The sequence below is a fragment of the Lolium perenne genome, chromosome 1 (assembly GCF_019359855.2).
Source record: "Lolium perenne isolate Kyuss_39 chromosome 1, Kyuss_2.0, whole genome shotgun sequence".
Lineage (NCBI taxonomy): Eukaryota > Viridiplantae > Streptophyta > Magnoliopsida > Poales > Poaceae > Lolium > Lolium perenne.
In genome coordinates this window covers 146,791,491-146,935,669 of record NC_067244.2, presented here as the reverse complement: position 1 = coordinate 146,935,669, position 144,179 = coordinate 146,791,491, and positions in this window count along the sequence as shown.

Below are 144,179 nucleotides of genomic sequence, written 5' to 3'. Positions count from 1 at the left end.
CCCCTTGCGCCGCCTCTTCGCCTATATAATCTCTCGTGACGTGAAAACCCTACAACAATTGACGAAACTCCAGAAAGACTCCAGGGACGCCGCCGCCATCGCGAAACTCCGTTTCGGGGGACAGAAGTCTCTGTTCCGGCACGCCGCCGGGACGGGGAATTGCCCCTGGAATCCATCTCCATCGACTCCACCGCCATCTTCATCGCCGTTGCTGTCTCCTATGATGAGGAGGGAGTAGTTCTCCCCCGAGGCTAAGGGCTCTACCGGTAGCTATGTGGTTCATCTCTCTCTCCCATGGTGTGATCTTTATGTGATCATGAGCTTTGTATCACTATTAATCTATGTGCTACTCTAGTGATGTTATTAAAGTAGTCTATTCCTCCTCCATGATGTAAAGTTGACAGTGTGTGCATCATGTAGTACTTGGAATAGGTTATGATTGTAATCTCTTGTGGATTATGAAGTTAACTATTACTATGATAGTATTGATGTGATCTATTCCCCCTTTCATAGCTATTGTTGACAGTGTGTATGCTATGTTAGTACTCGGTCTAAATTGCAACGGTCTATTATGCACTCTAGAGGTTACTTTAATATGAACTCCGGATTCACTCTCCACGGTGTGACGGTGACAGTGTGCGCATCGTGTGTGATTCCTTTATGAAGTTGTGGAGCTTGTTTACTCCGGCTTGAGGGTGCTATTGTAGCCCTACACAATGAATGGTGTTTGTCATCTAACAAGAGAGTGTTTAAGAGTAGCATTTATTTATTCAAATATGTGATCATTGTTGAGAGTGTCCACTAGTGAAAGTATGATCCCTAGGCCTTGTTTCTAAGCATTGAAACACCGTTTCCAACAAGTTCTGCTACATGTTCGCTTGATGTCATTTTTATTTCAGATTGCAATTGCTACTTACAATCATCCATATTACTTGTATTTCACTATCTCTTCGCCGAACTAGTGCACCTATACATCTGACAAGTGTATTAGGTGTGTTGGGGACACAAGAGACTTCTTGTATCTTAATTGCAGGGTTGCTTGAGAGGACTATCTTTGACCTCTACCTCCTTGTGTTCGATAAACCTTGGGTGATTCACTTAAGGGAAACTTGCTACTGTTCTACAAACCTCTGCTCTTGGAGGCCCAACACTGTCTACAGGAATAGAAGCGTGCGTAGACATCAAGCTATTTTCTGGCGCCGTTGCCGGGGAGGTAAGGTAAAAGGTATTCACATCCTCCGACTACTAAGCTATTTCCTAGCACTGTTGCCGGTGTGTGAGTGCTCGAAGCTATTTCCTTTAGATCTTTCAATTATATCTTTTTGTTTCTTGTTTTCATTTTCACTAGTTAGGCTTAATGGAAAACAACAACAAAATTAGTGATCTTTATGAACTTTATATTCAATTAGGACATGATGTGTTTGAAGAGAGAATTAAAAAACCCATGGAACTATGTTTGCAAAATAGTTGTAGCAATGTTATTAGCATGAACTCTTTGAATACTATTATTGCTAATGCTATGGAAGAATTTAAGCTTGGGGAAACTGGTTGTGATATTTTTAGTCCCCCAAGTTTTGAGGACAAAATTTTCTTTGATGATACTTTGCCTCACATTTATGATGATTATAATGATAGTGGAATTTTGGTGCCACCTACTATGGAGGATAAAGTTTATTATGATTATACCATGCCTGCAATTTATGATAATTACAATGATGGTTGTGATAGTTTTACTCCCACTATTACTAATAAAATTGATTATGCTTATGTGGAGAGTAATGATACTTTTATGCATGTAAATAAGAATGCTTTATGTGATAGTTATATTGTTGAGTTTGTTCATGATGCTACTGAAAGTTATTATGAGAGAGGGAAACATGGTTATATGCATCTTAATAATATTAAGTTTCCCCTCTTTATGTTGAGAATATTGAAGTTGCGCTTGTGTTGCCTTTCTATGCTTGTTGCATTATGCTTACATGACTTGTTTATTTACAAGATTCCTTTTCATAGGAAGTGGGTTAGACTTAAAAGTGTTTCTTATTTGCCTTTGATGCTCTCTTTTGCTTCAACTCTTATTTCTTGCGAGAGCATCATTAAAATTACTGAGCCCATCTTAATGGCTATAAAGAAAGAACTTCTTGGGAGATAACTCATGTTTTTATTTTGCTACTGTTTTGTTGTGTCTTGGAAGTTGTTACTACTGTAACAACCTCTCCTTATCATGTTTATTTCGTTTTTGTGCCAAGTAAAGTCTTTGATAGTAAAGTTGATACTAGATTTGGATTCCTGCGCAGAAACAGATTTTTACCTGTCACGAATTTGAGTTGATCTCTCTGTAGGAAAGTCGTAAAATTCTGAAAAAATTCATGCGTGATCATAAGATATGTACGCAACTTTCGTTAAATTTAAGCATTATCATCTGAGCCTGTTAAGTGCCTCGAAAAAATTCGTCTTTACGGACTGTTCTGTTTTGACAGATTCTGCCTTTTATTTCGCATTGCCTCTTTTACTGTGTTGAGTGGATTTCTTTGTTCCATTAACTTTCAGTAGCCTTTGTTAATGTCCAGAAGTTTTAGGAATGATTGTGTCCTCGCTGAACATGTGAATTTTTGATTATGCACTAACCCTCTAATGAGAAAGCTTTGAGTTTGGTGTGAATGAAGTTTTCAAGGATCAAGAGAGGAGGATGTTATGATATGATCAAGAAGAGTGAAAATTCTAAGCTTGGGAATGCCCCCGTGGTTCATCCCTGCATATTTCAAGAAGACTCAAGCGTCTAAGCTTGGGGATGCCCAAGGCATCCCCTTCTTCATCAACAACTTATCAGGTCACCTCTAGTGAAACTATATTTTAATTCCGTCACATCTTATGTAATTTACTTGGAGCATCTGTGTGCTTTTATTTTCATTTTGTTATTTTCATTCTCTGAATAAATTCATGCTTATGTGGGAGAGAGACACGCTCTGCTTTTTCATTTGAACACTTGTGTTCTTAGTTTTACTTTTAATGTTCATGGCGAAAGTTAAAAGCTGCTGCATTTATTGCTATTTGGTTGGAAACAGGAAATGCTTCATGTGGTAATTGGTATATGGTCTTGAATAATTTGATACTTGGCAATTTTTGTGCTCAAATAGATCATGTTTAAGCTCTTGCATCATGTACTTTGCACCTATTAATGAAGAACTACCATAGAGCTTGTTGAAATTTGGTTTGCATGATTGGTCTCTCTAAAAGTCTAGATATTTTCTGGTGAAGTGTTTGAACAACAAGGAAGACAGTGTAGAGTCTTATAATGCTTGCAATATGTTCTTATGTAAGTTTTGTTGTACCGGTTCATACTTGTGTTTGCTTCAAACAACCTTGCTAGCCAAAGCCTTGTACTGAGAGGGAATTCTTCTCGTGCATCCAAAACCTTGAGCCAAAACCTATGCCATTTGTGTCCACCATACCTACCTACTATGTGGTATTTCTCTGCCATCCAAAGTAAATTGCTTGAGTGCTACCTTTAAAATTTCATTCCTTGTCTTTGCAATATATAGCTCATGGGAAAATAGCCTTAAAAACTATTGTGGTAAAGAATATGTAGCTTATGTATCTTATTTCTTATAAGTTGCTTGTTGAGCGGTAACTATGTTTCTGGGGACGCCATCAACTATTACACTTTTGTTGAATATCATGTGAGTTGCTATGCATGTTCGTCTTGTCTGAAGTAAGGGTGATTTATCATGATCAAATGGTTTGAGTATGCATATTGTTAGAGAAGAACATTGGGCCGCTAACCGAAGCCATGTATCATGGTGGAAATTTCAGTTGGACATTAATCCTCAATCTCTTATGAGAATATTATCTGTTATTGAATGCTTAAGCATTAAAGAGGAGTCCATTATCTGTTTTCTATGTTGTCCCGGTATGGATGTCCTCAAGTTGAGATCTATCAAAACTGAGAAATCAAATGCGATCTATCTCCTTGGACCTTTGTACAGGCGGCATAGAGGTACCCCTTTGTGACACTTGGTTGAAACATATGTAATGCAATGATAATCCATGGAAATCCAAGCTAATTAGGACAAGGTGCGAGCACTATTGGTATTCTATGCATGAGGCTTGCAACTTATAGGATGTCTTATGCATAACACATATGAATTATTACTACCGTTGACAAAATTGTTTCTATATTTTCAAAATAAAATCTCTAGCACAAAAATAGTAATCCATGCTTCCCTCTTTGAAGGGCCTTTCTTTTACTTTATGTTGAGTCAGTTTACCTACTTCCTTTTATCTTAGAAGCAAACACTTGTGTCAACTGTGTGCATTGATTCCTACATACTTGCTTATTTGCACTCATCATATTACTTTGTGTTGACAATTATCCATGAGATATACATGTTGAAGTTGAAAGCAACTGCTGAAACTTATATCTTCCTTTGTGTTGCTTCAAAACTTTCTACTAAGCATTTATTGCTTTATGAGTTAACTCCTATGCAAGTCTTATTGATGCTTATCTTGAAAGTACTATTCATGAAAAGTCTTTGCTATATGATTCAGTTGTTTAGTCATTGTCTTAACATTGCTTCGAATCACTTCATTCATCTCATATGCTTTACAATAGTACTGATCAAGATTATGATAGTAGCATGTCACTTCAGAAATTATCCTTGTTATCGTTTACCTACTCGAGGGCGAGTAGGAACTAAGCTTGGGGATGCTTGATACGTCTCCAATGTATCTATAATTTCTGATGTTCCATGCTAGTTTTATGACAATACCTACATGTTTTGCTCACACTTTATAATGATTTTATGCATTTTCCGGAACTAACCTATTAACAAGATGCCGAGGTGCCAGTTCCTGTTTTCTGCTGTTTTTGGTTCCAGAAAGGCTGTTCGGGCAATATTCTCGGAATTCGACGAAACAAAAGCCAAACATCTTATTTCACCGAGACGGACCAGAACACCGAAGGGGAGCCGGAGAGGAGGCCCAGGGCCCCCACACCACACTGGGCGCGGCCTAGGAGGGGGGCGCGCCGCCCTATGGGGTGGGCCCCCCAGGCACCCCCTTGCGCCGCCTCTTCGCCTATATAATCTCTCGTGACGTGAAAACCCTACAACAATTGACGAAACTCCAGAAAGACTCAAGGGACGCCGCCGCCATCGCGAAACTCTATTTCGGGGGACAGAAGTCTCTGTTCCAGCACGCCGCCGGGACGGGGAATTGCCCCCGGAATCCATATCCATCGACTCCACCGCCATCTTCATCGCCGTTGCTGTCTCCTATGATGAGGAGGGAGTAGTTCTCCCCCGAGGCTAAGGGCTCTACCGGTAGCTATGTGGTTCATCTCTCTCCCATGGTGTGATCTTTATGTGATCATGAGCTTTGTATCACTATTAATCTATGTGCTACTCTAGTGATGTTATTAAAGTAGTCTATTCCTCCTCCATGATGTAAAGTTGACAGTGTGTGCATCATGTAGTACTTGGCATAGGTTATGATTGTAATCTCTTGTGGATTATGAAGTTAACTATTACTATGATAGTATTGATGTGATCTATTCCCCCTTTCATAGCTATTGTTGACAGTGTGTATGCTATGTTAGTACTCGGTCTAAATTGCAACGGTCTATTATGCACTCTAGAGGTTACTTTAATATGAACTCCGGATTCACTCTCCACGGTGTGACGGTGACAGTGTGCGCATAGTGTGTGATTCCTTTATGAAGTTGTGGAGCTTGTTTACTCCGGCTTGAGGGTGCTCTTGTAGCCCTACACAATGAATGGTGTTTGTCATCTAACAAGAGAGTGTTTAAGAGTAGCATTTATTTATTCAAATATGTGATCATTGTTGAGAGTGTCCACTAGTGAAAGTATGATCCCTAGGCCTTGTTTCTAAGCATTGAAACACCGTTTCCAACAAGTTCTGCTACATGTTCGCTTGCTGCCATTTTTATTTCAGATTGCAATTGCTACTTACAATCATCCATATTACTTGTATTTCACTATCTCTTCGCCGAACTAGTGCACCTATACATCTGACAAGTGTATTAGGTGTGTTGGGGACACAAGAGACTTCTTGTATCTTAATTTCAGGGTTGCTTGAGAGGACTATCTTTGACCTCTACCTCCCGGAGTTCGATAAACCTTGGGTGATTCACTTAAGGGAAACTTGCTGCTGTTCTACAAACCTCTGCTCTTGGAGGCCCAACACTGTCTACATGAATAGAAGCGTGCGTAGACATCATCTTTCCCATTTATAGAACCACTACATAGATAGGTCCTTCAGATCGTACTTAGGAATCAACATAATGAACTAGAAATGAAGTAACAACTATAATAGAAACTAATTTTTGTGTTTTAGATATAAAAACAACTATAAAAGTAAACTATTTTTTTGTGTTTTTGATATAATGAAGCAAACAAAACAAAGTAAAGTAAATTAAGCAAACTATAACAGAGTAAAAGATTGGAGATGAGAGACTCCCCTTGTAGAAATCCTCTTTATCCCCGACAACTGCGCTAGAAAACAATTTGCTGGCGTGCAGTTGACGTGGGAGTTAGAAATTTCTGTGCTGTAACTTTTCTTCAGCTCCCCGGCAATGACGCCAGAAAACAAGCTTGATGGAGTGTAATCGGCGTATGCGTACACACTGTTGGGGAACCCCAAGAGGAAGGTGTGATGAGCACAGTAGCAAGTTTTCCCTCAGTATGAAACCAAGGTTCAATTGACCAGTAGGAGAAAAGCGTGACTTCTGAAGGTGTTGCTGGCTGACTAGTGGTAGGGCGCACTACCGGCGTCAGCAACAACGTGGAACCTGCACACAACACAACCAAAATACTTTGACCCAACTTACAGTGAGGTTGTCAATCTCACCGGTTTGCTAAACACAAAGGATTAGACGTATCGAATGGAAGGAGATGTTTGTAGAAAGTAAACATAACATGATTGCAGTTGAACTTATCAGTAAAGGAAATATGACCGGGGTCCACAGGTCACTAGAGGTGTCTCTCCATAAAGAAATAGCATGTTGGATGAACAAATTACAGCTGGGCAATTGACAGAATATCGACCATACATGACAAGATGATTACTATGATATTTGGTATTGGGCATTACAACATAATACATAGACCGTAATCCAACTGTGTGTATGACTAATAATCCACCTTCAGGTTAGCGTCCGCACCCCTTCCAGTATAAAGTTGCAAGCAACAAACTATCGCATTAATCAATATGTGTAAAGTAAACAATAGAATTACCCTTGGATATTTTTTTTATATTTTCTCCCTAGTAGCAACAACACATCTACAACCTTATAAGTTATAAAGTCACTCTCCCAGGAAATTAGAGGCATGAACCTACTATAGAGCATAAATACCCCCTCTTGGAGTCACAAGTGTCCACTTGGCTAGAGTTTCTACTAGCAACGGAGAGCATGCAAGATCACATATAACATATGCCATGAATATATAATCAAACTCAACATAGTATTCAATATTCATCGGATCCCAGCAAACCAAACATATCTCTACTATATAAAAAAGAGGAACTGGTTCTGTTTCCTCCTGCTAAAGATTTTGTGCTGCATATTTTCTTAGACTGTTATACCCTCCCAATAAATCTCATTACCCACCACTGTCATTTCCAAGTAATTACATACCGCTTCGTCCCCAAACAAGGAAAGGATTCCTGAGCGAAGCTAGGGTTCGACTGCCCAGCTACCGCTCCCCCACATACCGCCGCCACCCCATCGATCTGCGGCCACCGGCAACGGCCATCTCCTCCGGCCGGTGGAACGGTACTTTCACGTCATAAAACTCTCGACCACGGGCCCTTGCGACCGTGATGCCCGCCTAGCCCTTGACCTGTACGGCCCTTCCCGTGTAGTGGTTGCGTTCTCCCCTCGATTACCACTGGAGATGCGTCAGCGACGCGCGCTCCATGGGGAGGCTCCCGGCGTCGTCCCCCACAGTCAAGTGCTCAGAGACATGTGAACACGAGGCGGAAGGCCGGATGCCATGGCAGTACATCGTGGAGCTCGATGGCACAACGGCGGGAGGACAGTGGCGGCGCGGCGTTCCCGCTGGCAGTGGCAGCTCGGAGCTCGCTGGCGCATCGACGGGATACATCAACTGATTTCTTGGCGGATTCGGGAGAGCTTGCCTTCAGCAATCGTTGGCTCAGAGGAAAGAAGGGGATCCTGGAGGATGAAGTAATTGGACATGGGTATTACTCGCTGGAATCCGCCTCCACCCCCCCCCCCCCCCCGCCGACGAGCCCTAGCCTGCTCCTCCTAGGGTCTCCTATCGTCCTCCGCGCCCGATCCTGCGGCCCACCGCCCTGATTCACGTCGCCGTCATGCCTCTGCTGCTCGGATCTCGCAGGGTGGTCTGATCGCAGGAGACGAGTGAGGAGGGCCGGTCCGATTCGGGCGTCTCGGCGCTGCTCAGACCGGAGATCCGCCCGATCCGGACCCTGTGTTGATTTGTTTTGCCAATGAGGAATCCTGCCCTACTTGATTGTTTTGCCGGTGAGGAACACTGCCTTCCTTGGATTGTTTTGCTTGATCACATATGTTTCTGCTACCTTATGTCAGCCCATTCGCATACTTCACATGTATTTGTAGTAGGCTTTGGTTTGCATAGTTGCTGTGCTGGGTGCGGGATTGGTGCATAATAGTGTACATACTCCATATAATTATTAAAGTTCAGACCGAGTACATGATTCATTTTTCATGAGTAATAATCCAGAATCCAGACTTTTGCAATATGTTCAAGAAATTCGTAAAAGAATGGCTCATACCAAACTGCTATGAATGTCGTTACAACTTTCATTGTGCTTATATTGAGCCCTGAGATGTGCTATCTAAAAAATAGCATCAACCTGTTGCCTACCAAAACCCACCGGCGAGCAGCGACGAGCAACACGAAGAGCCGAGAGGCTTCCAGGATGGCTGGTGGGCCCTGGTCCCTCGGGCGACGGCCCGCAATGCTCCGGCACACGTCCTAGCAGTTGCAAGGGCGTGCCACCTGACCTATACCTGGTCAAGAAGGTGTTTGATCACTTCGATTAGTTTCCTGCATGGTAGACACGTAAACATTAAATGAGCCTCGATCGGCTCTCAGGTCACCCTGCTCATCGGCTCAAAGAGCCGATTGACCCATGGTTCATGTTAGATCTTGCAATAACATGGGTATCCTGCTTCATTAATATTAAGCTAAATCGATCTACGACAGTTTAGGGTTTTCACCGTATGACCGGAACATCCTACACGTAGTTGAGCCTAGCAGATACGAAAGATGATGGAAAACTACCCCTAAAAGAGGCCTAAAAACCAACATGGAGTCGATTCCCGGAACATCCCTTCTAGGATCGGCAAACCATACCTAACGCACTACCGGATCGTTCAACCCGTTTGCAAGGCCTAACCATACGGATATCAAACTAATCCTTGAAGGACAAGGAGCAACTATAACAGATCAAATCTACTAAATAAAGACGAAGCAAGATGTCGCCCTTACACCTAAGATAGGTGTAAGGGCGGCTAGACATCGAGGGGCAGCATAGCTAAGCAAGCATATCAGAAGAACAACGATGCAAGCCCCAAAACATCTACGATAAGTAGTGTTACTCGCCATCAACAAGGCTTCAGTACGAGCAACACCAGATAACGAATAAACTTATACTGCCTAGATCGCAAGATGCGATCTAGGCAGCATGATGCCTACCCGGAAGAAACCCTCGAAACAAGGGGTGGCGATGCGCCTAGATTGTGTTTGTTGTGAACGTGGTCGTCCTCCTTTCTCAATAACCCTAGATACATATTTATAGTCCGGGGACTTTCTATCTTTGGAATACACCTAATCGTGTACGAGCTAAACTCTATCTCTTAATTCTAAACTAAGATGCAATCTACTATAATGTACAGATATACGGGCAATCTAGCCCAAACTCTCGTACAAGGCCGATTTAGAGACACTTCATGCGCACATCCTCCAAGCCCATCTCAACTACGGCCCATCTCCTGCCCTGGCTAAATTCGGGTGATAACACATGCCCCCCTGGTTTTGATAATGATAATTTCAAAACCACTCTGTTTTTTCTTCGTAGGGTCACGTCGTGGCAGAGAAGAACCGTCACAGTATCCTTTCATCATGATGCCTTGCCTTCTCAACTTCTCTGCATGATTTGACAGTTTCGGCACCATGTCCTCGGAAACCGCCGTAGCATTAAGTCTCCACTATATCCCCTTTATTTAACCGCATCAAGCAGTTCGCTTCTTCATCCCCCTGCCCCGCATTAGCCATCGGAAAACCCTCCTTCGCACCATGTCTTCCTCCTCCTCCTCTACCTCATCGGATCTTTCCTCCCTATCCTCTTCTTCTCATGAGCCGACACCGGAGTGGGGCTCGCTGGCGGCGCATGACATCCTCGCCCCAACGACGTGGGACAAGGAGGATCACGATTCCTCCGTCTGGTCCGAGGATGACAAGTCCTTGACCGACGGAGAAGATGACCTCCAGTTCCTCGTCGATGGGGAGCTGGAGGCGGAGAGCGAGGATGACTCCTTCTCCTGGGATGACTTCACCTCCTCCGACGAGGAGGAGGAAGAGGAGGAAGAAACCTCCTCGTTCTCCGACGAGCCGCCGGCGAAGCGCTTCCGCGCCGGGTCGGACAACGACAACGACGACGACGAGGAGGAAGAGGCCCCTGCCGAGGGCTACGGCAGCAGCGACGAGGAGCTCGCCGGTAGCAGCACCGACGGCAGCCACGACAGCGATGACGAGGGCAGAGACGGCCCTTAGACTAGGACTACTAGCATAGGACTAGTAGCAATCGGCTCTTCTTTTGTTCTTCTTGTCTTGAGCAATCGGCTCTTCTCTGTAAAAGTCCTCTTTAGTAATGAAGAAAATGTTTCTATGTCAATTTCGCTTTCATATCAATTTTGCCGATTGTCAACGCAAGTCAACGCACAAAGAGCCGATGGCAGCGCATCGGCCTTCACCACAAAACGCGAGTAAGGCCAAATCAGTTGCCCATTCAAACGGTAACCTGCAACCCTTATCTGAAAGAGCAAACTCAGATACCCAAATCACCGCTCGAACAGACCCAAGTTACAGCCACGCGACTCTCAGATCTCGATCGCGCAGACCCAACTCCACAGCGAATCCAATGGCGGAATCATCCAACGCCAACCCTACGGTCTCTGGCCTGAAGGTAATCCTCATCCGAGCACAATGTTAGAATTAACAGCAAACACCTGAATTAATGTCTCATTCCATCATTAATTTTTAGATTTCAGACATTCTACTGCCGCATCCTTCTCTTCCAAATTCTCTCGGCCTTGGCCCTCGTTCTACCGAGAGTCCCGCCCATTTAATTTCATGCGAGGCCAATAGGATTCCCTTCGTGAACCAGAATTTAGATCTAACTTCTTGGGCCGACTGCTTACGAGCCTGGCCTAACCCTCCTGAAGATTGGGTTTCATGGTACAATAGAATAGCTAAAACCCACCAAGCCACCTGGGAAACCACAGGAATAGCCGATGCTTTAGCTTTATCACTGTCTCCACTTGAGAAACATGAAAACCTTCTGAAAACCATCGGCTACTTTTGGTCTGATGCTTTGAATTGCTTCATGTTTGGCCATGGCCCCATGACACCAACCCTACTAGACGTGGCCATGATCACTGGTCTAGATATTGCATCCCCAAGCCCCTCTGCTTTTATGCTGCCAAAGGTCCCTTTCACACTCTCTTCCAAAATAGAGTGCACAAACTGGGGTGCTTATCTTCGACGCCACATGAAAAACAAAGGCCCTGTAACAGAGAAAGAACACACGGCCTTCCTGAATTTCTGGTTGGAACACTTCATATTCTGTGGCCCTTCACTCGCTCCAACCAAGAACTATCTCTCCTTGGCCTATGAACTTGCCAGAGGCACACAGCTGGGCATTGGCAAACTGTTCCTTGGAGAGGTCTATTGATATCTCCAACTAATGTCTGTCAAACTGTTTTCCCAAAAGACAGTCAAAACAGGAGGTCCCTGGTGGTTTATTCAACTATGGGCTCAACTGTATTTCCAGAACCATGTCCCAAACTTTCCACCTTTGGCCACTTGCACCTTTCCAGATATTAACGGGAAGCCAATCCGGTGCACTAACTACGGCCAAGCTCTATATAGCCTTCCAGGTAGTAGACTGACCCTCAAGGAAGCATCGGAGTGGTTCAGAATTTTCTACCAAGGCCTGGACAATCCTCTCTTCTTTCCTTATACGGAGTCTGAAAATTTCGAAAATCCAGTCTCCTTCAGGCTAGACAGCTTTGCCGATGACGCCAGCACTCGGCAATTGTATTCCATCATGATCCGTCCCTGCTTCCTTCCAGTTGGCATGAGCACCTCAAACAGGATCATCAAACCTGGTTATGAGTCTTATCATCCGGTCGTAGCAGCCCGGCAATTTGGTCTTCGGCAGGTGTCTCCCCATTTCTTCCTCCACCACTTAACAGAGAGCAGAGCTGATCTGCCCGATGTCCTCACGGGTCAGAGGTGTTACTCTTTCTTTGATGCTCTAGCCATCCCAATTCCTCACAACCTCTCTTTCACCTCATCAACCGATGGTTTTGAGACCTGGTGGTCAATGTGGAAGACCCATGCCTTCAGGAGAGCTCTGGGCCCATTGCTGAAACAACTTGATGCTGAATATGATATCCCTGCAGAACAGGTACCACTACTCACGAATTATCTTGAAGTGGCTCACAATGATTTCTTTCCTTTTATAATCCTGCTCTGTCTTCTTGCAGCAACAAGACGATCCCGAACCTGTACATGATGACGGCTCCCCTTTCAATTTCCTCCCACCAGCTCCGGTGGTCCTCTTCTGCAAAAACTCACCGCCCTTGAAAAAGGTCATGATGCAGGGCCAGCCGATTTCACCAAAATCGGCTCCCAAGAGCAGAGCATCTTCTAAGCTAGCTGCCCCCCCGAGCCTCAGCTAAGGCGAGAATAGCAGTGAGGAAAGTAGCTGCCAGGAAGACCTTGAAGCGCCGAAACCCTACTCCAACCCAAGAAAGTTTGCACGTAAGCTGATCCATGCCTTGGCTGATTTTATCTATCCTTCTAGGCTTCTGCAACATGCTTGTATTTCTTTTACAGACCTCTACTGAAGAAAACTCTAGCGAGGAGATACAGTCCAGTCGAAGGGACTCGAGCTCGGGCAACTCTGGGAAAACCACCACACAGAGCCAGCCAGACTTGCCACCGTCGGCTTCCAAGAAAAGGTCAGCTCCTGAACCTGCTGCTTCCCAAGCTCCCATCAAAGCAGGGCAGGGCGGATTACGCACAAAGAGCCGATGTATCAAGAGAGCTCGCAAGGAACCGCAAACCTCTTCATCGAACCAAGAGGTTTTGGATGTAATTACTCTCCATGCTCTCCTTGGCTCATATTTCATGCTAACCTGTTGCTGTTCTTATCGGCTAACCAGTTCCTCTGCAGACCGATGACACCTCCAGTGGGGAAGTCGAGGAAGTACTGATGCCATCTGCCACCCTGGACCTAGCAACTCCTGACAGTGTAGCTGACAAGGTTGCCACCTTGGCCAAGCCCATAGCAGAAACACAAGAGCCGATCACCTCTTCATCGGCTGTTCCTCTGGTCTTAGGAGAGGTACACTCCCTTTCCTTAACTTTACCTTTCTCTTTCGCTGTATACTGACATTGTTCTTGTTGTTTGTCAGGGTCATGACCTCTCAAGCTTACTAACGTTCGACCCTGAATCCATCGAACCAGCTGCATCTAAAGCCAGTGAAGAGCCAGGACCCAGCGCTACACATGGTCAACTCCAGCATCTCAAGGCCCTGCTCTCCTCCTCAATTGAGACATTGGTTGAAAACCCTGAAGAAGTGAAGAGCATCCTTGAAGACGTCCAGCCTCATCTCCCGGTGACGTTGAAGGTGAAACTCTGGCCAGTTGTGACTCTGTCTGCCTACAGGTCAAGGGTGAAATTGGCTCGTCAGAGGATCGGTCTACGCCATGCCCAGCTTCCGTTGAAAGCCGATATTGCAGACAAATGTCAGCGGCTTAATGAGAAGAAGGCAGCTCTGGATGCCAAAACTGACACCTCTGTCAGTACTGCTGAACTTGAGACCTTGCGAAAGGAGTTGGAGGACCTTGAAGAGAGGGTCCGGGCAACCAAACAGCTCATCCAAGATAAGGAAGCCCTAATTGTCCACTCCCACGAGGAAGCAGAAGGCCTCAAAGCTGAACTGAAGACTGATCTGGCCGAAATACGTGCCCTGAACAAGCAGCTGGTGACAGGCAAGGACGAAGATGATGAGGCCGAGATCACCGAGGTGGATCGTGTTCGTGCTGACGCCCTCCATGCTCTTGAGGCATTCCTTCAGTAGAGCTTCTCTATGTACCCTGATAACTGCTCAATTGAGCTTGTTCCTTTGCTTGTAACAGTTTATACCTCTTGAGTCGATGGCTGCACATCGGCTTTTTATTCTAAAGTCGATGTCTGTGCATCGGCTGTACTTTGCCTCCTGTTGTTTTGTATACATTTTTTTATTTGGCCGATTTAATGTATCGGCCCCCATGTCTCACTGTCCATCATCCCATATACTTGGGAAATGTTTCTTGCGAATATTTCTTGCGATGCTGGTCGTTGACAACCCCTGGGAACATACTTCATGGCCTTGTATCTTATCCGTTTAGGTGCCCCCCGAGCCGAATCTTTCAAGTAATTGAAGATATCGGCTTTCTAGTAATCCGGTTCCAGGAATTGTACCTGAACATCGGCTCCACCTACTAGCTCGATGTTGTGCTTTACTCTGGCTACGTGACATGCTTGAGATGAGATCATTGCTTTTTATTTTTTGGGGCCGATCGCAGGGATCGGCCTTGCCACGTACGTCCATTGACTTTAGTCTTGCTACTCCGTCAGGCCGGTGGATAAGACCAGCCTCACCCCGATTTTTGAAGCTTCGATGCGCTCACAGCCGTCCAAACTGATTCCAGAGATCGGCTCTTGGTCGTCTGCATCCCAAATATTCATGCCAGCTAATGAGATCTTGATCAAGTCATCTGCATGCACGACCTCCACTTCATCTCCATCCCATTGTATCAGGCATTGGTGCATTGTGGAAGGAATGCAGCAGTTGGCATGAATCCAATCCCTCCCTAGCAGGACAGCGTAGGTGCTTTTGCTGTCGACGATGAAGAATGACGTAGGGATGGTTTTCCGGCCTACGGTTAGATCTACGTTCAGAACGCCTTGTGCTTCTGATGCTTGGCCGTTGAAATCGCTTAGTGTGACGTTGGTCTTGATCAGATCTTCATTAGAGCGTCCTAAACGCCGTAGCATGGAGTATGGCATTATATTGACTGCCGCTCCCGTGTCAACCAACACCTTGTTGACAGGCTGCCCATTGATATAACCTCTTAGGTACATGGCCTTCAAGTGCCTGTAGCTCCTCTCTCGTGGCTTTTCAAAGATAACTGGCCGTGGACCGCAGTCAAACTGTGCCACTGGCACTTCTTCAGATCCTGGAGCATGAAACTCCGACGGGAGTATGAACACCATGTTTGTATCAGCCGATGCCTTTGCATCAGCTTTTGTCTGCTTGGGGCGCCATTCTTTCTTCTGTGGCCGCGCCTCCGTCTCCAATGTTTGCTGAATTTTCACGGCCAGATCGGGCCGTGCTTTCCTCAACGTGTACAGGTACTGCGCTTCGGCTTCCTCCAGGTTACGTAGCCGCTGAACCCTACGCTTCTGGGAATGACTGAGTCCATCAGGGCACCACCTCGGCCGGTGGTACCTATCTTCTTCTTCATCTTCTGACTCCTCGAAGTCTTCATCTTGAGATGACTCAGCTCGTCTGTTCTGAGGTGGGAGAGGCCCTAGACGCTTGAACACTGAAACCTCACTTGTGCCCTTCCTCTGCTGTCTACATTCTGGGCAGTTGTCGATTGTGGGCAATCGGCTCATTCCTGAGTCCCAGCAGTGCTTAAAGAAAGGACAATCCCAGTGTCTGTCCATGTCTTCCTTCTCTCTTGATCTCCCTTTAGCGCGGCGTTCATATCCTTCGTCGTCTCTGTCATATCGACGATGTTTTCTGTTGTCTGCATCTGACCGACGATATCTGTCGTTATCTACGTCGTACCGCTGGCGTCGGTCGTACTGGTACTCATATTTGTTAAGGAGATGCGCGGAGAGTGGTCGTTGGTACCGCACGCTTCTCACTTCTTCCTCGGTGAGGTACCGTCTGTTATCATATTGGGGCCGGTCGCGTGGATCGGCCTCCTTCTTATCCTTGCCACGGGAGTGACTGCTTTCTTCTTTATCTTTGCCATGGTGGTCTACAGGACCTGCCATGTTGATATCGAAAGAGAAACCCGGCCAACGTTTCGTGGAAGGGTTGAGCTCCACCATGTTGACGCCAGGAAACGGTTGCATGTCCACTTTCATGGCAAACTGACCGAAGATTAATCGGCCTTGTTCTATCGCCATTTGAATCTGTCCACGCAACACTTTGCAGTCGTTGGTGACGTGGGTGAACGTGTGATGCCATTTGCAGTACGGTCTCCCGTTCAACTCTTGCACCGTAGGGATTTTATGGCCTTCGGGTAACTTCAGCTGTTTTTCCTTCAGCAGCAAATCGAAAATCTGCTCAGTTTTGCTTATATCAAAGTCAAACCCTTTTGCAGGCCCTGGTTGTTTCACCCATTTGCAGGACACGGGTAATGCCCCCGAGCCCATTCAGCCACGGCGACTTCCTGATCTTCTGCAGAGTCTTCAACTTCTTCTGCCTCGACCAGGCCTATCAGGCGCTTGAACTTGTCTTGGTACAATTCTGGGTGGCGCTGCTCATACAATGTCAGTTTCTGGACCATATGTGCCAGTGAATTGTAATCCACTTGGAAAGTCAGATCCTTGAGTGGCGCTGCGAGGCCTGCCACTGCCAGCTCGACTGCTTCTTTCTCAGTTAAACGAACCGAATAACATCGGTTCTTGACAGTCCTGAAACGCTGAATGTAATCAGACACCGTCTCTCCCCGCCTTTGCCGCACCTGCGTCAGATCGGCAATGCCAGCTTCGGTAGCTTCTGAGTGGTATTGTACATGAAACTGCTCTTCCAGTTGCTTCCATGTCCGAACTGAATCTGGTGGCAACGAGGTGTACCACCCAAAAGCTGGACCCGTGAGAGATTGCGTAAAGAACCTTACACGTAGCGGGTCTGATGCTGAAACCATGCCCAACTGTGCCAAATATCGGCTCACATGCTCAATTGAGCTAGACCCTTCTGATCCACTGAACTTTGTGAAGTCAGGGAGCCGATACTTGGGCGGCAGCGGGATCAGGTCATATTCATTGGGATACGGCTTGGAATAGCCGATTGTTCTCCTCTTTGGCAGGATACCGAACTGATCTCTCAGGATTGCACTGATTTGATCAATGGTATGAGCTGCAGGGGCTGAGCTTTCATGACTCGTTCCGGTGGCATATTTAGCTAGCCACGCCTGTTTCTCAGTGTCAGCTCCAGAACTCCCTCCTGCTCCAGCAATCCCTCCTGCTGTAATCTGGTTCGTGTGCGCCCAGTTGTTGCAGTCCGGCACGTATGTGCACATGTATCCATGTGGGATCTCTTTGGGCGGCTCATACAGGAATTGGTAATCGCCGGGATCACCTCCAACCCTGTAGACGACATATGCCGGTGAACCTTGTTGCTGTGGAGCTGCAAGCGTGAATGGCAGTTGCGGTCTGGTGTGGAACGGTAATTCTCCTTGGTGAGTCCCTAGGGCAGGTCCTGACGGAGAATACTGATGCTTCATGATTTCCTGAACCACACGAAGCGCAACACGCTCGAAAGCGTTCACCAGGCTCTCAGAATGACGATGTAGAGAATGAGCCACCATATAATTGGTTTCCTGGCGCAGGGCTCTGGTGCGCTCCTCCGAAGGAAGAGACAGATCTACTCCATCGAGCATTCCTTCGGGTGTGAATCCTTTGAACCTAATGCCATGTGAACGGGTTTTTTCGAAAGAGCCGATGAGATCGACTTCGAAGAGAGCCTTAAGCTCATCATACTTCTTCTTGTGCTCTTCAGGCAGATCTTCGTACTTGACTGGTTCGTCCGACATCTCAGCTGCAGATGTTGACGTGGTTGCTGCAGACTGTCCCACCGGGCGTGCCAGAATGTGTTGCCTGCCAAAACCCACCGGCGAGCAGCGACGAGCAACACGAAGAGCCGGGAGGCTTCTAGGACGGCTGGTGGGCCCTGGTCCCTCGGGCGATGGCCCGCAATGCTCCGGCACACGTCCTGGCGGTTGCAAGGGCGTGCCACCTGACCTATACCTGGTCAGGAAGGTGTTTGATCGCTTCGATTAGTTTCCTGCATGGTAGACATGTAAACATTAAATGAGCCTCGATCGGCTCTCAGGTTACCCTGCTCATCGGCTCAAAGAGACGATTGACCCATGGTTCATGTTAGATCTTGCAATAACATGGGTATCGTGCTTCATTAATATTAAGCTAAATCGATCTACGACAGTTTAGGGTTTTCACCGTATAACCGGAACATCCTACACGTAGTTGAGCCTAGCAGATACAAAAGATGATGGAAAACTACCCCTAAAAGAGGCCTAAAAACCAACATGGAGTCGATTCCTGGAACATCCCTTCTAGGATCGGCAAACCATACCTAACGCACTACCGGATCGTTCAACCCGTTTGCAAGGCCTAACCATACGGATATCAAACTAATCCTTGAAGGACAAGGAGCAACTATAACAGATCAAATCTACTAAATAAAGACGAAGCAAGATGCCGCCCTTACACCTAAGATAGGTGTAAGGGCGGCTAGACATCGAGGGGCAGCATAGCTAAGCAAGTATATCAGAAGAACAACGATGCAAGCCCCAAAACATCTACGATAAGTAGTGTTACTCGCCATCAACAAGGCTTCAGTATGAGCAACACCAGATAACGAATAAACTTATACTGCCTAGATCGCAATGCGATCTAGGCAGCATGATGCCTACCCGGAAGAAACCCTCGAAACAAGGGGTGGCGATGCGCCTAGATTGTGTTTGTTGTGAACGTTGTCGTCCTCCTTTCTCAATAACCCTAGATACATATTTATAGTCCGGGGACTTTCTATCTTTGAAATACACCTAATCGTGTACGAGCTAAACTCTATCTCTTAATTCTAAACTAAGATGCAATCTACTATAATGTACAGATATACGGGCAATCTAGCCCAAACTCTCGTACAAGGCCGATTTAGAGACACTTCATGCGCACATCCTCCAAGCCCATCTCAACTACGGCCCATCTCCTGCCCTGGCTAAATTCTGGTGATAACACAACCACACAAGTATGCACATCTTGACCTCTTTTCTTTGCGAACTCTTTTTTTAGTTACAAGATTGTTAAACAATGGTTGCTATCAATCAGGTTACACCTATATATCTATATCATGCAACTTATGTCCTGGAAGTGGTTCAATGTAAAGAAATAGTCCATTTCTTTTCTATCAGGATTTACTAACAATGTTGCAGCGTTCTCATTCCTACCATTGGAGACCATATTGTGTCACTTAGTTCAATAGAAGGATCGTAACTTCTATACCCAATCTTAATCTTAAGTCGAATAAAGCAAAGTTCTTAGAGGTACCATTGTAAATTTAAAGAACATGTACCCCTGTTTTTGCCGATTACTCATTACCACCAATGTAAATCTGTCTCACTGGTTTTATTGCTTGTAGTTCTATTTGTGATTAAAAAATAAATTCTGTTAATTTAATAAGAATCATTAAGGGTTTGTGAGAGATATATCTACTTAAATTTTACCAACAAGAGTTTTTTGCAAGTCAGGTTGATATCTTGGCTGGAGCGTTTGGAATCAGCCCTCGCAGGGGATGATAGCTGGAAAAAAAACGACAGGAGCCAGGAAGATGTCGGGGTAGGTGATGGTGAGGCTGGCGTTGGTGCCCTGGAGCGCACTCAGACTTTGAACTATCAAAGTCACAGTAGCATCAGGACACGGCAATGAGACGTACTGTTTCTTTTCTCCTACATCTTCTTGTTCTTATACTAGATACATGTTTGACCCTATTGAAGTATATCAGCTTCCGATTATGCTGAGTTGTATTACCTGATGGGGTTCGTAGCATAGAAAACAAAAAAATTCTTACCGCAAGACGAATAAATCCAAGATCTAATCTATGGAACACCCAAGATCTAATCTACAAGATCGGAGCAACGAGATGGAGATCAGACTAACCCTCGAAGATTTCCAAAGCCTACGAGATTAGATCTCGTTGTTGGTGTAGACGATCGTCCCCGGTGCTGCAATCCGGCAGCACTTCCGTACTCGGTCGCGCGTACGGTGTCGATGAAGCCCTTCCTCTCCCCGTTCCAGCGGGCAGCGGAGGTGTGGTAGATCTCCACGGAATCCCAGCAGCACGATGGCGTGGTGGTGGTGGTGGTGGAGAAGAGTTGCTGCAAGGCTTCGCCTAAGCCTGCACAGCGTATGGAGGTGGAAGAAAGAGGGGGGCGGCTAGGGTTGTGGATGGGGTGCCTTGGCCGGCCACCCCCTCCCCTCTTTATATAGGTGGGGGGTCGGCCCCTAGGGCCCACTCATCCCTTTGGCCGGCCATGGGAAGGGGCAAACTCCTCCCCCAAGTCTTCCCCCTTATCTCCTAATTTAAACGCTTTATTTTAGGAGATAGATCTTATCTCTAATTTTAAACCATTTAAACTAGAGATAGATCTTATCTCTAAGGGGGCCGGCCTGGGCACACATGTCATGGTGGGCAGGACCCACTATGCCATGTGGCGCCTATGTGGCCTCTCCCGGGGTGGTGGGCCCACTGGTGTCCCTCTAGAACCTTCTAGAAGCTCCGGTCAAAGCATCGGACTTTTTCCCGAACCCCGGAAATTGACTTCCCATATATGAATCTTATTCTCCGGACAATTTCGGACCTCCTCATGATGTCCTGGATCCCATCCGAGACTCCGAACAAAAACTTCGGACTCCAACTCATATTCCGAATCTACTTATGCGACATCGAACCTTAAGCGCGTCACCCTACGGTTCGCGAACTATGCAGACATGGTCGAGACTCCTCTCCGAGCAATAACCAATAGCGGGATCTGGAGATCCATAATGGCTCCCACATATTCAACGATGACTTAGTGATCGATTGAACCATTTACATACGATGCCGATTCCCTTTGTCACGCGATATTTTACTTGTCCGAGGTTCGATCATCGGTATCTCCATACCTTGTTCAACCTTGTTACCGACAAGTACTCTTTACTCGTACTGTGGTAAGTGATCTCTTATGAACCATTCATATGCTTGCAAGCTAATCAGATGACATTCCACCGAGAGGGCCCAGAGTATATCTATCCGTCATCAGGATAGACAAATCCCACTATTGATCCATATGCCTCAACTCACACTTTCCAAATACTGAATCCCATCTTTATAACCACCTATTTACGCAATGGCGTTTGATGTAATCAAAGTACCATTCCGGTGTAAGTGATTTACATGATCTCATGGTCGAAGGACTAGGCAACTATGTATCGAAAGCTTATAGCAAATTGAACTTAATGACTTGATCTTATGCTACGCTCATTTGGGTGTGTGTCCATTATATCATCTATTATATATTAAAAGTAAATTACGGGCTCACCAGAAATTAGAGAAATCGCTAGAAAATCCCATAAAAAATAGAAACATCTGGCCATCTATTTAATTATTAAGTGTATGGTAACCAATGGATCTTAAATATAATCAATTGACGTTAAAGTTGGAAAAAATTACCCACCAATACCCTCCATAAGTTTATACGCACCCCTTCAATTTTGCATCAAGCCATCAAAAAAAATTGCATACACCTGCCCTAGCGTGTCCTCATGAGCACGTCACCGCCGTCATTGATGCCGTCGGCCGGCCGGCCAACCTCCTGCAAGGCCATGAATCAAACTAGCTTGCCTCAGGAATATAATAGGTCAGTAGCGACACCGATCCCTCCATATATATTTTGGACGGTGCCGTCGGGCGGTCGCCGGCTGATCTCCATCACGCCAATGCAAGCACATCAGCGGATCATGTTACATGTATCAATCTACAAATTTATCTTGCCTCATGGATGAAATAGACCAACAGGGGACATGCACATCCCTGCGGAATTGATCGATGGATTGAATAGACCTGCAGCAGACATGCATCCCTGCTAGATCGGTCCAAGACTTGTCTCATAGAGACAGAAAAGATAGCCACGATCAAAAGCTCAGTTCATAATCTAGAGAGGTACGTATCATTCTGCGTCGTCACGGAAATTCGATCTGAACTGGCCGGCCGGTCATCGATCAAGCTACCATGTGCGAGGATGGAGAGGGCTTGCACGATCAGCTGTACATCTACTTGTATTCTAACAAGTACGTATGCGTAGGAATATATTGCTAACATCATGCAGGATGTACGAACGGACCTGGCAAAGGAGCACCTGTGAAGATCGTGGATGTGCAACAACGGTTGAACTGGCCGGCCGGTCGATCGATGAGCTACCATGCGCGACCATGAAGGAAGCTAACACAATTCAGCTGTATATGTACGTACCTACTTGTATCAAGCATACAATCCAAGGCTTACATTGCTAGCATCATGTAGGATAAATTCACAGGTGGATTATTACCTTATTGTTGACACAAGCTCTCTCAACCCTGATAATGGTAAGAGTCTATGTGAGAGGCAAAGTTAAATTATTTTCTGTCCTTTCCATGCATCATGCAGGGTGGAGGAGTGAAGACTATTTGTGATGGCCGTAAACCAACTTGGAATCAAGTCAGTTATGTTAGCTCATCTTTAACGTTTTCTTTCACGATTAGTTACTAGAATCATACATATTGTTTTCTTATTGCTGTCTAAAACTCAGTTGAAACTTATAACTCATAGAAACAGTTTATGAAATATCTTTTAGATGTTGAAACTCTTCAACTAAATTTATCTGAAGGCAACTGTTACTAGCAAGCCTAATACAAGGAGGACCTAGATGACCAAAGGGCAGAATGGCATGATATGCTCATCGAGGGTATTTTCCAAACTTAATTCCCACAAACCCTCCATAACTCATATCTGTCGCACAAATTGTATTTTTTTATTCTTTGGAGCAACAATGTATTTAATTTTTATTATGGACGCCATGCAATACTACTCATAATCATAATGTACACTATTACACAGTTTTCTCTCACCCAGCCGATAATGAAAAGAAGAAAGCGGACAAGATGTTCTTAAACAAAATATAGACCCAACCAATGGAAATTTGCCAAAAAAAACAGCCATGGATTTGAATGTAAGGTACAGTTGAATACTTGACTCAACTGAATCGTAATATTCAAAAAATAATTGTGGTTGTTCTCTAATCTTATTCAATACTTCACCGAAAACAAATGTGTGTACATCATTAGTGGCTTCAGTTTATCTGAGGAAACCTGAGGGTATTATTTAGGCCACTTGTCAAGCTAACTTAGAAGTTGCACTGAGTTATAATTGTCTCTGCATTCTCAATTATTACTCTTATTATTTTGCTATCATATTTACTAACTGTGAAATTCGAAGCTAATCAGTAACCTTATCTCGATTCCAAAAGCACTTCTCTTGAACCGAAAACTAATTGTCGATCCTTTATTCTAAAACCGGTTTGGTACTATGTTACATACTACCAAATAGACTTTCCAAAATCAAAGTAGTATCGGAAATTCGTCTTGGCTCCCGGGAGCATTTGCTCCCAGATTTTTGGGGAGCAAATTTTGTTTTTCAAAACTTTTCAAAAAATTCCGAAAAAATCATGCACGTACCTGACCATGGCACGCACCACCTTGTAAAATATCGCTGCGAAATGTCATCGTATGCGTCCTGGGCAAAAAGACAAATTTCCAGATCTAAGATTCATATTTTTGGATCTCATTTCATGTCAGAAATTTGTCATTTTCATCCAGGGCGCATACGATGATATTTTGCAACGAAATTTTACACGGTGGTGCGTGCCATGGTCAGGTACATGCATGATTTATTTCAGAATGTTTTGATAAGTTTTCGATTTGTTTTATTTTTTCGAAAAAACCGGGAGCAAATGCTCCCGGGAGCCAAATCGCCGCTCCCCTTCGTACTTGGTTATATAGATCTACATTTGTTTCTTGGAATCACAAATTTTTGTCATGCACTAGCTGATATCTTCGCGGCTACCTTAGGTCTGACTAATCAACACGTTAGCTTTTCATGAACCAAACTGTAGTTTCTTTGTACAATTGTTATGAAGTAGAGGATGATCAATGTGCATTTCAGGTTAGATAGTTTCTCTAAATATTAGTTGCCTTTATTTCTCTTTCTGACTAGGAGGGTACAGAAAAATAATGGCCTTTAATATATGATGTGCAATGGAGATGGATGGTAGTAAATCAATACTCCCAACCGCAATTCTTCACTCCCACAGAAAATCTTGCTGATTTCTGAGTGCGTGTGAGTCGACATTGGATTCCTAGGTTTATTCTATCTCAAGTATTCCCTCCATTCAAAAATATAAGACCTAAATTTTTGGCATGGCCTTAGATGCGCAAATTTAACCACTAATATATACTAAAATATATGCATTGAGAATGTACAAATGGTATCGTTGCCTTCGCCTTGCAAAATCTCTTTCATTACATATATATATTTATATAAAGTTTGTGGATATATTATAAATGCAAATCATAGTCAAAGTTGCAAGTCGTTGATCAGCAAAATTTAAGGGGGCGTAATATTTTAGGATATAGGGAATATTAATTTAACGTATAATAGAAGGTATATTGAGTGTGCACACATATGGTAGTAAGCCAATACTCCGAACCACTCAACCACATAACAATTATGTACTTCCATAACATATCTTGCTGGTATATGATCGTGTGACTTTTATTCTAGGTTTATGAGCAAGTATTATCTTAATGAATTATTAATTTATCTTAAGACAAGTTGCTAGGTTTTTGTTTAAAATCAAGTAAATACATAAATATGTGCTATATCATGTTTAAGATGAAATTCTTTTCTATTTAATCGAGATGGAATAATCTCTTTATGACGATATATTTATAGAGTGAAATAATTACTATCATGAGATGGTAATGTGTCCTGATCTCATCATTATGACTTCGACCCAATGATTTATGATTTGGCAATTAACACTTGACATGTCTTCTTTCCGGTGTTTTCAGGTGATATTCACACTAAGTAGATATTAGTCTGTACTTTTCCTTCTTTTTAGAATTAAGCTTATACATATATAATGTATACCATTTTATTTTGTATTCCTTGCTTTAGTTTACTTCAATATCTATGTTTTTGTGATAATTCACCATGGATGCGTGATGCCTACTAGAACTGTTCCTTAAAACCTAACCGGTCAAACAAGTATTTAGCTTATATATCACACAGATGTGTTATATTCTTCACAAGAGATAAGTATGAACTATTCAGGTGCATCTTTTTTTGAAATACATTACAGAAATAGAAACTGGAAAAATATAGGATAATCATGTAAAATTGTTTTTGCCATGAAAAGCTTAGTTTACTATTCTTTTTCTAATCCTCCCACCTTTATAAATAAGTCCAATGGACTTTGAGGACCCATGTGGACTGAAAGAATTCGTAGGAATATCATAAGATTTCACTCCATATGATGTTTTAGCGCTGAAGCTTTAGATAAGATGAATAAGATGATCAAATTTCTAATTGAAAAATAAATTAATTAGGACATGATTGTTTTCTTGGTTTCTTTTATTCACATAAAAATATCTATCATATAGTTGTCCGATCAAATACATAGAAATTCATATTTCTATGTTTCACATTCGACCGTTAATCATACTATATGAAATGCAAAAAAATTCACACTACAAATAAAAAACACAACATGTGATGCCCGCGCATGTGCGCGGGCCACTGTGCTAGTTCACCTAATGACATAACCTTGTTATTAATAACATCCAATGTTCATGATCACGAAACCATGATCATCCATTAATCAACAAGCTAGTTATACAAGAGGCTTACTAGGGACTCCTTGTTGTTTACATTACACACATGTACTAATGTTTCGGTTGATACAATTATAGCATGGGATGTAAACATTTATCATGAACACTAAGATATAACAATAACTAATTTATTATTGCCTCTTGGGCATATCTCCAACATTACCTTCACTGGTTTAATGAAGAACTACAAGTGCAATTTCTTGATTTGCTATCACTTAGATTTATTTATGATTCCAGATTGATATTGCAATGTGAAATTTAGACAAACTTTATTTGTGCAAATTTAAAATTTGATCACTCCGTGCTATCAGATTTGGGGTTTGCCTACTATTTATAACCGGTACATACTATTAAGCAGATGCAGTTAGCCAGCTAGGAACCAACTATGTTTTAATTTGGACATTTAAAAAGGCATGATTTTATTATCAAATAGAATGAGTACCTTGTTTATGTATTGAATGAATTCTTAATATTACTTATTGTTGAAACTACATTAGTTTGGTGTTTTTATACAGTACATAATTTGCAATTTAAAGTAAACATTTGAATTTTATTTTCTTACTCTTGCTACATCTGAACATGGAAATTCTGTTATCTACCTTCAGTATGTGCATGCTTGGATTTGCTACCCAAAAGCAATAAGAATGCACATTCAGTGTATGTTGTTATGGTTTGGTAGACCAGTTGATTTTGCTAAATTTCACTAATACTTTTGTCTAAATACTGTCTCTCTACAGTGTTCCCTGATGGTTGGGTGCTTGCAGTTTCAGTTTTTGTTGGCATATCATGTGGAAAAATGGGATCTGGGAAAATATCATGACACTACAAGAAAAGTTGCCATGGCCGACGAAGTTGAAGTCGCGCCGTGGTTGCTGGTGACCATGGCCGACGATTTTTGGTCTCTCCGTTGTGCATGTCAAAACGTTTTTTTCTCGTTTTTTAGGCCACCTAGCCCGACGGAAACGGCCAAAACGTGGCGTATGGTGTCCCGGGACGTGGTGCATCTCGAAATCTCGGGTTCGCCGGCCGAGTCAACGCAAATCCGCACCGCCGAGGGATGTAGGGCCCAGATGGCAGCCTCTCTGGCATTGTTTTTTTTCTCGATCGCGCCATCTCGTTCAACGTTCTCCGATCGAGCCGTTTACGATGCAGGATCATGGGTCCCGCATGTCATCCTCTATGAACCAAAATTCTTTCTATTCTTGGATTTTTTGACCCCCGATTTACGGCTACTTCCTTTTTCTTTTGATCCCTTGCCGCCTTGGAAACGTTGAGACCGCTGCTGCTAAATGGGACCCGCATGTCATCCTCTATGTGCAATCAACTTTCTTTTCTTGGAGTTTTTTTTGGCACCTCATATTTGGTCACTTGCCTTTTTCTTTCGATCCCCTGCCGCCTCTCAAACGGTGATACCGCTGCTGCTAAATGGGACCCGCATGTCATCCTCTATGTACTATAAAACTTTCTTTTCTTCGATTTTTTTTGGCACCTCATATTTGGTCACTTGCCTTTTTCTTTCGATCCCGTGCAGCCTCTCAAACGGTGATACCGCTGCTGCTAAATGGGACCCGCATGTCATCCTCTATGTACTATAAAACTTTCTTTTCTTGAATTATTTTTGGCTCCTCATATTTGGTCACTTGCCTTTTTCTTTCGATCCCGTGCAGCCTCTCAAACGGTGATACCGCTGCTGCTAAATGGGACCCGCATGTCATCCTCTATGTACTATAAAACTTTCTTTTCTTGAATTATTTTTGGCTCCTCATATTTGGTCACTTGCCTTTTTCTTTCGATCTCATGCCACGTTTGAAACGTTGAGGAACCTGCTGGCTCATGGGACCCGCATGTCATCCTCTATGTGCTATAAAAGTTTATTTTCTTGGATTTTTTTTCACCCTCTGATTTTTGGCTATTTCATTTTTCTTTTGATCCCCTGCCGCCTTGGAAACGTTGAGTAAGCTGCTGACTCATGGGACCCGCATGTCATCCTCTATGTACTATAAAACTTTCTTTTCTTGAATTATTTTTGGATCCTGATATTTGGTCACTTGCCTTTTTCTTTCGATCTCATGCCACGTTTGAAACGTTGAGGAACCTGCTGGCTCATGAGACCCGCATGTCATCCTCTATGTACTATAAAAGTTCATTTTCTTGGTTTTTTTTCACCCTCTGATTTTTGGCTATTTCCTTTTTCTTTTGATCCCCTGCCGCCTTTGAAACGTTGATGACTCTGCTGGCCCATAGGTCCCACATGTCAGCCTCTATGTACAATCAAGTTTCTTTTCTTGAATTATTTTTGGATCCTGATATTTCGTCACTTGCCTTTTTCTTTCGATCTCATGCCACGTTTGAAACGTTGAGGAACCTGCTGGCTCATGGGACCCGCATGTCATCCTCTATGTACAATAAAACTTTCTTTTCTTGGATTTTTTTGGCACCTGATGGCGTGTAACACACACGTTCGTTGGGAACCCCAAGAGGAAGGTATGTTGCACACAGTAGCAAGTTTTCCCTCAGAAAGAAACCAAGGTTTATCGAACCAGGAGGAGCCAAGAAGCACGTTGAAGGTTGATGGCGGCGGGATGTAGTGCGGCACAACACCAGAGATTCCGGCGCCAACGTGAAACCTGCACAACACAACCAAAGTACTTTGCCCCAACGAAACAGTGAGGTTGTCAATCTCACCAGCTTGCTGTAACAAAGGATTAGATGTATAGTGTGGATGATGATTGTTTGCAGAAAATAGTAAAGAACAATAGCAGCAGATTGTATTCGATGTAAAGAATAGGACCGGGGTCCACAGTTCACTAGAGGTGTCTCTCCCATAAGATAAATAGCATGTTGGGTGAACAAATTACAGTCGGGCAATTGACAAATAGAGAGGGCATGACAATGCACATACATGATACGATGAGTATTGTGAGATTTAATTGGGCATTACGACAAAGTACATAGACCGCTATCCAGCATGCATCTATGCCTAAAAAGTCCACTTTCAGGTTATCATCCGAACCCCTTCCTGTATTAAGTTGCAAGCAACAGACAATTGCATTAAGTATGGTGCGTAATGTAATCAATAACTACATCCTCGGACATAGCATCAATGTTTTATCCCTAGTGGCAACAGCACATCCACAACCTTAGAACTTTCTGTCACTGTCCCAGATTTAATGGAGGCATGAACCCACTATCGAGCATAAATACTCCCTCTTGGAGTTAAGAGTAAAAACTTGGCCAGAGCCTCTACTAATAACGGAGAGCATGCAAGATCATAAACAACACATAGGTAATAGATTGATAATCAACATAACATAGTATTCTCTATCCATCGGATCCCGACAAACACAACATATAGAATTACAGATAGATGATCTTGATCATGTTAGGCAGCTCACAAGATCCGACAATGAAGCACATGAGGAGAAGACAACCATCTAGCTACTGCTATGGACCCATAGTCCAGGGGTGAACTACTCACTCATCACTCCGGAGGCGACCATGGCGGTGAAGAGTCCTCCGGGAAATGATTCCCCTCTCCGGCAGGGTGCCGGAGGCGATCTCCAGAATCCCCCGAGATGGGATTGGCGGCGGCGTCTCAGTAAGGTTTTCCGTATCGTGGCTCTCGGTACTGGGGGTTTCGCGACGGAGGCTTTAAGTAGGTGGAAGGGCAGGTAAAGGGGTGTCACGAGGGGCCCACACAACAGGCCGGCGCGGCCAGGGCTTGGGCCGCGCCGCCCTGGTGTGTCGCCACCTCTTGGCCCCACTTCGACTCTCCCTCGGTCTTCTGGAAGCTTCGTGGCAAAATAGGACCCTGGGCGTTGATTTCGTCAAATTCCGAGAATATTTCCTTTGTAGGATTTCTGAAACCAAAAACAGCAGAAAACAACAACTGGCTCTTCGGCATCTTGTTAATAGGTTAGTGCCGGAAAATGCATAAATATGACATATAATGTGTATAAAACATGTAGATATCATCAATAATGTGGCATGGAACATAAGAAATTATCGATACGTCGGAGACGTATCAGCATCCCCAAGCTTAGTTCCTACTCGTCCCGAGCAGGTAAACGATAACAAAGATAATTTCTGGAGTGACATGCCATCATAACCTTGATCATACTATTGTAAGCATATGTAATGAATGCAGCGATCAAAACAATGGTAATGACATGAGTAAACAACTGAATCATAAAGCAAAGACTTTTCATGAATAGTACTTCAAGACAAGCATCAATAAGTCTTGCATAAGAGTTAACTCATAAAGCAATAAATCAAAGTAAAGGTATTGAAGCAACACAAAGTAAGATTAAGTTTCAGCGGTTGCTTTCAGCTTATAACATGTATATCTCATGGATATTGTCAATATAGAGTAATATAACAAGTGCAATATGCAAGTATGTAGGAATCAATGCACAGTTCACACAAGTGTTTGCTTTTTGAGGTGGAGAGAAATAGGTGAACTGACTCAACATAAAAGTAAAAGAAAGGCCCTTCACAGAGGGAAGCATTGATTGCTATATTTGTGCTAGAGCTTTTATTTTGAAAACATGAAACAATTTTGTCAACGGTAGTAATAAAGCACATGTATCATGTAAATTATATCTTACAAGTTGTAAGCCTCATGCATAGTATACTAATAGTGCCCGCACCTTGTCCTAATTAGCTTGGGTTAACACTGATTATCATTGCATAACATATGTTTCAACCAAGTGTCACAAAGGGGTACCTCTATGCCGCCTATACAAGGGTCTAAGGAGAAAGTTCGCATTGGATTTCTCGCTTTTGATCATTCTTCAACTTAGACACCCATACCGGGACAACATAGACAACAGATAATGGACTCCTCTTTTAATGCTTAAGCATTCAACAACAGTTAATATTCTCATAAGAGATTGAGGTTTTATGTCCAAACTGAAACTTCCACCATGATTCATGGCTTTAGTTAGCGGCCCAATGTTCTTCTCTAACAGTATGCATACTCAAACCATTTGATTGTGAAAACCGCCCTTACTTCAGACAAGACGAACATGCATAGCAACTCACATGATATTCAACAAAGAGTTGATGGCGTCCCCAGGAACATGGTTATCGCTCAACAAGCAACTTAATAAGAGATAAAGTGCATAAGTACATATTCAATACCACAATAGTTTTTAAGGCTATTTTGTCCCATGAGCTATATATTGCAAAGGCGAATGATGGAAATTTTAAAGGTAGCACTCAAGCAATTTACTTTGGAATGGCGGAGAAATACCATGTAGTAGGTAGGTATGGTGGACACAAATGGCATAGTGGTTGGCTCAAGGATTTTGGATGCATGAGAAGTATTCCCTCTCGATACAAGGTTTGGGCTAGCAAGGTTATTTGAAACAAACACAAGGATGAACGGTGCAGCAAAACTCACATAAAAGACATATTGTAAACATTATAAGACTCTACACCGTCTTCCTTGTTGCTCAAAACTCAATACTAGAAATTATCTAGACTTTAGAGAGACCAAATATGCAAACCAAATTTAGCAAGCTCTATGTATTTCTTCATTAATGGGTGCAAAGTATATGATGCAAGAGCTTAAACATGAGCACAACAATTTCCAAGTATCAAATTATTCAAGACATTTTAGAATTACTACATGTAGCATTTCCCAATTCCAACCATATAACAATTTAACGAAGAAGATTCAACCTTCGCCATGAATACTATGAGTAAAGCCTAAGGACATATTTGTCCATATGCAACAGCGGAGCGTGTCTCTCTCCCACACGATGAACGCTAGGATCCATTTATTCAAACAAAAACAAAAATAAAAACAAACCGACGCTCCAAGTAAAGCACATAAGATGTGACTGAATAAAAATATAGTTTCAGGGGAGGAACCTGATGATGTTGTCGATGAAGAAGGGGATGCCTTGGGCATCCCCAAGCTTAGACGCTTGAGTCTTCTTAAAATATGTAGGGGTGAACCAGCGGGGCATCCCCAAGCTTAGAGCTTTCACTCCTCTTGATCATAGTATATCATACTCCTCTCTTGACCCTTGAAAACTTCCTTCACACCAAACTTCAAGCAAACTCATTAGAGGGTTAGTGCACAATCAAAAATTCACATGTTCAGAGGTGACACAATCATTCTTAACACTTCTGGACATTGCACAAAGCTACTGGACATTAATGGATCAAAGAAATTCATCCAACATAGCAAAAGAGGCAATGCGAAATAAAAGGCAGAATCTGTCAAAAACAGAATAGTCCGTAAAGACGAACCTGGAAGGGGCACTTAACTTGCTCAAACGGAAAAACTCAAAACTAATGAAAGTTGCGTACATATCTGAGGATCACGCACGTAAATTTGCAGATTTTTTTGAGTTTTTTACAGAGACTTCTGCGCGAATTCGTGACAGACGGCAATGCTGTTTCTGTGCAGCAATCCAAATCTAGCATCAACTTTACCATAGAGACTTTACTTGGCACAAAAACATGATAAGGAGAGGTTGCTACAGTAGTAAACAACTTCCAAGACTCAAATATAAAACAAAGTACTGTAGTAAAAACATGGATTGTCTCCCATAAGCGCTTTTCTTTAACGCCTTTCAGCTAGGCGCAGAAAGTGTGAATCAAGTATTATCAAGAGATGGAGCATCGATATCATAAGCTCCCCCATCTGTAGTGGTACTAAGGGCTTTGTCAATTTTAGGCCTATAATAATATTTTTTTGGTTTGGGTACTTTAGAAACATACATAAACTTTTGCTCCTTACCCACATAAGCTTTCTCCTTAAACTTAAGAGAAGAAAAAGTTGAACCCAAAGTTCCCATAGCTTTTTCAAGTTCGCCAATCCTATTGATTTGATTATCATGGACAACACAAGTTCCTAGGACACTAATTCTTTCATCAATTCCTCCTAAGAATTTATCAAGTTCATCAGTTTTATCAAGTAACATTTCCAATTTAGTTTCAACACTTGGAAAATTTTTCTCTATGGTTTCCAATTTTTTCATATCATCTTCAAGAGAGGTTTCAAGTTTAACTTCATTAACAGGTGGTATTCCAAATAAACTCTCAATAATGCAACTAGCTTCTAAAGCAGGAGCGCCTAGGAAGTTACCTCCTGCGAGACAATCAAGAACATACCTATTCCAGCTAGAGATACCAACATAAAAATTCCTGAGTAGGATAGTGGTGGAGTGTTTCTTAGTGCACCTATTATGGGCATCACTAATTCTATACCAAGCATCTTTTAAACATTCTCCCCCTTGTTGCTTAAACGAACGAACTTCAACTTCAGGATTACTCATTTTAGCAGTAGTAAATAAAGCAAACTAGATAAAATAAATGCAAGTAACTAATTTTTTTGTGTTTTTGATATAGAGAACAAGATAGTAAATAAAGTAAAGCTAGCAACTAATTTTTTTGTGTTTTGATTTAGTGCAACAAACAAAGTAGTAAATAAAATAAAGCAAGACAAAAACAAAGTAAAGAGATTGGATTGTGGAGACTCCCCTTGCAGCGTGTCTTGATCTCCCCGGCAACGGCGCCAGAAAATATGCTTGATGGCGTGTAACACACACGTTCGTTGGGAACCCCAAGAGGAAGGTATGTTGCACACAGTAGCAAGTTTTCCCTCAGAAAGAAACCAAGGTTTATCGAACCAGGAGGAGCCAAGAAGCACGTTGAAGGTTGATGGCGGCGGGATGTAGTGCGGCGCAACACCAGAGATTCCGGCGCCAACGTGGAACCTGCACAACACAACCAAAGTACTTTGCCCCAACGAAACAGTGAAGTTGTCAATCTCACCGGCTTGCTTTAACAAAGGATTAGATGTATAGTGTGGATGATGATTGTTTGCAGAAAATAGTAAAGAACAATAGCAGCAGATTGTATTCGATGTAAAGAATAGGACCGGGGTCCACAGTTCACTAGAGGTGTCTCTCCCATAAGATAAATAGCATGTTGGGTGAACAAATTACAGTCGGGCAATTGACAAATAGAGAGGGCATGACAATGCACATACATGATACGATGAGTATTGTGAGATTTAATTGGGCATTACGACAAAGTACATAGACCGCTATCCAGCATGCATCTATTCCTAAAAAGTCCACTTTCAGGTTATCATCCGAACCCCTTCCGGTATTAAGTTGCAAGCAACAGACAATTGCATTAAGTATGGTGCGTAATGTAATCAATAACTACATCCTCGGACATAGCATCAATGTTTTATCCCTAGTGGCAATAGCACATCCACAACCTTAGAACTTTCTGTCACTGTCCCAGATTTAATGGAGGCATGAACCCACTATCGAGCATAAATACTCCCTCTTGGAGTTAAGAGTAAAAACTTGGACAGAGCCTCTACTAATAACGGAGAGCATGCAAGATCATAAACAACACATAGGTAATAGATTGATAATCAACATAACATAGTATTCTCTATCCATCGGATCCCGACAAACACAACATATAGAATTACAGATAGATGATCTTGATCATGTTAGGCAGCTCACAAGATCCGACAATGAAGCACATGAGGAGAAGACAACCATCTAGCTACTGCTATGGACCCATAGTCCAGGGGTGAACTACTCACTCATCACTCCGGAGGTGACCATGGCGGTGAAGAGTCCTCCGGGAGATGATTCCCCTCTCCGGCAGGGTGCCGGAGGCGATCTCCAGAATCCCCCGAGATGGGATTGGCGGCGGCGGCGTCTCAGTAAGGTTTTCCGTATCATGGCTCTCGGTACTGGGGGTTTCGCGACGGAGGCTTTAAGTAGGCGGAAGGGCATGTAAAGGGGCGTCACGAGGGGCCCACACAACAGGCCGGCGCGGCCAGGGCTTGGGCCGCGCCGCCCTGGTGTGTCGCCACCTCGTGGCCCCACTTCGACTCTCCCTCGGTCTTCTGGAAGCTTCGTGGCAAAATAGGACCCTGGGCGTTGATTTCGTCCAATTCCGAGAATATTTCCTTTGTAGGATTTCTGAAACCAAAAACAGCAGAAAACAGCAACTGGCTCTTCGGCATCTCGTTAATAGGTTAGTGCCGGAAAATGCATAAATATGACATATAATGTGTATAAAACATGTAGATATCATCAATAATGTGGCATGGAACATAAGAAATTATCGATACGTCGGAGACGTATCAGCACCTGATATTTGGTCACTTGCCTTTTTCTTTCGATCTCATGCCGCCTTTGAAACGTTGACTAGCTAATAGTGTAGTGAATGGAAATTGGACCGACCTTTTTTTTCTCTGCAAATGATGGATATACCTTCTTTTTCTCGAATACACACCAAACTGTGTCATCTGTATTAGAAGAAAGCACTAAAGTAGTGCAAATACAACTCTCAAAGCAATATCAAAAAGAAAAGAAGAAAAATGAAGCAAAAAACTTCTAAGCTAGGCTATGTAGAATCTAAAACGTGTCCAGTTGGGTCATTAGACTGGCACGTTGTACATCCCTGCACCCATCACAAGAAATAGTGTGAAGACCAGAGCCTGAAGCAGTGTCTACACCCAAACAATTCAGATATGAACAACGATTGACAATACAGAACATATTAAATTATGCCAACGTTACCTCAACCGTCCGTGGCTGACATTGCTAGATTCAGGCTCAATAGTATTGCTTCATGTTGCTGTATGATGATCAAAGATTGTCCGCCAACCTCGGGTCATCTTGCCCTGGAGTTTAGTAGAGATAAAAATAACTGTAGTGTCCCCCTAAGTGTAGTAGTACACTGGACCAGCTTAGATGAGGCGATATAAAAACAGTAAAAAGAGAGCTCTAATTCATATTTGTGTATTAACTAACGAATTTTCTTGTCAAGCAAATAATTGTAGCATTGTTACCATTTTAGTAAATTTATAAATCTTCCTCGCAATTAAATGTAACAAAACTACAATCACCGACAAAAGTATAACTATTTTGAGCAGATCTCCTTTGTACGACAGAGGAAGACACACAAAAAAGAATCCTAATAAAAATATACAAATGCTTCCCGATGTGTTCTGTTTCAAGCATTAATGGCTCAGACCTATGATTATGTACTACCAATGCAAAAAAAAAGACTTCTGTCAATTTTCTCATTCAACTCCATGCATTCATGTAATTTACAGAACAAAGTACTACAATGCAATAATGCTAGAAAATAGAAATCCGTGGTACTTATGACAAAACATTACCTAGTTTGTTAAATCCAAGATGGCATTAGCGCAAGAAATTTAGTAATTAAACATCAGTTAGACGTACAAACCTGTCATGTTTGTCAGCATGAAAAGGCTCGAGGGCAACTCTCGTATGCAGCTATTCGCAAGAAAACTGTAAGAGAAATAGGCAAGTAGTAATTAAGTAAACTTTAGTTTATCCTATACTTTCACAGAATAATAAATTGCATCAACTGGGGTATGAAATAGAACGGGAACCTCGAAAGAAGATACAGAACATGAAATTTTGATTATATTGGCTCAGACACAATGGTGATATAAAAAATGGTACACCTTGAAAAGTAAATTAAGGGCCTACATGCTAACTCTGTTTCTTCATATGACCAATAATTCAAGACTTATGTTCAGTCCATGACTAATATTTTGGTGCGTACCCTTATTTCATCAAAAAGTATAAAACAACAATAGATATAAATAACCTAATTTTCTCGTATTTGCAAGTATCTAAACCTGGGGAAGGAATACAACCCTAGACGATAGGGCCACACAGATGTTTTAATCTCACCGCAAATCCAATTCGCTTTAATTCATAAATTCAAATATAGTTAATCATCGGTATAGTAAAATATACTCACACAGGAGGAATCTATTTTTACTGAAACAATGTATGCAAACATTCGAATTTCTTTAGTGACAAAATTTAAAATACGACAAAATTTATGTGGTATACTTTGTAAGAACCGAGAGAAATATCATGATAAAATGTTAGGTTTATGTAAAATAGCAAGAGTTGTAGAAAATTTAAAGTTGCAGGAGCCTAAAGATGATGATATACTGAACTTCAAATTACTTGTGAATAATAAACCAAGGCGTGAGTTATAAGGCAGAAGAATTTTCTTTCACTCCAGTAGGACACACCTCTATAAGAATGCTTCATTTTGTTTCCTGCATGTAAGCATTTTGTGTCCTACTGGAGTGAAATACCCATGATTCGGGCGAAAACCTGCCGGGACATGGAAATAAAGAGGTAACCTGCTTCTATTTTTACAGCATGAAACTAAATGTGCTCCTCATGTATCTGCAACATGAAGCTAGCTCTGCATATGTTCCGTTATGCAGGAAAATGTATATCAAGAAAGAATCCTATCTAAATATCATAATAATAAAACCTGCCTCCACCACTTCATCCTAATATATACCAAGCAAGCAACTACTTCGGGCCAAGAAAGCAGTTCCAAAATAACATGGCATAATTAATATCTCATGGTCTGCAGAAATAAAGTCAGTTTATATACATTGTGTCTTGTTTGCTTACCCATGCATTCCTAGATTCGAGCAACACACACAAAGACCTTTTATTGGAATTGTCAAGGTGATACATAATTGAGTAGAGAGAGTTGTATGTCCCACTTTCTTTGACCTGCATGTAAGTGAATATTCAGCATCTGATCCTAGATATCGTACCAAAGAATTAAGAACAGTCCATGAAACTTACATAGAGATCCAATTTATCATGGAAAAATGTAGGAAGAGGAATCAAAATGGAAGAGCAAGTGAAAGAAAAGAAGGAGAAGATGTACAACGCACCACAGAAAAATTTACCCTTATGATTATGTTATCTTGGAGCTGTCGAGACCAGAGGTCAATTCAGTTGTTGTAAACTGGCTGAAGTTACACTAATCATACATATGACCTAGTTCATGTTACCTCCAGTCTTCCAAAATACCTAGCAGCACATCAATCAGGAAGAAGAGCACATGACCTTAAAATATTGCAGTGACATGTAAGCATAGTTTCATCATAAAAAAGGTGAATCGTATCATATAAGGAAAAAAAATTATTTTAGATTCATTTATACATCCATGGTCAGCACCGCATGGGCACGTCGAGGAAAACCCAGTTGTAAAGCTAAAATACTTATATACATAATTGTTAAAGCTTGCTGCAAATTCAGGAATTTGGGTATAAAAAAGATATTGCATAGCAATTTTTGTGATCTAATCTCTAAATAAAAAGTTCCTTCATAAGAATGATTAAATTATGATCTCTACTGCAAATAAGATATATCCTTAAAAAATCAGTTTTAGTGCTTGGACCTGCAGGCATGACATATCCTGACATGAGATTTGATTTTCTAAAGCAAAAGCAATTTCATTTGAACAACTATGATTGGCGTGGAATACACCGGTGTAACTTCACTAAATAGAAAAGGTCTGCTAGAGATGACAAAACGAACATACATGCATGCTTTTTCAGTTTGATACAATCTTCCTTACTGATTATTCTTATGATTTCAACACATGGAAACTTCGCTGCCATTTATAGTGCATATAAAAGGGAACCTACAGAATTTGAGAGCACAAAGTATAAGGCTCGACGAAGCTGATCTTGATCTCCCAAGTTGAGCTTCCACTGTTAATCTAGTTGTTCTCCGCATATACATGAAAGTTATAGCCAAGTAAAAAAACAATTATACCTGATCTGAAAGAGATATGAAAGAGGATTTCTGTAACTAAGCACGTAAAAGATGATCTTATTCCTAGCTAAAAAAATAGCCCAGATCTGATTGCAAAAGAAGACTCATCACTTGGCTACGGTAAGCAAAAGACTACTTATAGCATCACGAAACCATTTGTGTTTAACTTGCAAGAGAAAAGGTAGAGAGTTGGTTTGGTTTGGCTGATTGAATTTGACGTACGTGGAGCAGGCGCTGCGGCAGGGTAGTCTGGTAGCGGGGGAGAAATTCTTGTTGCTGCCGCGATGCGGCGACAGCTCTTGGTCTCCTAGATCTGCAACTCAGCCAACATACACAAAAAATTCAGAAAAGAAACTGGACGATACATTGGAAAACGGGGATCGAAAGCTCGTGGTCGACCTTGGCTGGCAGCCTCCTCGCCGGCGCTGCTCCTCCCCGCCACTTCCGTGATAGCATCAGCTCAACGCGGATGTCAGCGACCACACAGGATGCACCTCACCAGCATCTTGTGCCGGCCAAGCCCCGGCCGACCTCGCCGCATCTGCCTCGTCGCCCAAGCAGCGCTGCCTGCTGCCGCCTACCTCCTGCCTCAGTGCTTGGCTCCACCGCCCCGAGTCGTAGATTGCCAACTACCTGAAGCGCCTCTCGACGCCAGGCCGTAGCGCCCGTCCCTCTATCTCCGCTTGAAGGGATCAGGCGAGGCGAGAAGCTCCGGCGGCGGAAGCCGGTGAATGTGTAGGGGATTGGCGGGTGGAGGATGTGGAGCTCGTCTGGACGCTGGGCACATCGCTCTTTGCGCCGTCGCCGCCTCCTCGCCGGCGCCGGTCCTCCCCTCCGCTCCCGCCACTGGCGCAGGTCGACGCGAACGTCCGCGACGGCTGCACCTCACCAGCAGCTTGTCACGGTCAGGCTCCGGCCGAACTCACTGCCGGCCACCGTTCCCCGCCGCCTCTACCTCGTCGTCCAAGCAGCGACACCTGCTGCTGCCTCAGGGCCTGGCACCACCGCCCCGCACTGTACCGCCTGAAGCGATTGTCAATGCCAGTCCCTCTATCCTCCATTGGAAGAGAATTAGGAAAGGAGAGGAGCTCCTGCAGGGAGCGTAGGGGATTGTCAGGGAGGAGCTCGCGAGAGTCGCGATAGTGGGGAAGATAATGAGGAAGAGAGAGAGAGCCGTGAGGAAACCAAGAACGGTATGGCACATGATTTCTCCAGTCAGGGGCCATCCGGTGAGACAAAAGTAGTCAAAGAGGTTTGAAAAGAAGCTAGAGCCACCTAGACAACAAGAAAACACACTGAAACAAAGGGAAAAAACCCTTAGAAAATTGCAAAGACTGCACCAAAAATACATCATGGTAATCAGCCACATACGCGTCCACCCATCCGTAGTTTAAAAATTAATACAAGATTTTGAGAAAAAAGATGTTGGTTACACTTTAATATAGTAGTTATTGAAGTTGATAAACAAGGTCTAGCATATTTAAACCAGACAAATCATGTATCTACCCCCCAACCCTAAACTCTGTCTTGTAAAGTCAAGCATGAAGAGAAGTGGTTTAATTTGGGTTTTAAACATGGAAATTTCAAGAACCCCCCAAAAGCTTCATTTTAGAGTGACTAAGAAGGATCCACGCCGGGCTTACCTTTTATTTTCATGTTTTAAACTTGTTCAAATCTTGGTCAAACCTAGGATTTGAATAAGATTAAAATGGGCATAAAATTCAAAAAAAAAATGAAAAACCAAAGCACATAGCCTTCTTATGTCATATAGTAAGCACTCAAGTTGATAAACAAGATCTAGACATGTCAAACCAGAAAAATCATGTATCTACCCCTAACCCTAAACTTTGTCATATGAAGTCAAGCACGAAGAGAAGTCGTTTTGGGTTTCAAACATGGAAATTTTAAAAGCCTTCCCATGAGCTTCGTTTTGGAGTGACTAAGAAGGATGCAGGCTTACCTTTTCATTTTCATGTTTTAAACTTGTTTAAATCTTGGTTAAACCTAGGATTTGACCAAGATCAAAGGATGAAAATTCTGAAAAAATCAGAAAAGGAAAACCAAAGCACGTAGTATTTTTTTGAAAGGAATACGGTAAGGGAAGCCCCTACAGTTTTTTTTAATAAGAACCCAATTCTGCGCCCGTGGGGACTTGAACCTAGGTGGCTGGGTTGTACATCCACTTCCCTAACCGAATGAGCTAGGCTCACTTCTTTGCACATAGTATTCTTATGTCATATAGTAAGCATTCAAGTTGATAAACAAGGTCTAAACATATTCAAACCAGACAAATCATGTATCTACGTCCTAACCCTAAACTCTGTTTTATGAAGTCGATCAAGCATGAAGAGAAGTGGTTTTGGGTTTCAAACATGGAAATTTCAAGAACCTCCCAAAACCTTCATTTTAGAGTGACAAAGAAGGATCCAGGCTTATCTTTTCATTTTCATGTTTTAAACTTGTTCAAATCTTGGTCAAACTTAGGATTTGACCAAGATTCAAATGGGCATAAAATTACTTAGAAAAATCATGTACGTATCTACCCCTAACCCTAAACTCTGTCATATGAAGTCAAGCATGAAGAGAAGTGGTTTTGTGTTTCGAACATGGAAATTTCAAAAACCTCAACTCCTGAAGCTTCATTTTAGAGTGACTAAGCAGGATCCGTCCAGGCTTACCTTTTATTTTCATGTTTTAAACTTGTTCAAATCTTGGTCAAACTTGGATTTTACCAAGATTCAAATGGGCATAAAAATACTTAGAAAAATCATGTACGTATCTACCCCTAACCCTAAACTCTATCTTACGAAGTCAAGCATGAAGAGAAGTGGTTTTGGGTTTCAAACATGGAAATTTCAAAAACCTCCCAAAAGCTTCATTTTAGAGTGACTAAGAAGGATCCATGCTAAAATTTTATTTTAATGTTTTAAACATGTTCAAATCTTGGTCAAACCGTACATAGGATTTGACCAAGAATCAAATGGGCATAAAAATTCAAAAAAATGAAAAACCAAAGCACATAGCCTTCTTATGTCATATAGTAAGCACTCAAGTTGATAAACAAGGTCTAGACATATTCAAACCAAAAAAATAATGTATCTACCCCTAACCCTAAACTTTGTCTTATGAAGTCAAGCACGACGAGAAGTCGCTTTGGGTTTCAAACATGGAAATTTCAAAAACCTTCCCAAAAGCCTCATTTTGGAGTGACTAAGAAGGATACAGGCTTACCTTTTCATTTTCATGTTTTAAACTTGTTCAAATCTTGGTCAAACCTTGGATTTTACCAAGATTCAAATGGGCATAAAAATACTTAGAAAAATCATGTACGTATCTACCCCTAACCCTAAACTCTATCTTACGAAGTCAGCAAGCATGAAGAGAAGTGGTTTTGGGTTTCAAACATGGAAATTTCAAAAACCTCCCAAAAGCTTCATTTTAGAGCGACTAAGAAGGATCCATGCTTACATTTTATTTTGATGTTTTAAACATGTTCAAATCTTGGTCAAACCGTACCTAGGATTTGACCAAGAATCAAATGGGCATAAAAATTCAAAAAAAAACATAGCACATTGCCTTCTTATGTCATATAGTAAGCACTCAAGTTGATAAACAAGGTCTAGACATATTCAAACCAGAAAAATCATGTATCTACCCCTAACCCTAAACTTTGTCTTATGAAGTCAAGCACGACGAGAAGTCGTTTTGGGTTTCAAACATGGAAATTTCAAAAACCTTCCAAAAAGCCTCATTTTGGAGTGACTAAGAAGGATACAAGCTTACCTTTTCATTTTCATGTTTTAAACTTGTTTAAATCTTGGTTAAACCTAGGATTTGACCAAGATCAAATGGGCATAAAAATTCTGAACAAATAAAAAATGAAAACCAAAGCACATAGTATTCTTATGTCATATAGTAAGCATTCAAGTTGATAGACAAGGTCTAAACATATTCAAACCAGACAAATCATGTATCTACCCACTAAACCTAAACTCTGTCTTATGAAGTCGATCAAGCATGAAGAGAAGTGGTTTTGGGTTTCAAACATGGAAATTTCAAAAACCTCCCAAATGCTTCATTTTAGAGTGACTAAGAAGGATGCAGGCTTACCTTTTCATTTTCATGTTTTAAACTTGTTTAAATCTTGGTCAAACCTTGGATTTTACCAAGATTCAAATGGGCATAAAAATACTTAGAAAAATCATGTACGTATCTACCCCTAACCCTAAACTCTATCTTACGAAGTCAAGCATGAAGAGAAGTGGTTTTGGGTTTCAAACATGGAAATTTCAAAAACCTCCCAAAAGCTTCATTTTAGAGCGACTAAGAAGGATCCATGCTTACATTTTATTTTGATGTTTTAAACATGTTCAAATCTTGGTCAAACCGTACCTAGGATTTGACCAAGAATCAAATGGGCATAAAAATTCAAAAAAAAAAAATGAAAAACCATAGCACATAGCCTTCTTATGTCATATAGTAAGCACTCAAGTTGATAAACAAGGTCTAGACATATTCAAACCAGAAAAATCATGTATCTACCCCTAACCCTAAACTTTGTCTTATGAAGTCAAGCACGACGAGAAGTCGTTTTGGGTTTCAAACATGGAAATTTCAAAAACCTTCCCAAAAGCCTCATTTTGGAGTGACTATGAAGGATACAGGCTTACCTTTTCATTTTCATGTTTTAAACTTGTTTAAATCTTGGTTAAACCTAGGATTTGACCAAGATCAAATGGGCATAAAAATTCAGAACAAATAAAAAATGAAAACCAAAGCACATAGTATTCTTATGTCATATAGTAAGCATTCAAGTTGATAAACAAGGTCTAAACATATTCAAACCAGACAAATCATGTATCTACCCACTAAACCTAAACTCTATCTTATGAAGTCGATCAAGCATGAAGAGAAGTGGTTTTGGGTTTCAAACATGGAAATTTCAAAAACCTCCCAAATGCTTCATTTTAGAGTGACTAAGAAGGACGCAGGCTTACCTTTTCATTTTCATGTTTTAAACTTGTTCAAATCTTGGTCAAACCAAGGATTTGACCAAGATTCAAAAGGGCATAAAAATAAGTTTCCAATGGTCCCGTGTCCAACAAGGGACGAGTAGTTTCTCTCCACTTCTTCCTGGCATGTGGGGTGAGCAAGCCCTCCCATTAGTATCAGGGGAATTTAATTTGACAAGGGCTACAGGACGACATCACCAAAAAGGGTTAATTGGTTCTATGCAACTCCTCAATTCACAAGTTGTGTTTATGCCATTACAAAAACTGAAGTTGTGTTTATGCCACTCTCAATTCTCAATAACCCCTTCTATGCCATTTTCAGTTTATAGTTTCGTATTGACCAAAATAATCCTGTGTTCAGATTTGGAGCGACTTTTGGGTGTTTCGGGCACACAAAAAATCCAAAATTTTCAAATTCTGGAAAAATATTACAACTTCTCAGAAAAATCAAAATTTTTTTTTACAGGAAATCAAAAACACTGAAACGAGTATATTGTTTTAATTTGAGCCATTTATGTGCGGATTTGCATAAAAAACTGACATTTTATGTTCTGTCTAGAAATTGGTAAAATTTTGTCCAAAAAATCAAACTCTTTCGAAAAATCTAAAATTTTTACAGAATGTCAAGAACACTAATATGAGTCTACTATTCTAATATGAGCCATTTCTGGGCACATATGATCCATTAAACATATGTGCAAAGTACGGTCCAGATTATCTGAGAGTATGTACAAACTGCAGTATAGGGTACAAATACTGGATACATAGGCAGTATATGATGTTGTATTGCTGAAAATGGCATAGAAAGGGGTATTGAGAACTGAGAGTGGCATAGACACAACTTCAGTTTTTTAATGGCATAAACACAACTTGTGAATTGGGGAGTGGCATAGAACCAATTAACCCCACCAAAAAAGGGTGACGCATGTCTCCTTCACCAAAACAGCAATACCTGTCTGAAACAAGTACATGAACACAAGTACACCACCATAATAATACTACATGGACACAAGTACTAATATAATAAAGTAAGAGTACTAGTTTGTTTACATTTCCACAGGCCACTTTTACGAACAAAAATTCGAAAATTAACCTTCAGAAATTCGGAAGCCAGGTGACACAACAGTCATCAAGGATTGCAACTAGCGGTACACAGTGACCTGGTCAAGATCTACCTTGAGCCTGCTTGACGCTTCAGCTCGGAGTTGAGAGCCTTCTCCTGTGACAGCTCGGCCTCTAGTTTGTCCATCCTAACCGTGAGGTTCAGGATCAGTCCGGCGAGTTTGTCCATGGTCTCCGCCTGGCCGAGGCTCCGCCGCTGGATCTCGTTACTCTCAGTGAACGATTTCATGGCAATATCATCGAGAATGCGAATCCGGATCTTCTCAGTGGCGAGCTCAGAATAAAGTCTCATGCACTCATCGGCGAGGGCGCTTCTGTCCGCCGGCTCGACGCAGAAATCACCCATAACCATTTCTAAAATGGTCCCGATCTCGTAGCGGGGCTTCTATCAGATGGGGATGGAGCACAAAATCAGAAGTGTACCCAGAGAACTACCAAGAAAGAGAGAATGGGAATCCCAATTTGCACGAATGTCTATACCTCACTGCTTTGAGAAGTTGGCTCCGTGGAAGATGTTTCCGCAGGCAGGAGGGCTGCGGGAAAACTAAGGCCGCCCGACCTGAAAATACGATTGTGAGAAGGTTCGAAAAGGAGGGGATGATAAGTTCTGAAAGACATAGAAAGATGCGCAAGAATGGAGGATCGCCTTAAGGTAGCAGTCGCGGGCTGCGACGCCCTTGAAGACTCTTGCGCAGAAGGCACCTCGACAGCAGCACAGGGACGCCATTGCTGGGATTCCCTCAGCTTCGCCGCAGCTGCACGAGCCCTTCTATGGCGAGACTTGCTCCCGGTCATGGTGGTGAAGTAGTATTCCAAGAGGTAAACGAAGTGGTGAACTAAGGAAGACGGCTAGAGCAAAGGTTAGTCCTTAAATTTGGCCTCCCCGTCTCCTCGGCTCCTCGCGAGTAGTAGGAGTAATACTTATCTGGTCAAAGAGCAAACTTCAAGGCAGAGACTTGGTGGGCCATTCATCTCCAACTATACTTCCTCCGATCCGAATGATACAGTACCAAATTTTTGAATGACAAATCACCCAAAACAGTATTCCATGAGTATATGTAAGCTTTGGTGTTTTTACAATATACTAGCAAGATGGCATGTGATGGCTCCAAGAGCTTGTTTCACAATTTTACATTTTTTGAACCTTGATCTGTAGTACTGGGTGATGACGCTTAAAGCACACGCTCGTTGGGAACCCCAAGTGGAAGGTGTGATGCGTACAGCAGCAAGTTTCCCTCAGTAAGAAACCAAGGTTTATCGAACCAGTAGGAGTCAAGAAGCACGTCGAAGGTTGATGGCGGCGGGATGTAGTGCGGCGCAACACCAGGGATTCCAGCGCCAACATGGAACCTGCACAACACAACCAAAGTACTTTGCCCCAACGAAACAGTGAGGTTGTCAATCTCACCGGCTTGCTGTAACAAAGGATTAACCGTATTGTGTGGAAGATGATTGTTTGCAGAAAACAGTAGAACAAGTATTGCAGTAGATTGTATTTCAGTAAAGAGAATTGGACCGGGGTCCACAGTTCACTAGAGGTGTCTCTCCCATAAGACAAACAGCATGTTGGGTGAACAAATTACAGTTGGGCAATTGACAAATAAAGAGAGCATGACCATGCACATACATATCATGATGATTATAGTGAGATTTAATTGGGCATTACGACAAAGTACATAGACCGCCATCCAACTGCATCTATGCCTAAAAAGTCCACCTTCAGGTTATCATCCGAACCCCTTCCAGTATTAAGTTGCAAAGCAACAGACAATTGCATTAAGTATGGTGCGTAATGTAATCAACAACTACATCCTTAGACATATCATCAATGTTTTATCCCTAGTGGCAACAACACAACACAACCTTAGAACTTTCATCCTTTGTCCCGGTGTCAATGCAGGCATGAACCCACTATCGAGCATAAGTACTCCCTCTTGGAGTTACAAGCATCTACTTGGCCAGAGCATCTACTAGTAACGGAAAGCATGCAAGATCATAAACAACACATAGATATAACTTTGATAATCAACATAACAAGTATTCTCTATTCATCGGATCCCAACAAACGCAACATATAGAATTACAGATAGATGATCTTGATCATGTTAGGCAGCTCACAAGATCCGACAATGATAGCACAATGGGGAGAAGACAACCATCTAGCTACTGCTATGGACCCATAGTCCAGGGGTAGACTACTCACTCATCACACCGGAGGCGACCATGGCGGCGTAGAGTCCTCCGGGAGATGATTCCCCTCTCCGGCAGGGTGCCGGAGGCGATCTCCTGGATCCCCCGAGATGGGATCGGCGTTGGCGGCGTCTCTGGAAGGTTTTCCGTATCGTGGCTCTCGGTCCTGGGGGTTTCGTCACGGAGGCTTTAAGTAGGCGGAAGGGTAGGTCAAGAGGCGGCGCGAGGGGCCCAGACCATAGGGCCGCGCGGCCAGGGCAGGGGCCGCGCCGCCCTATGCTCTGGCTGCCTCGTGGCCCCTCTTCGTTTCGTCTTCGGACTTCTGGAAGCTTCATGGAAAAATAGGCCCCTGGGCGTTGATTTCGTCCAATTCCGAGAATATTTCCTTACTAGGATTTCTGAAACCAAAAACAGCAGAAAACAGCAACTGGCACTTCGGCATCTTGTTAATAGGTTAGTTCCAGAAAATGCACGAATATGACATAAAGTGTGCATAAAACATGTAGATAACATCAATAATGTGGCATGGAACATAAGAAATTATCGATACGTCGGAGACGTATCAGCATCCCCAAGCTTAGTTCTGCTCGTTCCGAGCAGGTAAAACGATAACACAGATAATTTCTGGAGTGACATGCCATCATAATCTTGATCATACTATTTGTAAAGCATATGTAGTGAATGCAGCGATCAAAACAATGTGTATGACATGAGTAAACAAGTGAATCATAAAGCAAAGACTTTTCATGAATAGCACTTCAAGACAAGCATCAATTAAGTCTTGCATAAGAGTTAACTCATAAAGCAATAATTCAAAGTAAAAGCATTGAAGCAACACAAAGGAAGATGAAGTTTCAGCGGTTGCTTTCAACTTGTAACATGTATATCTCATGGATAATTGTCAACATAGAGTAATATAATAAGTGCAATATGCAAGTATGTAGGAATCAATGCACAGTTCACACAAGTGTTTGCTTCTTGAGGTGGAGAGAAATAGGTGAACTGACTCAACATTGAAAGTAAAAGAAAGGTCCTCCATAGAGGAAAAGCATCGATTGCTATATTTGTGCTAGAGCTTTGATTTTGAAAACATGAAACAATTTTCTCAACGGTAGTAATAAAGCATATGTATCATGTAAATTATATCTTACAAGTTGCAAGCCTCATGCATAGTGTACTAATAGTGCCCGCACCTTGTCCTAATTAGCTTGGACTACCGGATCATCACAATGCACATGTTTTGACCAAGTGTCACAAAGGGGTACCTCTATGCCGCCTGTACAAAGGTCTAAGGAGAAAGCTCGCATTGGATTTCTCGCTATTGATTATTCTTCAACTTAGACATCCATACCGGGACAACATAGACAACAGATAATGGACTCCTCTTTTATGCATAAGCATGTAACAACAATTAATAATTTTCTCATTTGAGATTGAGGATATATGTCCAAAACTGAAACTTCCACCATGGATCATGGCTTTAGTTAGCGGCCCAATGTTCTTCTCTAACAATATGCATGCTTAACCATAAGGTGGTAGATCTCTCTTACTTCAGACAAGACGGACATGCATAGCAACTCACATGAAATTCAACAATGAATAGTTGATGGCGTCCCCAGTGAACATGGTTATCGCACAACAAGCAACTTAATAAGAGATAAAGTGCATAATTACATATTCAATACCACAATAGTTTTTAAGCTATTTGTCCCATGAGCTATATATTGCAAAGGTGAATGATGGAATTTTAAAGGTAGCACTCAAGCAATTTACTTTGGAATGGCGGAAAATACCATGTAGTAGGTAGGTATGGTGGACACAAATGGCATAGTGGTTGGCTCAAGTATTTTGGATGCATGAGAAGTATTCCCTCTCGATACAAGGTTTAGGCTAGCAAGGATTATTCGAAACAAACACAAGGATGAACCGGTGCAGCAAAACTCACATAAAAGACATATTGAAAACATTATAAGACTCTACACCGTCTTCCTTGTTGTTCAAACTCAATACTAGAAATTATCTAGACCTTAGAGAAACCAAATATACAAACCAAATTTTAGCATGCTCTATGTATTTCTTCATTAATGGGTGCAACACAACAATTGCCAAGTATCACATTACCCAAGACATTAATAGCAATTACTACATGTATCATTTTCCAATTCCAACCATATAACAATTTAACGAAGGAGAAACTTCGCCATGAATACTATGAGTAGAAACCAAGGACATACTTGTCCATATGCTACAGCGGAGCGTGTCTCTCTCCCATAAAGTGAATGCTAGGATCCATTTTATTCAAACAAAATAAAAACAAAAACAAACCGATGCTCCAAGAAAAAGCACATAAGATGTGATGGAATAAAAATATAGTTTCAGGGGAGGAACCTGATAATGTTGTCGATGAAGAAGGGGATGCCTTGGGCATCCCCAAGCTTAGACGCTTGAGTCTTCTTGATATATGCAGGGGTGAACCACCGGGGCATCCCCAAGCTTAGAGCTTTCACTCTCCTTGATCATGTTGCATCATACTCCTCTCTTGATCCTTGAAAACTTCCTCCACACCAAACTCGAAACAACTCATTAGAGGGTTAGTGCACAATAAAAATTAACATATTCAGAGGTGACACAATCATTCTTAACACTTCTGGACATTGCATAATGCTACTGGACATTAGTGGATCAAAGAAATTCATCCAACATAGCAAAAGAGGCAATGCGAAATAAAAGGCAGAATCTGTCAAAACAGAACAGTTCGTATTGACGAATTTTAAAATGGCACCAGACTTGCTCAAATGAAAATGCTCAAATTGAATGAAAGTTGCGTACATATCTGAGGATCATGCACGTAAATTGGCTTAATTTTCTGAGCTACCTACAGGGAGGTGGACCCAGATTCGTGACAGCAAAGAAATCTGGAACTGCGCAGTAATCCAAATCTAGTACTTTCTTTTCTATCAACGGCTTAACTTGGCACAACAAAACACAAAACTAAGATAAGGAGAGGTTGCTACAGTAGTAAACAACTTCCAAGACACAAAATAAAAACAAAGTACTGTAGGTAAAAACATGGGTTGTCTCCCATAAGCGCTTTTCTTTAACGCCTTTCAGATAGGCGCAGAAAGTGTGTATCAAGTATTATCAAGAGACGAAGTGTCAACATCATAATTTGTTCTCATAATAGAATCAAAAGGTAACTTCATTCTATTTCTAGGGAAGTGTTCCATACCTTTCTTGAGAGGAAATTGATATTTTATATTACCTTCCTTCATATCAATAATAGCACCAACAGTTCGAAGAAAAGGTCTTCCCAATATAATGGGACAAGATGCATTGCATTCAATATCCAAGACAACAAAATCAACGGGAACAAGGTTATTGTTAACGGTAATGCGAACATTATCAACTTTACCCAAAGGTTTCTTTGTAGAATGATCAGCAAGATTAACATCCAAATAACAATTTTTCAGCGGTGGCAAGTCAAGCATATCATAAATTTTCTTAGGCATAACAGAAATACTTGCACCAAGATCACATAAAGCATTACAATCAAAATCTTTAACCTTCATCTTAATGATGGGCTCCCAACCATCCTCTAGCTTTTTAGGAATAGAGGCTTCGCGCTCTAGTTTCTCTTCTCTAGCTTTTATGAGAGCATTTGTAATATGATGTGTAAAGGCCAAATTTATAGCACTAGCATTAGGACTTTTAGCAAGTTTTTGCAAGAACTTTATAACTTCAGAGATGTGGCAATCATCAAAATTCAAACCATTATAATCTAAAGCAATGGGATCATCATCCCCAATGTTGGAAAAAATTTCAGCAGCTTTATCACAGGCAGTTTCAGGCAGTTTCTCGCGCTTTGCATTAGAAGTGGAAACATTGCTAACACCAATTATTTTATTAGTATTAGTAGGAGGTGCAGCAACATGTGTAGCATTAGCATTACTAGTGGTGGTAATAGTCCAAACTTTAGCTACATTCTTCTCTTTAGCTAGTTTTTCATTTTCTTCTCTATCCCACCTAGCACGCAGTTCAGCCATTAATCTTATATTCTCATTAATTCTAACTTGGATGGCATTTTCTGTAGTAACAATTTTATTATGATGATTCTCATTAGGCAAAACTTTCGATTTCAAAAGATCAACATCAGCAGCAAGACTATCGACTTTAGAAGCAAGTATATCAATTTTCCCAAGCTTTTCTTCAACAGATTTATTAAAAGCAGTTTGTGTACTAATAAATTCTTTAAGCATGGCTTCAAGTCCAGGGGGTGAACTCCTATTATTGTTGTAAGAATTCCCATAAGAATTACCATAGCCGTTGCCATTATTATAAGGATATGGCCTATAGTTGTTACTAGAATTGTTCCGGTAAGCATTGTTGTTGAAATTACTATTTTTAATGAAGTTTACATCAATATGTTCTTCTTGTGCAACCAATGAAGCTAATGGAACATTATTAGGATCAATATTAGTCCTATCATTCACAAGCATAGACATAATAGCATCAATCTTATCACTCAAGGAAGAGGTTTCTTCGACAGAGTTTACCTTCTTACCTTGTGGAGCTCTTTCCGTGTGCCATTCAGAGTAGTTGATCATCATATTATCAAGAAGCTTTGTTTCTTCACCAAGAGTGATGGACATAAAGGTACCTCCAGCAGCTGAATCCAATAAATTCCGCGAAGAAAAATTTAGTCCTGCATAGAAGGTTTGGATGATCATCCAATGAGTCACTCCATGGGTTGCGAAAATTTTAACAAGAGATTTCATTCTTTACCAAGCTTGAGCAACATGTTCAGTATCTAATTGTTTAAAATTCATTATGCTACTCCTCAAAGATATAATTTTAGCAGGGGGATAATATCTACCAATAAAAGCATCCTTGCATTTAGTCCATGAATCAATACTATTCTTAGGCCGAGATAGCAACCAATCTTTAGCTCTTCCTCTTAATGAGAAAGGGAACAATTTTAGTTTAATAATATCACCATCTACATCTTTATATTTTTGCATTTCACATAGTTCAACAAAATTATTAAGATGGGCAGCAGCATCATTAGAACTAACACCAGAAAATTGCTCTCGCATAACAAGATTCAGTAAAGCAGGTTTAATTTCAAAGAATTCTGCTGTAGTAGCAGGTGGAGCAATAGGTGTGCATAAGAAATCATTATTATTTGTGGTTGTGAAGTCACACAACTTAGTATTTTCAGCGTTGGCCATTTTAGCAACAGTAAATAAAGCAAACTAGATAAAGTAAATGCAAGTAACTAATTTTTTTGTGTTTTTGATATAGCAAACAAGATAGCAAGTAAAGTAAAACTAGCAACTAATTTTTTTGTATTTTGATTTAGTGCAGCAAACAAAGTAGTAAATAAAACTAAGCAAGACAAAAACAAAGTAAAGAGATTGAGAAGTGGAGACTCCCCTTGCAGCGTGTCTTGATCTCCCCGGCAACGGCGCCAGAAATTTAGCTTGATGACGCGTAAAGCACACGCTCGTTGGGAACCCCAAGTGGAAGGTGTGATGCGTACAGCAGCAAGTTTCCCTCAGTAAGAAACCAAGGTTTATCGAACCAGTAGGAGTCAAGAAGCACGTCGAAGGTTGATGGCGGCGGGATGTAGTGCGGCGCAACACCAGGGATTCCAGCGCCAACGTGGAACCTGCACAACACAACCAAAGTACTTTGCCCCAACGAAACAGTGAGGTTGTCAATCTCACCGGCTTGCTGTAACAAAGGATTAACCGTATTGTGTGGAAGATGATTGTTTGCGAGAAAACAGTAGAACAAGTATTGCAGTAGATTGTATTTCGATAAAGAGACTTGGACCGGGGTCCACAGTTCACTAGAGGTGTCTCTCCCATAAGACAAACAGCATGTTGGGTGAACAAATTACAGTTGGGCAATTGACAAATAAAGAGAGCATGACCATGCACATACATATCATGATGATTATAGTGAGATTTAATTGGGCATTACGACAAAGTACATAGACCGCCATCCAACTGCATCTATGCCTAAAAAGTCCACCTTCAGGTTATCATCCGAACCCCTTCCAGTATTAAGTTGCAAAGCAACAGACAATTGCATTAAGTATGGTGCGTAATGTAATCAACAACTACATCCTTAGACATAGCATCAATGTTTTATCCCTAGTGGCAACAGCACAACACAACCTTAGAACTTTCTGTCACTGTCCCAGGTGTCAATGCAGGCATGAACCCACTATCGAGCATAAGTACTCCCTCTTGGAGTTACAAGCATCTACTTGGCCAGAGCATCTACTAGTAACGGAAAGCATGCAAGATCATAAACAACACATAGATATAACTTTGATAATCAACATAACAAGTATTCTCTATTCATCGGATCCCAACAAACGCAACATATAGAATTACAGATAGATGATCTTGATCATGTTAGGCAGCTCACAAGATCCGACAATGATAGCACAATGGGGAGAAGACAACCATCTAGCTACTGCTATGGACCCATAGTCCAGGGGTAGACTACTCACTCATCACACCGGAGGCGACCATGGCGGCGTAGAGTCCCCCGGGAGATGTTTCCCCTCTCCGGCAGGGTGCCGGAGGCGATCTCCTGGATCCCCCGAGATGGGATCGGCGTTGGCGGCGTCTCTGGAAGGTTTTCCGTATCGTGGCTCTCGGTCCTGGGGGTTTCGTCACGGAGGCTTTAAGTAGGCGGAAGGGTAGGTCAAGAGGCGGCGCGAGGGGCCCAGACCATAGGGCCGCGCGGCCAGGGCAGGGGCCGCGCCGCCCTATGCTCTGGCTGCCTCGTGGCCCCTCTTCGTTTCGTCTTCGGACTTCTGGAAGCTTCGTGGAAAAATAGGCCCCTGGGCGTTGATTTCGTCCAATTCCGAGAATATTTCCTTACTAGGATTTCTGAAACCAAAAACAGCAGAAAACAGCAACTGGCACTTCGGCATCTTGTTAATAGGTTAGTTCCAGAAAATGCACGAATATGACATAAAGTGTGCATAAAACATGTAGATAACATCAATAATGTGGCATGGAACATAAGAAATTATCGATATGTCGGAGACGTATCACTGGGCAAAACCCTAGTTTAACCTATTTAATTATAGATTCGTAGGTCGATTTTTTTACGTACCTTTTTATTATTACTCTACTATGAAGCACATATGTGTTTGCCCGTCGAGTGAAACTCGGAGGAAGAGGGATCACTCGGAAGGAGAGAAGAAGGAGGGAGAGCATTATGGTGTCTCCCCTTTTTCGGGTGATGATGTTGACTGTTGTGCAGGTTTTGTCAGTGAGCAGGAGGTGCGAGCGAGCGAGCGAGTCGAGCGAGTCCGAGAATGAGAGAGATTTTTTTGTGTGTGAGAGGGACAACCGAAGGATCCTGAAGGACCCAGAGACTTCCAGTACGCATCCTGATGCGTCTTCTCTTGACAAAGAATATGGCTTGGAGTTTGCGTACCTACCGCACTTGACTTGTGCTCAGTGAAGTGTGGGACCTCACGCATGGGCACCACACGTAAGTGACAGACCTGTTGGTGTAAAAACTCGGTTGATTATTATACTACTACATTTGTACTGTACAAAGTTTCCTATGGATTCAAGGGTACGAAAGCCAAGTTAACTCATTTACATGACATTATTTTTCCCATGAAGAAGCCAAGTTAACTCATCTATCAATTGGTACATTTTGGAGTGACTAAGAAGGATCTAGGCTTACTTTTTCATTTTCATGTTTTAAACATGTTTAAATCGTGGTCAAACCTATGATTTGACCAAGACTCAAATGGGCATAAAAATTCAAAAAAATCGAAAAAACGAAAAACAAAAGCACGTCGTCTTCTTATGTCATATAGTAAGCATTCAAGGTGATAAACAAGGTCTGACATATTCAAACCACAAAAATCATGTATCTACCCCCTAACCCTAAACTCTGTCTTATGAAGTCAAGCACGATGAGAAGTTGTTTTGGGTTTCAAACATGGACATTTCAAAAACCATCCCAAAAGCTTCATTTTGGAGTGACTAAGAAGGATACAAGCTTACCTTTTTCATTTTCATGTGTTAAACTTGTTTAAATCTTGGTCAAACCTAGCTAGGATTTGACTAAGAGATTCAAATGGGCATAAGAATTCAAAAAAAAAACAAAGCGTGCATGGTCTTTTTATGTCATATAGTAAGGCATTCAAGTTGATAAACAAGGTCTAGAAATATTTAAAACAGACGAATCATGTATCTACCCCCTAACCATAAACTCTGTCTTGTGAAGTCAAGCATGAAAAGAAGTGGTTTTGGTTTCAAACATGGAAATTTCAAAAACCTCCCAAAAGCTTCATTTTAGAGTGACTAATTAAGAAGGATCCAGGCTTACCCTTTTCATTTTCATGTTTTAAACTTGTTCAAATCTTGGTCAAACTTAGGATTTGACCAAGATTCAAATGGGCGTAAAAATACTTACAAAAAGCATGTACGTATCTACCCCTAATTAACCCTAAACTCTATCTTACGAAGTCAAGCATGTCACATCCCAAAATTTCCCAAATTTTGAAATGTGAAATAAAAATAAAATCTAAGCTTGTTTGTTTGTCTTGGTTGAAAAATTGATAAGGAACTAAAACTTTCTAAAAAGTTTTTTTCAAATATGAAATTTTCAAACTAAATTCATTGCATTCATGTGCATCATGACATTTTGCATTTAGGAAAAATTCAAATTGTATTTCAAAACCCCGAACCCTGAAACGGCATTGTAGCCACATAGGCATGAATGCCAATCTTTGGTTTTAAAAGTATTTTATTTTGTTTCAAAAAATAGCTCCAAAATGAAGGTATTTTCACAAGGAATCCAACGGTACCTTACTCGTAATTTTCCGATTATTTCTTTTTGGTACCCCAAATGCATGTACAAATAAGAGAAAAGAATAGAAAAAAAAGGGAGACGACCCGACTGGGCCGACCCAGTCGGCCACGGCCCAGCCAGGCCTTCCCCGCGCTCCATCCCGCTTTCCCCCTGGGCCGACGCCCCCAGCCGCACCAGGCTCAGCCAGGCCAAGCCAGGCCGCCTCCAGCCGCACCCCAGCGCGCCCTGCTGGTCGCCTTCGTCCCCAGGCACGCACAGGACGCACGCCTGCACGCACGCAGCAAACCGCCCGGCCACCTCCTGCACGATCTCCCCACGTCGGCCACCCTCCTCCCGCGCCCCCTCTCTCCCGTCCGAGCCGCTCCCCATAAAGACCGCGCGCTCCTCTTCCTTTTCCCCCTTTCCCCCGCACCCGAACCTGCCCCCAGGCTGCCCAATTGCTCGCCGAAGTTCGCCGGAGCCGCGCTGCCTCCCGCCGCCTCCATCCTCCACCACGGGCCGGGCCAAGCCGCGCCTCGGCCACCATCGGAACGGCGGCGAAGCCCCGCACCCCGTCCGCCCTTCTCCCGAGCCGAAGGCCGCCGGGAACGCCGTCGCCGTGCACGCCGGAGCCGCGCCGGCAAGCTCACCTCGCCGCCGGCCATGTCAGCCACCACCTCGCCGCCACGCGTGCGCCACGCGTACGCCACGTGAGCAGCCCTTTCTTTTTCTTTTATTTCTTTTCCTTTTTCCGCCTTCAGATCTCAGCCGTAGATGTTAGTTAGATCCAACGGTGCACACCGCTGATCCGCGCGAAGAGGTATCAACCAATGAGAAATAGCCATGTGTCTGGACACCCCCTAGATTTCGTTTTAACAGCAATTCGATAGTCCGCGCTTTGCAAAATTCATAACCAGAGCTCCGCTTGTCCAAAAATTACAAACTTTATACCGCTGGAATCCTAAAAATATAAAGAACATTTTGGAACAATAAAATATGGACTTACAGAAGTTTGAGATTCATCCATATTTAAATGCCTTATTAGAGTACCGTGTCCATAAAATGATATCTACACACCCTTTTCGGGTGATTCCTTTTGCATATGCTTGCAAATGTCATCCTCTGTCCAGTAGTACCAAAACCATCATTTGTCTACTGTACCAAAACACCTTTTTCAATTAATGGTAGTTGCCCTTCGCTAGTGCGACATAGATGGTTCGCAATAATTCAACCAACCATAAAACTTGACCATGGCATCATGCATGTAGTGACAACCAGAGATCATTAAATGGAGTGCACTTGTGCAAATATCATATGCATCTCATGTCTATGCTTGTGCATTTGTGTTGTGCATTGTGTTTATCGTGCTATGTATGAATGCTTGTAGATTGCGACTGTGACAGCTGCCGTTGTGACTGCGAAGATTGCAACTCCTCACTTTGAGAAAGGCAAGTGACACACACCAAAAGTTCCAGTTTTAATTCTTGCACTGTAGTGTTTTTATAGTAGACATGTCTAGGTTTATGCTTTATGCCTGCTAATAAATCCTAGTAGTTTAGCTACACCACTTCTAGACTCCCTTAGCCGCCATTAAATTTAGTTGTTACCTGCTATGCCATGGAAAAGGTTTTGATAGAGGTTAAGGAAAAACAACTAAGTTTAATGAATTACCTGGGTGAATGGTGGAGTTATGGAGAGGGTGGCTGTATCAGGGGGCAAGACCCTGGTGCTAGTGCACACTTGCGGAAAGTCACCGAGGCTTAAAGAGATTGTAGACAAATCTTGCTCATTAGCTTTCCGTACAACCACATGCTACTATGGCTCTGGCTTGACAAAGTATGTTGTATGAACCCGGATCCTAGGGGCCAGGTGGTGGTAGAGGGATACTGTAGGTGTAACGTGGCCCTTAGGGAATGGTTCGGGTGATTACACACAGAAGGTCTCGGCCACGGTCTGCACCTGTCCTTTGAGCAAAATGTGCATCGAGGTAGAAGGATTGACCTGGCCATGTGGGTAAAGGTGTACAACCTCTCGAGAGTGTAAAATCTAAGTACTTAGCCGTGTCCCGGTTATGGACAACTTGAGCGAACTGACAAGTCCTTGTTCGAAGATCTCCTCATCCCAATTTCTTAAATAAAATTTGATGGGTGAACAAGGGTAGGAAGGTACATTGGGGCTTTACCAATGTTACTGTTAATTGGTACATTGGGGTTTTACCAATGTTACTGTTAATTAGATTGAAAGAAAATGTTTTGATAAAAGATAGGGAAAAATTGGCTTTATGCAAAATGAACTTGAGCTCTACCTGCCAGATGTGCACATAGGTGTAGGATGCCTTTTGAGTCCACAAAAGTGTCCTTGCCAATACAATTCCAAATGTATTGATTCCTTCGGGCTGCAACGTTTGATGTTGCAGGTATCCCTAGCTGCTGAAGAAGATGTTAGGATCACGAGTCTTTGCCCAACATGTCTGCCTGTGGCATCCGTGAAGGAAGAGGACTCCATGCTATTTGCTTTCCGCTTGATGTTGAACTCTGCTTTATGTTTATGCTAGCCCTTGAGCTATGCAAGTTGTATCGAACTATTTTATTTCCGCTGGATCTTAGGTTGTAATGAAGACCTTTGCTATTTGGTATTTCATCTTAAACTGTGTGTGCTAGCAGTTCGATCCAGGGACTAGCACTAATGCACAGGGACTTGCACTTTTTAAAGTGAGACCACTACAAAGCATGAAGATAAGTGTTTTTGGGTTTCAAACATGGAAATTTCAAAAACCTCCCAAAAGCTTCATTTTGGAGTGACTAAAAAGGATCCAGGCTTACCCTTTTCATTTTCATGTTTTAAACTTGTTCAAATCTTTGTCAAACTTAGGATTTGACCAAGATTCAAATGGGCGTAAAAATACTTAGAAAAATCATGTACGTATCTACCCCTAATTAACCCTAAACTCTATCTTACGAAGTCAAGCATGAAGAGAAGTGGTTTTGGGTTTCAAACATGGAAATTTCAAAAACCTCCCAAAAGCTTCATTTTAGAGCGACTAAGAAGGATCTAGGCTTACATTTTCATTTTCATGTTTTAAACTTGTTCAAATCTTTGTCAAACTTAGGATTTGACCAAGATTCAAATGGGCATAAAAATACTTAGAAAAATCATGTACGTATCTACCCCTAACCCTAATTAAACTCTATCTTACGAAGTCAAGCATGAAGAGAAGTGGTTTTTGGGTTTCAAACATGGAAATTTCAAAAACCTCCCAAAAGCTTCATTTTAGAGTGACTAATTAAAATCTATCTTAGTCACTCTAGGATTTGACCAAGATTCAAAATGTGCATCAAAATTCAAAAAAAAATTAGAAATATTAAAAACCAAATTAAAGCACAAAGTTTTCTTATGTCATATAGTAAGCATTAAAGTTGATAAACAAGGTCTAGACACATATTCAAACAAGACAAATCATGTATCTACACCCCTAACCCCTAAACTCTATCTTATGAAGTCAACAGCATGAAGAGAAGTGGTTTTGGGTTTCAAACATGGAAATTTCAAAAACCTCCCAAAAGCTTCATTTTAGAGTGACTAAGAAGGATCCAGGCTTACCCTTTTCATTTTCATGTTTTAAACTTGTTCAAATCTTGGTCAAACTTAGGATTTGACCAAGATTCAAATGGGCATAAAAATTCAAAAAAAAATGAAAAACCAAAGCACATATATAGCCTTCTTATGTCATATAGTAAGCACTCAAGTTGATAAACATGGTCTAGACATATTCAAACTAGAGAAATCGATCATATATCTACCCCTAACCCTAAACTTTGTCTTCTGAAGTGTCGATCAAGCACGAAGAGAAGTCGTTTTGGGTTTCAAACATGGAAATTTCAAAAACTTCCCAAAAGCTTCACTTTGGAGTGACTAAGAAGGATCGATGCATGCTTACCTTTTCATTTTCACGTTTTAAACTTGTTTAATTAAATCTTGGTTAAACATAGGATTTGACCAAGATCAAATGGGCATAAAAAATCAGTAAAAATAGAAAAAATGAAAACCAAAGCACATAGTATTCTTATGTCATATAGTAAGCATTCAAGTTGATAAACAAGGTCTAAACATTTTCAAACCAGACAAATCATGTATCTACCCCTAAACCTAAACTCTGTCTTATGAAGTCGATCAAGGATGAAGAGAAGTGGTTTAATTTGGGTTTCAAACATGGAAATTTCAAAAACCTCCCAAAAGCTTCATTTTATAGTGACTAAGAAGGATCCATGCATACCTTTTCATTTTCATGTTTTAAACTTGTTAAAATCTTGGTCAAACTTAGGATTTGGCCAAGATTCAAATGGGCATAAAAATACTTAGAAAAATCATGTACGTATGTACCCCTAACCCTAAACTCTATCTTACGAAGTCAAGCATGAAGAGAAGTGGTTTATTTGGGTTTCAAACATAGAAATTTGAAGAACCCCCCAAAAGCTTCATTTTAGATTGACTAAAGGATCCAGGTCGGGATTACCTTTTATTTGCATGTTTTAAACTTGTTCAAATCTTGGTCAAACACCGTACCTAGGATTTGACCAAGATCAAATGGACATAAAAATTCAGAAAAAATCAAAAAATGAAAACCAAAGACATAGTATTCTCATGTCACATATAGTAAGCATTCAAGTTGATAAACAAGGTCTAAACATATTCAAACAAGACAAATCATGTATCTACCCCCTAACCCTAAACTCTGTCTTATGAAGTCAAGCATGAAGAGAAGTGGTTTTGTGTTTCAAACATGGAAATTTCAAAAGCCTCCCAAAAGCTTCATTTTAGAGTGACTAAGAAGGATCCAGGCTTACCTTTTCATTTTCATCTTTGAAACATGTTCAAATCTTGGTCAAAAAAATGAAAACCAAAGCACATAGTATTCTTATGTCATATAGTAAGCATTCAAGTTGATAAACAAGGTCTAAACAAGGATACATACTTCCCTTTTCATTTTCATGTTTTATACTTGTTTAAATCTTGGTCAAACCTAGAATTTGACCAAGATTCAAAATGTGCATCAAAATTCAAAAAAAAAAAGAAAAATTAAAAACCAAATTAAAGCACAAAGTTTTCTTATGTCATATAGTAAGCATTAAAGTTGATAAACAAGGTCTAGACACATATTCAAACAAGACAAATCATGTATCTACACCCCTAACACCTAAACTCTATCTTATGAAGTCAACAGCATGAAGAGAAGTGGTTTTGGGTTTCAAACATGGAAATTTCAAAAACCTCCCAAAAGCTTCATTTTAGAGTGACTAATATAAGAAGGATCCATGCTTACCACCTTTTTATTTTCATATTTTAAACTTGTTTAAATCTGTGTCAAATTAAACACCTATGATTTGACCAAAAGATTCAAATGGGCATAAAATTCAAAAAAAATCAGAAAAATGAGAAACAAAAGCATATAGTCTTCTTATGTCATATAGTAAGTATTCAAGTTGATAAACATGGTCTAAACAAGGATACATGCTTCCCTTTTCATTTTCATGTTTTATACTTGTTTAAATCTTGGTCAAACCTAGGATTTGACAAAGATTCAAATGTGCATCAAAATTAAAAAAAATCAAAAAAATTAAAACCAAAGCACATAGTATTCTCATGTGACATATAGTAAGCATTCAAGTTGATAAACAAGGTCTAAACATATTCAAACAAGACAAATCATGTATCTACCCCCTAACCCTAAACTCTGTCTTATGAAGTCAAGCATGAACAGAAGTGGTTTTGTGTTTCAAACATGGAAACTTCAAAAACCTCCCAAAAGCTTCATTTTAGAGTGACTAAGAAGGATACAAGCTGAGTTTTCATTTTCATGTGTTAAACTTGTTTAAATCTTGGTCAAACCTAGCTAGGATTTGACCAAGAGATTCAAATGGGCATAAGAATTCAAAAAAAAAAACCAAAGCGCATGGTCTTCTTATGTCATATAGTAAGACATTCGAGTTGATAAACAAGGTCTAGAAATATTTAAAACAGACGAATCATGTATCTACCCCGTAACCATAAACTCTGTCTTGTAAAGTCAAGCATGAAGAGAAGTGGTTTTGGGTTTCAAACATGGAAATTTCAAAAACCTCCCAAAAGCTTCATTTTAGAGTGACTAAGAAGGATCCATGCTTACCCTTTTCATTTTCATGTTTTAAACTTGTTCAAATCTTGGTCAAACTTAGGATTTGACCAAGATTCAAATGGGCATAAAAATTCAAGAAAAAAATGAAAAACCAAAGCACATATATATATAGCCTTCTTATGTCATATAGTAAGCACTCAAGTTGATAAACATGGTATAGACATATTCAAACCAGAGAAATCGATCATATATCTACCCCTAACCCTAAACTTTGTCTTCTGAAGTGTCGATCAAGCACGAAGAGAAGTCGTTTTGGGTTTCAAACATGGAAATTTCAAAAACTTCCCAAAAGCTTCACTTTGGAGTGACTAAGAAGGATCGATGCATGCTTACCTTTTCATTTTCATGTTTTAAACTTGTTTAATTAAATCTTGGTTAAACCTAGGATTTGACCAAGATCAAATGGGCATAAAAATTCAGTAAAAATAGAAAAAATGAAAACCAAAGCACATAGTATTCTTATGTCATATAGTAAGCATTCAAGTTGATAAAGAAGGTCTAAACATTTTCAGACCAGACAAATCATGTATCTACCCCTAAACCTAAACTCTGTCTTATGAAGTCGATCAAGGATGAAGAGAAGTGGTTTTGGGTTTCAAACATGGAAATTTCAAAAACCTCCCAAAAGCTTCATTTTATAGTGACCAAGAAGGATCCATGCATACCTTTTCATTTTCATGTTTTAAACTTGTTCAAATCTTGGTCAAACGTAGGATTTGACCAAGATTCAAATGGGCATAAAAATACTTAGAAAAATCATGTACGTATGTACCCCTAACCCTAAACTCTATCTTACGAAGTCAAGCATGAAGAGAAGTGGTTTATTTGGGTTTCAAACATGGAAATTTGAAGAACCCCCCAAAAGCTTCATTTTAGATTGACTAAAGGATCCAGGTCGGGATTACCTTTTATTTGCATGTTTTAAACTTGTTCAAATCTTGGTCAAACCGTACCTAGGATTTGACCAAGATCCAAATGGGCATAAAAATTCAAAAAAATGAAAAACCAAAGAACATAGAGCCTTCTTACGTCATATAGTAAGCACGCAAGTGTTGATAAACAACGTCTAGACATATTCAAACCAGAAAAAAATCATGTATCTACCCCTAACCCTAAACTTTGTCTTATGAAGTCAAGCACGAAGAGAAGTCGTTTTGGATTTCAAACATGGAATTTTCAAAAACCTTCCCAAAATATTCATTTTTGAGTGACTAAGAAGGATGCAGGCTTACCTTTTTATTTTCATGTTATAAACTTGTTTAAATCTTGGTTAAACCTAGGATTTGACCAAGATCAAATGGACATAAAAATTCAGAAAAAATCAAAAAAAATAAAAAACAGATACCAATTCAAGTAGAACACATAGCAGGCACCAATAGTTTGACCTAAATTTGAAATCAAAGAGAAGGTTGTCAGAAAAAATCGAAATTGGCAAAGCAAAGCATGAAATCATGAATTTGTGATGCACTATAGCTATGAAAAGTATAAAACAATGCATACCAAAATGATTTTTTTAGAGGAATGCTAGTTCAACTTATTTAATTTTATATTAGTAGCCCGAAATCGAACCAATAGTTGGATATTTTTGAACTTGATCTGTAGTAGTGGGCAAAACCCTAGATTAACCTATTTAATCATAGATTCGTAGGTCGATTTTTCTACTTTTTTATTATTACTATGCAGCACACGTGTGTTTGCCCGTCGAGTGAAACTCAGAGGAAGAGGGATCACTCGGAAGGAGAGAAGAAGGGAGAGAATTATGGTGTCTGCCCTTTTTCGGGTGATGATGTTGACTGTTCTGCAGGTTTTGTCAGTGAGCAGGAGGTGCGAGCGAGCGAGCGAGTCGAGCGAGGCCAAGAATGAGATTTTCTTTTGTGAGAGGGACAACCGAATCCTGAAGGACCCAGAGACTTCCAGTACGCATCCTGATGAGTTTGCGTACCTACCGCACTTGGCTTGTGCTCACTGAAGTGTGGGACCTCACGCATGGGCACCACACGTAAGTGATAGACCTGTTGGTTTAAAAACTCGGTTGATTATTATACTACTCCTATGGATTCAAGGGTAGGAAAGCCAAGTTAACTCATTTACATGACATTATTTTTTCCATGAAGCCAAGTTAACTCATCTATCAATTGGTACATTTTGGAGTGACTAAGAAGGATCCAAACTTACTTTTTCATTTTCATGTTTTAAACATGTTTAAATCGTGGTCAAACCTATGATTTGACCAAGATTCAAATGGGCATAAAAATTCAAAAAAATCAAAAAACAAAAGCACGTCGTCTTCTTATGTCATATAGTAAGCATTCAAGGTGATAAACAAGGTCTGACATATTCAAAACACAAAAATCATGTATCTACCCCCTAACCCTAAACTTTGTCTTATGAAGTCAAGCACGATGAGAAGTTGTTTTGGGTTTCAAACATGGACATTTAAAAAACCCTCCCAAAAGCTTCATTTTGGAGTGACTAAGAAGGATACAAGCTTACCTTTTCATTTTCATGTGTTAAACTTGTTTAAATCTTGGTCAAACCTAGCTAGGATTTGACCAAGAGATTCAAATGGGCATAAAAATTTTAAAAAAATGAAAAACCAAAGCGCATGGTCTTCTTATGTCATATATTAAGGCATTCAAGTTGATAAACATGGTCTAGACATATTTAAACCAGAGAAATCATGTATCTACCCCCTAAGAAGGATCCAGGCTTACCCTTTTCATTTTCATGTATTAAACTTGTTCAAATCTTGGTCAAACTTATATTAGGATTTGACCAAGATTCAAATGGGCGTAAAAATACTTCGAAAAATCATGTATGTATCTACCCCGGCCTAACCCTAAACTCTATCTTATGAAGCCAAGCATGAAGAGAAGTGGTTTTGGGTTTCAAACATATGGAAATTTCAAAAACCTCCCAAAAGCTTCATTTTAGAGTGACTAAGAAGGATCCATGCTTACCTTTTATTTTCATGTTTTAAACATGTTCAAATCTTGGTCAAACCGTTCGTACCTAGGATTTGACCAAGATTCAAATGGGCATAAAAATTCAAAAAAAAAAAAATCAAAGCACATAGCCTTCTTATATATGTCATATAGTAAGAACTCAAGTTGATAAACAAAGTCTAGACATATTCAAACCAGAAAAATCATGTATCTACCCCTAACTCTAAACTTTGTCTTAATTATGAAGTCAAGCACGAAGAGAAGTCGTTTTGGGTTTCAAACATGTAAATTTCAAAAACCTCCCAAAAGCTTCATTTTAGAGTGACTAAGAAGGATCCATGCTTACCTCTTATTTTCATCTTTGAAACATGTTCAAATCTTGGTCAAAAAAATGAAAACCAAAGAACATAGTATTCTTATGTCATATAGTAAGCATTCAATTTGATAAACAAGGTCTAAAAAAGGATACATGCTTCCCTTTTCATTTTCATGTTTTATACTTGTTTAAATCTTGGTCAAACCTAGGATTTGACCAAGATTCAAAATGTGCATCAAAATTAAAAAAAAAAATAGAAAAATTAAAAACCAAATTAAAGCACAAAGTTTTCTTATGTCATATAGTAAGCATTAAAGTTGATAAACAAGGTCTAGACACATATTCAAACAAGACAAATCATGTATCTACACCCCTAACCCCTAAACTCTATCTTATGAAGTCAACAACATGAAGAGAAGTGGTTTTGGGTTTCAAACATGGAAATTTCAAAAACCTCCCAAAAGCTTCATTTTAGAGTGACTAATATAAGAAGGATCCATGCTTACCACCTTTTCATTTTCATATTTTAAACTTGTTTAAATCTGTGTCAAATTAAACACCTATGATTTGACCAAAAGATTCAAATGGGCATAAAATTCAAAAAAAATCAGAAAAATGAGAAACAAAAGCATATAGTCTTCTTATGTCATATAGTAAGCATTCAAGTTGATAAACATGATCTAAACAAGGATACATGCTTCCCTTTTCATTTTCATGTTTTATACTTGTTTAAATCTTGGTCAAACCTAGCTAGGATTTGACAAAGATTCAAATGTGCATCAAAATTAAAAAAAAATCAAAAAAATTAAAACCAAAGCACATAGTATTCTCATGTCACATATAGTAAGCATTCAAGTTGATAAACAAGGTCTAAACATATTCAAACAAGACAAATCATGTATCTACCCCCTAACCCTAAACTCTGTCTTATGAAGTCAAGCATGAACAGAAGTGGTTTTGTGTTTCAAACATGGAAATTTCAAAAACCTCCCAAAAGCTTCATTTTAGAGTGACTAAGAAGGATACAAGCTGACTTTTCATTTTCATGTGTTAAACTTGTTTAAATCTTGGTCAAACCTAGCTAGGATTTGACCAAGAGATTCAAATGGGCATAAGAATTCAAAAAAAAAACCAAAGCGCATGGTCTTCTTATGTCATATAGTAAGACATTCGAGTTGATAAACAAGGTCTAGAAATATTTAAAACAGACGAATCATGTATCTACCCCCTAACCATAAACTCTGTCTTGTAAAGTCAAGCATGAAGAGAAGTGGTTTTGGGTTTCAAACATGGAAATTTCAAAAACCTCCCAAAAGCTTCATTTTAGAGTGACTAAGAAGGATCCATGCTTACCCTTTTCATTTTCATGTTTTAAACTTGTTCAAATCTTGGTCAAACTTAGGATTTGACCAAGATTCAAATGGGCATAAAAATTCAAAAAAAAAATGAAAAACCAAAGCACATATATAGCCTTCTTATGTCATATAGTAAGCACTCAAGTTGATAAACATGGTATAGACATGTTCAAACCAGAGAAATCGATCATATATCTAACCCTAACCCTAAACTTTGTCTTCTGAAGTGTCGATCAAGCACGAAGAGAAGTCGTTTTGGGTTTCAAACATGGAAATTTCAAAAACTTCCCAAAAGCTTCACTTTGGAGTGACTAAGAAGGATCGATGCATGCTTACCTTTTCATTTTCATGTTTTAAACTTGTTTAATTAAATCTTGGTTAAACCTAGGATTTGACCAAGATCAAATGGGCATAAAAATTCAGTAAAAATAGAAAAAATGAAAACCAAAGCACATAGTATTCTTATGTCATATAGTAAGCATTCAAGTTGATAAAGAAGGTCTAAACATTTTCAAACCAGACAAATCATGTATCTACCCCTAAACCTAAACTCTATCTTATGAAGTCGATCAAGGATGAAGAGAAGTGGTTTTGGGTTTCAAACATGGAAATTTCAAAAACCTCCCAAAAGCTTCATTTTATAGTGACTAAGAAGGATCCATGCATACCTTTTCATTTTCATGTTTTAAACTTGTTCAAATCTTGGTCAAACTTAGGATTTGACCAAGATTCAAATGGGCATAAAAATACTTAGAAAAATCATGTACGTATGTAGCCCTAACCCTAAACTCTATCTTACGAAGTCAAGCATGAAGAGAAGTGGTTTATTTGGGTTTCAAACATGGAAATTTGAAGAACCCCCCAAAAGCTTCATTTTAGATTGACTAAAGGATCCAGGTCAGGATTACCTTTTATTTGCATGTTTTAAACTTGTTCAAATCTTGGTCAAACCGTACCTAGGATTTGACCAAGATTCAAATGGGCATAAAAATTCAAAAAAATGAAAAACCAAAGAACATAGAGCCTTCTTACGTCATATAGTAAGCACGCAAGTGTTGATAAACAAGGTCTAGACATATTCAAACCAGAAAAAAATCATGTATCTACCCCTAACCCTAAACTTTGTCTTATGAAGTCAAGCACGAAGAGAAGTCGTTTTGGATTTCAAACATGGAATTTTCAAAAACCTTCCCGAAAGATTCATTTTTGAGTGACTAAGAAGGATGCAGGCTTACCTTTTTATTTTCATGTTATAAACTTGTTTAAATCTTGGTTAAACCTAGGATTTGACCAAGATCAAATGGACATAAAAATTCAGAAAAAATCAAAAAAAATGAAAAACAGATACCAATTCAAGTAGAACACATAGCAGGCACCGATAGTTTGACCTAAATTTGAAATCAAAGAGAAGGTTGTTAGAAAAAATCGAAATTGGCAAAGCAAAGCATGAAATCATGAATTTGTGATGCACTATAGCTATGAAAAGTATAAAACAATGCATACCAAAATGATTTTTTTAGAGGAATGCTAGTTCAACTTATTTAATTTTATATTAGTAGCCCGAAATCGAACCAGTAGTTGGATATTTTTGAACTTGATCTGTAGTAGTGGGCAAAACCCTAGATTAACCTATTTAATCATAGATTCGTAGGTCGATTTTTCTACTTTTTTATTATTACTATGCAGCACACGTGTGTTTGCCCGTCGAGTGAAACTCGGAGGAAGAGGGATCACTCGGAAGGAGAGAAGAAGGGAGAGAATTATGGTGTCTGCCCTTTTTCGGGTGATGATGTTGACTGTTCTGCAGGTTTTGTCAGTGAGCAGGAGGTGCGAGCGAGCGAGCGAGTCGAGCGAGGCCGAGAATGAGATTTTTTTTTGTGAGAGGGACAACCGAATCCTGAAGGACCCAGAGACTTCCAGTACGCATCCTGATGAGTTTGCGTACCTACCGCACTTGGCTTGTGCTCACTGAAGTGTGGGACCTCACGCATGGACACCACACGTAAGTGACAGACCTGTTGGTTTAAAAACTCGGTTGATTATTATACTACTCCTATGGATTCAAGGGTAGGAAAGCCAAGTTAACTCATTTACATGACATTATTTTTTCCATGAAGCCAAGTTAACTCATCTATCAATTGGTACATTTTGGAGTGACTAAGAAGGATCCAAACTTACTTTTTCATTTTCATGTTTTAAACATGTTTAAATCGTGGTCAAACCTATGATTTGACCAAGATTCAAATGGGCATAAAAATTCAAAAAAATCAAAAAAAAAAAATGAAAAACAAAAGCACATCGTCTTCTTATGTCATATAGTAAGCATTCAAGGTGATAAACAAGGTCTGACATATTCAAACCACAAAAATCATGTATCTACCCCCTAACCCTAAACTCTGTCTTATGAAGTCAAGCACGATGAGAAGTTGTTTTGGGTTTCAAACATGGACATTTCAAAAACCCTCCCAAAAGCTTCATTTTGGAGTGACTAAGAAGGATACAAGCTTACCTTTTCATTTTCATGTGTTAAACTTGTTTAAATCTTGGTCAAACCTAGCTAGGATTTGACCAAGAGATTCAAATGGGCATAAAAATTTAAAAAAAATGAAAAACCAAAGCGCATGGTATTCTTATGTCATATAGTAAAGCATTCAAGTTGATAAACAAGGTCTAGACATAATTAAACTTTTTCTTAATTATGAAGTCAAGCACGAAGAGAAGTCGTTTTGGGTTTCAAACATGGAAATTTCAAAAACCTCCCAAAAGCTTCATTTTAGAGTGACTAAGAAGGATCCATGCTTACCTTTTATTTTCATGTTTGAAACATGTTCAAATCTTGGTCAAAAAAAAAGAAAACCAAAGCACATAGTATTCTTATGTCATATAGTAGCATTCAAGTTGATAAACAAGGTCTAAACAAGGATACATGCTTCCCTTTTCATTTTCATGTTTTATACTTGTTTAAATCTTGGTCAAACCTAGGATTTGACCAAGATTCAAAATGTGCATCAAAATTCAAAAAAAATTAGAAAAATTAAAAACCAAATTAAAGCACAAAGTTTTATTATGTCATATAATAAGCATTAAAGTTGATAAACAAGGTCTAGACACATATTCAAACAAGACAAATCATGTATCTACACCCCTAACCCCTAAACTCTATCTTATGAAGTCAACAACATGAAGAGAAGTGGTTTTGGGTTTCAAACATGGAAATTTCAAAAACCTCCCAAAAGTTTCATTTTAGAGTGACTAATATAAGAAGGATCCATGCTTACCACCTTTTCATTTTCATATTTTAAACTTGTTTAAATCTGTGTCAAATTACACCTATGATTTGACCAAAAGATTCAAATGGGCATAAAATTCAAAAAAAAATCAGAAAAATGAAAAACAAAAGCATATAGTCTTCTTATGTCATATAGTAAGCATTCAAGTTGATAAACAAGGTTGGACATATTCAAACCTAGGCAAACCATGTATCTACCCCTAGCCCCTAAACTCTATCTTATGAAGTCAAGCATGAAGAGAAGTGGTTTTGGGTTTCAAACATGAAAATTTCAAGAACATCCAAAAAACTTCATTTTAGAGTGACTATAAGAAGGATACATGCTTCCCCTTTTCATTTTCATGTTTTATACTTGTTTAAATCTTGGTCAAACCTAGGATTTGACAAAGATTCAAATGTGCATCAAAATAAAAAAAAATCAAAAAAAATCAAAAACGAAAGCACATAGTTTTCTTATGTCATATAGTAAGCATTCAAGTTGATAAACAAGGTCTAGATATATTCAAACAAGAAAAATCATGTATCTACCCCTAACCCTAAACTCTGTCTTATGTAGTCAAGCATGAAGAGAAGTGGTTTTGGGTTTCAAACTTGGAAATTTAAAGAACCTCCCAAAATATTCATTTTAGAGTGTCTAAGAAGGATCCATGCTTACCTTTTCATTTTCATGTGTTAAAGTTGTTTACATCTTGGTCATAGCTAGTATTTGACCAAGATTCAAATGGGCATAAAATTAAAAAAAAACAAAAAAATGAAAACCAAAGTACATAGTCTTCTTATGTCATATAGTAAGCATTCAAGCTGATAAACAAGGTCTAGACATATTCAAACCAAAGAAATCATGTATCTACCCCCTAACCCCTAAACTCTATCTTATGAAGTCAAGCATGAAGAGAAGTGGTTATGGGTTTCAAACATGGAAATATCAAAAACCTCCCAAAAGCTTCATTTTAGAGTGACTAAGAAGGATCCATGCTTACCTTTTCATTTTCATATTTTAAACTTTTTTAAATCATTGTCAAACCTAGGATTTGACCAAGATACAAATATGGGCACAAAATAAAAAAAATCAGAAAAATGAAAAACAAAAGCACATATATAGTCTTCTTATGTCATATCGTAAGCATTCAAGTTGATAAACAAGGTCGAGATATATCTAAACCAGACAAATCATGTATCTACCCCATGTTGATCTTATGAAGTCTAGCATGAAGAGAAGTCGTTTTGGGTTTCAAACATGGAAATTTCAAGAACATCCCAAAAGCTTCATTCTATCTCTGAGTTTGGCTCATCCGCTAAATCTCGCAAAGTATAATAATAAGAAAATTGCTGACACTGGTGCGCGCGAGGAGATTTATTTCTGTGTGTGCTGAGCTGTTAGGCCTAAGCCGAAATCCTCAGCTAAACGTGTTCTCAGCTTAACACATAAAAAAAGTGTTCAATCTAGCCCACAATGTCCTCTTCTTTCCTCTTCCTTTATTGGAAGTTGTTTTGCAGACAAGGAAAGTGGCACGTGTAATGTGAGTAATAAAACCCTCTTAGCCAAAATCAACTACGAGCAAGATTTTCTGTATTGTAGATGCCCCAATTGACTCTCATCCCCAATGTAGTCTTTTTTTATGTCAGTATAGACTTATTTACTGGATGTATACTATTGTACATGGCATGCATTTGCCTAATGAGGAGCATTGTATAGCCGTTCTAGCCAACCCGATCAATCTGTCAAGCTTCATGCAGGAGATGCCATGTTTTAATTACTCCCTCGCTCCGATCCATATTTCTTGGTGCTAAAAAGAATGTGAATCGGAGGGAGTACTTTTCTTAGATAGTACTATATCAGTTCAAAAAAAAGTACAGTACTACTACATCACAAATGCATCAAAAGAGTACTACTACTATACATCACAAGACCACGACAGTTGTACTACTAGTAGAGTTTAATGCTGAACTTCCAAAGGGGAATAAGATTACACGTATGAACTTTAAACAGGACCAGGAGCATCAGGGCCAGCAGCAGGGGCGTTGACCGTCAACAAACCAGGCAAGATGTAAGGAAGAGGCCATATGCTGCGTGCTTGGCCTTGATTGCAGGGTGGTGATTCTTCGATGTACTAACGCCGGTCGCCATGTATTCACGCCGTACCAGTTTCGCGTCGCCCGCGAGCGGATCGAAGCGATCCCGCGAGACGGACATGCTCGAGGAGGCGTGGCGGCTCCAGTGCAAGCAGTCCACCGCCGGGAGTCGGCGCGCGGCGTGCAGGTACGGCGGCTCCCTGTACATGCCGTCGTCGCTCCGCGAGTTCGCCCCGGGCGGGCTCTGGTACAAGGCGGATCCGCCGCTCAAACCGATGAGCGGCCCCGTCTTCAACAAATGGCGCGCCGACTGGGAGAGGAACCGCCGGTCGAAGGTGGCGTGGGAGGCGAGTACCAGCGGCGGATTCGCCCCCCCAGCCGGCGAGGAGGCGGAGGAGGCGGAGGAAGGGGAAGACCCCCTCTTCTTGAAGGCGCTGGACGCGTCCCTCAAGGACGATGCCGACAAGAAGAGGGCGGAGGAGGCGGAGGAAGGGGAAGACCCCCTCTTCTTGAAGGCGCTGGCCGCGTCCCTCAAGGACGATGCCGACAAGAAGAGGGCGGAGGAGGCGGAGGAAGGGGAAGACCCCCTCTTCTTGAAGGCGCTGGCCGCGTCCCTCAAGGACGATGCCGACAAGAAGAGGGCGGAGGAAGAAGACAAGGCGGCGGCCATCGCCGCCGTGAAGGAGAAGGAGGTGCGGGAGGCGGAGGAGAACGCGACCATCATCTTCCTCGATAGCTAGATAGGTTAGAAGTCGCGATAAGGATCGCGCAATTCTGTATGTATGATCCGTATGTATGATCAACTATGAATTATGAACTATGAACTATCAAACCAAACCACATTTTTTTATGTCATATAGTAAGAATTCAAGTTGATAAAACAAGGTCTAGACATATTCAAACTAGACAAATCACGTATTTCTACCCCTAACCCTAAACTCTATCTTATATGAAGTAAAGCATGAAGAGAAGTGGTTTGGGGTTTCAAACATGGAAATATCAAAAACCTTCCCAAAAGCTTCATTTTGGAGTGACTAAGAAGGATGCAGGCTTACCTTTTCATTTTCACGTTTTAAACTTGTTTAAATCTTGGTTAAACCTAGGATTTGACCAAGATCAAATGGGCATAAAAATTAAGAAAAAACAAAACATGAAAATCAAAGCATATAGTATTATTATGTCATATAGTAAGCATTCAAGTTGATAAACAAGGTCTAAACATATTCAAACCAGACAGATCATGTATCTACCCCTAACCCTAATAAACTCTATATATTTTACGAAGTCGAGCATGAAGAGAAGTGGTTTTGGGTTTCAAACATGGAAATTTCAAAAACCTCCTAAAAGCTTGATTTTAGAGTGACTAAGAAGGATCCATGCTTACCTTTTATTTTCATGTTTTAAACATGTTCAAATCTAGGTCAAACCGTACCTAGGATTTGACCAAGATTCAAATGGGCATAAAAATTCAAAAAAAAATTGAAAAACCAAAGCACATAGCCTTCTTATGTCATATAATAAGCACTCAAGTTGGTAAACAAGGTCTAGACATATTCAAACCAGAAAAATCTTGTATCTACCCCTAACCCTAAACTTTGTCTTATGAAGTCAAGCACGAAGAGAAGTCGTTTTGGGTTTCAAACATGGAAATTTTAAAAGCCTTCCCAAAAGCCTCATTTTGGCGTGACTAAGAAGGATGCAGGCTTACCTTTTCATTTTCATGTTTTAAACTTGTTTAAATCTTGGTTAAACCTATGATTTGACCAAGAGCAAATGGGCATAAAAATTCAGAAAAAATCAAAAAAATGAAAACCAAAGCACATAGTATTCTTATGTCATATATTAAGCATTCAAGTTGATAAACAAGGTCTAGACATATTCAAACCAGAAAAATCATGTATCTACCCTAACCCTAAACTCTGTCTTATGAAGTCAAGAATGAAGAGACGTGGTTTTGGGTTTCAAACATGGAAATTTCAAGAACCCCCCAAAAGCTTCATTTTAGAGTGACTAAGAAGGATCCAGGTCGAGCTTACCTTTTATTTTCATGTTTTAAACTTGTTCAAATCTTGGTCAAACCTAGGATTTGACCAAGATTCAAATGGGCATAAAAAAATGAAAAACCAAATCACATAGCCTTCTTATGTCATATAATAAGCACTCAAGTTGATAAACAAGGTCTAGACATTCAAACCAGAAAAATCATGTATCTACCCCTAACCCTAAACTCTATCTTACGAAGTCAAGCATGAAGAGAAGTGGTTTTGGGTTTCAAACATGGAAATTTCAAAAACCTCCCAAAAGCTTCATTTCAGAGTGACTAAGAAGGATCTAGACCGGGCTTACATTTTATTTTCATATTTTAAACTTATTCAAATCTTGGTCAACGTACCTAGGATTTGACCAAGATTCAAATGGGAATAAAATTTCGAAAAAAATGAAAAAAAAATGAAAAACCAAAGCACATAGCCTTCTTATGTCATATAGTAAGCACTCAAGTTGATAAACAAGGTCTAGACATATTCAAACCAGAAAAATCATGTATCTACCCCTAAGCCTGAACTTTGTCTTATGAAGTCAATCACGAAGAGAAGTCGTTTTGGGTTTCAAACATGGAAATTTCGAATACTTTCCCAAAAGCTTCATTTTGGAGTGACTAAGAAGGATGCAGGCTCACCTTTTCATTTTCATGGTTTAAACATGTTTAAATAAGGAAGCGTGGTTCTGAAACCTCATACACATTGTCGCAAAAGTAATTACATCACCTAAACAATACTACTAGTTCATAATTCTAAACTTATGTACAATCTTGGAAACATATAACGCCAGCCTAGTTCACCAATTATCGTCATCATTCTTGATGCGATTGCCGGTGCCGCTTGTACCTGCCTCCCATGGGTTGGCAGTCCAAGTTCTGCACTCGTTCGCACTTCGTGTGTCGGGAATCCTTGTTGGAGCTTCCCAACCAGATACAGGCCCTGCCCTTGCTAGCTCACCACATCCAGCCGTTGCCCTAGCTTGCTCACCATGTGAACCGCCATCCCACGGAGACCCCGAAGTAGGCTCGCACGGGTCCTTTATCCATGGTGGCATATTCTTCGGATCAAATGGTATGTTGTACCTAAAGCAATAAGATACAAATTCCTAGTAGGTTGTCCCGACAAACTGCTTCTTCTCGTCGCGCCAGGCAGGGGGAAGAGCGGCCAACCTAGCCGCTTCCTTGCAATCCGGGCAAACCACTTCCCTTGGAATTGGTTGTGCTTGACGCTGCCCATCATTGATTTTTTTGAGTCGCCTGTACAACTCAAAACTGACATACCCATCAATCGCAACATACCTCAAGTTTACTTGAGGCAATGGCATGCACTCCCATTGCTCGTGGCTGCTAGTAGGGAACTTGGTCTTCATGTCTTTGTAAGATGGGTCAATGATGGCGGCTGCCAAATCACCCATGCCAGTCCTATTGCCAGGACCATTGAAATTGATCATATCCTGAATGTCAATCCAATTATGTTCAGGAATTTTAATGCCATCTCTAGCAAACCTTCTAGAGTCACTCCTGATGTCAACAGTTGTGAAACAAATTCCTTTATGTTGAAGGAATTCTCGCAGTGCCAGATTGTCAGGACTCCTGCATGTTAACACAAATCAATCTTGTAAGATCGTATATGCTGAAATAGTACACATATTTTTCTTCCAGTAAACTGTATACTTGTTGCAGTGAAACAATGATTTTGCATCAGTGATACACATCAAAATAACATGAATTATTGTTGCGACTATATGATCTACTTGTAATTATTTAAGTGTCAAGTTAAGATTCAGTTACTATATGTTAAAAAATAAAAATATCTTGACATCCATGCCGATTATCGGTGAGTATGAGTACATGAAATTTGTGCAAATTTTGAGTACCAAAATCATGAAACTATATATCGTGGTCAATCCAAAAAAAAAATTACAAGTTTGTTGGATATTACGTTCCAGACCACATTTTTCATACAAGTTAGTTTGTTCGTGTTTTCATACAAGTTAGAACCTAGTCTATTTCGAAATAGAAAAGCAGATCCAAGATAAAGGAAGGCATGTGAAGAACATACCTGCAGAAATGGTACACCAGGACGTGGTCGTACATGGCCAACTGAACGACGGCGGTACTTACTTGGTCCGAAGTGTATTCTAGGTCGAGGCCGACGAACCTGGGCCTGTCCTCTAGAAGCTTTTGTTTGTACATCTTGAGGGTGCGCCCAAGAACGGAAGGGTCATTCGTGTAGACCACGTTCACCTTGGTCGTCCCATGGGGAACGACGCTCCTCTTTAGAGTAAACAGGCCGCCGTCGGCCATGGCAGCGATGAAGCACGTCGAACTGATCGGAGGGATTGAGGGGGAGGGAGGGAGAGCAACTGCAAACAATGGGGTTTTTTGGAACTTGCCGAAATGCAGGGGAGAACGAACCGCCAGGGGTTGTTTAGTGGGGACAGATGGGAATAATACTGCGATGAGGTTGAGGAATTAACTCCAACCGCCATTTAAATCTAATACTCCCTATATTCAGTTGATAGGAAATGGACGGGCAAGATTGATTCTAGGGAGGTGAATCCCAGTATTTTCCCAATTTATTTGAGTTGTAATATAACCATCGTTAATACTTGAATTGAAAAATATTTACAAAATTAATTTATTATATACTACATGATGAGATAATCCAACAAACCATGGAAATGGATGGCCATCCAACCATGTCACTCGCTTGTGAAAATTGTATAGGTGGAAGTGTGCGCAATACACACGGTAGCCACTTCACAAATACATCCTTTTAATTTTGCCCCCCTTAATTCGGCCAATAAAAATGAAAAGACTTTACGTGGAAAACCAAAAAAACTGTATTTGGCAAAGTATAGTTGAAAATAAGAAGTTTTTCATTGATCTCTTAAAAAGGGGTCATGATTCAAAAGTTCGCCATGCATGGTTCTTGCGGTAACCAAGCTAGCTCACTCATGTGGCAAGAAGCGAATCAATGTCCAACATGCATGGTTCCAAAAATATATACCTTACAGAATGATTCTGCTTCTCAAGAATATTTGCATGCCATGATGATTGCCTTGCTTGCTGTTTTCAATAAGTTTGAACCTCATTTTGGCTTTATTTCAAATTTAGGCAAAAACTTCTTGGCAATCGACTTGTGAGCTACTATACTTGGATGCAACCCACATTTTCGTTGGCTATTGTTTTCTGATTCCACAACAATAGGGCACATCCCTATATCATCCCAAATTTTGAATTCTTATTAGTTTGGTTGATGACCACCATTCATATCCGAACTTAATTAATTGGAGTACAAATGATTTAGTTTATGGTTTCATGGTAAGCTAGTTTGACAAATTAACCTTCGAAATGGCGATTCGCCTACCATGCATGCATGTTTGGCCTACCTAGGAAATTTTGATTTGTGGTATTGTGCACACACTGCACATGATAGCGAATAAAAAAACACCTATTTGGACCCCTTTGGCCAGCAAGGGCATGTTTGGTTCCTAGCCACAATTTGTCAAGAAGCCAAAATTTGGCAGCCATATAGTTTATTAGGCATGTGTTTGGTTTTTGCCACAATTTGGCTTATCACGCTTTATTGCATGTATGGTCCATTTGTCATAGACTCAACTTTTTTTTACAAAGTTTTGCCAAAGTTTGGCTTTAATATTTTAAGCCACAATTTGGTGGCTAGCCACACTAGCTTATATTTTTTTTGACTAACCACACTTTGGCTTTGGAATTTTTTTGGCTACCAAACAGGGGTCCTAATAAAAATAAAACAACACACTAATATGTGGTAAACCAAAAATCCCTAATTTGCAAAGTTGCATATGTGCAAAAGGGGGGCAATGCATGCATTATTCAGAAGTTGACTGTGGTTTTCGTAGTGTAACCAATTAATTAAGCTTACATATGGGAAGAGGCTAGCGAGGCGAACTCAAGCAGCTATGGTTCCAATGTTGTCAAGTTTGAAGTGGACAATGCATGAAGCTTGCTCAAATTAATGGGTAGAAAGCCAAAAGCAGTCCATATTTATTGTATATGTGTGTGAATAATGACTCTTCACCCCAAACCTCTATGTATGATAGGGTTTTATATTTTTTACTTATTAGTAGTAAGTACATGTCATGTGATGGCTCCATGCACATGTTTCACAACTTTTTTTTATTTGTTTCTACCTCATTTGGTTAGTTTCAAATTTGCTCAAACTTCCTATGTGCGCTATATATGTTGTACTATTGGGACCCATGTTTGGGCTTTGTTTGTGGTACCACACTTGCAGGGTACGTACCTCCAAGTATTTTATTCCCCAAAATTATGAATTCTAATTAAATGGTGAACTAAAAACTGATCATCTAAAGTTGGAAAATAAAATCCATATATAGCTCCACATCGAGATATTTGTATAAGGTAGACAAACTGCATTGCCACACATGCCTTATATAAGTTTGTTTTTTCTAGCGGAGTGGATTCCCTAATCACCCCACGGTTGTGACATTGTCAATGTTTTCATGATAAATAACATTGCGAGACTTTCCATCTTATTCTTTTTTGTAGAAATGATTGTCCCATTATGGCAAATGTCCCCATTCGTTTTTCAAATTAAGTAAACGTTATAGGATGAAAATTCATTGAAGTGACAAATTTTCTAGATTTCTAACTATTTTAGCTCATTCAAACAAGTTTGCAATAGGCCGGCCTGTTGTCCAGTGATGATTTTAGAGTACAATTTGATCAACGTCACAAAAAAGTGCTTTTAAGGTATCCTAGATGCCTTGGTAATCGTCGAACACTTTCAAAAAGTGACCATACGTGAACTGTGGAAAAAAGAAAAGACCAAAGTTAATAATATTCCTTAACTATTCACATATCATTTGTCTTTTTTGTGCAAGCTAGAAAATTTCATTTTTTTGATGAAACTTCACAGATGCATACTCATATGTGACCTGTGGAGGCGTGGAGCAATACACAACATAATATGTGTCCCAGTTTTGATTTTCTTCATATTTTTTAAAAGTGCAGAAGTGTGATATCCGATAATAGGATGCGGGTGCAACTAGTTGCAAATGAGATGCTATGCATGCTGATATGATATGTCTTTTGTCGTGGCCCCATCCTACTTCTGCATTTTCTTTACGGCCATATTTTAGTAGTTGCGACCTGGACGTGATCGGACTAGTCGATACCTGATAGTGGTCGTAGTACTGTACAACTTCTGCATGTGGCGTACAAGATGGTTGTAGAAGCCTCTAGAGTAGTAGTACTAGCTAACGGATAGATTATATCTGGAGAAACTGACATAGCCATTGATATGACAAGACTATACCCGGATTTGGACGCATTGCAGTGGCTCCATCAATGTTCCGCTATGATGGTCAATTTTACTGCTACAGCAGATTGTCGACGCAGAGGATTCCTTGGCTTCCGCGCAAGACCCTTCCTAAAGAAGGCATCTGCTCTGGCCCGTTGATTCTATGTGGACGGTTCCAGATTGCTTTATGTGTTTTTGTACAGTATCAGATACTAGGTTTTCCTTCCCTCCCTATTAGGGGTTGTTTGGTTTAGGGGATATGTTTATGGGATGAGAGTATCCCCAACCACCTGGCTAGGGATAGCCAATTTTTGTTGTTTGGTTGTGTAGGAATTGAGTGTAGGATGAGAGGTGGTTAGTGGTAGTATAGATTTTATTTGTTTGCTCAAAATGTTAGGGGTGGCTATAAGATGGTGAGATTATCTCTACACACATCAAATATACCACACCTCCTATTTTTATAGGACAAAAAAAATACATAACCGGTGGTATGTGAATTGATCTGGGTAAAAATATTACACAACCGTACAAATATTCAAATACTATAGTCAAATCCTACATAACTCCTATAGTCAAATCCTACATAACTCCTATACAAATTGTACGAATCAAAGGATATGATTTCCCCCCTATACAACTCGATCAATGCAATGGTATGATGGCTATGCAGCTATACCTATATAGAAGTAGACTACTAGTAGACTTTGGGACACAGAGATTTGGCTTCCGCGGCCGACCCCGAACAAGATTCTTTTACATTGCCGATATATCTTTTCACTGACATTGAATCGCTGAAACTTGGGGTCCGCCTGTGGCAGGACCAGCCTGTCAATGGCCCAAAGTCTTATGTGCTCCCGCCCTTCGATTTTGGATGGACGGACAAGATTGCCCAGTCCCATCCCTGTCCTGTTCGTTCCAGTTTTCATCCTCCTCCCCGGGGAACCCTCCCCGGAGAGCTCTACACCGACCCCTTCTATCCCCACCTGCTTGTCCCTTCCTTCTTCCTCCAGCGATTCATCCCTCGTTCAACAAGTTGTCTAAGAAGAACATGAAGAAGAGTAAGAAGAGGAAGGATGCGTTGGTGTCTGAGACTAAATCCGCGGTGAAATCCATCCCGCTGAAAGTCCTGCAAACTCCGACTTTGAAAGTGTACCAGCGCCGCCGGCGGACAGGCATGTCTGCGCTTCCATCGCAAGCTCAGTCTGCTTCGGGCTTGTTGGGTCAGGGCAGAGTAATCCAGCAAGAGTCCTGGTAGGTTTTTATCGCCATGTGCTTTCTTTGCCCCCATGAACGCAGATTACAGCAATGCAAACAGATCCAACTATTTTTTTTAGCCGGGAGAACCAGCTATTTGACCGTCTTTCTTCCAGGGCTGCCCGTTCAAGTGTCGCCCTTCCTACCGATGCCGAGAAATCGCCCGTGTTTCGCCAAGATGGTGGGTACGAAGCTCCCAGGTATGTTTCCATCGCCATGCCGAAGTTTCTCTGCCTTCTGGCTGGCTAGCGGATCAAACAATTTAACCGTCTTTCTTCCATGGCGGCTGGTTTCAGCGCCATTCCTACCCAAGTTGAGAAATCGCTTGTTTCTCGCCAACCTGGTGGGTACGAAGCTCCTGGGTATGTTTCCATCGCCATGCCGGATTTCCGTTGAGTCCTTGCTGGCAGGCGGTGCCAACTAAACCGGCTATCATCTTCCAGGGCCGACGGTTCCAGGCTCGTGCTTTCTACCGCAGGATCCATTTCGTACTTAGCTATCGAGGACCCGTTGTTTGATGAGCACTTGTTAGCTCTCAAGAGCATTAATAATGTATGCACTATATAATATATATCCATTGCTTTTTTTTTCTTCCTCTTCATCTCCGTACTGCATGAGGGCTTCTTTAATTCGTAGGACTCCTATAAGAATTGTGTAGCATTTAGATCCTATGGGATTTTTTCCTACATTAGTTGTTTGATTTATAGGAACATATCCTATAGGAACTAATCCTATAGGAATCTAGTAGTGCGAATAATATAGGAATAAAACATTAATTCAACTAGCCATGACATCTCAATCCTATGTTTGTTCCTTTTTTCGAAATGGGGGACATACCACAGCCTCTGCATCAAAATGATGTATATGGCTGCTTTATTGCTTTCTTCAGTTCATACACAAATTATGACAACTTCTCACGGATCAGCTAGAGTCGACACAAAGATCCACCAACGAAACATAGAAAACAGCGGGTGCCAAAAAGGCAAAAACACATCGATAAGTAATTCTATGAGGAAACCGCCACCACCCTGGCTGTAAAAATCCCGTGCGGCTGTCTCTAGTCAGTTGCACCCAGACTCCATGATATCCTGCTGATCCTCGGGCGGGAGATAAGAAACATACGGATCTAGTGAATAATCATAGGGATAACCTGCAAGAAGGGATGAGATTTGGGCTTATTAAACACGAATTCATTTTGTACATTCCAAATAGCCCATAAAATAGCGCATACACCCACTCTAATGTATACAAAATCCTATGCTTTTCCTAATCTTCTGATTTTCCTATCCTGTGAATGAAAAAGGATCCCTGATTCGTTACTGGTGAATGTTTCAATGCAGGAAGGGATTATGAGATTATCGGCGACAGCCGCCGAGATCAAGGGCCAGAACATGCATAGGTTTGGTATCCTGAATGCAGAATCAGAGACGAATGCTCAGTCTCCGGGAGAGGACCAGCCAGTGCGCGTGTGTGCATCTTCGGCCGTGTATGTTTCCATTGCCGTGCCGCAGTTTCATCGCCTCCTTGCTGGATGCCAGATCCAACTACTTAACTGTCTTTCTTCCAGGGATGGCGGTTCCATCGTTGAAGAGGTTCCTATGGACAAGGACTTTGCAGCTCTCAGGCATATTGAAGAGGTTGGCACTCCATTTGTTTATTTCTCCCCCCTCATCTGCACTCTGCATACTTCATTGCTGTTGAATTTGCAATGCAGGATGTGATAACACGATTCTCCGTGAAACTAGACCAGATCAAGGGCCACAACACCATCCTTCATAAGAAAATCCGCCACCTCGTGGGCAGGTGCATTTTAAATCGTGCCATAACGGAGGAGAATGCCCGTTGGTACTCAGACGTTGTCGCTGAGTGTAAGAAGTTGAAGAAGGAAGTCAAGGAACTACGCGCCCAGCCACCGATGAGTGTGGTCACTGACAAGGCTGGTCAGTGTGATTGCAACTGTGACTGTGAAAGTTTTCGACATGAAGTGGAGTTGCATGCTGAACATGCGCAATATTTCGAGACGAAGTACTTGAAAGTTCGCATAGAGTGCGATAAGTTGAAGAAGGAAGTCGAGTGTCTCCGCTCCCAGCAGCCAACTATTGCGACATCAGGAGACTAGGGTGTGCTAATTGCAGCCAGAATTTTGCAATCGATGAAAAGTTGAATTTGGCTTTGTTGTGCAATATAGCAAGACCTGTTCCTCCTCTGCCTTCGTCTTTTGGCATAATTGCTTTGTCTTCAGTATTGACTCGGGAATGCTTCGTATATTTCTGACGGTTTCTGAATTATGTACAACTTTTGTAATATTGGTCAAACTAGTTTTGACCAGGGTTTGTGTAGGGTGGTTGAAGTTTTTTGGTTGGTCCAAATTGTGTTGTGTGGTCCAAATGTGATGTATCATGACACCACCATGTGCCCCGCCACCCCCAGGTTTTGGTAATGCCATTTTGATACATGCTTCATAGAAGGAACATACATTTTTTCCGTTAGGGCATGGCAATTTTGAAAAATTCAAACAAAAATGGGAAGAGAGAATGGTAACATCATTTTCCATGTGTTTCCCCTGTGCCAAATTTTGGTTCATTTTAAGAATGTAAGGTGACAAATTACTCGAGGAAGCTAGTTGGAGTAGACGGGCATGGCCGGATTGGCATAGGGGATTTATTTTTTGAAGGATGTTATTTTTCATGGACAATATCTGACACAAACAATAAAATGTTAAGGTATCATATTTTTCTGAATGATTGTGAATTACTTATGACGTTTGGAAGTATTGGTATACATGAGCCCCACATGAAGTTAAATGGTCCAAGAAAAAAAGGTTTCGTACACGTTTCTCAGAAAGTGGAAAATCGAGTACATGCACGACTTCACGCGTCCATGATACGTCTCCGACGTATCGATAATTTCTTATGTTCCATGCCACATTATTGATGATATCTACATGTTTTATGCACACTTTATGTCATATTCGTGCATTTTCTGGAACTAACCTATTAACAAGATGCCGAAGTGCCAGTTCCTGTTTTCTGCTGTTTTTGGTTTCAGAAATCCTAGTAACGAAATATTCTCGGAATCGGACGAAATCAACGCCCAGGTTCCTATTTTGCCCGGAAGCATCCAGAACACACGAGAACCGCCAGAGAGGGGGCACTGGGCCCCCAGACCATAGGCCGGCGCGGCCCAGGCCCTGGCCGCGCCGCCCTATAGTGTCGTCGCCCCTTCGACCTCCTGACGCCGCCTCTTCGCCTATATAAAGCCCCTGGACCTAAAACCTCGATACGGAAAAGCCACGGTACGAGAAACCTTCCAGAGCCGCCGCCATCGCGAAGCCAAGATCTGGGGGACAGGAGTCTCTGTTCCGGCACGCCGCCGGGACGGGGAAGTGCCCCCGGAAGGCTTCTACATCGACACCACCGCCATCTTCATCAACGCTGCTGTCTCCCATGAGGAGGGAGTAGTTCTCCATCGAGGCTCGGGGCTGTACCGGTAGCTATGTGGTTCATCTCTCTCCTATGTACTTCAATACAATAATCTCATGAGCTGCCTTACATGATTGAGATTCATATGATGATGCTTGTAATCTAGATGTCGTTATGCTAGTCAAGTGAATTTTACTTATGTGATCTCCAGAGACTCCTTGTCCCACGTGTGTAAAGGTGACAGTGTGTGCACCGTGTGGGTCTCTTAGGCTATATTTCACAGAATACTTATTCACTGTTGAATGGCATAGTGAAGTGCTTATTTATATCTCTTTATGATTGCAATGTGTTTTGTATCACAATTTATCTATGTGCTACTCTAGTGATGTTATTAAAGTAGTTTTATTCCTCCTGCACGGTGTAATGGTGACAGTGTGTGCATCCGTGTTAGTACTTGGCGTAGGCTATGATTATGATCTCTTGTAGATTATGAAGTTAACTATTGCTATGATGGTATTGATGTGATCTATTCCTCCTACATAGTGTGAAGGTGACAGTGTGCATGCTATGTTAGTACTTGGTTTAGTCGTGTTGATCTTTCATGCACTCTAAGGTTATTTAAATATGAACATTGAATTGTGGAGCTTGTTAACTCCGGCATTGAGGGTTCGTGTAATCCTACGCAATGTGTTCATCATCCAACAAGAGAGTGTAGAGTATGCATTTATCTATTCTGTTATGTGATCAATGTTGAGAGTGTCCACTAGTGAAAGTATGATCCCTAGGCCTTGTTCCTAAATACTGCTATCGCTGCTTGTTTACTTGTTTCTTTGCGTTACTACGCTTGTTTCTTGTCTGGGCAAAGCACTTTTCTGGTGCCGTTGCTACTGCTCATACTTATTCATACCACCTGTATTTCACTATCTCTTCGCCGAACTAGTGCACCTATTAGGTGTGTTGGGGACACAAGAGACTTCTTGCTTTGTGGTTGCAGGGTTGCATGAGAGGGATATCTTTGACCTCTTCCTCCCTGAGTTTGATAAACCTTGGGTGATCCACTTAAGGGAAAACTTGCTGCTGTTCTACAAACCTCTGCTCTTGGAGGCCCAACACTGTCTACAGGAAAAGGAGGGGGGCGTAGACATCAAGCTATTTTCTGGCGCCGTTGCCGGGGAGGAAAGGTAAAAGGCACTCATACTCCGGTTCAGTGTAACAGATTTCTTTCTGGCTCCATTGTGTTTGTGCTCGAAGCTATTTCCTTTAGATCCTGCAATTGCATCTTTTTGTTTCTTGTTTACACTAGTAAGGCATAATGGACAACAATGAGCTTCTTATTCTATTTCCTGATTTAAAACATGGATGGTTTGATCCGAAAATTAAAAAACCCATGGAACATGTTAGTATGAACACTTTGAACACCATTGTTGCTAATGATATGGAAAATTCTCAGCTTGGGGAAGCTGGTTTTGATGAGCATGATATTTTTAGTCCCCCAAGAATTGAGGAGAAAATTTACTTTGATGATACTTTGCCTCCTATTTATGATGATTATAATGATAGTAGTCTTTTGTTACCACCTACTATGGAGAGTAAATTTGATTATGATTACAATATGCCTCCTATATTTGATGATAGCTACTTTGTTGAATTTGCTTCCACTACAACTAATAAAATTGATTATGCTTATGTGGAGAGTAATAATTTTATGCATGAGACTCATGATAAGAATGCTTTATGTGATAGTTATATTGTTGAGTTTTCTCATGACACTACTGAAAGTTATTATGAGAGAGGAAAATATGGTGGTAGAAATTTTCATGTTACTAAAACACCTCTCTATATGCTTAAAATCTTGAAGTTGAGCTTGTCCAGTTTTTCTATGCTTGTTGCATTATGCTTCTTGAATTTGTTTATTTACAAGATTCCTTTGCATAGGAAGCATGTTAGACTTAAATTTGTTTTGAATTTGCCTCTTGATGCTCTCTTTTGCTTCAAATACTATTTCTTATGAGTGCATCATTAAAACTGCTGATCCCATCTTAATGGCTATAAAGAAAGAACTTCTTGGGAGATAACCCATGTGTTATTTTGCTATAGTACTTTGTTTTATATTTGAGTCTTGGAAGTTGTTTACTACTGTAGCAACCTCTCCTTATCTTAGTTTTGTGTTTTGTTGTGCCAAGTAAAGTCGTTGATAGTAAGGTTCATACTAGATTTGGATTACTGCGCAGAAACAGATTTCTTTGCTGTCACGAATCTGGGCAAAATTCTCTGTAGGTAACTCAGAAAATTATGCCAATTTACGTGAGTGATCCTCAGATATGTACGCAACTTTCATTCAATTTGAGAATTTTCATTTGAGCAAGTCTGGTGCCTCAATAAAATTCGTCTTTACGGACTGTTCTGTATTGACAGATTCTGCCTTTTATTTTGCATTGCTTCTTTCGCTGTGTTGGGTGGATTTCTTTGTTCCATTAACTTCCAGTAGCTTTGGGCAATGTCCAGAAGTGTTAAGAATGATTGTGTCACCTCTGAACATGTGAATTTTTGATTATGCACTAACCCTCTAATGAGTTTGTTTCGAGTTTGGTGTGGAGGAAGTTTTCAAGGGTCAAGAGAGGAGGATGATATACTATGATCAAGAAGAGTGAAAGCTCTAAGCTTGGGGATGCCCCGGTGGTTCATCCCTGCATATATCAAGAAGACTCAAGTGTCTAAGCTTGGGGATGCCCAAGGCATCCCCTTCTTCATCGACAAATTATCAGGTTCCTTCTCTTGAAACTATATTTTTATTCGGTCACATCTTATGTGCTTTACTTGGAGCGTCTGTATGTTTCTTGTTTTTGTTCTTGTTTGAATAAATGCTTGTGTGGGAGAGAGACACGCTCCGCTGGTTCGTATGAACACATGTGTTCTTAGCTTTTAATGTTCATGGCGAAGGTTGAAACTGCTTCGTTAATTGTTATACGGTTGGAATTGGAAAATGATACATGTAGTAATTGCTAAAATGTCTTGGATAATGTGATACTTGGCAATTGTTGTGCTCATGTTTAAGCTCTTGCATCATATACTTTGCACCCATTAATGAAGAAATACATAGAGCATGCTAAAATTTGGTTTGCATAATTGGTCTCTCTAAGGTCTAGATAATTTCTAGTATTGAGTTTGAACAACAAGGAAGACGGTGTAGAGTCTTATAATGTTTTCAATATGTCTTTTATGTGAGTTTTGCTGCACCGGTTCATCCTTGTGTTTGTTTCAAATAGCCTTGCTAGCCTAAACCTTGTATCGAGAGGGAATACTTCTCATGCATCCAAAATACTTGAGCCAACCACTATGCCATTTGTGTCCACCATACCTACCTACTACATGGTATTTCTCCGCCATTCCAAAGTAAATTTCTTGAGTGCTACCTTTAAATTTCCATTCTTCACCTTTACAATATATAGCTCATGGGACAAATAGCCTAAAAACTATCGTGGTATTGAATATGTACTTATGCACTTTATCTCTTATTAAGTTGCTCGTTGTGCGATAACCATGTTCCTGGGGACGCCATCAACTACTCTTTGTTGAATATCATGTGAGTTGCTATGCATGTTCGTCTTGTCTGAAGTAAGAGCGATCTACCACCTTATGGTTAGAGCATGCATATTGTTAGAGAAGAACATTGGGCCGCTAACTAAAGCCATGATCCATGGTGGAAGTTTCAGTTTTGGACATATATCCTAAATCTCATATGAGAAAAATAATTGTTGCCACATGCTTATACGTAAAAGAGGAGTCCATTATCTGTTGTCTATGTTGTCCCGGTATGGATGTCTAAGTTGAGAATAATCAATAGCGAGAAATCCAATGCGAGCTTTCTCCTTAGACCTTTGTACAGGCGGCATAGAGGTACCCCTTTGTGACACTTGGTTAAAACATGTGCATTGCGATGATCCCGGTAGTCCAAGCTAATTAGGACAAGGTGCGGGCACTATTAGTATACTATGCATGAGGCTTGCAACTTGTAAGATATAATTTACATGATACATATGCTTTATTACTACCGTTGACAAAATTGTTTCTTGTTTTCAAAATCAAAGCTCTAGCACAAATATAGCAATCGATGCTTTCCTCTTTGAAGGACCTTTCTTTTACTTTTATGTTGAGTCAGTTCACCTATTTCTCTCCACCTCAAGAAGCAAACACTTGTGTGAACTGTGCATTGATTCCTACATACTTGCATATTGCACTTATTATATTACTCTATGTTGACAATATCCATGAGATATACATGTTATAAGTTGAAAGCAACCGCTGAAACTTCATCTTCCTTTGTGTTGCTTCAATACCTCTACTATGAATTATTGCTTTATGAGTTAACTCTTATGCAAGACTTATTGATGCTTGTCTTGAAGTACTATTCATGAAAAGTCTTTGCTATATGATTCATTTGTTTACTCATGTCATTTACATTGTTTTGATCGCTGCATTCATTACATATGCTTACAAATAGTATGATCAAGGTTATGATGGCATGTCACTCCAGAAATTATCTTTGTTATCGTTTACCTGCTCGGGACGAGCAGAAACTAAGCTTGGGGATGCTGATACGTCTCCGACGTATCGATAATTTCTTATGTTCCATGCCACATTATTGATGATATCTACATGTTTTATGCACACTTTATGTCATATTCGTGCATTTTCTGGAACTAACCTATTAACAAGATGCCGAAGTGCCGGTTCTGTTTCTGCTGTTTTTGGTTTCAGTAAATCCTAGTAACGAAATATTCTCGGAATCGGACGAAATCAACGCCCAGGTTCCTATTTTGCCCGGAAGCATCCAGTAACACACGAGAACCGCCGAGAGAGGGGCACTGGCCCCTGCACCATAGGCCGGCGCGGCCCAGGCCCTGGCCACGCCGCCCTATAGTGTCGTCGCCCCTTCGACCTCCTGACGCCGCCTCTTCGCCTATATATAGCCCCTGGACCTAAAACCTCGATACGGAAAAGCCACGGTACGAGAAACCTTCCAGAGCCGCCGCCATCGCGAAGCCAAGATCTGGGGGACAGGAGTCTCTGTTCCGGCACGCCGCCGGGACGGGGAAGTGCCCCCGGAAGGCTTCTACATCGACACCACCGCCATCTTCATCAACGCTGCTGTCTCCCATGAGGAGGGAGTAGTTCTCCATCGAGGCTCGGGGCTGTACCGGTAGCTATGTGGTTCATCTCTCTCCTATGTACTTCAATACAATAATCTCATGAGCTGCCTTACATGATTGAGATTCATATGATGATGCTTGTAATCTAGATGTCGTTATGCTAGTCAAGTGAATTTTACTTATGTGATCTCCAGAGACTCCTTGTCCCACGTGTGTAAAGGTGACAGTGTGTGCACCGTGTGGGTCTCTTAGGCTATATTTCACAAAATACTTATTCACTGTTGAATGGCATAGTGAAGTGCTTATTTATATCTCTTTATGATTGCAATGTGTTTTGTATCACAATTTATCTATGTGCTACTCTAGTGATGTTATTAAAGTAGTTTTATTCCTCCTGCACGGTGTAATGGTGACAGTGTGTGCATCCGTGTTAGTACTTGGCGTAGGCTATGATTATGATCTCTTGTAGATTATGAAGTTAACTATTGCTATGATGGTATTGATGTGATCTATTCCTCCTACATAGTGTGAAGGTGACAGTGTGCATGCTATGTTAGTACTTGGTTTAGTCGTGTTGATCTTTCATGCACTCTAAGGTTATTTAAATATGAACATTGAATTGTGGAGCTTGTTAACTCCGGCATTGAGGGTTCGTGTAATCCTACGCAATGTGTTCATCATCCAACAAGAGAGTGTAGAGTATGCATTTATCTATTCTGTTATGTGATCAATGTTGAGAGTGTCCACTAGTGAAAGTATGATCCCTAGGCCTTGTTCCTAAATACTGCTATCGCTGCTTGTTTACTGTTTTACTGCGTTACTACTGCTGCGTTACTACTGCTTGTTTACTGTCCTGGGCAAAGCACTTTTCTGGTGCCGTTGCTACTGCTCATACTTATTCATACCACCTGTATTTCACTATCTCTTCGCCGAACTAGTGCACCTATTAGGTGTATTGGGGACACAAGAGACTTCTTGCTTTGTGGTTGCAGGGTTGCATGAGAGGGATATCTTTGACCTCTTCCTCCCTGAGTTCGATAAACCTTGGGTGATCCACTTAAGGGAAAACTTGCTGCTGTTCTACAAACCTCTGCTCTTGGAGGACCAACACTGTCTACAGGAAAAGGAGGGGGGCGTAGACATCAGTCCACAACTCGATACAGAGAGTCAGAGGCTATAAAATAATCGGCCTCATCGTCTCTCACGAGCTCGTCCTCTCCCCTCCCCCACACTGTGAAAAAACCCCATCAACTCACCGCACCTCCGAGGCATTGACTTCCTCGTTTCCAACTGCAGCAGCATGAAGACAGGTCTTGCGTACGAGGCGGAGCAATCGGCGGTCGCTCGCGCAGAGGATTCCTCTGCGGTAGTGGCCGTCGCGGCGTGTGAGGCTTCACCGGGCACCCAGGCCGCTCGTCTCCTCTGCTTGTCTGATTCTTCGACCTCGGTCGAAACGGGCGTCCTGGCCGTCGAGGAGAAGGTGGATAGTAACGCCGTTGCTCCCGCCGAAGATCTGCAAGGCGTTGCAGGCCACCACGGCGAGGTCTTCCTAGACCCGGTGCTGGACGCGGACCTCGACCCCTTCGACGATTTCGGCCCAAACGTTCAGTTCCAGGAGGATGTCGAGGGTGACGACGAGGAGGTACTGCTCTTTTACCGAAACTGTCCCGATCCTCTTTGTGTCATATTACTGTTCACGTGGTTTGCACGAACCTGGTTCTTGATTGTTTTGATCTCCTACCTTGTTCTTGTAGACGTACTTGATTCTACAGTTCGTACGGTCAGATTCTAGTTTAATTTCGACTAATCTGACATGTAGTTGGCTTGATTAGTCATATAATTAATTTATGTGTTCATACTTAGTGGACTTGCAATTGTTGTGGCTTATGTTCATTGCTGTTCATAGGGTTTTCTCGTGATTTAGTATGATTTCTTCTGCCATTTACTTGTTGTACACATTTAATTTTAGGGTTTCTAAGGTTTGCTTATGATAGTGCAGTATTTATTCGATCTGTCATTAAACACCTGATTATTATGTACTTTATAATTCACAGGAATATTCTGATGACATGGACGACAACAAGGAGCGCAGGGACCAGAAGAGCCGCTACGTTCTGAAGCGGCTGAAGGGTGGTGAAATTCGTTTCCACATGCGCGGGGAGCTATTTTGCCCATTCTGTGGCAAAATCCTGCAGAAGGACATCCGCAGCCTGATCCAGCATGCGGCGGGTGTAGGCCTAAGTACATCGGGGAAGCACCGCCCTGCAACCAAGGCCAAGCACGCAGCATATGGCCTCTTCCTTCAGAATTACGTCTTGCCTGGCTTGTTCCCGGTCAACGCCCCTGCTGCTGGCCCTCATGCTCCTGGTCCTGTTTAAAGTTCATATGTGTAATCTTATTCCCTTTGGAAGTTCAGCATTAAACTCTACTAGTACAACCGTGGTGGTCTTGTGATGTACTCCGTAGTACTCTTTTGATGCATTTGTGATGTAGTAGGAGTAGTACTTTTTTTTGAACTGGTATAGTACTATCTAAGAAAAGTACTCCCTTCGATTCACATTCATTTTACACCAAGAAATATGGATCGGAGTGAGGGAGTAAATTAAACATGGCATCTCGTGCATGAAGCTTGACATATCGATCAGGTTGGCTACAATGGCAATACAATGCTGCTCATTAGGCAAATGCATGCCATGTAAAGAAGTCTATACTGACATAAAAAAATACTACATTGGGGATGAGAGTCAATTGGGGCATCTACAATACAGAAAATCTTGCTCGTAGCTGATTTTGGCTAAGAGGGTTTTACTCACATTACATGTGCCACTTTCCTTGTCTGCAAAACAAGTTCCAATAAAGGAAGAGGAAAGAAGAGGACATTGTGAGCGAGATTGAACACCTTTTTTTTGTGTTAAGCTGAGGCCTCGTTTAGCTGAGGATTTCGACTTAGGCCTAACAGCTCAAAGACACCCACAAATAAATCTCCTTGCGCGCACCATCACAAGAAAAATAACAAAATTAACACGCAAGATTAAGAATGAAGTGAATTTAAGTAACTTGGTTAGCTTTTCAAGCAATATATTCAGAGAAAGAGCACACATGTTCGGCTCGAAATAATCGTAAGAGAAGAACAATAAATCTAAGGCACCCCACTTCATCGGAAGAAGGGGCGCGACAACGCATGGATTCATACCTTGAGTCGACGCTGGCTCGTAGAAGGGCGGCCGCGCCTCGAGGATGCAGGTGACGTCTCCACCTCGGTATCACATGTGACTGCTTCTCGACGGGCGGTGCTCCGCGCCATGTAGAAGATCTTTCAAATGAGGAGAGCCCGATGACGCTACTGACGCCTCAACCTTGATAGCACCGGCATGTTGCTCCGCACTGAGATGCGCCACATGCAAGATTTAGCGGATGCGCCAATTTCAGAGATATGTCATGATCGTTGTAACAATTTTCAACGTGATGATGATTTGATCCTGCACTCGGCCTTGAACATAAGTACTAGTACAGTCTCACAATTTTTTGTATCATTATACTTTGCGAGATTTAGCGGATGCACTAATTTTAGAGATATGTCATGATCGTTGTAACAAATTTCAACGTGATGATGATTTGATCCTTCACTCGGCCTTGAACATAAGTACTAGTACAATCTCACAATTTTTTTATCATTATACTTTGCGAGATTTAGCGGATGCGCCAAATTCAGAGATAGATCATGATCATGGTAACACACTTTTCAATGTAATGATGATTTGATGTTGCACTCGACCTTGAACATAAGTACTAGTACGGTCTCACAATTTTGTATCATTATACTTTGCAAGTTTTAGCGGATGCGCCCATTTTCAGAGGTAGATCATGATCATGGTAACAAATTTTCAACGTGATGATGATTTGATGTTGCACTCGACCTTGAACAGAAGTACTACTACTGTCTCACAATTTCTTTATCATTAGCGGATGCGCCAAATTTAGAGATAGATCATGATCATGGTAACAAACTTTCAACGTGATGATGATTTGATGTTGCACTCGGGCTTGAACAGAAGTACCGTCTCAAAAATTCTTTATCATTATACTTTGCAAGATATAGCGGATGCGCCAATTTCAGAGATAGATCATGATCATGGTAACAAATTTTCAACGTGATGATGATTTGCTGTTGCACTCGGCCTAGAAGAGAAGTACTAGTACGGTCTCACAATTCTTTTTATCATTATACTTTGCAAGATCTAGCGGATACGCTAATTTCAGAGATAGATCATGATCATGGTAGTGACCGGTATTTAATGTGATGATGATTTGATTATGCACTCGGCCTTGAACAGAGATACTAGTACGGTGTCACAATTTTTTATCATTATACTTGGACGGTAGCCAAATTCAAAATCTCATAGCGGCAAAACTTCCCGCCCACAAAATACAAAAATTTCACACGCTTCCAAATTCCCATTCTACCCCTGTGGAGATGACAGCAAAGTTGGTTGGTGGGGGGGTATGCCTGTCATTTTTTGGATCACCACCTCCCTAGCCCGGAAACCCTGCCCAAAAAAATTCATTTCCCTCAGACCACCCACCGGAACTTCCCAAGTCCCTCTCTCCCACCTCCACGACCACCGCACCGGAACATCCCCGCCGGACTTCCCTGGCCTACCCGAGCCCTCGCGATCTTCATCATCCGGCTGCCTGCCGGAGCCGCTTCATCGACGCCTTCATCAACCGGACCGGATCATCCCTGCCGAACCTCGAAACCATATACTCATCCAGCAGTCTACCGCAGTCGCTTCAGCTGCGGTATCGTCCACCCCACCGGAGCCGCTTCGCCGGATCCGTCTTCCACCGCATCGGATCTTGCTCACCGACACCGCTGTGCATGAACCGGATCTGCTTCACCGGCGCCGTGCATGATCTAAACTCTTCTACTGTCGCTTTTCTATTGCTTGCCTGCAAGTTCTTGTTTAATCTTGGGGGAACCTGTTTGTGCTAACGATGCGCCGTTACGTTTTTGCAGATGAGATGAGTAACCATGAAGTGTAATGGCCGTCTCTCCAACCCCAAGTAGCACATGTAGCGTACTTCATCACCGGATCTATCAACCCTGTGAAGATCTGTCGTGACTCCCACAGAGTGCTTCTCCTAATGTAAGTCCCTTGTTTTAGCGCCATGTTCGGGTTCGTATGCTTGTTTGTCCAAGCTCTTTTAGTTCATTCCTAGCTATGACCGTAATACCTTGCTATTTTCTAATTCATTGCTAACTTTAAGCGATTGAACATTTTGGTTTGCATTCCCTGCTCTGTAGATGTAGCCATCATAACTTCTATCTTGCTCAGTCATTGTTACAAAAATTATAGGCTGCTACTATTTTGTTCATGCCAATCTTGTTCTCCCTGAACACGTTGGTTTGTATTCCCTGTACTACAGGTGATGCCATTGTTATTTCTATCTACTTCGTCGTAAGCTAACAAAGTAACTGCCTATATGTGTTGCTCATTACAACTTTATATCCCGAAACAAATTGATTTGTTTCCCTTATCTACAAGTTTATGAGTGATGCCATTATAACTCCTATCTGTTTTATTCCTAGCTATTATAGTAACATCCTGCTATTATTTAGTTCATGGCCAATTTTAAGTAATTGCACATGTTGGTTCGCATTCCCTGCTCTATAGCTTTTGGCATCGTAACTTCTATATTTGGTTTACATTCCCTCGCTCGTAGATCTAGCCATCATAACTTTATCTTGCTCGATCGTTGTTACAAAAATTATGGCCTGCTACTATGTTGTTTGTGCCAATTTTTACTCCATGAACATGTTGGCTTGCATTCCCTGTACTACAGGTGATGCCATTGTTTTGTATCTAGTTCATTGTAAGCTAACAAAGTAAGGACTTAGTTTGGCATGCTATCACTCTGCTATCTAGCCTGTAGTACAAATAAACTTGTCATACTACTAGATAATAATTTTGCGTGCCATCTTGTTCATCAAAAGCTGCATTATTGACTTGTTTCTCAGACTTGGCAAGACGCTCACATATGGAATGCTGAACAAATTGGTTTGCATACCCTCTTATACAAGTTCACAGTGATCCCACTATATTCTCAGATCTGGTCCATCCTAAGCTCCAGCATTAACTATCCTCTATGTGTTGCTCATTACAAGTTTATATCCCGAAACATCTTGATTTGCATCCCCTTCACTATAAGTTCAGGAGTATTATTTAGTTCACGGCCAAAATGAAGTAATTGCACTTGGCACATGTTGGTTCACATTCCCTCCTCTTTAGCTTTTGCCATCGTAACTTCTATTTTTGGTTTACATTCCCTGCTCTGTAGATGTAGCCATGATAACTTCATCTTGCTCAGTCGTTGTTACAAAATTTATAGCCTGCTACTATGTTGTTCATGCCAATTTTGTACTCCCTGAACATGTTGGTTTGCATGGGACTCGACAGTAGTAAGCCTGCTGTTTCATTCTAACATGCTCTGTTATATTGGCTGTTGGTATGCGGCATGCACTCTTTGTTTGCTTATTGTGCGCATTACAATCATCTTGTTATAACGACGAAATGATGAGTTCCAAATTCTTTGGCAAACAATATTGTAGTGTCTTTGCCTTTCCATTGTTGCTGTCTTAACTGTCTTTGTTTCAGATATAGGTGCTGCATGGACAACTTAAAAGATTGCCGGATCGCTTCATTGTATTGCTAGGTTTAATTACCATTCAATTTCTCTGGGTTCTGTAATATTTTTTCAAAACCTTGCAGCTGATGTAATATTTAGTTAGTTTTTATAGTTCTTTCGCGCATTTTTTCTTTGTTGCTTGTGTTAAGTGAGGCTATCCGACAGAAATCAATGCTGCTTAAATATTCTCAGTATCTAAATCACGAATTCCCATCCCTTAAACGGCCCAATTAAGCGAAATCACATATGTGCCGGCCCGCAAAATCCTAAAGCGCCTATTATGCCGGCATATAAACAGCAACTAAACGGGCTGGCCCACTTACTTATTGGGCTAGCCCACTTGATTTACGGTGGACCCCACACTCTAATTGGGCCGGCCCATTTGCTTTAAGGTGGACCCCACCCACTACTGGGCCGGCCCACTAACTAGCTGGGCCAGCCCAATTGCTTTTGTGGTGGACCCCACATACTAAATGGGCCGGCCCTTTAAGTGGAAAGTGGGACCCACCTGTGTTTTTGGCCCGGCCCACTTGCTATATGGTGGACCCCACATACTAAATGGGTCGGCCCTTTAACAGGAAAGTGGGACCCACCTGTGGTTTTGGCCCGGCCCACTATCTTGTTGGGCCGGCCCACTTGCTATATGGTGGACCCCACATACTAAATGGGCCGGCCCTTTAACAGGAAAGTGGGACCCACCTGTACTTTTGGCCCGGCCCACTATCTTGTTGGGCCGGCCCACTTGCTATATGGTAGACCCCACATAGTAAATGGGCCGGCCCTTTAACAGGAAAGTGGGACCCACCTGTGTTTTTGGCCCGACCCACTTTCTTGTTGGGCCAGCCCATTTGATCTATTGTGGACCCCACGTACTAAATGGGCCGGCCCGATAGCAGGAAAGTGGGACCCACATGCTAATTGGGCCGGCCCAATAACTTCTTGGGCCGGCCCAGTTGCTTTAAGGTGGACCCCACTAGTTAAATGGGCCGGCCCGATAACAGGAAAGTGGGTCCCACATGTCTTTGGGCCGGCCCTTTTGCCGGTTGACCGGTCAAACGAGTGCATTTGGCCCGGCCCACATGCTTAGTGGGCCGGCCCATTAATGTTTTGACCAGTCAACCTTAGAGGTTAGGCCCGGCCCACGTAACTAATGGACCAGCCCACCTATATAGTTGACCGGTCAAACTAAGTCAGCTGGCCCGGCCCGCAAACTTAATGGGCCGGCCCGCTTAAGACGTGGTAGGCCTCGTGTGGGCCTACCATCTACCACGGGGTTTCAGCCGGTTAACGCCGTTAACTGCCAGTTAACGGCGTCTGCCACGTGTCAGTTTGCATGACGTCAGCAGTCAACGGGCTCCCGGAAACACTTGGGCAACGGTCCGATTTTCCGTGGCGGAAGGGCGCCCAAGCGCGACGGACCGAAAAAATCGTCGTAGGACTTTGCCTGACGCAGTTTCCACAACAGAACCCATATCGTCGGGTTAGGCCCATAGGCGACGAAAAATACCCCTTAGCGGACGATTTTGAGACGTTGTCTATCAGAACTTTTCTTGTAGTGTGAGTATGCCACAGAAGGAGAAGCTGCCATAGGGCTTGACCGACCATGACACCAGCTCCTCCTCCCACATCAGACCTCGAACATTCGAGAGCTCACACGCAGCCACGGCGCCGTGCATCCTGCCTACATGGATGTTCCTGCCATTTTTGTAAGTACAAGTAATTTGAAAAAAAATCCTTCCTACTATATTAGTTATTTCTGGAGGCAAATGTGCTGGAAATAAGTGACAATCGAACTATCATCAACACATTGGTTATATTTAGCATAAGTAACTGTTTTGGAGAAAAATTTGGTGGATGATAAGTCTCCGACGTATCGATAATTTCTTATGTTCCATGCCACATTATTGATGATATCTACATGTTTTATACACATTATATGTCATATTTATGCGTTTTCCGGAACTAACCTATTGACGAGATGCCGAAGTGCCAGTTCCTGTTTTCTGCTGTTTTTGGTTTCAGAAATCCTAGTAAGGAAATATTCTCGGAATTGGACGAAATCAACGCCCAGGGTCCTATTTTCACACGAAGCTTCCAGAAGGCCGGAGGAGATACGAAGTGGGGCCACGAGGTGGCGCCACACTAAGGCGGCGCGGCCAGGCTAGGGCCCGCGCCGCCCTGTTGTGTGGGTCCCTGATACGTCTCCGACGTATCGATAATTTCTTATGTTCCATGCCACATTATTGATGTTATCTACATGTTTTATGCACACTTTATGTCATATTCGTGCATTTTCTGGAACTAACCTATTAACAAGATGCCGAAGTGCCGCTTCTCGTCATTGCTGTTTTTGGTTTCAGAAATCCTAGTAACGAAATATTCTCGGAATCGGACGAAATCAACGCCCAAGTTCCTATTTTCACCGGAAGCATCCAGAACACCCGGGAAGGACCAGAGGGGGGGGCACTGGGCCCCCAGACCATAGGCCGGCGCGTCCCAGGCCTGGCCGCGCCGCCCTATGGTGTCGTCGCCCCTTCGACCCTCCTGCGCCGCCTCTTCGCCTATTTAAAGCCTCCGTCGCGAAAACCCTGATACGTTCGATGAAACTCCATAAAGACTCCAGGGGCGCCGCCGCCATCGCGAAACTCCAATTCGGGGGACAGAACTCTGTTCCGGCACCCTGCCGGAACGGGGAAGTGCCCCCGGAAGCCATCTCCATCAACGCCACCGCCTCCACCATGCTCCGTGAGTAGTTCCCCCATGGACTACGGGTTCTAGCAGTAGCTATGTCGGTATACTCTCCCCCATGTACTTCAATACAATGGTCTCATGAGCTGCCTTACATGATTGAGATTCATCTGATGTAATCGGTGTTGTGTTTGTTGGGATCCGATGGATGATACATTATGATTAGTCTATCTATAAAGTTTGTGAAGTTATTGTTGCTGCAATCTTGTTATGCTTAATGCTTGTCACTAGGGCCCGAGTGGCATGATCTTAGATTTAAGCTCTATATTGTTGCTTAGATTGTATCTACAAGTTGTATGCACATGTCGCTGTCCGGAACCAAAGGCCCCGAAGTGACAGAAATCGGGACAACCGGAGGGGATGGTAGTGATGTGAGGATCACATGTTTTCACGGTGTGTTAATGCTTTGCTCCGGTACTCTATTAAAAGGAGTACCTTAATATCCAGTAGTTTCCCTTGAGGCCCGGCTGCCACCGGCTGGTAGGACAAAAGATGTTGTGCAAGTTTCTCATTGCGAGCACGTACGACTATATACGGAAAACATGCCTACATAGTTAATAAGCCTGATGTTCTATCTTAATGCTTTGATTCCTATCAATTGCCCAACTGTAATTTGTTCACCCAACACTTGTCACTTATTGGAGAGTTACCACTAGTGTAGATCGCTGGGAACCCCGGTCCATCTCTCATCATAATATACTTGTTCTACATGTCATTGGAAGTAGTATCAACTATCTTCTGGTGCCATCGCTCTCATATTGCTATTCTTTATTGCTGTATTATTGTTACTATTGCTCTCATATTACTGCTACTTTCACATCACCCCTGTTGCTAGTGCTTTTCCAGGTGCAGCTGAATTGACAACTCAGTTGTTAAGGCTTATAAGTATTCTTTACCTCCCCTTGTGTCGAATCAATAAATTGGGTTATACTACCCTCGAAGACTGCCGCGATCCCCTATACTTGTGGGTCATCAGTCCCTCGTGACTCCACCGACCTTGCCCTTCCGCCTACTTAAAGTCTCCATCGCGAAAACCCTACGACGTTCGACGAAACCAGAGAAAACCTTCCAGAGCCGCCGCCATCGCGAAGCCAAGATCTGGGGGACAGGAGTCTCTGTTCCGGCACGCCGCCGGGACGGGGAAGTGCCCCCGGAAGGCTTCTCCATCGACACCACCGCCATCTTCATCAACGCTGCTGTCTCCCATGAGGAGGGAGTAGTTCTCCATCGAGGCTCGGGGCTGTACCGGTAGCTATGTGGTTAATCTCTCTCCTATGTACTGCAATACAATAATCTCATGAGCTGCCTTACATGATTGAGATTCATATGATGATGCTTGTAATCTAGATGTCATTGTGCTAGTCAAGTGGATTTTACTTATGTGATCTCCGGAGACTCCTTGTCCCACGTGTGTAAAGGTGACAGTGTGTGCACCGTGTGGGTCTCTTAGGCTATATTTCACAGAATACTTATTCGCTGTTATGAATGGCATAGTGAAGTGCTTATTTATATCTCTTTATGATTGCAATGTGTTTTGTATCACAATTTATCTGTGTGCTACTCTAGTGATGTTATTAAAGTAGTTTATTCCTCCTGCACGGTGTAATGGTGACAGTGTGTGCATCGTGTAGTACTTGGCGTAGGCTATGATTGTGATCTCTTGTAGATTATGAAGTTAACTATTGCTATGATGGTATTGATGTGATCTATGCCTCCTTTCGTAGTGTGAAGGTGACAGTGTGCATGCTATGTTAGTACTTGGTTTGGTTATGTTGATCTGTTATGCACTCTAAGGTTATTTAAATATGAACATTGAATATTGTGGAGCTTGTTAACTCCGGCATTGAGGGTTCGTGTAATCCTACACAGTTAGTGGTGTTCATCATCCAACAAGAGGGTGTAGAGTCTAGCATCTATCTATTTATTCTGTTATGTGATCAATGTTGAGAGTGTCCACTAGTGAAAGTATGATCCCTAGGCCTTGTTCCTAAATACTGCTATCGCTGCTTGTTTATCGTTTTACCGCATTTATACTGCTCGCAATATTACTACCATCATCTCGCACGCCCGAAGCACTTTTCTCAAGCGCCGTTACATTACTGCTCATATTCATTCATACCACTTGTATTTCACTATCTCTTCGTCGAACTAGTGCACCTATTAGGTGTGTTGGGGACACAAGAGACTTCTTGCTTTGTGGTTGCAGGGTTGCATGAGAGGGATATCTTTGACCTCTTCCTCCCTGAGTTCGATAAACCTTGGGTGATCCACTTAAGGGAAACTTGCTGCTGTTCTACAAACCTCTGCTCTTGGAGGCCCAACACTGTCTACAAGAATAGAAGCACCCGTAGACATCAAGCTATTTTCTGGCGCCGTTGCCGGGGAGGAAAGGTAAACGGCACTCACACACCGGATCCCGGCAACGAAGCACTTTTCTGGCGCCGTTGCTGGGGAGGAAAGGTAAAAGGCACTCATACTTCGGTCCCAGGTAAAGTACTTTTCTGTTGCCGTTGTGTGTGTGCTCGAAGCTATTTCCTTTAGATCCTGCAATTGCATCTTTTTGTTTCTTGTTTACACTAGTTTGGCATAATGGACAACAATGAGCTTCTTATTCTATTTCCTGATTTAAGACATGGATGGTTTGATGCGAAAATTAAAAAACCTATGGAACATATTAGTATGAACGCTTTGAACACCATTGTTGCTAATGATATGGAAAATTTTAAGCTTGGGGAAGCTGGCTTGGACGAGCATGATATTTTTAGTCCCCCAAGCATTGAGGAGAAAATTTACTTTGATGATACTTTGCCTCCTATTTATGATGATTATAATGATAGTAGTCTTTTAGTACCGCCTGTTATGGAGGATAAATTTGATTATGATTACAATATGCCTCCTATATTTGATGATGAGAATAATAATGATAGCTACTTTGTTGAATTTTCTCCCACTATTACCAATAAAATTGATTATGCTTATGTGGAGAGTAATGATACTTTTATGCATGTGAATAAGAATGCTTTATGTGATACTTATATTGTTGAGTTTGTTCATGATGCCTCTGAAAATTATTATGAGAGAGGAAAATATGGTTGTAGAAGTTTTCATTTTACTAAAACACCTCTCTATATGCTGAAATTTTTGAAGTTACACTTGTTCTATCTTCCTATGCTTGTTACTTTTTTCTTCATGAACTTGTTTATTTACAAAACTCCTATGCATAGGAAACATGTTAGACTTAAATGTGTTTTGAATTTGCTTTTTGATGCTCTCTTTTGCTTCAACTCCTATTTCTTGCTAGTGCATCATTAAAATTGCTGAGCCCATCTTAATGGCTATAAAGAAAGCACTTCTTGGGAGATAACCCATGTTTTTATTTCACTACAGTACTTTTGTTTTATATTTGAGTCTTGGAAGTTGTTTACTACTGTAGCAACCTCTCCTTATCTTATTTATTGCATTGTTGTGCCAAGTAAAGTCTTTGATAGCAAGGTTGATACTAGATTTGGATTACTGCGCAGAAACAGATTTCTGTCTGTCACGAATTTGGGCAGGGTTCTCTGTAGGTAACTCAGAAAAATCTGCCAATTTACGTGCGTGATCCTCAGATATGTACGCAACTTTCATTCAATTTGGGCATTTTCATCTGAGCAAGTCTGGTGCCACTTTAAAATTCGTCTTTACAGACTGTTCTGTTTTGACAGATTCTACCTTTTATTTTGCATTGCCTCTTTTGCTGTGTTGGATGGATTTCTTTGTTCCATTGACCTCCAGTAGCTTTGGGCAATGTCCAGAAGTGTTAAGAATGATTGTGTCACCTCTGAACATGTGAATTTTTGATTATGCACTAACCCTTTAATGAGTTTGTTTCGAGTTTGGTGTGGAGGAAGTTTTCAAGGGTCAAGAGAGGAGGATGATATACTATGATCAAGAAGAGTGAAAAGTCTAAGCTTGGGGATGCCCCGGTGGTTCATTCCTGCATATTTTAAGAAGACTCAAGCGTCTAAGCTTGGGGATGCCCAAGGCATCCCCTTCTTCATCGACAACTTATCAGGTTTCTTCTCTTGAAACTATATTTTTATTCGGTCACATCTTATGTACTTTACTTGGAGCGTCTTTTTGTTTTTGTTTTTGTTTTTGTTTGAATAAAATGGATCCTAGCATTCATTGTGTGGGAGAGAGACACGCTCCGCTGTTGCATATGGACAAATATGTCCTTAGGCTTTACTCATAGTATTCATGGCGAAGGTTGAATCTTCTTCGTTAAATTGTTATATGGTTGGAATCGGAAAATGCTACATGTAGTAATTCTAAAATGTCTTGAATAATTTGATACTTGGCAATTGTTGTGCTCATGTTTAAGCTCTTGCATCATATACTTTGCACCCATTAATGAAGAAATACATAGAGCTTGCTAAAATTTGGTTTGCATATTTGGTCTCTCTAAAGTCTAGATAATTTCTAGTATTGAGTTTTGAACAACAAGGAAGACGGTGTAGAGTCTTATAATGTTTACAATATGTCTTTTATGTGATTTTTGCTGCACCGGTTCATCCTTGTGTTTGTTTCAAATAACCTTGCTAGCCTAAACCTTGTATCGAGAGGGAATACTTCTCATGCATCCAAAATCCTTGAGCCAACCACTATGCCATTTGTGTCCACCATACCTACCTACTACATGGTATTTCTCCGCCATTCCAAGCAAATACTTCATGTGCTACCTTTAAACAATTCAAAAGCTATTACCTCTTATTTGTGTCAATGTTTTATAGCTCATGAGGAAGTATGTGGTGTTTTATCTTTCGATCTTGTCATTTACTTTTGACAGACTTTCACAATGGACTAGTGGCTCATCCGCTTATCCAATAATTTTGCAAAAAGAGCTGGCAATGGGGTTCCCAGCCCCAATTAATTAACTTTCATTAATAATTCTCTTCACGTGTTTTGCTCTGATTCATCAGTAAGCAACTTAATTTTGCAAATAGACACTCCTTCATGGTATGTGAATGTTGGAAGGCACTCGAGGATTTGGTTAGACATGGCTTGTGTAAGCAAAAGGTTGGGAGGAGTGTTATCCATAAAATAAATAAAGAAAAACTAAAGTACATGTGTAAACAAAAGAGAAGAGGGATGATCTACCTTGCTGGTAGAGATAACGTCCTTCATGGGAGCCGCTCTTGAAAGTCTGGTTGATAAGGTAGTTAGAGTACCCATTACCATTCGTTGACAACAACAAACACCTCTCAAAACTTTATTTTTATGCTCTCTATATGATTTCAAAACTTAAAAAGCTCTAGCACATGATTTAATCCCTGCTTCCCTCTGCGAAGGGCCTTTCTTTTACTTTTATGTTGAGTCAGTTCACCTATTTCTCTTCACCTCAAGAAGCAAACACTTGTGTGAACTGTGCATTGATTCCTACATACTTGCATATTGCACTTGTTATATTACTTTACATTGACACTATCCATGAGATATACATGTTATAAGTTGAAAGCAATCGCTGAAACTTAATCTTCCTTTGTGTTGCTTCAATACCTTTACTTTGATTTATTGCTTTATGAGTTAACTCTTATGCAAGACTTATTGATGCTTGTCTTGAAGTACTATTCATGAAAAGTCTTTGCTTTATGATTCATTTGTTTACTCATATCATTACCATTGTTTTGATCACTGCATTCATTACATATGCTTACAATAGTATGATCAAGGTTATGATGGCATGTCACTCCAGAAATTATCCTTGTTATCGTTTACCTGCTCGGGACGAGCAGGAACTAAGCTTGGGGATGCTGATACGTCTCCGACGTATCGATAATTTCTTATGTTCCATGCCACATTATTGATGATATCTACATGTTTTATACACATCATATGTCATATTTATGCGTTTTCCGGAACTAACCTATTGACGAGATGCCGAAGTGCCAGTTCCTGTTTTCTGCTGTTTTTGGTTTCAGAAATCCTAGTAAGGAAATATTCTCGGAATTGGACGAAATCAACGCCCAGGGTCCTATTTTCACACGAAGCTTCTAGAAGGCTGGAGGAGATATGAAGTGGGGCCACGAGGTGGCGCCACACTAAGGCGGCGCGGCCAGGCTAGGGCCCGCGCCGCCCTGTTCTATGGGTCCCTCGTGACTCCACCGACCTTGCCCTTCCGCCTACTTAAAGTCTCCGTCGCGAAAACCCTACGACGTTCGACGAAACCAGAGAAAACCTTCCAGAGCCGCCGCCATCGCGAAGCCAAGATCTGGGGGACAGGAGTCTCTGTTCCGGCACGCCGCCGGGACGGGGAAGTGCCCCCGGAAGGCTTCTCCATCGACACCACCGCCATCTTCATCAACGCTGCTGTCTCCCATGAGGAGGGAGTAGTTCTCCATCGAGGCTCGGGGCTGTACCGGTAGCTATGTGGTTAATCTCTCTCCTATGTACTTCAATACAATAATCTCATGAGCTGCCTTACATGATTGAGATTCATATGATGATGCTTGTAATCTAGATGTCATTGTGCTAGTCAAGTGGATTTTACTTATGTGATCTCCGGAGACTCCTTGTCCCACGTGTGTAAAGGTGACAGTGTGTGCACCGTGTGGGTCTCTTAGGCTATATTTCACAGAATACTTATTCGCTGTTATGAATGGCATAGTGAAGTGCTTATTTATATCTCTTTATGATTGCAATGTGTTTTGTATCACAATTTATCTGTGTGCTACTCTAGTGATGTTATTAAAGTAGTTTATTCCTCCTGCACGGTGTAATGGTGACAGTGTGTGCATCGTGTAGTACTTGGCGCAGGCTATGATTGTGATCTCTTGTAGATTATGAAGTTAACTATTGCTATGATGGTATTGATGTGATCTATGCCTCCTTTCGTAGTGTGAAGGTGACAGTGTGCATGCTATGTTAGTACTTGGTTTGGTTATGTTGATCTGTTATGCACTCTAAGGTTATTTAAATATGAACATTGAATATTGTGGAGCTTGTTAACTCCGGCATTGAGGGTTCGTGTAATCCTACACAGTTAGTGGTGTTCATCATCCAACAAGAGGGTGTAGAGTCTAGCATCTATCTATTTATTCTGTTATGTGATCAATGTTGAGAGTGTCCACTAGTGAAAGTATGATCCCTAGGCCTTGTTCCTAAATACTGCTATCACTGCTTGTTTACTGTTTTACTGCATTTATACTGCCTGCAATATTACTACCATCATCTGCACGCCAGCAAGCACTTTTCTGGCGCCGTTACTACTGCTCATATTCATTCATACCACTTGTATTTCACTATCTCTTCGCCGAACTAGTGCACCTATTAGGTGTGTTGGGGACACAAGAGACTTCTTGCTTTGTGGTTGCAGGGTTGCATGAGAGGGATATCTTTGACCTCTTCCTCCCTGAGTTCGATAAACCTTGGGTGATCCACTTAAGGGAAACTTGCTGCTGTTTTACAAACCTCTGCTCTTGGAGGCCCAACACTGTCTACAAGAATAGAAGCACCCGTAGACATCAGTGGATCAAATAGCATTCAGATTTAGACATTCTGTGCATAAGAAAAGCTATGTATTGGTGGTTATTGGTGGTTATTCCTGCTGTTATTTTACTAACTTGGCTCAGCGAAGAAGTATCATAATGGGTTGTTGCTTGAGGAGATGCACACCGTTCCGCAAGTTTGTGCATTGCTGTTGTAATGATTGCTTCCATGTTTTGCAAGGTCTTCTTTCACTACTTTCTATTTTCGTCCTTTCCGAAGTTGTGTAGTTTTATCTGCTTTCTATTTTCCTCCTTTCTAAAGTTGGTGGTTTATAAGCCTAACCTCAAATTAACATGGCGAAAGTTGAGTTCATTAATTCACTTGATAGACGTGTGATGACCCACAAGTATAGGGGGTGTATCGTAGTACTTTCGATAAATAAGAGTGTCGAACCCAACGAGGAGCAGAAGGTGTTGACAAGCAGTTTCGATGAAGGATTCACTGTAAATGCTCACAGACAAGTATTCAGGGGGTTTTGATATAGCAGGCAAATAAAGTACGAGTAAGTAAAATGCGAGAGAAATAATTGCAGCGAGTGGCCCAATCCTTTTTAGCACAAAGGACAAGCCGGTTTGTTTACTTATAATGACCAAACGTTCTTGAGGACACACGGGAATTTAGTCTAGTGCTTTCGCTTCATATAGCTGATTAATCTTCATTGTTTTGATAAGTGTTGTGTGGGTGAACCTATGCTAATGCACCACCCTTCCTAGGACTAATACATACTTGTGATTATACCCCTTGCAAGCATCCGCAAATACAAGAAAGTAATTAAGATAAATCTAACCACAGCCTTAAACTCTGAGATCCTGCTATCCCTCCTGCATCGATATACCAACGGGGGTTTAGGTTTCTGTCACTCCGGCAACCCCGCAATTAGCAACCGAATACAAGATGCACTCCCCTAGGCCCATAAATGGTGAAGTGTCATGTAGTCGACGTTCACATGACACCACTAGAAGAATAACACCACAACTTAAATATCATAACATTGAATACTAACCAACATAATTCACTACTAACATTTAGACTTCACCCATGTCCTCAAGAACTAAACGAACTACTCACGAGACATCATATGGAACATGATCAGAGGTGATATGATGGTGAATAACAATCTGAACATAAACCTTGGTTCAATGGTTTCACTCAATAGCATCAATAACAAGTAGAAATCAACACCGGGAGAGTTTCCCCTATCAAACAATCAAGATCAAACCCTAATTGTTACAGCGGTGACGAGGTGCAGCGGTGGAGATGGCGGTGATGATGATGGAGACGATGGTGATGATAACGGAGATGATGTCCAGCTCGATGATGATGACGATGGCGTCGATTTCCCCCTCCGGGAGGGAATTTCCCCGGCAGATTTCAGCCTGCCGGAGAGCTCTTTTCTCTCTGGTGTTTTTCCGCCCCGCAGAGGCGGCTATGACTCTTCGCGACTATCCTCTGGAGCTTAGGTTTTCGGGACGAAGAAGTACGCGAAGGAGAGGAGGCCAGAGGGGGCTGTGGGCCCCCTCCTCACAAGGCGGCGCGGCCAGGCCTTGGCCCGCGCCGGCCTATGAGGTGGGCCCATGGCGGCCCTCCTCGGCTCCCCCTTCTGGCTCCCTTCGTCTTCTGGAAAAATAGGATTTTTCGTATAATTTCTGTCAATTGTTGATCTTCCGAAATATTGCATTCTGACGGCGCTTTTTCCAGCAGAATCCTGACTCCGGTGCGCGATCCTCCAATGATCATGAAACATGCAAAATAGATGAAATAACATAAGTATCATCTCCAAATATTAAATATATCAATGAATAACAGCAAATTATGATATAAAATAGTGATGCAAAATGGACGTATCAACTCCCCCCAAGCTTAGACTTCGCTTGTCCCCAAGCGAAACTGAACTCGGTAAACAGGACCACATGTTTATGGAGTGAAGAGTCGATAAATAAAATACGGACAAGAAGCATCACATTCATTCACACAAGACATTCTAGTGAACAACTTCCTCATATAATTCAACTTGAAACAAGTAGAAGGTAATCACAAATAAAGGTGCATAGGAAATCATAATTGGTGATGGCAAACCTTGTTCTTGGTCAGAGAACAGTTAACAGATTATACTTATCTATTGAGCAGCGCTCTCATATTAAGGCTTATAATAAACTTGCATACTCAATCATAGTAATCTCCTCATAATCATTGATAACTTTCAAAGCTATGTTCATTCAGATAAAACTTGTACTTAAACAAGGAAGAATAAAAGGCATGATTAAGTAGATCACAATATAGATGGTTGGATCACAACAACTCAATTGCTTGCTTAAGATAGAGGGAAATAGGTTTACCGACTCAACATGAAAATAAAAGATAGGCCCTTCGCAGAGGGAAGCAGGGATTAAATCATGTGCTAGAGCTTTTCAAATTTTGAAATCATATAAAGAGCATAAAAGTAAAGTTTTGAGAGGTGTTTGTTGTTGTCAACGAATGGCAGCGGGTACTCTAACCCACTTGCCAAACAGACTTCCAAAGAGCGACTCCCATGAAGGACGTTATCTCTACTAGCAAGGCAGATCATCCCTCTTCTCTTTTGTTTACACATGTACTTTAGTTTATTTAAGGATGACACTCCTCCCAACCTTTGCTTTCTCAAGCCATGGCTAACCGAATCCTCGGGTGCCTTCCAACATTTCACATACCATGGAGGAGTGTCTATTGCAAAATTAAGTTGCTTACTGATGAATCAGAGCAAAACATGTGAAGAGGATTGTTAATGAGGGTTAATTAATTGGGGCCGGGAACCCCGTTGCCAGCTCTTTTTGCAAAATTATAGGATAAGTGGATGAAGCCACTAGTCCATTAGTGAAAGCTGCCCAACAAGACTGAAAGATAAAACACCACATACTTCCTCATGAGCTATAAAACATTGACACAAATAAGAGGTAATATTTTTTGAATTGTTTGAAGGTAGCACATGAAGTATTTACTTGGAATGGCAGGGAAATACCACATAATAGGTAGTTATGGTGGACACTGGTGGCATAGGTTTGGTTTAAAGGGTTTGGATGCATGAGAAGTATTCCCTCTCGGTACAGGTTTTTGGCTAGCAAGGTTGATTAGCAAGCATAAGAGTTGAGGGAAACAAACAAATATACATGTGATAGAAACAATCATGCATCTTCCTTGTAAGCACAAACAAATTTAACTTCAGAATACTAAGCTAGGACTTAACAAGAAAGATAATAACATATCTACATGTATTTCCTCTTTACTTAAACTCAAAGTGTTGTTGCTATTGACCAATGCTAAGTTTGCCAAAACAAAATAGATTTAATCAATGCTCCCAAAGTGATACCAATACTAACAACAAGATTAATCATATAATAGAGATTGCAAACTAAAATGAGATGTGCAATATGTAAATGATAAAGCTTCTCATTAATATTCCATAACGATAACTCACACCAAGGGATACATAGATAACCACTAAAAGAGAGATACTTCCATACCGCAACACATCTTATATGATAACTTCCCTACTCATGATATGACACTACTTGATAGTAAAAAGGTAAAAGATAGTGATGGTGTGATACCGCGGCACTCCCCCAAGTTTGGAACAAACCAAGGGGATGCCAATACCGATGATGAATTACTCCTTCAGTGGTGAATTCTTCCCATCATCAGACTTCCAAGGAAGAGGCTCTCCATCAACAAACGACATCTTGGTCTCCGGAATCCTGAAACTAGCAGCATAACTTATGTGTTTAAACCTGTTTTCATACTCACAGTTTTGATTCTGAACATCATAGAGTTGAGCTTGGAGTTTGTTGGTAGTGTCGTGAAGCGAGAAGATATCGTCCCACAACTTTGCAGTCTCCTTCTTGTGTCCATCAATAAGTTCAGACACAATCTTGTGGAAGATGTCCACTTCACGCTCAGCCATCTTCTTGTAGTTGAAGACCTCTTGTTCTAGTTTCTCCACCCTGTCTTCCAAGCTTCCTTCTCCTTTAGGACCCTAGACATCCTTAATCTGCAACTCTCCATCTACGAGCAGCAACTCCTTGGGGTGCATCTTCAGCTCGTTCATGTACGGGTTGACGACGTCCTCAAAGAAGCTGTCCTTCGGAGTTCCTGACGAAGACATGCTGGCTCTAGATCCGAAGCAGATTCTGGCAGAAAACAGCTCAAAACAAAACACGACGAGAAAACGATATACGGACCTCCAGGGGTCCGGGGGATTATATAGCAAAAATTTTCGCGACAGAAGGAAAGTACCAGGTCGAACCAGAGTCGGAGAGGAGCAACGAGGGGCCCTCCTCACAGGGCGGCGCGGCCAGGCTGGGGCCCGCGCCGGCCTGTAGGGGCACGCCCTCGTGTGTCTCCTCCACTCCGTTTCGATCTCGTAATTTTTCATATTTTCCAAAAGTTGCAAAAACATTGTTCGGAAAGTTAAACGCGGACTTTTTCTTACCAGAACTGTTACCTATTCAAAGTCGAACTCTGCAGGACTGTCAACTTGGCCTTTGATGAAGGCTTCCGGAGTTACCACTTGAATAACATCAACATCTTTATTATAAGAATCACCAGAGATATAATGCTTGAGTCTTTGTCCATTCACCACTTGTGAGGCATTACCTTGCAGAGAGCTAATTTTAATTGCTCGTGATCGATACACCTCATCAATGACATATGGTCCTTCCCATTTTGAGAGTAATTTCCTTGCAAAAAATCTTCTGAAGAAGGGAAAGGCCCCATGAAGTCAAATCCCCAACAATCGAATGGTTCAATAACAAGAGTATAATTCATAGGCATCTCATTGCGTCTGGAGATATTACCAACCCTTTGACATTCATCACAAGATAAAATAAACTTCCTTGCATCTTTGAAGAGAGTTGGCCAATAAAAACCTGATTGTAGAACCTTTTGCGCGGTCCTATCTCCGGCGTGATGTCCTCCATAAACACTACCATGGCACTTACTCAATATCTCTTGTTGTTCATATTCGGGAACACATCTTTGCAGAATACCATCCACTCCTTCTTTATATAAGTGTGGGTCATCCCAAAAATAATGCCTCAAGTCATAAAAGAATTTCCTCCTTTGCTGAGCTGAAAAGGTTGGAGGCAAGTACTTGGAAACAATAAAGTTAGCATAATCAGCGTACCAAGGACTATCTTGCGAGCTCACCTTTATTACAACCAATTGTTCATTTGGAAAACTATCATTAACAGGAACAGGATCATAAGCTATATTTTCCAATCTAGACAAATTATCAGCAACAAGATTATCAGCACCTTTCCTATCTATAATATGTAAATCAAATTCTTGCAAAAGAAGTACCCATCTAATAAGCCTTGGCTTAGCATCTTTCTATGCCATAAGGTATCTAATTGCAGCATGATCAGTATGAATTGTAACTTTCGAATCAACAATATAGGATCTAAACTTATCACAAGCAAACACTACAACTAATAATTCTTTTTCAGTTGTAGCATAATTTCTTTGAGCAGCATCAAGAGTTTTGCTAGCATAATGAATAACATTTAATTTCTTATCTACTCGCTGTCCAAGAACAGCGCCTACAGCAAAATCACTAGCATCACACATAATTTCAAAAGGTAAATTCCAATCAGGAGGTTCAACTACAGGAGCAGTTGTTAAGGCTTTCTTTAGAGTTTCAAAAGCTTCCTTACAATCATCATCAAAAACAAAAGGTACATCTTTTTGAAGAAGATTAGTAAGAGGCTTTGAAATCTTGGAGAAATCTTTAATAAATCTCCTATAAAACCCAGCATGACCAAGAACACTACGAATACCTTTAACATCCCTCGGATAGGGCATCTTCTCAATTGCTTCAACTTTAGCTCTATCAACTTCAATACCTCTCTCGGAAATTTTATGTCCCAATACAATTCCTTCATTAACCATAAAGTGGCATTTCTCCCAATTAAGAACAAGGTTAGTTTCCTCACATCTCTGCAAAACTTTATCGAGGTTTCGCAAGAAATTATCAAAAGAATTCCCATAGACAGAAAAATCATCCATGAATACCTCTACAATATTCTCACAAAAGCCATGAAAAATAGCAGACATGCATCTTTGAAAAGTAGCAGGAGCATTACATAAACCAAAAGGCATACGTCTATAAGCATAAGTTCCATAGGGACAAGTGAAAGTAGTTTTCTCTTGATCTTTAGTTTTAACAGCAATTTGTGAGAACCCAGAATAACCATCAAGAAAGCAAAAATGAGTATTTTTAGACAACCTCTCTAACATTTGATCAATAAAGGGTAAAGGGTAATGATCTTTCTTAGTAACTTTATTAACTTTTCGATAATCAATGCACATTATATACCCTACAACTACTCTTTGAGGGATGAGCTCATCATTATCATTAGGCACAACAGTCATTCCTCCTTTCTTAGGAACACAATGCACATGACTAACCCATCTACTATCAGCAATAGGATATATAATACCAGCTTCAAGAAGTTTTAATACCTCATTCCTTACCACATCCTTCATCTTCGGAATTAGACGACGCTGATGTTCAACAACAGGCTTTGCATCATCTTCCATATTGATAGCATGTTGGCAAATAGAGGGAGAAATCCCCTTCAAATCATCAAGAGTGTAGCCAATAGCTCCTCGGTGTTTCTTCAATATTTCCAATAACCTTTCTTCCTCAATATCTGAAAGCTTAGAACTAATAATAACAGGAAATATTTTCTTATCATCAATATGAGCATACTTAAGATTATCAGGCAATGGTTTTAAATCAAAAACAGGATCTTCCTTTGGTGGTGGTGTTGTACCTAAATCTTCAACCGACAAATCATGTTTAAGAATAGGTTGACGAAGGAAAATTTCATCAAGCTCATTTCTTTCTTCCCTAAAGACTTCACTCTCACTATTCTCCAAATGTTGCTGCAAAGGATTATTAGGAGCAAGAGCAATAGACGCACACTGTTCAACTCTAAAATCATTATTAGGCAATTCAGCTTTATAAGGAGTTTTGGCAAATTTAGAGAAATTAAACTCATAAGATTCACCAGCAAATTTAGTCACAATTTTTTCCTTCTTGCAATCTATAACAGCTCCACAAGTATTTAGGAAAGGTCTACCAAAAATAATAGGACAATACTTACTAGCGGCAGAACCAAGTACCAAAAAGTCAGCAGGATATTTAATCTTACCACATAGAACTTCCACGTCTCGAACAATACCAATAGGAGAGATAGTTTCTCTATTAGCTAGCCGAATAACCACATCAATATCTTCAAGTTCACAAGAACCAATTTCATGCATGATCTCTGTATAAAGCTCATAAGGAATAGCACTAATACTTGCACCAATATCACATAAACCATAATAAAAATGATCACCAATTCTAACAGAGAGCATAGGAACACTAGCTTTCCTAGACTTATTAGGATGCGAAACAATATTAGAAGCATCTTCACAGAAAATAATATGACCATCTTCTACATTTTCAGTCACAAGATCTTTAACTATTGCAATAGCAGGTTCAACCTTTATTTGTTCTTCCGGTTCTATAGGTTTCTTTGCACTTTTATTAACCGCACTAGATATAACAGAGTACTCCTTCATTTTAGCAGGGAAAGGAGTTTTTTCAATATGAGCTTCAGGAAGAATATGATCAACAGTTTCAATTGTTGCACATTTATTTATAGATGAATCAATTTTATCTTTATATGGTTCATGATACTTATCAAAATTCTTCCTAGGCAATTCAAAATGATAGGCAATAGCTTTATAAAAGTTTTCAACGACTTGAGAATCAAGACCATAAGTAGCACTCATATTACGAAATTTATAAGTGCCCATAAAAACTTCAATGCATTTATAATCATAGTTTATACCTGACTCTCTATCTTTGTCGTTCTCCCATCCTTCAGTATTCTCTTGGATCCGATCAAGAAGGTCCCTTTTAAACTCTTCTTTGTTGTGTGTAAATGATCCAGAACAAGAAGTATCCAGCAGAGTCTTATCTTGAAAAGACAATCTTGCATAGAAATTATCAATAATAATATTACCAGGAAGCTCATGAATGGGGCATTTGAGCATTAAAGACTTCAATCTCCCCCAAGCTTGGGCAATACTCTCTCCATCATGAGGCCAGAAATTATATATGCGGTTCCGATCCTTGTGAATTTCACTTGGAGGATAGAATTTGGAATTAAAAAAGGCACAATGTCCTCCCAATTAAGAGAATCCCTATTCTTCAGCAATTTATACCAGTGCGCCGCTTTACCAGACAGCGATATAGAGAATAATTTCTTCCTAACTTCATCCATAGCAATACCTGCACATTTGAATAACCCGCATAATTCATGTAAAAACAGTAAATGATCACCAGGATGGACAGTTCCATCCCCTTCATAGCGGTTATCCACAACACGTTCAATAATTTTCATAGGTATTTTGTATGGAACCTCTTTCTCACCTGGCACCTCATCCACTACCTTTGCAGTAGTAGTAGATTTTCCAAAGAGGAATTCAAGAGAAGACCCCTCCATAATGAATTATAGCAGCAGGCAGAAATAAAAACAACACGTATAGTAAAGGTTTTCCTTACCAATTCCACTTACTAATAGCGCTTCACTCCCCGGCAACGGCGCCAGAAAATAGTCTTGATGACCCACAAGTATAGGGGGTGTATCGTAGTACTTTCGATAAATAAGAGTGTCGAACCCAACGAGGAGTAGAAGGTGTTGACAAGCAGTTTTGATGAAGGATTCACTGTAAATGCTCACAGACAAGTATTCAGGGGGTTTTGATATAGCAGGCAAATAAAGTACGAGTAAGTAAAATTCGAAATAATTGCAGCGAGTGGCCCAATCCTTTTTAGCATAAAGGACAAGCCGGTTTGTTTACTTATAATGACCAAACGTTCTTGAGGACACACGGGAATTTAGTGTAGTGCTTTCGCTTCATATAGCTGATTAATCTTCATTGTTTTGATAAGTGTTGTGTGGGTGAACCTATGCTAATGCACCGCCCTTCCTAGGACTAATACATACTTGTGATTATACCCCTTGCAAGCATCCGCAAATACAAGAAAGTAATTAAGATAAATCTAACCACAGCCTTAAACTCTGAGATCCTGCTATCCCTCCTGCATCGATATACCAACGGGGGTTTAGGTTTCTGTCACTCCGGCAACCCCGCAATTAGCAACCGAATACAAGATGCACTCCCCTAGGCCCATAAATGGTGAAGTATCATGTAGTCGACGTTCACATGACACCACTAGAAGAATAACACCACAACTTAAATATCATAACATTGAATACTAACCAACATAATTCACTACTAACATTTAGACTTCACCCATGTCCTCAAGAACTAAACGAACTACTCACGAGACATCATATGGAACATGATCAGAGGTGATATGATGGTGAATAACAATCTGAACATAAACCTTGGTTCAATGGTTTCACTCAATAGCATCAATAACAAGTAGAAATCAACACCGGGAGAGTTTCCCCTATCAAACAATCAAGATCAAACCCTAATTGTTACAGCGGTGACGAGGTGCAGCGGTGGAGATGGCGGTGATGATGATGGAGACGATGGTGATGATAACGGAGATGATGTCCAGCTCGATGATGATGACGATGGCGTCGATTTCCCCCTCCGGGAGGGAATTTCCCCGGCAGATTTCAGCCTGCCGGAGAGCTCTTTTCTCTCTGGTGTTTTTCCGCCCCGCAGAGGCGGCTGTGACTCTTCGCGACTATCCTCTGGATCTTAGGTTTTCGGGACGAAGAAGTACGTGAAGGAGAGGAGGCCAGAGGGGGCTGTGGGCCCCCTCCTCACAAGGCGGCGCGGCCAGGCCTTGGCCCGCGCCGGCCTATGAGGTGGGCCCATGGCGGCCCTCCTCGGCTCCCACTTCTAGCTCCCTTCGTCTTCTGGAAAAATAGGATTTTTCGTATAATTTCCGTCAATTGTTGATCTTCCAAAATATTGCATTATGACGGTGTTTTTTCCAGCAGAATCCTGACTCCGGTGTGCGATCCTCCAATGATCATGAAACATGCAAAATAGATGAAATAACATAAGTATCATCTCCAAATATGAAATATATCAATGAATAACAGCAAATTATGATATAAAATAGTGATGCAAAATGGACGTATCAACGTGCATTAGTGATAGAAATCACATGTCTTCTATGTTTAATAAATAAAAAATTGCATTATGTTGTATCTTTATCTGATCATTGCTACATTTTGCCTTCTGTTTGTTTCAGATTATATTTCTTTTATTGGATGCACAAATAACACAGCTCATTATATTAGAAAGAGATATTTTTGCAAGAACAATTCTAGAACCCACGAGTAGCTGGGAGTAATTAATAATTATAGAACTTCTGGAGAATACTTCTATTCGAGGTGCAAGACATTTTTACAAAAGGAGATGACTTTTGAGTTTTTCCCATGCAAGTTTATTATAGGTTTTTTAATTGGATTACATTTCAATGAAACAAAGTACTATCTGAACATAATTCAATTTTAGTCTGCCCATGAGTTGGGTGTAATTTGGGTATGATGGTGCAAACTAACCAATGCAGCAGACAATAGTGAATTCACAACAACAGCTAGGAAAACAATACTCTGCATTTCACTTTCGTACTGACTAAAGAGTAGCAAATATATTAGTGTACAACAGCAAAATTGTATGTAATGCAAAATCCAGCAGCAATGCATGAAGCGATCAACCCAGCTTGGTATAGCATCCCCGGCCGCCTGCTGCTCCTCTTCACCGCATCCCCGGAAACTTGCTGCTCATCTTCACTGCATCCCAGAAATTCACCTATTCAGATTAAATACTTAAGATGATCTTATAGTTTTGAGATATTATGCGGCTATTTTTTCTATGATCTGTAATCTATGTTAAATGGCAGCTCCAGCGCCGGCATCGCGCGTGAAAGGCATGCGATGGTGAACACTCTCAAGTGTAAGTTGTTCTACATACCTTGGTTCAAGACTACCGTGGCAATTACCACCTCACTAAATTCAAATATAGGTTAAGATGATCAACTAAGAGTATTACTGTGGCTGAAAAATAGGATCTCTAAAAAATAGGATCTTTGACTTTGTTATAGTCCACTAATAACTACCACTGGATGCAAAACTGGCCAAACCTCAAATTACTATGCTTTCCGGTGTACAGTGTCCGAGTCACAAAGTAAGAATACAATGTATTCATGGGGTACAATCTTCTCCCTGTAATTCAGATTCACTTCAGGTTTTTGAATCAAAGATTGAGTTCTTCTGCTTAGTAAGTTTAAACCACTCTAGAAGCATGAATAACATGATAATAATGACTTGTTGCAAGATAAATGAACATGTTGTATATAAAAGCTCCGAGTTAACTGAACTTCTAATGTGCCAGGAACTACAAACAGTGGAGTGACAGGATGACAACAAGTTTTAGTCCCACTTTTAGTACACCAAGTTATTTTTAGCCCAGACCCTTCTCATTCGACCCAAAACCAGCGTAAGAAAAAATAAGAGAACAAAGAATGCTACATCATGTTTGTGGCAAGGACATATAGTTATCTCTACTGGATTCTTAATAAGCTGCATCCTTGATGCTTATATTGTTGTATTTATTCCTCCTCTGCAGGCCCTCTACTATATTTTATACCAGGGAGACAAGCTGGAGCTCGATGAGCTCGAATTACTTGATGAGAACATGACGTAATCTCTTCATGAGGGAGAGAATAACGTTCAATTAGTAGCAACAAAGCGTGGTTCATCAATTGTGGAAGACAAGTGTATGTAGTATGTACCCGTGCCTGTAATATGTATTGATTATTCATTCGGCTTCAATTGGTTTTTGTTTTGTTACATGAACAAGAAATTAAGACACTTGAGAGTTGAGAAGAACTGTAATTTGTATGCACCCGTAGATTTCACAGGCCGCTGTTGACACTGACATTGAAATTTATGTTGTGCTACAAGGAGTTGGTACCAAATCTTGAATGGAACACTATCGAGACTTATTTCTGTAAGTGTTAGTTTTATATAGTATGGCAACACATTCAAAGCAGTGTATGAACTATTGATAATACATGATATGTAGTTGTCGTGTCTGCCCATAACAATATGAAGAGGAAAAATTATGAGTTTCTGTTGTGATAATGTATAGATATTTGTATATTAAAATCCTTAGTAAGATGGGCATATTCAAGATTTATGTTGATCTCAGAATGATGCATAACCTTAGTTAGCATGCATTTAAATTTCTCTATCGTTTTAGTCTTTTGATGGAATAAAACATTTAGATCCTTCAAGCATCAAATGTATTGTAATGCTACCATAATTATTTTGCTGCATGTTATACAAATTAGTAACTTATCATAGTTTGAATAGCGAGTATAGTTGAGAAATCTTCTAAATATATCTGGGCTAGAGCTTCATTGATTTTGCTATGCATTTATGTGAAAAAGAGACACACTATATTTCTTTCTCGCTGCTTCACATTCCGCATTCTGTTGCAATTTTTGAATTGATGCCGATTGAGGATGAACAAAGTAATTCTTGGTATTGACGTACTTATATAATAAAAGTACCGCTAATATGACATGAGCAAAAAGGGTAATAAAGAACAAAAAGAATGCAGGTTGTCCTCAGAAGGTTAGTGAGAGGGATAAAAAAGGCATTGTATAGGATGGGGTATTAAAAAACTAAAAGTCATCGTGCTTGCGATGCCCGACAACATGAAATTATTTTTCTCAATGGCAACACACGGATATTTAACTATGAATAACAAAATGTTGTTTGGACTAATTAGAAAAGAAATATTCTTCCAGGTATATTTGTGTTTGTAGCACCCTCGTTTTGTGAGACAATAATACATCTAAAAGAAGAGGTCGTTGAGTTGAAAGTTATGACGGCCCATAACACAGGTGTGACTTAACGCGAAAGAGTAACAAGAAATAATGTTGTCTTGCTATTGTGTTCAGTATTATCATGATGTAGTATATTATGATATCCTTAATTTGCTTTGAATTTTTATAATAAGTTGTGAAGTATATATGTGCATTGAGAAATAAAATTTGAGGACCCGTAGCAACGCACGAGCATTTGTACTAGTAGGATTACATAAGGATGATCTTGATCATGTAGGGCAGCTCACAAGATCGATACATGAAGCACAAAGTGGAGAAGACAACCATCTAGCTACTGCTATGGACCCATAGTCCAGGGATGAACTACTCACGCATCATTTCGGAGGCAGGCATGGCGATGTAGATGCCTCCAGCGATGATTTCCCCCTCCAGCAGGGTGCCAGGAAGAGCTTCAGAACCCCCCGATATGGGTTCTGCGATGGCGGCCGCGACGGAACTTTTTGTGGATGGATGCTTGGGTATCCAGGGTTTTCTCGAGAAGATGTATAAATAGGCGGAGGATTGAGGTCGGTTGGGCGCCTGGTGGGCCTAGACCTACCCTAGGCATGGGCCAGGTCCAGGCCGTGCCTAGGGGTGGTCTGGCCGACCTGCTGCGCCTCTTCGTCCCCCCTCTGGACTTCATCTTTGTTTCGGTAAAATATTGACTTCGGCTTTTGTTTCTTCCAATTCCGACAATATTTCATGTACAACTTTTCTGAAGTACAAAAACATCAGAAAACATGGAACTGGCACTGTGGCATCTTGTTAATAGGTTAGTGCCGGAAATCATGTAAGAGTGCAACGAAGTGTAAACAAAACATATATGAATTGGTGTAAAACAAGCATGGAGCATCAAAAATTATAGATACGTTTGAGACGTATCATCATCCTCCAGTTGCATCCAGTGTTGGTGGTGACGATGATATTGGAAGGAATTTCTCCGACCCACTTGACGAAAGCTTTAGGGATCATGAGCCGGCCGAAGGTGGCCTTGAAGATGATTTTGAGGAAGTGGTCCGACCCTGCCTCCTCATGGAAGTGGACGACCTTAGCCAGCCTTCCACGACGCTTCTTCATCGGTCCCTCTCTGGGAACCTCAGCAGGTGACCCAAGCATGATCTTCTCAGTCTGCCAGAAGAACACAAGCAATTAGAGGTGTGCCTGCTCACAAGTAGTTAAGATAAAAACAGACATTGATAACATTAGTAAGGCCTCATACATTTGATCACACGACAGGCATAGGGAGTGGCCACAAACTAAGTATAGTGTGCTATGACAGTGGCACACATGACTAAGTTTGAGCCCACCACCTAGCCTTCCATTGTGCCTTTGTTGAATCATTGGCCAATGCACCAGACATACCAAAACGAGGCCTCATATGTAGGATCACGCGGTAGGCAAAGCGATTGTCCGCAAACTAAGTCTAGTGTGCCAGTAACATGGCACACATGACTAAGTTTGAGGGCATCACCCAGCCTGCCGTTGTGCCATAGTTGAATCATTGGCCAATGCAGAACTGAAGAAGCAGAAACATGCAAAGCAGGGTGTCGAGGGTGCTCCTCGGCAATGCCCACCTTGAGGGGCTTAGGGTTGATGGAATCCTGCAGGCTAACACGAGACATCTGATACCAAACAAACGGGGAGAGAGATTTACCCAGGTTCGGGGCCCTCGTAGAGGTAAAACCCTTACTTCCTGCTTGTCTGATCTTGATTAATGAAAATATCGGGTTACAATGGGGTAGCCGAAGGCTTAGACTAAGGACTCGACGAAAAGCTAGGATGGTGTATGGCCTAACTCTCGACTTGCGGTGGTTATGATTAGATCGATTGTGTGTCCCTCGGTAGCCCCTCTCCTGGCCCTTATATTGTGAGCCAGGTCTCCAGAGATCTGTCCGGGTACGACTAGGTTACAAAGAGCGCTAGAACTAAACTTTCCTTGTTTCTTCGTCTCCTTTCCTTGTCCTTCAAGAATCCTTTATGGGAACCAACATAACGGCCCACCTCGGTCGATGGATGATCTTCATGGGCCCCTGGTTGGGCCGTAAGAGGTAGCGCAATACTAGTTACCCGAAGGGTAATGCCCTCATCAGTAGCCCCCGAGTGACTGGCTGAAGAAACTTCGGGCAGGGACTAAAATTGCCTTGTGTCGAATGTTTATAACTGCCGAAAAAATATCGACTCCTTCAAGATAACAACGCCTTTTTATCGGGTGTGCGACAAGCGCTCCCAATGGGAGTAGCCCCCGAGTCTAGGCACGGATGCTGGCAACCATGTGTAGACTCAAGTTGTACTACTCGAATGTTTCCCTCCATCCGACATGTTTCTATATCGGGTCTTCAATATCTTCGTATAGGGTCATGCTTGCTAGCAGTACGTAAAGGATATTGAGTAACGTACCCAGCTTCACTCGATAAATCGATGCTGGTTAACCGCCACCTGGCGAAACAACGCTACTCTACACAGAATAAAGTCCCCGGGCATGATCCTGGTCCTTGTGACTCCTTCGGGTCCAAAATTTCTATCGGGTGCGCGACAAGCACTCCCGATGGGAGTAGCCCCCGAGTCTAGGCACGGATGCTGGCAACCGCGCATAGACTCATTTCAAGCCACTCGATTGTTTCAGTTTCCATCAGATGCTCCATGTGGATCCGATATTCCTTATGTCATCATTGATGACGTAGCCACTGCGGCGGTTTGATTGACAAGACATGACCTGACGGGCCCACCCTACTTCTGCGCTGTCAGTTAGGAAATGACTAGTGCTTGTGCATTGACCGAGGTGCCTCCTCGATTTCCGCGTGTAGTGGGAGTAATGGGCCACAGGGGTTCATCTCTCTTACTTGGACACGTGTACGACTGGATCCTCGCCCATCTTCCCACGATTACCAGAGTTACGGCCACGATTTCCAAGCACTCCCTGTTATAAATAAGGAACCCTTTTTCCATTTTTACTTTTTACGCCTCCATACTGCTCATCTTCCTCCTTACTTCCTTCTCACCATAGCTTCCGTTTCCAAGAGCTCAATCACCATTGGCAAAAAGAAGGGAACTGCCGGCCTGAGCGCCACCGCAGGCGCGGCCAAGGTTGGTCTCGATTGGTCTGCGTCCACCCTCTCCAAGCGTGAGGAGAATAAGTTGAGGTCGCTTGGCCTCATCTCGTCTGCCGAATCTGACTACCTTCACCCAGGTTCTTCCTCGCGCCCAAGGCCTCCAAAAGGCTTCACCGTCATGTTTTCCGCTTTTCTGTTTCGTGGGCTGTCGCTTCCTGCCCACGAGTTCCTTCGCTCTCTCCTCTTCTTCTACGGGATTCAGCTTTGGCAGCTGACTCCCAATTCCATTCTTCATCTTTCCATTTTCATTACTCTGTGCGAGGCCTTCCTCGGCACTGACCCCCACTGGGGCCTGGGGAGGAAGATCTTCTATGTCCACAATGGCAATGACGGTCCTCATGTCATCGGCGGTGTCGGCTTCATCGTCAGGAAGGAGGTCAACTACTTCGACTATCCAATGAAAGAATCAGTTCAAGGCTGGCGAAAGAAATGGTTTTATCTCCGAGACATCCCAGTACCAGGACGGCAGTCCAATCTTCCTCCATTTGAGGATGTCCTTTGTGTAGTGCCGAAAAAATCCTGGCGAAACACTCTGACTGCCGAAGAAAGTGCCCTAGCCGATCAACTGTATGAAAAGGTCTTAGACCTGAAAAATGCAGAAGGTTTGACAATGTGTGGTACTGAGGTGGTTTCAGTGTTTCTAAGGCGTCGGGTGCAACCGCTGATGTCGAGACCTCATCAGTTATGGTTGTACAATGGCGCCTTGGATAAATCAAGGATTAGTTCAACCAAGGTATCCGAAGAGGATCTTCGAGATGAGGTGCGACTCCTAACTCGCTTCAGTCAAAAGGACAATATTGTCATGACTTCGGCTCGCCCTCCTCTTGACCTTAAGCATCTTCCTGCCGAGGTATTTTTTACTTGTATTTGCATCGAGTGTAGTCTATTCTTCTGAATCTGAATATTTTAATTCCTTTTGTCGACAGGCCTCCACCGTTGCTCAGTGTTATCCCCCTACACCCGAAAGTGGGGTAGCTCCCGAGGATGATGATGCTTCGGAAGAGACTGAAGACGATCAGCACATTCTTGAGGATAGCGACATCCAAGGTGATGAAGCCCCCCGAGGGTGATGCCTTCACTAGATCTATGCGATGCAGGAAGATCAACGAGGATTTGATAACAACAGCAGAATCAAGTCCTACCGGACATGATGATGATGCTGATGCGTCTCCTTCTCCTGCTCCTTCTCACCACGCTTCGACTCCTCAACCTGTGAAAAGGGCATCGACATTCTTCGCAGGCGAGGATGATATTGAATCCATACTGTAAGTATCCGATGATTCTTTTTGCTTGTATCTTGCTTCTGTTGCTTTTACTGACTTTCTTTTTCTTGCTCGGTTCTGAAGAAAAATGACCACATTCCTTTCTCGAAGAGAATGAAACTACTGAATGAAAAGGCTGAATCGGCAAAAGAGTCAAATCCTTCAACTGCCGAGCCTATTCTTCCATCAATAACGACTGTAGTCAAGGTTCCTCTGTCGATAGTTAACCCCTCGACAAACGCCTCCATCCCTCCAGCTTCTCGTGATCATGTAAGTAGTACTTGGTGCAATATCCTTTAGCCCCTAAGCCGATGCTTGATTCTTCGAAGAAGGTTAAGTGTCGGCTAAAGTCCATTTGCTATGTTGACCGATATAATCTTTTTCAATTTTCTTGCCACAGCCAATTTTTGCCACAATTGACGTTGTGGCAGATTTTGCTGAACAATTCACTCGCCTAGAATCAGAAAACATCCAACTTCGCAAAGCTATTAAAACTTCGGCTGACCAAGTGTTGGAGGCAAACAGACTAGCAGCTGAAGTGCAGGGTGAAAATACACGTTTAAAGGAGGAACTGTACAAGCTGAAGAAGAAAGTGAAGGCCGATCGAGAAGATCAACAGAAAGCTTTTAAGGAGGCCGATGAGAAGGAAGGTGCCCTTCGAGAGTCCATCGAGAATTTGCTGAGTAAGTTCCTCCAGAGTTGTGTGATATTTCTTTCAGAATATATACCTTTCCTGATGTGATGAGCCATATACTGTGATTTTCTAGATATTGCCGATATGCCTATCGACCGCAGAAGCAAACTTCGAATCAACTCTATGTCGGATGCGCTTTCTTTTGCCACTTAATCCGGCATCCAACTCCAAGGTCTGTTGAAGAAGACCAAGGGGGCTCTGTCGAAATTATTTTCGATGATGTTCCCGAAGGTAGATCAGAACAAGACCCTTGGGGAGATGGCAGGGACCTTATTCATTGACTCTCCAGAAGCTATAGAGGTATTAAAGCGGCGCTTTCGTCTTTACGGAGCCGTCCTTACTTTTCAGCTATTGATGGGGAACGGGCTTGGTTCTGAACTGGAGAGTTTATCTAAGGCATTGCATGTGGATGCTGACAATTGTCTTGTCAACCTCGAGCCTTTTAAACAATGTTCGATCGTGTGTGCTAATCGACTCCTCAAGCTAGTCAATGAAGAGAAGAACAAGATTGTACCCGAAGCTGGTCCTGGTTCATCGGCACAAGCTTGATTGTGCCTAACTTACGTTGTTCCTAGTTGTAATTCAGACTTACTCTAGTCTTAACTTGTACCAAATTAATCTGGCTCTGTTGTCAGTATTTGACTCTCTTTTGGATGCCACCCAAACTTTTTGTTATGTATAGTATACTCCCGATGGGAGCTTCTCCACCTTTCGTCTCTGTTCTTTTGAGAAAGTAAATTATTTGTCTTGTTGCAGATTCCCTCAACTTCATCTCGCGTTGAGAGTGCTCTGAATTCTTCTACTCTCGATAAATCTGAGCTTGTACGTTGCTTGCGTGATCAAATTTCTTGGTTGAAAAAAGATATAGCTGGTCTTCATGCCATGGCCGCCTTGGTGAAGAAAAAGAGCGATATTGCTATCGCGGTTGAACAGCATGCCCTAGGTCATCTTCGGGTGGCTATTGAAAGCTTGAGTTGTAAGCAATTGATTGCTTCCCTTTCATCTTCACCTTAATGCTTTTATAGGAAAATTCTACAATGACTTGTTTTTGTCTTCAAAAGTTGCTGCTTCCGATGAATCAGAAGAGAATAGGAGAATCCATGAGAAGATTGCAGTGATGACCGACATCTCTCACCCTAAGTGTGAGTTATGGTCCAATCAGTCGAAGGCCGCGATAGTGGCAAAGTTTGAATACCGAGCCGAGAAAGTCCACTATTATTTTGACAAGTACTATGCTCTTCTCTTCATGATATGGGAAACCATGTTTCCATTAGATCTGGCACCCGAAACTTTGTCAGCTCTGTTTAATTGATTCAAGACTCCCTCTAGAGTTCAATCTCTGGTGCGAAAAGAACTTCTTGCTGGAGCCGAGCTTGCATTTGCTTCGGTTTTTGCATGCCATGAGGGCATAGATTTGGAGTCCATAGCAAATACTAATGCAAGATTAGATCAATACTATCCCATAGCTAGGCATCCTGCTCATATTATTGTTTCTAGTATGGAAACAAGTACTGAAGGAGATTTGAAGAACCGAGAAGATCAAGGGTCCTTGCCGTGAAGCTTTGTAAAAACCTTATTTATAACCTTGCGTTGCAAGAAGTAATACTGTATGTATCCGACGAATTTATGAATTTGTAAGTTCAGTTGAAGCATTTTTGTCGGGGGCAACTGAGTGATCAAGTCAATTTTCTCACCCAACGACCCTGTCGTAATTGCACTTTCGTGCAGAGTCGTTTTGTAAGTTTTGTATGAGCGATACCCTTCGAGTAAACGAGGGATTTAAGCGCTTTTTGTTTTGTTTGGTCTCATAACACGGTGCACCGATATGAGCCCTTTTTGTAAGTTATATTATTTCCATCGGCCGCAGCTCTCGATAATTTATCTGAGGCTTGGATGGATTTTTTAATATTGATAACGATAGCTCCCATCGGGAGTATTAATTAATTATCAATATCAAAATAATATATCGATAACCATAGCTCCCGATGAGCGTATTAATTAATTATCGATACTATAATAATTCCTTGTAGCCCCCGAGTATTATTGGACAGGCTGTTTGACGTGTAGTTTTAACTGCAGTTCCCGAAGGGATTAGTACTCAATAAGAAGCCAAAACATCTGTTCGAATGAACAATAGTATGAACTGAAGTGGAAAGTTTGTTCAAAATACGTTATCAGGATAATAAGCCTCCATATAGTGAAGATAACGGTCGAGTTCTATGCATAAAATCATCGTAAATGTGCAACGTTCCAGGGATTCCCAACATCTTTTCCCAAAGCAGGATTCTTTAAGCGATATACTCCACCTGGTATTACTTCGGTGACGATGAACGGTCCTTCCCATGGAGACTCAAGCTTCAATGACCTTTCTTGCTTCAATCGTAGTACTAAATCACCAACTCTGAAGCTTCGGGTGCGAATCCTTCGACTATGATAATTCCGTATCGCCTGCTGATATACAGCTGTTCGAGCCAGTGCGACGTCTCGAGCCTCGTCAAGAAGATCTATAGCGTCTTGTAACGCTATTACCCGAGGTGCTTCAAAATGGACATCAGCTGGAAAACTGCTTCGGATCCGTAAACAAGGAAAAACGGGGTATATTGTGTCAAACTGTTTGGTGTAGTCCTCAAACTCCAAAGTACTGATGGTAGCTCCTCGACCCATGCTCCAGCTGCACCCGTGAGGCGCTTTTTGATGCCATCACAAATTAGGCCATTGATCCTTTCTACTTGCCCGTTTGTTTGAGGATGTGCTACTGAGGCAAACTTTAGTTTGACGCGGTTGGTGTTGCAGAACTGATGGAATTCCTTTGAATCAAAATTGGTTCCATTGTCTATGATGATGTTGTGAGGTACACCAAAACGACAAGTTATTCCTTAGAAGAATTTGACTGCGGTTTTAGCTGTCTGATTTGTGACTGGTATAGCCTCGATCCATTTAGTGAAGTTGTCGACTGCCACCAATAGATAAGTATGACCACCTGGCGATGATTTTGGCAATGGACCAACTTGATCAAGCCCCCACTTTGTAAAAGGCCAAGCTAAAGGTATTGTCATCAGATATGTAGCTAGTGCATGAGGTTTTGGAGCGAAACGTTGGCAAGGATCGCATCTCTTAACTAAGCCTCTTGCATCGGCTGCCGCTGTTGGCCAATAAAATCCTGCTCTGAAAGCTTTAGCTACGAGTGCCCTGCTACTGGCATGATGGCCGCATGTCCCTTCATGTATTTCGCGTAATAGAGCTTTTCCGTCATCGATGGCGATGCATCGCTGGAAGATGCCAGAGATACTTCGTTTGTAGAGGTCGCCATCGACCACGGCGTACGCTTTAGATCTCCGCACGATGCGTTTCGCTTCTATTGGATCGTTCGGTAACCTTTGTTCCATCAAGTACGCCAAGAAAGGTTCAGTCCATAAAGGCTCAAGGAGAAGGATCTGATGTTTGGCTCCAACGATGGTTTCTTTGGCAGTTTCCTGGGGCGTAGCCCCCGTGTCAGCAGTCGATACTTCCGGGGCCGCCGATGTTTTTACTTTGATTGACCTTTAAGTGATAACTTCATAGAAGACTCCATCTGGTATAGGAGAGCACGTGGAGCCGATATTAGCCAGAGTATCGGCTTCCTCGTTACAAGTCCTGCCAATGTGTTTTAACTCACAACCTTCAAACTTAGCTTCCATCGATTGGTACATCTGTCGATAAGCTATCATGTTGTCACTTAGAGCATCACACAGATTCATCGACTGCTGTACTACGAGGTTTGAGTCTCCTTAGATGTCTAGACGTGTAGCTCCACATGCTTTAACCATACGCATACCGTGTAACAAGGCTTGTACTCCGCTTCGTTGTTTGTTGGTAATGAGAAATTCATCCTTAAAACATATCTCATTTTGTCTCCTTGTGGTGAGATTAGCACAACTCCTGCTCCTGCTCTAGAACTGCGCTTAGATCCATCAAAGTACATCGTCCACGAACCCGACATACCGGGTGCTGCTGGGATTTGCAACTGGATCCAATCAACCAGGAAATCGAGGAGCACCTGGGATTTAATTGCTGTTCGATTGACATAAGAAATATTTTGTGGTGCTAACTCGATGGCCCATTGAGATACTCTGCCTGTTGCTTCTGGGTTGGTAAGTATGTTTTTCAATGGGGCTTCCGAAACGACAACAATTGGATGCTCTGCGAAGTAATGCCATAATTTCCGTGCTGCTCGCCATACTGCATACGCCAGCTTCTGATGATGAGGATATCGTTGCTTTGCGGGTGTAAGTACCTCGCTGAGGTAGTAAACCGGACATTGCACGCCATGTACTCTCCCTTCTTCTTCACGTTCGACAACAAGGACAAAACTGATGACTTTAACGGTGGCAGCTATATATAGCATCATCGGCTCCTTATCCTTAGGGGTCATGAGGACTGGGGATGTTGACTGAATCTTCTCCAGCTTGTCGAACACATCCCGCGCTTCTGCCGTCCACTCAAATTTTTCAGATTTTTTCATCAATTGGTAGAACGGTAAAGCCTTTTCTCCTAGCTTCGCGATAAATCTGCTAAGAGCAGCCAATCGTCCTGCCAGTCGTTGCACCTGCTGTAGGTTTCTAGGTGGCTCCATATCGAGAATAGCTTTAATCTTTAAAGGGTTAGCTTCGACCCCCCTTGCTGAAATAAAGTATCCGAGTACTTGGCCACCTAGTACTCCAAAGAAGCATTTCTTCGGGTTCAACTTGATTTTGTATCTGTCGAGATTATTGAAGGTTTCCCTTAAATCATCGATGAGCGTGGTCGCGCTTCTAGTTTTGACGATGATATCATCGATGTAAACCTCGATGTTACGACCAATTTGCTCTCCCAGGCAGGCTTGCATGCACCGCTGATAGGTTGCGCCTACGTTCTTCAATTCGAAGGTCATGACGTTATAGCAGTAAACACCATGTGGAGTTATGAATGCAGTTAATTCCAGATCCTCCCTTTTGAGCTTGATCTGATTGTACCCTAAATACGCGTCGAGGAAAGAGAGGCGATCGCAGCCTGCTGTAGAATCGACTATTTGGTCAATGCGGGGCAACGGGAAGTGGTCCTTCGGGCAATGTTTGTTGAGGCTTGTGTAATCGATACACATGCGAAGAGCCGTTGTATCCTTTTTCGGTACCATAACTGGATTAGCTAGCCACTCAGCTTCCTTGAGCTCTTGAATAAAACCAGCTTTTTGGAGCCGACTGACTTCTTCGCCGATGGCTTTTCTTTTTGGTTCTGAGAAACGACGCAATGTTTGCTGCACTGGTTTGGCTTTGGGGTCAACATTAAGGGCGTGCTCAGCGAGTTCCCTGGGAATACCTGGCATGTCGGATGGTTCCCATGCAAATATTTCCCAGCGCTCACGGAGGAACTCGATGAGCACGCTTTCCTATGCGTTGACCGTCTTCTTCGGATCAGAGAGGTGCACTTGATGCTTCTTTGCTTCCTTCCTCATGTCAAACTCGTCGGTTCTGGTGTTTCGATTATCAGCAGGTGGTTGTGTATGATCAGTGACTGCATCGATTCCATTGAGCTCCTCCCTGACTCCAAACTTGGAAGCGATTTTCTGAAAGTCCCTGTCGCAGTTATCAGAATAGAAATACTTCCATGAACGGTTAATGATGTCCCATTATTGCCTGGCATTGTTAACTTCAAATACGTGTAATGAGGGACTGCCATAAATTTCGCGAATGCCGATCTGCCGAGGATGGCGTGGTACTGCGATTCCCAATCGACTACCTCAAACTCGAGCTTCTCTTTCCAGAAATTGCTAGGTGTGCCGAAGACGACGCCCAGTGAAATTTTACCGAGGGGGTAAGTTGGTCGGGTTGGAATGATGCCATGGAAAGCTGTGTCAGATTCTTTTAGCATGTCGACCGATAATCCTATTGCCTTCATTGTACTTGCGAACAAAAGATTTAGGCCGTTTCCTCCATCCATGAAAACTTTGCTCATATTATATCCTCCGATCCACGCTTCAAGAACTAGGGCAACGTGACCGGGCCTAGGGACGGCTGTCGGGTGATCTGCTTTGCTAAACAAGATGTTCTGATTGGACCAGTCGATGTAGTCGGGTACTTCTGCCATAGCTACCTCTGCAATTTTTATTTCTCGTGAAAACTTCTTGGCTTCTCTCTTCGAAAAGCTAGTTTTATGAATCATGTTCACTTGACCTCGGGACGCGGGGTAAACTTCAGTTGGAATGTAAATATCTTTGTCTGGCGTATACTGTTGCGGGTAACTGTATGCTACAGTCCTCTTTTCCGCCGAACGAGCTCTTTTCTCTGATTCGGCCCTTAACTCATTACAAAACTGTTGAATGTCGATAAACTGCCGAGAATCTCTGAGTAGATGAGTGGCCTTTTCGACTCCATCCTTCGGGTCGATATAAGAGTGCATATAACATGGTGCATCAAGCTGTTCCGTAGCCCATAAATAGGGTGTTCGGAGACGGTTCTTGCTGGGTTGCGTATTGCAGCATCCCTTCTTGCACAATCGAGGGCGACTTGCGGCTCGTTCTTCCTCCTCCCGGCGTAGACTCCTTCGCCTCTTCCGTTGCTCCTCTCTGCTACCAAAGTGACTCTCGCTTTCGCCGCTGCTCCTGCGCGAACCTACTTGGGCTGCCAATGGACTGGTGGTTTCTGGAGCCGAAGTCCTTAAGCTTGACGCGTTTGAACTGGGAAGTCGGAGAAATCCTTCAGAGTCGATGATGAAGTGAACTCCTCCGAAGGTCGTATTCATATCGCCGCGTGATTCTGAGGAGATCGGGTGCGAGGCCTCGATGCACGGTGCGTACTCGAAGGATCCACATCGAACCGAGTTTCTTGGGCTTGAAGGTGTTGGTGAAGTCAGCACGAACGCTGGCGATGTGATTGGAGCTGCCGATGACGTGCCTTGTACCGACAGGTTTCCCACAGACAGCGCCAATTCTCGAGGGTGCTCCTCGGCAATGCCCACCTTGAGGGGCTTAGGGTTGATGAAATCCTGTAGGCTAATGATACGCGTTCAACACGCATCCGTTGGGAACCCCAAGAGGAAGGCGTGATGCGTACAGCGGCAAGTTTCCCTCAGTATGAAACCAAGGTTATCGAACCAGTAGGAGCCAAGAAGCACGTTGAAGGTTGATGGCGGCGGGATGTAGTGCGGCGCAACACCAGGGATTCCGGCGCCAACGTGGAACCTGCACAACACAACCAAAGTACTTTGCCCCAACGAAACAGTGAGATTGTCAATCTCACCGGCTTGCTGTAACAAAGGATTAACCGTGTTGTGTGGAAGATGATTGTTTGCAGAAAACAGTAGAACAATATTGCAGTAGATTGTATTTCAGTAAAGAGAATTGGACCGGGGTCCACAGTTCACTAGAGGTGTCTCTCCCATAAGATAAACAGCATGTTGGGTGAACAAATTACAGTTGGGCAATTGACAAATAAAGAGGGCATGACCATGCACATACATATCATGATGAGTATAGTGAGATTTAATTGGGCATTACGACAAAGTACATAGACCGCCATCCAACTGCATCTATGCCTAAAAAGTCCACCTTCAGGTTATCATCCGAACCCCCTCCAGTATTAAGTTGCAAAGCAACAGACAATTGCATTAAGTATGGTGCGTAATGTAATCAACAACTACATCCTTAGACATAGCATCAATGTGTTATCCCTAGTGGCAACAGCACAACACAACCTTAGAACTTTCTGTCACTGTCCCAGGTGTCAATGCAGGCATGAACCCACTATCGAGCATAAATACTCCCTCTTGGAGTTATAAGCATCTACTTGGCCAGAGCATCTACTAGTAATGGAGAGCATGCAAGATCATAAACAACACATAGATATAACTTTGATAATCAACATAACAAGTATTCTCTATTCATCGGATCCCAACAAACGCAACATATAGAATTACAGATAGATGATCTTGATCATGTTAGGCAGCTCACAAGATCCGACAATGATAGCACAATGGGTAGAAGACAACCATCTAGCTACTGCTATGGACCCATAGTCCAGGGGTAGACTACTCACACATCACTCCGGAGGCGACCATGGCGGCGTAAAGTCCTCCGGGAGATGAATCCCCTCTCCGGCAGGGTGCCGGAGGCGATCTCCTGGATCCCCCGAGATGGGATCGGCGGCGGCGGCGTCTCTGGAAGGTTTTCCGTATCGTGGCTCTCGGTACTGGGGGTTTCGCGACGGAGGCTATTTGTAGGCGGAAGGGCAGGTCAAGAGGCGGCACGGGGGCCCCACACCACAGGGCTGCGCGGTCAAGGGGGGGCCGCGCCGCCCTAGGGTGTGGCCCCCTCGTGGCCCCTCTTCGTCTCTTCTTCGGACTTCTGGAAGCTTCGTGGCAAAATAGGACCCTGGGCGTTGATTTCGTCCAATTCCGAGAATATTTCGTTACTAGGATTTCTGAAACCAAAAACAGCAGAAAAACAAGAATCGGCACTTCGGCATCTTGTTAATAGGTTAGTTCCGAAAATGCACGAATATGACATAAAGTGTGCATAAAACATGTAGATAACATCAATAATGTGGCATGGAACATAAGAAATTATCGATACGTCGGAGACGTATCAGCATCCCCAAGCTTAGTTCTGCTCGTCCCGAGCAGGTAAAACGATAACACAGATAATTTCTGGAGTGACATGCCATCATAATCTTGATCATACTATTTGTAAAGCATATGTAGTGAATGCAGCGATCAAAACAATGTATATGACATGAGTAAACAAGTGAATCATAAAGCAAAGACTTTTCATGAATAGCACTTCAAGACAAGCATCAATAAGTCTTGCATAAGAGTTAACTCATAAAGCAATAATTCAAAGTAAAGGCATTGAAGCAACACAAAAGAAGATTAAGTTTCAGCGGTTGCTTTCAACTCATAACATGTATATCTCATGGATATTGTCAACATAGAGTAATATAATAAGTGCAATAAGCAAGTATGTAGGAATCAATGCACAGTTCACACAAGTGTTTGCTTCTTGAGGTGGAGAGAAATAGGTGAACTGACTCAACATTGAAAGTAAAAGAATGGTCCTCCATAGAGGAAAAGCATCGATTGCTATATTTGTGCTAGAGCTTTGATTTTGAAAACATGAAACAATTTTGTCAACGGTAGTAATAAAGCATATGTATCATGTAAATTATATCTTATAAGTTGCAAGCCTCATGCATAGTGTACTAATAGTGCCCGCACCTTGTCCTAATTAGCTTGGACTACCGGATCATCACAATGCACATGTTTTAACCAAGTGTCACAAAGGGGTACCTCTATGCCGCCTGTACAAAGGTCTAAGGAGAAAGCTCGCATTGGATTTCTCGCTATTGATTATTCTTCAACTTAGACATCCATACCGGGACAACATAGACAACAGATAATGGACTCCTCTTTTATGCATAAGCATGTAACAACAATTAATAATTTTCTCATTTGAGATTGAGGATATTTGTCCAAAACTGAAACTTCCACCATGGATCATGGCTTTAGTTAGCGGCCCAATGTTCTTCTCTAACAATATGCATGCTTAACCATAAGGTGGTAGATCTCTCTTACTTCAGACAAGACGGACATGCATAGCAACTCACATGAAATTCAACAAAGAGTAGTTGATGGCGTCCCGGTGAACATGGTTATCGCACAACAAGCAACTTAATAAGAGATAAAGTGCATAATTACATATTCAATACCACAATAGTTTTTAAGCTATTTGTCCCATGAGCTATATATTGCAAAGGTGAATGATGGAATTTTAAAGGTAGCACTCAAGCAATTTACTTTGGAATGGCGGAAAATACCATGTAGTAGGTAGGTATGGTGGACACAAATGGCATAGTGGTTGGCTCAAGTATTTTGGATGCATGAGAAGTATTCCCTCTCGATACAAGGTTTAGGCTAGCAAGGCTTATTTGAAACAAACACAAGGATGAACCGGTGCAGCAAAACTCACATAAAAGACATATTGAAAACATTATAAGACTCTACACCGTCTTCCTTGTTGTTCAAACTCAATACTAGAAATTATCTAGACCTTAGAGAGACCAAATATGCAAACCAAATTTTAGCATGCTCTATGTATTTCTTCATTAATGGGTGCAAAGCATATGATGCAAGAGCTTAAACATGAGCACAACAATTGCCAAGTATCACATTACCCAAGACATTAATAGCAATTACTACATGTATCATTTTCCAATTCCAACCATATAACAATTTAATGAAGGAGAAACTTCGCCATGAATACTATGAGTAGAAACCAAGGACATACTTGTCCATATGCTACAGCGGAGCGTGTCTCTCTCCCATAAAGTGAATGCTAGGATCCATTTTATTCAAACAAAACAAAAACAAAAACAAACCGACGCTCCAAGCAAAGCACATAAGATGTGATGGAATAAAAATATAGTTTCAGGGGAGGAACCTGATAATGTTGTCGATGAAGAAGGGGATGCCTTGGGCATCCCCAAGCTTAGACGCTTGAGTCTTCTTAGAATATGCAGGGGTGAACCACTGGGGCATCCCCAAGCTTAGAGCTTTCACTCTCCTTGATCATGTTGCATCATACTCCTCTCTTGATCCTTGAAAACTTCCTCCACACCAAACTCGAAACAACTCATTAGAGGGTTAGTGCACAATAAAAATTAACATATTCAGAGGTGACACAATCATTCTTAACACTTCTGGACATTTCATAAAGCTACTGGACATTAACGGATCAAAGAAATTCATCCAACATAGCAAAAGAGGCAATGCGAAATAAAAGGCAGAATCTGTCAAAACAGAACAGTTCGTATTGATGAATTTTAAAATGGCACCAGACTTGCTCAAATGAAAATGCCCAAATTAAATGAAAGTTGCATACATATCTGAGGATCACTCACGTAAATTGGCATAATTTTCTGAGTTACCTACAGGGGAAAACAGCCCAAATTCGTGACAGCAAAGAAATCTGTTTCTGCGCAGTAATCCAAATCTAGTATGAACTTTTCTATCAACGGCTTAACTTGGCACAATAAAACACTAAACTAAGATAAGGAGAGGTTGCTACAGTAGTAAACAACTTCCAAGACACAAAATAAAAACAAAGTACTGTAGGTAAAAACATGGGTTGTCTCCCATAAGCGCTTTTCTTTAACGCCTTTCAGCTAGGCGCAGAAAGTGTGTATCAAGTATTATCAAGAGACGAAGTGTCAACATCATAATTTGTTCTAATAATAGAATCAAAAGGTAACTTCATTCTCTTTCTAGGGAAGTGTTCCATACCTTTCTTGAGAGGAAATTGATATTTAATATTACCTTCCTTCATATCAATGATAGCACCAACAGTTCGAAGAAAAGGTCTTCCCAATATAATGGGACAAGATGCATTGCATTCAATATCCAAGACAACAAAATCAACGGGGACAAGGTTATTGTTAACGGTAATGCGAACATTATCAACTTTCCCCAAAGGTTTCTTTGTAGAATGATCAGCAAGATTAACATCCAAATAACAATTTTTCAGCGGTGGCAAGTCAAGCATATTATAAATTTTCTTAGGCATAACAGAAATACTTGCACCAAGATCACATAAAGCATTACAATCAAAATATTTAACCTTCATCTTAATGATGGGCTCCCAACCATCCTCTAGCTTTTTAGGAATAGAGGCTTCGCGCTCTAGTTTCTCTTCTCTAGCTTTTATGAGAGCATTTGTAATATGTTGCGTGAAAGCCAAATTTATAGCACTAGCATTAGGACTTTTAGCAAGTTTTTGCAAGAACTTTATAACTTCAGAGATGTGGCAATCATCAAAATTCAAACCATTATAATCTAAAGCAATGGGATCATCATCCCCAATGTTGGAAAAAATTTCAGCAGCTTTATCACAGCGATTTAGCAGTTTTAGCAGCTTTCAGTGCAGTTTCTCGCTTTGCATTAGAAGTGGAAACATTGCTAACACCAATTCTTTTATTATTAATAGTAGGAGGTGCAGCAACATGTGTAGCATTAGCATTACTAGTGGTGGTAATGGTCCAAACTTTAGCTACATTCTTCTCTTTAGCTAGTTTTTCATTTTCTTCTCTATCCCACCTAGCACGCAGTTCAGCCATTAATCTTATATTCTCATTAATTCTAACTTGGATGGCATTTGCTGTAGTAACAATTTTGTTATGATGATTTTCATTAGGCAAAACTTTCGATTTCAAAAGATCAACATCAGCAGCAAGACTATCGACTTTAGAAGCAAGTATATCAATTTTCCCAAGCTTTTCTTCAACAGATTTGTTAAAAGCAGTTTGTGTACTAATAAATTCTTTAAGCATGGCTTCAAGTCCAGGGTGTGAAGTCCTCTTTGTGTTGTAAGAATTTCCATAAGAATTACCATAGCCGTTGCCATTATTATAAGGATATGGCCTATAGTTGTTACTAGAATTGTTCCGGTAAGCATTGTTGTTGAAATTATTATTTTTAATGAAGTTCACATCAACATGTTCTTCTTGTGCAACCAATGAAGCTAATGGAACATTATTAGGATCAATATTAGTCCTATCATTCACAAGCATAGACATAATAGCATCAATCTTATCACTCAAGGAAGAGGTTTCTTCGATTAATTTACCTTCTTACCTTGTGGAGCTCTTTCCGTGTGCCATTCAGAGTAGTTGATCATCATATTATCAAGAAGCTTTGTTGCTTCACCAAGAGTGATGGACATAAAGGTACCTCCAGCAGCTGAATCCAATAAATTCCGTGAAGAAAAATTTAGTCCTGCATAGAAGGTTTGGATGATCATCCAAGTAGTCAGTCCATGGGTTGGGCAATTTTTAACCATAGATTTCATTCTTTCCCAAGCTTGAGCAACATGTTCAGTATCTAATTGTTTAAAATTCATTATGCTACTCCTCAAAGATATAATTTTAGCAGGGGGATAATATCTACCAATAAAAGCATCCTTGCATTTAGTCCATGAATCAATACTATTCTTAGGCAGAGATAGCAACCAATCTTTAGCTCTTCCTCTTAATGAGAAAGGGAACAATTTTAATTTTATAATGTCACCATCTACATCCTTATACTTTTGCATTTCACATAATTCAACAAAATTATTGAGATGGGCAGCAGCATCATCAGAACTAACACCAGAAAATTGCTCTCGCATAACAAGATTCAGTAAAGCAGGTTTAATTTCAAAGAATTCTGCTGTAGTAGCAAGTGGAGCAATAGGTGTGCATAAGAAATCATTATTATTTGTGGTTGTGAAATCACACAACTTAGTATTTTCAGGGTTGGCCATTTTAGCAACAGTAAATAAAGCAAACTAGATAAAGTAAATGCAAGTAACTAATTTTTTTGTGTTTTCGATATAGCAAACAAGATAGCAAATAAAGTAAAACTAGCAACTAATTTTTTTGTATTTTGATTTAGTGCAGCAAACAAAGTAGTAAATAAAACTAAGCAAGACAAAAACAAAGTAAAGAGATTGAGAAGTGGAGACTCCCCTTGCAGCGTGTCTTGATCTCCCCGGCAACGGCGCCAGAAAAAGCTGCTTGATACGCGTTCAACACGCGTCGGTTGGGAACCCCAAGAGGACGGCGTGATGCGTACAGCGGCAAGTTTCCCTCAGTATGAAACCAAGGTTATCGAACCAGTAGGAGCCAAGAAGCACGTTGAAGGTTGATGGCGGCGGGATGTAGTGCGGCGCAACACCAGGGATTCCGGCGCCAACGTGGAACCTGCACAACACAACCAAAGTACTTTGCCCCAACGAAATAGTGAGGTTGTCAATCTCACCGGCTTGCTGTAACAAAGGATTAACCGTATTGTGTGGAAGATGATTGTTTGCAGAAAACAGTAGAACAATATTGCAGTAGATTGTATTTCAGTAAAGAGAATTGGACCGGGGTCCACAGTTCACTAGAGGTGTTTCTCCCATAAGATAAACAGCATGTTGGGTGAACAAATTACAGTTGGGCAATTGACAAATAAAGAGGGCATGACCATGCACATACATATCATGATGAGTATAGTGAGATTTAATTGGGTATTACGACAAAGTACATAGACCGCCATCCAACTGCATATATGCCTAAAAAGTCCACCTTCAGGTTATCATCCGAACCCCCTCCAGTATTAAATTGCAAAGCAACAGACAATTGCATTAAGTATGGTGCGTAATGTAATCAACAACTACATCCTTAGACATAGCATAAATGTTTTATCCCTAGTGGCAACAGCACAACACAACCTTAGAACTTTCTCACATCGTCCCTGTGTCAATGCAGGCATGAACCCACTATCGAGCATAAATACTCCCTCTTGGAGTTATAAGCATCTACTTGGCCAGAGCATCTACTAGTAACGGAGAGCATGCAAGATCATAAACAACACATAGATATAACTTTGATAATCAACATAACAAGTATTCTCTATTCATCGGATCCCAACAAACGCAACATATAGAATTACAGATAGATGATCTTGATCATGTTAGGCAGCTCACAAGATCCGACAATGATAGCACAATGGGGAGAAGACAACCATCTAGCTACTGCTATGGACCCATAGTCCAGGGGTAGACTACTCACACATCACTCCGGAGGCGACCATGGCGGCGTAGAGTCCTCCGGGAGATGAATCCCCTCTCCGGCAGGGTGCCGGAGGCGATCTCCTGGATCCCCCGAGATGGGATCGGCGGCGGCGGTGTCTCTGGAAGGTTTTCCGTATCGTGGCTCTCGGTACTGGGGGTTTCGCGACGGAGGCTATTTGTAGGCGGAAGGGCAGGTCAAGAGGCGGCACGGGGGCCCCACACCACAGGGCCGCGCGGCCAAGGGGGGGGCCGCGCCGCCCTAGGGTGTGGCCCCCTCGTGGCCCCTCTTCGTCTCTTCTTCGGACTTCTGGAAGCTTCGTGGCAAAATAGGACCCTGGGCGTTGATTTCGTCCAATTCCGAGAATATTTCGTTACTAGGATTTCTGAAACCAAAAACAGCAGAAAACAGCAACTGGCACTTCGGCATCTTGTTAATAGGTTAGTTCCAGAAAATGCACGAATATGACATAAAGTGTGCATAAAACATGTAGATAACATCAATAATGTGGCATGGAACATAAGAAATTATCGATACGTCGGAGACGTATCAGCTAACACGAGACATCGGATACCAAACAAACGGGGAGAGAGATTTACCCAGGTTCGGGGCCCTCGTAGAGGTAAAACCCTTACTTCCTGCTTGTATGATCTTGATTAATGAAAATATCGGGTTACAATGGGGTAGACGAAGGCTTAGACTAAGGACTCGACGAAAATCTAGGATGGTGTATGGCCTAACTCTCGACTTGCGGTGGTTATGACTAGATCGATTGTGTGTCCCTCGATAGCCCCTCTCCTGGCCCTTATATTGTGAGCCAGGTCTCGAGAGATCTGTCTGGGTACGACTAGGTTACAAAGAGCGCTACAACTAAACTTTCCTTGTTTCTTCGTCTCCTTTCCTTGTCCTTCAAGAATCCTTTATGGGAACCGACATAACGGCCCACCTCGGTCGGTGGATGATCTTCATGGGCCCCTGGTTGGGCCGTAAGAGGTAGCGCAATACTAGTTACCCGAAGGGTAATGCCCTCATCACATGGTATCATTGGCCGAGTTCAATCAAGAAACAACACAAGTAGCAGTTCAAATTGAATACATTACGAGTGGTACTTAGGGTGCATTACAAATTGTACTTAGGCCACATTACAAATTCGCGTACAGTACATCTACATCACATTCATCACTCGTCACAAGTAGCCCTGATCCTCTTGAGCTTGTCCTTGATTGCAAAGTTCATTTGAAGCAGATCGTATATGTCATACTCTAGCTTTCTCTTCTTAGCCTCCAAAGCCTTTTTTTCTACCTCTCATTCCTGTTTCTTAGCCTTCATCACTTGTGCTTGTCTGAACAAACTAGCGCGACTCAGTTTAATCTTTCGCACAACAATCACAACATGCTAATCCCGAACACAAAAAAACCTTCCCCTCTATGCATGCTGATACGTCTCCGACGTATCGATAATTTCTTATGTTCCATGCCACATTATTGATGATATCTACATGTTTTATGCATACTTTATGTCATTATTATGCGTTTTCCGGAACTAACCTATTGACGAGATGCCGAAGGGCCAGTTCCTGTTTTCTGCTGTTTTTGGTTCCAGAAATCCTAGTAAGGAAATATTCTCGGAATCGGACGAAATCAATGCCCAGCATCCTATTTTTGGACGAAGCTTCCAGAACACCCGAGAGCCGCCAGAGGAGGGCCCTGTGGGCCCCAGACGACAGGGTGGTGCGGCCCAGGCCTTGGCCGCGCCCCCCTAGTGTGTCGTCGCCTCGTTGACCCCCCGACTCCACCTCTTCGCCTATATAAAGGTCCCTGACCTAAAAACCTCGACACGTTCGACGAAACCAGAGAAAACCTTCCAGAGCCGCCGCCATCACGAAGCCAAGATCTGGGGGACAGGAGTCTCTGTTCCGGCACGCCGCCGGGACGGGGAAGTGCCCCCGGAAGGCTTCTCCATCGACACCACCGCCATCTTCATCAACGCTGCTGTCTCCCATGAGGAGGGAGTAGTTCTCCATCGAGTCTCGGGGCTGTACCGGTAGCTATGTGGTTAATATCTCCCCTATGTGCTTCAATACAATAATCTCATGAGCTGCCTTACATGATTGAGATTCATATGATGATGCTTGTAATCTAGATGTCATTATGCTAGTCAAGTGGGTTTTACTTATGTGATCTCCGGAGACTCCTTGTCCCACGTGTGTAAAGGTGACAGTGTGTGCACCGTATGGGTCTCTTAGGCTATATTTCACAGAATACTTATTCACTGTTATGAATGGCATAGTGAAGTGCTTATTTATATCTCTTTATGATTGCAATGTGTTTTGTATCACAATTTATCTGTGTGCTACTCTAGTGATGTTATTAAAGTAGTTTATTCCTCCTGCACGGTGTAATGGTGACAGTGTGTGCATCGTGTAGAACTTGGCGTAGGCTATGATTGTGATCTCTTGTAGATTATGAAGTTAACTATTGCTATGATAGTATTGATGTGATCTATTCCTCCTTTCGTAGTGTGAAGGTGACAGTGTGCATGCTATGTTAGTACTTGGTTTGGTTATGTTGATCTGTCATGCACTCTAAGGTTATTTAAATATGAACATTGAATATTGTGGAGCTTGTTAACTCCGGCATTGAGGGTTCGTGTAATCCTACACAGTTAGTGGTGTTCATCATCCAACAAGAGGGTGTAGATTCTAGCATCTATCTATTTATTCTGTTATGTGATCAATGTTGAGAGTGTCCACTAGTGAAAGTATGATCCCTAGGCCTTGTTCCTAAATATCGCTATCGCTGCTTGTTTCTTTGTTATCTGCATCTTTACTTCCTGCAATATTACTACCATCAATCGCACGCCAGCAAGCACTTTTTCTGCGCCGTTACTACTGCTCATATTCATTCATACCACTTGTATTTCACTATCTCTTCGCCGAACTAGTGCACCTATTAGGTGTGTTGGGGACACAAGAGACTTCTTGCTTTGTGGTTGCAGGGTTGCATGAGAGGGTTATCTTTGACCTCTTCCTCCCTGAGTTCGATAAACCTTGGGTGATCCACTTAAGGGAAACTTGCTGCTGTTCTACAAACCTCTGCTCTTGGAGGCCCAACACTGTCTACAAGAATAGAAGCACCCGTAGACATCAAGCTATTTTCTGGCGCCGTTGCCGGGGAGAAAAGGTAAAAGGCACTCATACTCCGGTCCCAGGTAAAGTACTTTTCTGGCGCCGTTGTGTGTGTGCTCGAAGCTATTTCCTTTAGATCCTGCAATTGCATCTTTTTGTTTCTTGTTTACACTAGTTAGGCATAATGGACAACAATGAGCTTCTTATTCTATTTCCTGATTTAAGACATGGATGGTTTGATGCGAAAATTAAAAAACCTATGGAACATATTAGTATGAACACTTTGAACACCATTGTTGCTAATGATATGGAAAATTCTAAGCTTGGGGAAGCTGGCTTTGATGAGCATGATATTTTTAGTCCCCCAAGCATTGAGGAGAAAATTTACTTTGATGATACTTTGCCTCCTATTTATGATGATTATAATGATATTGGTCTTTTAGTACCGCCTGTTATGGAGGATAAATTTGATTATGATTACAATATGCCTCCTACACTTGATGAAAATAATAATAATGATAGCTACTTTGTTGAATTTGCTCCCACTACAACTAATAAAATTGATTATGCTTATGTGGAGAGTAATAATTTTATGCATGAGACTCATGATAAGAATGCTTTATGTGATAGTTATATTGTTGAGTTTGCTCATGTTGCTACTGAAAGTTATTATGAGAGAGGAAAATATGGTTGTAGAAATTTTCATGTTATTAAAACACCTCTCTATGTGCTGAAATTTTTGAAGTTACACTAGTTTTATCTTCCTATGCTTGTTACTTTGCTCTTTATGAACTTGTTTATTTACAAGATTCCTATGCATAGGAAGCATGTTAGACTTAAATGTGTTTTGAATTTGCTTCTTGATACTCTCTTTTGCTTCAACTCTTATTTCTTGCGAGTGCATCATTAAAATTGCTGAGCCCATCTTAATGGCTATAAAGAAAGCACTTCTTGGGAGATAACCCATGTGTTTATTTTGCTACAGTACTTTTATTTTGTATTTGTGTCTTGGAAGTTGTTACTACTGTAGCAACCTCTCCTTATCTTATTTTTATTGCATTGTTGTGCCAAGTAAAGTCTTTGATAGTAAGGTTCATACTAGATTTGGATTACTGCGCAGAAACAGATTTCTTGCTGTCACGAATCTGGGCCTAATTCTCTGTAGGTAACTCAGAAAATTATGCAAATTTATGTGAGTGATCCTCAGATATGTACGCAACTTTCATTAAATTTTGGAATTTTCATCTGAGCAAGTCTGGTGCCATTTTAAAATTCGTCTTTACGGACTGTTCTGTTTTGACAGATTCTGCCTTTTATTTTGCATTGCCTCTTTTGCTGTGTTGGATGGATTTCTTTGTTCCATTAACGTCCAGTAGCTTTGCGCAATGTCCAGAAGTGTTAAGAATGATTGTGTCACCTCTGAACATGTGAATTTTTGATTATACACTAACCCTCTAATGAGTTTGTTTCGAGTTTGGTGTGGAGGAAGTTTTCAAGGATCAAGAGAGGAGGATGATATACTATGATCAAGAAGAGTGAAAAGTCTAAGCTTGAGGATGCCCCGGTGGTTCATCCCTGCATATTTCAAGAAGACTCAAGCATCTAAGCTTGGGGATGCCCAAGGCATCCCCTTCTTCATCGACAACATTATCAGGTTCCTCCCCTGAAACTATATTTTTATTCCGTCACATCTTATGTGCTTTGCTTGGAGCGTCGGTTTGTTTTTGTTTTTGTTTTTGTTTGAATAAAATGGATCCTAGCATTCATTGTGTGGGAGAGAGACACGCTCCGCTGTTGCATATGGACAAATATGTCCTTAGGCTTTACTCATAGTATTCATGGCGAAGGTTGAAACTGCTTCGTTCATTGTTATATGGTTGGAAACGGGAAATGCTACATGTAGTAATTGATAAAATGTCTTGGGTAATGTGATACTTGGCAATTGTTGTGCTCATGTTTAAGCTCTTGCATCATATACTTTGCACCCATTAATGAAGAAATACATAGAGCTTGCTAAAATTTGGTTTGCATATTTGGTCTCTCTAAAGTCTAGATAATTTCTAGTATTGAGTTTTGAACAACAAGGAAGACGGTGTAGAGTCTTATAATGTTTACAATATGTCTTTTATGTGAGTTTTGCTGCACCGGTTCATCCTTGTGTTTGTTTCAAATAACCTTGCTAGCCTAAGCCTTGTATCGAGAGGGAATACTTCTCATGCATCCAAAAACCTTGAGCCAACCACTATGCCATTTGTGTCCACCATACCTACCTACTACATGGTATTTCTCCGCCATTCCAAAGTAAATTGCTTG